This window comes from Macaca thibetana, chromosome 15 (assembly GCF_024542745.1).
Source record: "Macaca thibetana thibetana isolate TM-01 chromosome 15, ASM2454274v1, whole genome shotgun sequence".
Lineage (NCBI taxonomy): Eukaryota > Metazoa > Chordata > Mammalia > Primates > Cercopithecidae > Macaca > Macaca thibetana.
Genome location: NC_065592.1, coordinates 20,981,267 through 21,125,445, shown reverse-complemented (window position 1 = coordinate 21,125,445; position 144,179 = coordinate 20,981,267). Strand labels below are relative to the sequence as shown.

Sequence of the window (144,179 nt, the reverse complement as noted above, 5' to 3'; positions counted from 1 at the left end):
GCAAAGGATATTATTTTGTGTGGCTGAGTAGTATCCCATGATGTATATGTACCATATTTTCTTTATCCAATTCACCATTCATGGGCACCTAGGCTAATTCTGTGTCTTTGTTACTGTGAATAGTGCTGTGATGAACATATGAATGCATGTGTCTTTTTGGTAGAATGATTTGTTTTATTTTGGATATTTATCAAGTAATAGGATTTTGGGGTCAAATGTTCATTCTGTTTTATTATCTGATTTATCTTGCTTTGAGAAATCTCCAAACTGTTTTACATAGTGACTCAGCTAATTCACATTCCCACCAATGTATATGCATTTCCTTTTCTCTGCAGCCTCATCGGCATTTGTTGCTTCTTGACTTTTTAATAATAACCATTCTAACTGGTGTGAGATGATATCTCATTGTGGTTTTGATTTGCATTTCTCTGATGATTAATGATGCAGAGTATTGCTTCATATGTATGTTTTTCTTTTGTTATTTGTTTCATATGCATGTATATCTTCTTTTAAAAAGTACCTGTTCATGTCTTTTATCCATTTTTAATGGTTTTTTTTTTTTTTTTTTTTTTTGCTTGTTTCGTTAAGTTCCTAATAGATTCTGGATACTAGATCTTTGTCAGGTGTGTAGTAGGCAAATATAATTTTCCCATTCTGTAGGTGGTCTGTTTACTCTGTTGACAGTTTCTTTTGTTGTACAGAGGCTCTTTAGTTTAATTAGACCCCAGAGGTCACTTTTTGTTTTTTGTTGGAATTGCTTTTGAGGACTTAGTAATAAATTCTAAAATTGCCTCACCCAGTCAAATATTTGTGTTTGTGTGTGTGTGTGTGTGTTTTTTTGTTTGTTTGTTTGTTTGTTTTTTTGAGATGAGTCTTGCTCTGTCACCCAGGCTGGAGGGCAGTGGCATGATCTCAGCTCACTGCAAGCTCTGCCTCCTGGGTTCACTCCATTCTCCTACCTCAGCCTCCCAAGTAGCTGGAACTACAGGCACCCGCCACCATGCCCAACTAATTTTTTTTTTTTTGTATTTTTAGTAGAGACAGGATTTCACTATGTTAGTCAGGATGGTCTCCATATCCTGACCTCATGATCTGCCCACCTCGGCCTCCTTCTTTGTGTGTTTCTATTCAGTTCTTGCTGATTTTTTATGAACTACAGATAACAACAAAGTTAGCATAAAAACTCATAATTCAAAAATACAATGTGTACATTGACTACAAACTGGCAATGAATGCAAAGAATAGATATGTCATTGCACAAAAATCCTTGAAATCCCCTGAAATATTAACCTCATCCATCAAGAAAATTTGAACCAGTTTTTTCAAAATAATATAATGTTAAATAATTATTTACTAATTTTCAATCATGAATTGTGAAGCTGAATGGAACTTTTTCAAATTGTCAGAAAAGATCTAGCTAGAGGAAAAAAATTTAATTAACTTTCTAATCATTCTGTAGAAAATAATTTTAAAACACCATATGAAGATATCAAAAGTATACATATAAAATGTTAACAATATTATAGAAGTATGGTATTGCAAGTTATAAAAACAAATTATGTTGTTTTTCTGAATTTTGTAAAATATTTGTCAGTGTTTCATTATTGTCAGCAGATAAGCATTGTAACTTAATATAATGTTCTTTCTAAATTTAAATAAGAATTATTTTTATGTCTAAATTTTTGCTATTTTGCTATTCTTTATTTAAAGAGCCCCCCAAACTATGTGAGTTATATTCCTCACCAAACATGGGTCCACACTGGCAGAAAACATGCATTTTTCCCTAAAACTTAGAGTCCCAGCTTTTAGAATAAGGAAATAATCAACAAATCCTTGGAAGAATCATAAGATGTTCTCTAAGAATTTCTTTTCAACTTGATTTGCTGTTTCTCTTAGAGTCCTGTTAATAGAATAGGATCCTATAATTAATAGAAACGTTAACCCTTACTTCTTTGAGGTCATTAAGAATTGTTCCAGGGAGAAGCTCTCCTGGTGAGAATTAAAGAATTCACTTTTAACATGTACCCCCGATTTTAAGGGTCTCCCTGAGGGCCAGAGTGGGTGAGTGCATTTTACCTTTCCCAGAAATGGATGGGAAGCGCATGCGGGCTGCTATACTCTGGAGGTGGGGGGTAGAGGTGGTAGGGTAGGTAGAGGGTGGGAGTTTTCTCTGTCAGCCCTGGATTCTCCTACTGCCTTTGATTTCCTGCAATAATTCTGCCCATGCAGTTGAGGGTGGAGAGACATAGTGGAGTTTGGAATAAAGGAAAGTGTTGAGTCTAAGATATAGCTATGTTTGCCTCTCCGTAGCATCTTAATATGCAAAAAGAAGACTGAGCTAGGTAACTTCAGTGACCGGAGACCAGTCAGGAAGTCGGTAATTTTACTGAAGATGTTCACCATACCCAGCTCATTATTAGGCACTTTGGTTACTACAAAGTAAGGTGTTAAACAGAGCTTTTTTTCTCTCTCTCTGGTGGAGATCTCAGTCTAGTTGGGGAGACAAGGCCAACTTGGGAGAGTTGGATTCACAGAATGACTCATCTTCAGTATGGGCTGAACTCCCTTGTCCAGGCATTCACCGAGAAACACATTGATACCATCCTTCTCCTCCGCCAAGTCCAGTATCAGTGCCTCCAGGAAAACAACTCTGAAATCACACACCCACTGCTCCAAAACCCAAACCCTGATTACAGTGCCCCTATTCAGCAGGAAGCAGCCGAATAACCAACAACACCCCTCTTCCTTTTACACTAAAGTAGAAGGAAAGACTGTTAGCCCAAATTGCACCATTTTGTAAGCCCCTGCAATTTTGCAGACTGTGGTTCAAAGTAAAACATTCCATGGAGGTTCCCGCCATCAGAAACATCCTGCCTAACCACCTAACTATGAGGCAGACAAAGGCCCAACTAAAGAAACATTCTTATACCCTACTGGGCAAAGGCTCAACTAAAAAATATTCTGCTGGGAGAAAGTGCAAGGAACACCACATTCCGCTGGAACAAGGGCGAAAACCATTTCGTCATGGGAAAATCTGATCAATACCATGATGGGCAGCAAGCCATACGGCCCAGACCCTTTCCGTCCATACCTACAAGTACCCACCAGCCTGTAAGTGGTGGTGGGATCTGGCATTAAGTTGGTCCCCCACTTCTGCAGGTTTCTGCAATATGCCTGCATTTGCTGTTGAGTCACAAAAACAAAAACAGAAACACGCACCTCTGTGTATTCATAGGCCATACTTTAAGACCCTCTGAAGTAGGACCCCATGTATACAGAGACATCTTCTCTTGCTTGTCTGATCTTATTGGCCAAGGCAGAGTTCAGATGTCCTCTGTGTAGCATCCTTCTGGGGTTCTGGCTCCCAACAGTACAGCAGGTCACAGAGTGCCTCCCTGTAGTTGTAGTGCTATCCCCCCACCACTATTGCTGTCTCTCCCCAGAGTCTGGCTTGTATCTTTTGCCCTATAAAACATAGATCATAGATTTCTTGTCTCGGGTTGATGGTCTTGATATATTATACGTGTATATTCTGTTCCAATATTGAACACTTCAATATTGGGAGATACATCAGGGAAAATTATGCTACTTATTGGTAAGAACAAAAACAACAAAAAGAAAAGCAAACTGAAATACGTTTTTGTTTTCTTTTTCCCTTTATTCCTTGCAAATAAGGTTTATATTCCTAGCATGAAAATCAAGGTTCTTTCTTATCTGGCTTCAGCTACCTGTTCTGCTGGACTTTAATTTACGATGAGATAATACTGAAGACGGTACAGCCATCATGCCACCACCGTAATAGTGTTTGAAACTGCAGGGCCAAAGAAATGTCTTCGCATACGTGTTAAGAACTACTGTCTGGTCTGATCATTCTCTGAATTACAGGTACTAAAGACTATGTACTTTTAGTTGTTGCTGATCTTCAGCATATATGGTTACAAAGTGCCTAATTGTAAACACATATTCTCTCCTAAATATGTATCATAGTTTTCTTAAGGTGAAGGGTAAGTACCCTTGATCTTTGCGCTAACCACAGAGATTGGAAAAGAGGACTGTACACAGGAGATAGTCACTGAGTGCCTTTTGGATTGAATCTATGGTCATATAGTCACAGTCCAGGCTTAATCTGTCCAGATTTAGAAAAAATAATTTCTACAATTTCTATGCCTAATGCAATGCCTTATCTATGGTAGAAGAAATTGGAAAAGAGTGAATGAGTACCAATAACTCATTGAGGAAGGTTAGCACTATCTTCAGCTTTTCAATTCAGTTATTTTTCAACAAATACAACAGTAATAGTAATAAATAAGTAGTAATAAATCCATAGAGTATTTTCTTTGAGTCAGGGACTGTCTTTTAAGGATGTTATCTTAAAGTGGTAGATTATCTTGTTTCTATTTTGCAGGTGAAACCAATATTTAAAGAAGGTAAACATATCGCTCCAAGTCATACAATGAATAAGATGCAGAGGCAGCATTTGAACCTAATCTTGACTGATTTTAGAACTCGTATGCTTCATAATTGTGTCATATCTTGTTTTTCATCTAGTTAAGAAAAAGCAATGTATTATCTGATTTAGATATATACTCTTCTTTCTCCTCTCAAAAAATGCCCATCTTTGACTTTGTGTGCCCCAGATATTGTCCTCATCATACTCTCTGAGAGCTAGTTAAGACTTCTTTGAAGTTAATTTTTATTTTCTCTTTCTGTCCATCACTGGCCTTCTGCCACCAGTGGAGTTACATCTCCCTCAGAATTTCCAATCGTAACTAACACAGGCTAGCACACAGGGCTCTGGGCTCTGCAGGCCCACAAACTAACCTTGGCATAATGAATGACCTGCAGTTTTGGAATGCCTCTGGAATGCCAAGTGACCACAGCTCCCTGTCTGTGGAATGTAGAATGGCCCCAGCATTAGCCAGGTGACCCAAAGCTGCATGCCATTGGCATGAAAAATAGATTCCAGCTCCTAGAATACTAAGTGTCTGCTCAAGAACAAGACAATGAAATATTAATGGATAAGCCTTCCTGCTGAGGAAGATGGTGGTGATTGACATTGTTACTATGAGATAACTCTGTTAATGCTAATAACACCTGAGTCTGAGCCAGGGCAACTTCTTTGAACTGCCCACTGAAAAATATCCAACCCTCCCCTAAATCACAGAATCAGATCTCTTCCTGTAGGTAGAAATGCACTCCCCTCATTTCATGCTTTCTATGCTTTGCAGAAAGAAGAAACAGAAAATTTGTTCCCAAAATTCATTTTCCCAATGCATTAATTTGGACTTACAAAGCTGTGTAATCTCTTTAGACAGTGTCCGCAGCTACAAAGTCCTATTCCGAGAATGCAATTCCCCAGTGAGGGAGCCTGAACCCATCGTGGAATTTGACTGTAAAGGAAAAAAGGTGTGAGGATATTTGCATCAATCATACTTAGTAACTGGGATTTTAATGATTCTCATTCCCCCTTTTTTCTTCATCTTTTTTGTTTTTTTACAGTGTCGGTCCTCTGTGAATATGTGTTTCTTCCTCCCTCTTTTTCATTGCAATTCAACGCATTGGTTTTAAAAGGAGGATTTGCAAACTGAATATTAAAACTCCAGGGCACGACATCTCCAAAATCTATAAGACAATAAGAAGATAAGAGGCCAAACTCACTGAAAGCTTTGCTCCTGGTATCTGTGGAACTTGCAGGGTTGTTTATAATACTCCTAAGCCAAGGCAATCTGCCCACTTCCCCCCAATTCTGCCTGCCTAACACAGGCAGAGAAACTTAGCATTAAAATTCCCCACACTTTGGCAAATGAGTACCCAGGAGGCTGCTGACTCAATCAGGGCTTGTTGTACTTACAGTGTAGTACTGAGAAAGGCCATAAACTCCAGCCTCACAGATCCATAATGCTCATTTCAATATGCTTTCCCTGTGTGCCGGCTTGCTGATGATCTTTCATATTCCGCCAACAAAATATAACAAACATAATAACGACATGTGGTAAATCATCATTGGATATACTGGGTCCTGATGATGGAACTGGTTGTGAGTAAATGAGATTGTCTGGCTGCCTCATACCACTTTGGGGGTCCAGGATGATGCATTGTCTTCAGTGGGAGGAGGACAGTGCATGATGGAGGAAGGAGCAATCAGCTATAGAGGGACACTGATGTCTTCCCAGAGTAGGTGAGGTGTTGGAAACCTAGAACAACAGAATTTCAGAGCCAGAAGAGACTACAGATATCATTTAGTTAAACTCATTAATCTGGCGTGTATTATGATCAAGGCCCAGAGAGGGGATATGAGAATCCCAAAGCTGCGTAGCAAGTATGTGATTACTGAATTACACACAGCTCAGTGCTCTTCTGGTTGGTGGATTTGATTTGTACTTGAAGCTGTCTTAATAGATTAGTTAGAGACTATGAAAGAACTGTCCCTATAACTCAAGTCAGCCCTGTATCCCTGCATTCATCAATAGGAAAATGCATTGATGGGACTGGCTTTTTTCTTCTAGCTATAGTACTTGGCTTTTCTATTGAGTGAATTAAGGGACACTAGGGGATAATTTATGTGAGTATGTGGTAGTTATTCTCTATTGCACCCCTAAAACATAAGTATAGTTTTCTTAAAGTTGTAGTAGATTACTAATGACCCATTGTCAATATAAAATCTATATATTCTTTATTTTACAGAGTAATTATGGTCAATAAGACTAAACTTGTGCAGACTCTGATTCACTCAAATATGAATCAGCTCTAAAGGTGTTGGGTATATATCAGGACTTCTGTCAGTTGTCTTCCTTCCTCCTTCTGCCTCTTTTCTTCCTTCCCACTCCCTTCCTCTTTCCTTCGTTCCTTTCCCCCTCCCTTTCTCCCTCTTTCCTCCTTCTGCCCTTCCTTCTTTCTCCCTCTTTCCCTCCCATCCATCCATCCTCCCTCCCTCCCTCTTTCTCTCCCCATCCCTCTTTTCCCTCCTTCCTTCCTTCCTTCCTTCCTTCTTCTTTCTTTGACAAATGTCTGCTTACTATTAGGCACTCTGCAAGTCCCAGAATTACACCAAAACTAATCTTTTGTGCATATAGTCAGTTAACTGTAACATAGTGTGAAATACAAAATGATAGGAAAGTAACAATTATTATAGGAGCCCTGAGAATCTAGTATAACCTGGATGGAGAAGAGATCAGAGTCAGCTTCCTGAAGGTAATGACTTCTAAGCTGGAATCTGAAGCACTGGCAAGGGCAAACCAGATTGAGGAGGTTATATGTGTCCTCATATGAAAGACAGAGAAAGTGAGAAGCAGTGGAAAGGGCAAACTAGATTGAGGAGGCTATATGTGTCCTCATATGAGAGAGAGAGAGAGAGAGAGAGAGAGAGAGAGAGAGGGAGAGAGAGAGAGAGAGAAGGAGGGAGGGACAGAGAGAGAGAGATACAAAAAGAAACTATAAGGGTTCCAAGATTAAGAAATTAAAGAGAAATAATACCAGATTAATAGAGGTTATATGTGCCCCAGAATTCAGTGTGTTAGACATTTAATCCCCAAATATTGTATGTTGATTGGATGTGGGACATTTGAGAGATAATTCAGATTACATGAGGTTATCAGAGTGGGGTCCCCATGATGAGACTGGTAGCTTTATATGAAGGGAAAGAGAAATCTGAGCTGCCTTTGCTTTTGCCCTCTCCCCATTTGGTGCATCTACTATGTTTTGAAGCAGCAAGAGGACCCTCCCAAGAAGTAAAGCAGATGCCTGCACCATGCTCTTGGACTTTCTAGCTTCCAGAACTGTAAGAAATATATTCATTTTCTTTATAAATTACCTGGTCTGTGGCATTCTGTTATAGCAGCAGAAGATAAACTAAGACAGAAAATTGGTACCAGGAGTGGGGTTGTTGCAAATAATAAATACCTTAAAATGTGGAAGCTTAGGAACTGATTAATGGGCACAGGTTGAAAGAATATGGAGAAGTCTAGAAAAAGTCTGCGTTGCCATTAACAGAGCATTAAGTGTGATTCTGGTGAGTGCTCAGAAGGAGGCAAGAGAATTACAGAGAGTCTGGAATTTCCTAGAGTTTTAGTGGTCATAATCAGAATGCTACTAAAAATACGGTCAGTGAAAGCCATTCTAACCTCTCAGATGTAACTGAGAAACAAGGTATTGGAAACTAGAGTAAAAGCCATCTTTGTTTTGAACTGGCAGAAAATGTGGCTGAACTGTGTTCATTATCAAGGGCTTTATGAAAGACAGAATTTAACTTTGACAAGCTGGAATATCTGGCAGAAGAAATATGTAAGCAGCAAAGCATTGAGACTGCTGCATGGCTACTTTTAACTACTTACAGTAAAACAAGAGAAGAAAGAGATGATTTAAAGATGGAATTTATAATTAAAAGGGAAGCAGAGCAGAAAGATTTGGGGGAACTCTTAACCTGGCCATGTAAAGTATGAAAAAGCATGTTTAGGAGAGAAAACCAAGGGTGTGAGCCAGCGACTATTTGCTATGATTAGTACTGATTGAAGTAATCATCAAGGCAATAGGAACAAACCATGAAGGCTTTTAAGAGATCTTCAAGGCTTCCCCAGCCATGACAGACCCAGGGCTCTCTCAAAGGACAGAATGGTTTGGGGAAATAGGCCTGGGATGCCCTCTATGAGTTTATTGCCCATGGCTGCCTCAACTCTCCACTCCCTACATTGGTGGGTGCAGTGCTCCTTGGTCCTCCCAGCTGTGGCTCAAGCAACCCCAAATGTAGCTCAACTAGCTGTGCTGGAAGGTGCAACCAGCAGCAAGTCTCGGCATCATCCTTCTGAGTTAAGTCTGCGGACTCACAGACTGCAAGAGCTATAGGAGCATGGCTTCCTCCACCTATCTTTCAAAAAATGTTGTGAACAACCTGGGGGCCCTGGCTGATACTGGATACAGGGCTGAAGCTACTACAGAGAGGCCCTACTAGGACAATGGCAAGTGGAAATGTGGAGAAAGAACCATAACCACCACAAAGAGCTCCAACTAGGGCAATGCCTATTGGAATCATGGAAGCAAGGCCACTGCAGAGAATCCTTACTAGAGTGATGTCTAGTGGAACCATGGGGGCAGAGCTACCTCTGAGACTCCAGAACAGTGGAACCACTAGTGTGCAGCTCTAGCCTGGAAAAACCACAGACATCTGACTCCAACCCACAAGAACTGAAGTGTTGGCTGAGGCCAAGAAAGCCATGGGAGTGCCACTTTTCTAGGCTTTAGGGACCCAACCCCCACACCAGTGTGCCCAAAATGTAGGACATGGAGTCAAAGGAGATGATTATCCAGCTTTAGGACCAAATGTGGTTTTCCCTATTGGGTTTTGGACTTACTGGGGCCTGTTACTCCTTTCTTCTTACCTATTTCTCTTTTTTGGAATGGGAATATCTATCCTATGCCTGTCCCACCATTGCATTTTGAAAATAGAAAACTTGTTTAATTTCACAGGTTTATAGCTGGAAGGAATTCATCTCAAGATAAATTGTGCTTCGAGTCTCACCCATATCCAATCTAGTGAGAATCCGAACTTTGGAATTCTGTTATTGCTAGAAAATTAAAACTTTGGGGCTTTACGGGTGAAATGATTGTATTTTGCATGTAAAAATGACATGAGTTTTAGGGGTCAGGGGTTGGATGCTACTATTTGAATGTGTTTCCCAAATTTTATGTATTGGAGACTTAACCCCCAAATTCACGTGTTGATTGGTTGTTTTTAAGAGGAGGAAGAGAGACCTGAGCTGACACTCATACTCTTGCCCTCTCCTCATATAAGGCCCTCCACCGTGTTATAAAGCAGCATGAAGCCCTCACTAAATGGAAGCAGATGCCAGCATCACGGTCTTAGGCTTCCTATTTCCCAGAACTATAAGACATATTTCTTTAAACAACAAATTACCCAGTCTGTGATATTCTGTTATAGAAGTAGAATATTGACTAAAACAGTGGAAAAAGGTAGGGATAGGGAAAGTTCTAAGAAGGAAGGTCTAGAAATAAAATAGAAATTCAGTGTGGTGAGCACCCACTGCGTGCTGTGAAATAAATGAAGATAAGTAAGACCAGAGCAGTAGAAGGGATAGCTATAAGATGAAGGCATATAATGGGTTTGGAATTTATCCCAAGGGCAAAGAAAACTGAGGACCATTGAAGTGAGTGGCATGATTGTATTTGTTTTTTGGGGGAAAAATGATCTGGCTAGAAATACAAAGGACACTGATAATCACAATATTGTATTGATCTCCTTATATTTTTAAACAAAATATATACATAAATAAATTGAAAAGTGGATAATAAAATAGCTTTGAGGATATTTTTAAGAATAAGTATCAAAACCCAAAATGAATTATCTCAGATGATTATCATACAACATAAAGAGAATTGTATATGTACAGTGTAACAGAAAGAGGTAGATTTTGATGGGAATTCAAAGTTGTACATAGTAGTTGCACAGTGTATATTTGGGGTCATTGACATTCATTTTACAACAATTAGGCATTTTACAAATGTAGAATTTAGTGCTAGTCCTAGCCTCTTACTTCATAAAGTTTTTATCGGTATGAAAGAAATAATTAAAAAGAACTTCAGAGAAGAAAGTGTATGCTATATATACTTTCTGCACTACCAAAATGGCTTAGAAATCTATAGAGACAAACAGTACTTTGTTAATATCTAAATTGTGAGTAATGTAAATCTTTGAAATCACTAGAAAGTGGGCTAGAAAGCATCCACTACACATTTAAGTGCTAAAATTGAGCAATATATAATGCTATTCATTTAGAAGTAAGCATTTAATAAATGTTACAGTTCTTCCAAAGTTTATCATTAGGCTAGCCTCATTGACTGGTATTAGTTGAGATTTGAATTTAGTTACAATATGTGAATAGAGCTAATGAAAGAGTTATGGAGTTCATGTTGTACTGGCAGGTGGGTGAAAAAGAACAAACACTACTGGTAAGAGGTGGAACTACCATGTCACAATAAGCAAAAGAGGATTTCTAGAAATAACTCATAGATCATTTAGCAACATATTTTATGTTTACCTTTTAAAAGATAAATGGGTTCAGTGATGATCTGTTTATCAATTACTGACTAAGTTATTTAGCAAGTTGAGTATGTTTTACTGTCCACTTGCTAGGCATCCGATACATAGTTTTAAGTATGAAGGTAAATAATGATCCTATGTTCGTGGAGTTTTCAACCTCAGAAGGAAGACCAATTGTAAAAGCATAAATAATAAATTATGTAATTGCAGACAGTTCCAGGAAGAAAATGAAACAGAGAGAAAAGATAGAGATAGAAAGTGGAGAGAAGGGTATGGGGCAGCCATTAGAATATAACACTCAGATCTCCAGGTGAGTGAAGTTACTACTTCTTTATGCTATCACCCATTTGCATCTGGGCCAGACTTTCTAGGGGCCATTTCCAGCCAGCAACTGAGCTTGAGAAGGATTCTAAGATAATGTCATTCTTGAAAGAGGTTTGAAATCTCTAACATACAAATTTGGCTCAAGGACCTATGTATGAACATGCCAAAGTTTACTGAGAGTTGCAAAGCATCTTAAGATACTTTTACCCAATTTTTGTTCCCTCTTTTTCTCCTTCATTCACACTCAGAACTTCTCTGCTGTTTGACACTTCTTCAGCTTCTCTGAGCTCCTTCCCCATTTTCTCTCACATGCACTACCCCTGATAAATTCCTTGCCATGTTTAATTCTGTCTTGGCATCTGCTCCTTACGGTCCTCAGTCTAACAACACAGGGTCTTTGAGCTAAGGTAGATGCAAGATCTCTCTGAAGAGGTAATAGTTAAACAGAAAGTTAAATGATAAGTAACTTGTGTAATTGTTCTGGGGAGAAAATACTGCAAGAACAGGGAAGAGTTTGTGCAAATGCCCCGAGTAAACATGTTTAAGTGACCAAAAGGAGACCTGTGTGACTGGAGTGTAGTGGGAATGGGGGAAAAATTGTATCAGATGAAAGTAGTTCTAAGAAGCTGCAGCATCTTTATTCCTGGTGAGAGGACATACAAAATCTATCTGAAAACAAACTCCTGCCTGAAGCCAGATGCCTGTTCTTATTTATTTTTAGCTTTAGAATTCTAGAATGTGAGAAATGACAAATCTAAACCAGAGGAAAGAGCTGTGAGACAAACCAGGAGAATAACTGCAGTAAAGGGGTTGTGGTCAAGTTTGTGATTGGAGCTCCCAAAGGCAGCTGTAGGGAGTGGCAGGCCATTTCACATTCATCCTGAGTGTAGCTCATTCAAGAAATTCAGGACCTGAGTAGAACTGTCCCTCACCATCTACCACGGCCTGTCATTTATCCAGCCTTTGATTAATACCAGGAATTAGAGGCTGGCACAATCATAAGATGAAGCTGTAATTTCAGGGCTATGTACATCACAACTTAGATAAACAAGCAGAGGATCTGTTTCCTCCACTACATGTTTTGGATCTTAATTGACTGAGCATCAAATGTGTGTGCTGAAGGCTGTCAGGGAAATGAAGTGTGGTGGAGTATGCGTCTACCATTCTATATTTGTGTATACTCAGGTCTTTTCATTTTTGCAGTAGAAGCACATAATCCAAATATTATATTCGACACTTGGTTTCTTTTCTGTAAAATAGTCATGCCAGACACACTTGTCTCACAACAAGTTGTTGGGATATCTGATGGAGCTTAAGTGGGAGATTAAATCACAAGTGCTTACCATCCCCTTTCTTTTAACTTCAAAAGAAAAATCTGTCTTTCCTCGTTCATTTTCTTACATGGTTTCATCCCATAAAGTGAAGTTCGTCTTTTTCAGTCCCTTTCCTGGTATTAACTCTGGGATTATTTCCTGGCATTATGATGAATTTGGATCAGAGTGGGCTATATTCACCCAGGACGGGGGTAAAATAGTAAAAGGAAAATAAACAAGAATATCTATGCAGACTGGAAGGATGACTACTTTCTTTGATCTTCTTTGAGGTCCTCTAGGAAATGTCTTAAATTGCATAATTATCTATTATTGCTGCACTACATTTCTTTGAATAAAATACTATGTCAAAATTATATTATGTAAATTCAAGTTTATGGGTTACAAATAAAACTATAAAGCAGGTGGAAATTATTTTGATATTATAAGAATGATAGCCATTGCTATGCTGGGGAATTAGTATGTCTGATAGTAAATTTTAGACTTTGGATCAGATAACTTAAGTTCAAATCTTAGCCTTGCCGATTAATCACTGTTGGGACTTCATCTGTCACTTAATCATCAGTTGCCTTATGAAAGAGCAAACAATATTAAATTTGCCTACTTCTGGATGTGTTATAATTATGGAATGATATTTAATATGTGCATTGCTTTGATGTGAGCTATTCATTCAAACATACACATAAAGCCTTTGAAATATTCTTGCTATTGGCACTTTTCTTAAAGAGTCAAAGAAGGCTAGGTATTTTCTGTGGTATTTCTATGTATTTTGTATTTCCTTCTCTTTGTTATATATTCAAAACATGTAAGATTGATACAAGTGGTCAGTATTTATACAAACACACACACAAATCTATAGCAGCTACTATTCACATGTATTTTATTTTGTGGATAGGAGAGGTCTTAATTTTATAAGTAGGAGAGGAGAAGAGCAGTTCAATAAAGGAAGGGGCAGAGAAATTCAAGAAAAAAAAATCATGGAAAGTGATTGAAAGATGGATGTTTCCAGGATTTGAGCTACCCTGAGCACAAACATTAATGCTTAGAATACCAGGAGCTAAGATTGGATGCAGAACTTGGAAAGAAAAGCTCTGTCCTCCTATCCCTGTCTTTCACTTTCTACTCAGCACTCATTGTTATACAGGACCAACATTCTGTCAGCATCACAAGGATTGGTAGGCTTGGAAGAATGTAGGGATGTCATCCTTGGCAAGAACGTTAGCACCCCTGTGGTAGAAAATGGTAGCAGAAAGCAAATCTTCCTTCAGTGCAGGTAGGGGCAAAGTCAACTCAAGAGGCTGAGCAGGAAAGAAAGAGCACACAAGGTGAGCATATTGCCTCAGCTACTCTGTGTTTACATGTGAGTCACCTCTTTGAAGACTTATTTTGAGAATGAGGTTTTAATACTAATACCACTTGGTGATATTTATAAATTCCAAGACTTCAAGGCTGTACTACAAACTAATGTATGTGAGAAATGAGAAATAAATAGAGGGAGAAAAAGAGAGAGAGAGAAGGAAAGAAGAAGTCAGGGAAGAAGAGAGAGAGGGAGGGGGAGCGAGAGAGAGAGAGAGGGACAGAGAGAGAGAACAACACAACAACTATAAGGATTTCAACAGTAAGAAATTAAAGAGAGATAATAGCAAACACCCAGAGTTTACTAAGATTTAGTAAATGTTGGGCACTATTTTAAGTTTGTGTGTGTATGTGGGTGTGTACATATACAGAAATAAACATGTGTAAATTCACATATAGACACACACACATAATCATTTATTCCTGACCACATCCATGAGGAAGGTAAATTAGTATGCACATAATAGTCTACTTCCAGAAAACTGAGGCTGAGAGGCTAACTTGTCTAAGGTCATATTCCTAGGGAGTAGGGGAGCTGGAATTTTAATCCCAGAAGTCTGCCTCTTATGTTCACACTGGCAATCATTACATTCTGCTACCTGGATTCATAAAGAATAGTTTTTTAAAAATAGGCCTTAAAAGATGAGAAATGTAGTGATGCGGGGCCTATGAAACAGAAGAAAAACCATGAGCAGAAGCATGGAGGTGGCAGTGCAGTGCAGGTAATGAAATGGTGGAAGATAATGACAAATGGTTACTTGTAGGCCATGCAGGCTGAGTGGTCTAAAACCATGGGATCTTTCTTTCTCAGCCTGTCATCAAGGCTCAAGGGGTGCCATGTTACTTGGTCATAGGGTAGCAGAAATTGCAATGATGGAAAATGTCAAACACCCCTACTTTAATTACAAATAATGAGTTTGGGAGCCATGGGGAATTGTGGCAGAAATAGTCACCTATGGCAGATAAATTATATCTTCTCACATTTGAATTTCCCATGTCAGTGGCCCTAGAGAGCCCAGATAATGAGGGTACCTTCCAATGCCTGAGATTTCCTGGGAGATTGAACTTTTGTCTAGCATCAACTTTCCTGTTTGCTGCTCTGAGGAATCCTTGAAATCATTTGTCCTTGATCAGAGGTTGGATCATCCTTCTTCCTCACTCCCTAAACACAGTGCCGAGGACTCTGAAGCAATATGACAACATGTGAGTTGCCAAGGTTCCAAATAGTCTCTCTCTCTCTAGACTTCTTATCCTCACACTTTCTGGGTGGGAAATGTTTCTCCTTTGCAAGGGCAGATGCCAAGGACTCAATTTCTCACTAACTCAGTTAACAAGCACGTATTGACCACTTACTGAGTATGGAATGCCAAATGAATTGTGTTGGAAGATGTAAAATAAATAAAGTACATGGTACCTGTAAAAGTATAGACACTAATGGGAGTTGAAATCATTACTGGAACAGAAGTAGAATGGTTATAGTTTAACCAGATGCAAATGTAAAAGTATTTTTATTTATATTTTATTATAATTCTGCATCATGCCTAACAGTAAGACCAAAGAGAAATGTGAAAAATGGTTATTGAATTCTGTTCTTGAGTTAGTGAGCATCAAACACAGAGCAATCAAAGCCAAGAACGTAATATGATTGGTTGTAAAACCAATATAGGCTTTATTAGAGCAAGTACATGTACACTTCCCTGAACTGTGGCGAGAGACAATCATTCCTACATCATCCCTGACCCAGACTGTAAGCTTAATGATTCCTGAGCCTGATGTAAGTCTTCTAAAAAGGAAATAATTTGTTCTACTCTCAATAGATACATAAATTAGATAGATAGATAGATAGATAGATAGATAGATAGATAGATAGATAGATAGAGTGATTGATTTTAAAAACTGTGAATATGGGGAGAATTTTAGAAGAAGTAGAAAATGTTTAGTGAGGTTTTTGTATAGAATAAAAATGTCTGGAGCAACACAGTGTATAAATATGTAAGTAGATCAAGGGCAGCTTCTTGGAAAGAGTGTGTTTTGAGCTTCTTCTTGTTAGCAATGACGGATGCACAAGAACACAAAGATAGAAAGACATTCCAGGAAACATTCTAGGACATCTTAGATTCTCCACAGGCTGATTTGGCTTCAAGGCAGGATTAGTAGGTTTAAATATGGGCATAATGAAAATTACTATAAAAGATGTGTAATTGGCTTGGGAAGGAAGATCTTGAATGTTTGGATATTTCCCAGTTAGTCATTTTTACAAAACTAGAGAGTCATTTAGAAATTAACACTGATTCCAAAGTAATTTAGAATGACAAAGTGAGACATGTTAATTAATGCATACGCCATCTTTCAGGTCTCTTCTGAGAGAATGGGAGGGGGTGGGGAGACGGTCAGAGAGTGTGTGTATTAAAAAAAAATTGTTTTAAAATAATCACTAAAAATTGGTATTTTTAATGTTGAAACAAACGAATAAGAACCCAGTTAAAGGAGACATGAGTGAGACAAAAAGGTTAGAGAGCAAAAGTAAAAATGAGGAGAGAAAGAGAAATTTAAAAGAAAATGTAAATAGAAGACAATAGGAAAAGAATAACAGTACAATTGACTATATAAAATAAGCTTTGAAAAGGACCCTTGTTCCAGAGAGTTTTGAACTCATCTGAACTACCTCATCTAGAGAAGTTAGTGTGGTATAAGATGTTGAAAATGTTAGCAATTAACACATGTATACTCTATTTCTCCTTTCAAACTCACCAATCGAATAATTCATTCCAACTTCTGTTGGGAGAATGAGTCAGAGAAAGAAGTTGTGAGGTGGTACTAGTGAAGGTCCCACGAAGAAAAGATCCAAGATCAGGAAAACAGAAACTCTCTGCAATAACTGTCTTGCTAAACCATCCTGACTAAAGGTTGATTGCCTTCACTCACCACTTGCTCTACTGATTTGAGTTGGAAGGAAACAGGAACCAGAAGCAAACTCTTAGAAGTTCAAACATCACGGACTCAGGTTCAACAAGAAGTTAAAATGAAAGCTGAGCACGAAAAAAATTAATTTTATTACCTTTCCTGTCCTAGAAACATGCTGTGCTTTGTTCTTTTAGGAGTTAGCTGAAGTGCCTTGCAGGAAGCTCATCACAGAGACCGCGAACATAGAATCTACATTCCATGGCATGTGAGGGGATTAATATTGAGCACTAGGCATGGTCCTTGACTCTCCCCACGTTTGTCCAAACAGTCCCTAGTTTTATCTTACTCAGTTAGCTCTATCCCATCTGTTCTTGTCCACACCATCATTATCACTCCCCTGGATCACTGCAATAGCCACTTAAGTGGTCCTCTCACCTTTAGTATCAACTCCTATCCCCATTCCTACTTCTAATCTTATTTTTTCTGTCGCCAAGAGAATCTTCCAAAACACAAATCTGATCATGTCATTTTCTTGCTTTGCTAACCATTGAACAGGTCTCCACCATTCTCAGACATAAATTAAAATCACTTTATAATCGGCCAGTGTGACCTGGACCCTGCTCAGCAATCCAGTGTTAACTGTAAGAGTTTCCCCTTCTCTTTACAATCTGTGCTCCAGCTTTGTTCAACTTCTTTTATTTCCTTGCACACACAAGGCTTTTTTTTCCTCTCTGGGCTTTTGCACACTGCATTCTCTTTTCTTAGAATACACTCTTTCTTCTTCCTCCAACCCTGTCTCCTCTCCTATTAATCTCCATCATTTACTTCCAGGAGTCTCCCTTGCTCCAGGGCTGGGTTAAGTGTCTCTGTAACGTTTTCACATTTTGCCCTGTCACTTCTTCTGTATTAGTTTTGTTGCTACCTTTTCTGCATGCGCATATCCTTTGGTGAGTTCTCAAGTAACAGACTATGTTTGCCCTATTCATCATCATTTGCCAGAATTTCATGGTGTCCAGTGCAAAGTAAGAAATTAACATGTATACATGGATTTGATATACTTCAACGAGGCATTTAAAAAAATCCTCTAGCTCAGTGTTCTGTAGATAAGCAAGGATTTTGTGTCCAGATTAACAGCTAGTTGTGTCGATATTCCTGAAGAAGAAACTCTCCAGAAAAAAAAGGTAATGTATTCCTAAATGGCAAGGATTATTGTGAGTGGTGTTGACTTTAAACATATCCCCTGAATGTGGGATATTGTTATTTCATAGAGTTCACGTGAATGTGGGATATTGTTATTTCATAGAGTTCATGAGTTGTGGTTTATGGCACCGAGAAAATCTCATGTTACTTGTAGGGGAGAGATAGAGTACTTATATAAAAATATAAAAACAAATTCTACTTGATCCATTTATCTTATTACCATGAGAATCCATCAGCATAAACAGAAAAATGAGGGGGAGGGCTTTGCCTTTCTAGTCACTCAGACTTGCATTCAAACCCCATGCTTGAATAACCTCAGCTGTGTTAAAACTTGCTTAGCCTCAGTTTCCTCATATGTAGAAGGGAATAAAAACTTACTCAAAGATTTAGGAAAAAAAATACATCTGTATCATGTAAAACAACATTTGGCATACAGCAGTTTTAAAGTGAATACATGTTTTAGATAGGGCTGAGCTAAAGTGAAGAAATATAGCTTGCCCTTTCATTTAATGCATTCTATTAAGTTCACATTTTGTGACAGGCACTGGACTAGACTGGAATACAAAAATAACAGTTTAACCCCACCCTTAGGAGGCACAGCATACAGCAATGACAGAGATGTTGACCTGATAACATGAAGTACTGCACAACAAAATGTGCCATAATGTGGAAAGTACATTGAAAAAGTGATTAGAAAGCTCAGTAATGGAAAATGTTGTCAGGGATATGAGGATAGGAAGCCACCATACACCAATGATTGTAGAATAGAAATACAGGCATTCTGGAGGGCATTTCAACTATGCCTAGTCAGATTAAGAGTAGAAATAATCCCATTCCACAAATCTTCCCTGAGGTCAGGAGTTCGAGACCAGCCTGGCCAACATGGTGAAACCCGGTCTCTACTAAAAATACATAAATTAGCCGGACACAGTGGTGCATGCCTGTAGTCCCAGCTATTCGGGAGGCTGAGGCTGGAGAATCGCTTGAATTCAAGAGGTGGAGGTTTCAGTAGGCTGAGATTGTGTCACTGCACTCCAGCCTGGGTGACAGGGTGAGAGTCCATCTCAACAGCAACAAAAAAAAGAATGAATTTTCATGGATGTACACAAAGGGATGAGTAGAAGGTGTTCATTGTAGAGTTGGTTGCAAGGAGTGTGGAAGCACCTCCTTGGAAAATGAAGCAAGTTAAAATGTGTCAGCTGTTCAATGGAGAACCAAACGGTCAGGAGACACTACATACTAGATGTGCACATAGGAACATGAATGGGTCCAGAAAACAGGACAAATTGAATGAGAATCATGTTTTCATTTATACAAATTAAAAATATGTTAACTACAAAAAAATAACATACATACAAAAACTCATACAAAGAAAAGCAGATATGGTTTAGCTGTGTCCCCACCCAAAACTTATCTCGAATTTTAGCTGCCGTAATTCCCATGTGTCATGGGAAGGACCCAGTGGGAGGTAATTGAATCATGGGGTTGGGTTTTTCCCCATGTTGTTCTTGTGATAGTAAATGAGTCTCATAAGACCTGAGGGTTTTATAAAGGGGAGTTACTGTGCACAAGTTCTCTTGTCTGCTGCCATGTAAGATGTGACTTTACTCCTCATTCCCCTTCCACCATGATTGTGAGACCCCCCCAGCCATGTGGAACTGGGGGTCAATTAAACCTCTTTCCTTTAAAAATTATCCAGTCTCAGGTATGTCTTTATTAGCAGCATGAGAACAGACTAATACAAAAGGATCCTTACTAAACACATTAGAAGTATTGCCTGTGATGTGGAGAGGGAAATGAGGACACACGGGAATAAAATAAATAACATACAATCATATTGTGTCTCGAATTGGTTCCTTCTGGTGGGTTCTTGGTCTCGCTGACTTCAAGAATGAAGCCGCAGACTCTCGTGGTGAGTGTTACAGTTTTTAAAGATGGTGTGTCTGGAGTTTGTCCCTTCTGATGTTCAGATGTGTCTGGAATTTCTTCCTTCTGGTGGGTTTATGGTCTTGTTGACTTCAGGAGTAAAGCCACAGACCTTTGCAGTTAGTGTTACAGCTCTTAAAGGTGGCACATCTGGAGTTGTTTCTTCCTCCCAGTGGGTTCCTGGTCTCTCCGACTTCACCAGTGAAGCCGCAGACCTTCGCAGTGAGTGTTACAGCTCATAAAGGTAGTGCAGACCCAAAGAGTGAGCAGCAACAAGATTTATTGCAAAGAGAAAAAAAAAAAACAAAGCTTCCACAGTGGGTAAGGCGACCAGAGCGGGTTGCTGCTTCTGGCTTGGGTGGCCAGCTTTTATTCCCTTACTTGGCCCCACCCATGTCCTGCTGATTGGTCCATTTTACAGAGCGCTGATTGGTCCATTTTACAGAACACTGATTGGTCCATTTTTACAGGGTGCTGATTGGTGCATTTACAAACCATTAGCCAGACACAGAGCGCTGTCTGGTGCCTTTTTACAAAGTGCTGACTGGTGCCTTTACAAACCTTTAGCTAGACAGAAAAGTTCTCCCCGTCCCCACCTGACCCACAAGCCCAGCTGGCTTCACTTCTCAATATTTTTGTGAGGATGGATCATAAACATTTGTCATGAACTGAGGGGTATGAATTAGCCAACCCTATCCACTGAGGAGAGGAAAAGTGATAAGGAAAACACAATTTGTCTTAGGGTGAAGGGAAAAAAAATTTTCATGGACCAGCATTCATTCATTTAACATTTTTTTTTTTTTTGTACTTAGGATGAGCCTAGTATAATTTGCTAAGAAAAAACAAAGAACAAAATAGGCCAAATCCTTAAATCTAATGAAGTTTAGAAGTTATTAGTGCGAAGGCAGCCTAGAAAGAAATATACAAATTAGTATACACTATGATTTCAGATGGCAGAAATGTTATGAAGAAAGATAAAGCAGTGTGGAATTACTGAATATGTGGAAGAACAGGGAACATTCAAAATAAGGAGACCAGAGAAGTCCTATCTTGAAAGCATAATATTTGAGCATGGATGTGAATAACGTCAGGTAGAGATCTAACTAAAAGTCCAGGTTGGAGAATAAGTAGAAGACTGTTGAAGCAACAATGGATGAGTAATGAGTGAGCTCGTGGTCTCCAAATAGCAGGAATAACCACATGGTTGACATGAATGAACAAGAAGCACAGAGAAGAGGAGGTGAAAGGGAAGGCATGAGGCAAACCACATAAAGTCTTAGAGGGCAAAGTAAGGGGTATGGATATTATTCTGAGTATATGAGAAGCCAGTCATAGATCTGAGCTGGACAGTGACATGATTTGAAGTCTTTTGTTCCTCTACTCTTATTTTAGGGTCCAGGTGAACATGTGTAGACTTGTTTCATGGGTAAATTGTGTTTGACTTATTTTTCAAAAAATGTTCTCTTAGACTATGTTGGGGACCTTTCTTGGAGGGCAGGGTCAAGAGTAGAAGTAGAAAAATCAGGCTGAAGACTATTTCAGCGTTCCAGGTAGGAGATGATGTTCAGTTGGCCTAGGTGTAATCAGGCCTTCAGTGGAATATTTGCTTTGTTTCAGCAGACAAGTTCAGGAAAGGATGTTTTGAGATGAAGAACATCATTAAACTTAACTTAGAGATATGAGCTCTCCAGAGGTGATTTAGTGCATAGGGTAAATGAAGGAGGGTGGAAACACAGATTCAAGACAGGCTGAGGTTGGATTAAGAAGGGCTGACTGGACAGGCTAAGGAGCTTGGACTCTTTCTTGCAGAAAACCGGGCCATCAGGGGAATGGCCTGATGTAACCTTGGCTTTTATGAGATAATTCTGGAAGCCTTGTAAATGATGATTTGGAAGAGGCAGAAGGCAAGAGGTGAGCAAAACTTAGACTAAAATTATAGCAGTTTGCAAGGATAAGAAAAGAAATGTTCATGTAATTGAGTATCTAAGGTACTTAAATGTTCTGCATAATGGATATAATTATACCTACTGCATTGGTTTCTTATACTGTTAAATGAATTAGTGCTTGAAAAGTGCTTAGAATAGAATCTGACACATATTAACCCCTTGATAAACATTAGCTATTATTCATATAGTATAAATACTGATGATTTTATTTCTATGTACTAGTCTATGGACTAGTATTATTTCTAAGGATGAGGCGTAAGGAATATGTGTATATTTTAATTATTTTATTTTATTTTATTTTTGAGAAGAAGTCACTCTGTCACCCAGGCTGGAGTGCAGCAGCGTGATCTCACCTCACTGCAGCCTCCTCTCCTGGGGGTTCAAGGGAGTCTCCTGCCTCAGCCTCCCAGGCAGCTGGGACTACAGGTGTGTGCCACCACACCTGGCTAATTTTTTTGTATTTTTAATAGAGATGAGTGTTTCATCAGGCTGGTCTCGAACTTCCAACCTCAGGTGATCTGCCTGTCTCAGACTCCAAAGTGCTGAGATTACAGGCATGAGCCACTGCACCCGACCTAGGCCTGAAGAACATAAAAATGACCATCATCTGGTTGGGGCATTCATTACTAAAGGAGTTTGTGTTCCAAATAATGGTAAGTCATAGGAGACCTAAATGCTATGATGGTGGTATGTACATGTGCATGGTTCTTTAGACGAGGGGGGATATGGAGAGGAGAAAGTGATTTAAAATAAGAATATTGTAGAATTTTGAGGGGGAAGCCAGGCACGATGGCTCACACCTATAATCCCAACACTGTGGGAGGCCAAGACGGATGAATCACCTGATGTCAGGAATTCAAGACCAGCCTGGCTAACATGGCAAAACCCCATCTCTACTAAAAATACAAAAAAAATTAGCTGGGCATGGTGGTGGGCACCTGTGATCCCAGCTACTTGGGAGGCTGAGGCAGGAGAATTGCTGGAACCTGGGGGACAGAGGCTGTGTTGATCCCAGATTGTGTAACTGCACCCCAGCCTCGGTGACAAGCAAGAGTCCGAGAAAGAAAGGAAAGAAAGAGGGAAGGGAGGGAGATAGGGGGGAAGAAGGAAGGAAGGAAGGAAGGAAGGAAGGAAGGAAGGAAGGAAGGAAGGAAGGAAGGAAGGAAGGAAGGAAGGGAGGGAGGGAGGGAGGGAGGGAGGGAGGGAGGGAGGGAGGGAGGGAGGGAGGGAGGGAACTGATATTTGAGTCCTGGTTGAATTCCATCTGGGCTTTGTGATTTTTGGCAACTTCCCTTCTCCAAACTTCAGCTTCCTCATCTTTAAAATAATATTGAAAATCCTGACACTTGCATGATGAAAAATTAAGACAATGTAGGTGAAGTGCATAGCATAATGGCTGTTGCACCTTAAGAAGACAACTGATATTGCTATTATATTTTACTTATCATGATTCTGTCAACTCTTATGAGGAGTATTACCAGCTTCCATGAGGAGTATTTCCAGCTTCCACACGCTTATTTTACATATTTTGAATCTTTAAATGTTTTAAATCTTCCTTTAAATGTTGTCTTTTACCCTACGTGAAGGGAAAATCCTGTCCTGACATTTGCATTTTGTTTCCTTGGTTTTTCCTGCTTTCACCTCAACATCAAGGAAATCTCCCTTTCAAATTAAAAAGAGACTTAACATTTTTAAGCATAGTTGCCTACTGTCACCTTAGAAGTGTGGCATTTTGATGCTATTTGCACAGACTTCCAGAATGGAAGATACTCCATAGAGTTAGCACAACATGCAGTGCTCGTGTGGCAATGAATCAGTATCAGTATCCCAACCTGCTAATGAGTAGGAACATCCCAGCCATGTGTTGGGATGTTCAGAAATCTATGCAGGTGTTTATGAGCAACAGGTAGTGACATGGAAATTTGCTTTAAGGAAAGAAAATCTGTTTCCCTGGTCTTTCCTATTCACCCATCTGTCTTTCCATGTTAAGATCAACTGAGTCAGAGCACTTAGGAACAAAGGGACATTAACGTGTGGCTATTAATGGAATGTTCAGAACTATAGATACAGAGTGTTGGAAGGAACTTTCGAATATGTAGTTTAACTCCTACCTATTGTTGTTCAGTGTAATCATAAGCAATTTCTGTAGTAAAAACTTAATATCTTCTGATGTTTCCTATCCCATTTGGGGGTAGCTATGGCTACTCAAAATTATTATTTATTAATTTTTATTTTCTTAATGAACTAACCTTGAGATGTGTCTCTCTGTAGCTTATACCTATTTGGTAAGACCTCAGTTGTAGCCCGCTTTTATCTTTAACCCTCCAATGTTTTAAAATACTGGGCACAATGTTCTTTGTCTTGTCTTACATTTCTGGCTTGGCTTCTTTTATTCAATCATCTTGTCATTCTCCTTTGAGATTATCACTTGCTGTTGGGTTTGGGCACTTATTATGGACACAGAACTAAGCGATTCTCAGGTGCTTCCCATTTACTTCTTTCAGTTAACCTGAATAAAGAAGGAAGTAAGGGCAGAAGTAGATTCAGCAACCTAAGTTCACACTAGTAAGCAGCATACAAGGGATTCTAATCCAGGTCTCCTTAACACCAGAGTATGCACAGCTGACAAATATACTATCCTGCCTTCTAATGACCCCTTTAACTGAGCCTCCTGTGCAAGCTCAAAACAGAATTCCTGCATCAGTGATACTACTAATCTTACTATTATGACTAATAAGAATAGCTGAGATTAGCTTCTTGACTCTGTTAACTATTTTAATCTTCATAACAACTTTGAGGTAGGTTCTCATTTTACAGATGAGGAAACCTAGACCCAGTAATATTAAGTAATTACCTCAAAGTCATGTAGCTAGGAAGCAGTAGATATAAAATTCAAATCTTGAAAGTCCACCTCAAGAGTCTACACTCTGAAGCATTATGTTGTCATTCTAAGTTCCCAAATCTTGATGTTTTGCCTCTTAACACAGTCTGAGTTAACATGCATTTGTGTCAGTAATAGCTCACTCTTGATGGATATTGAGCTATCAGTGACAGCTTGTCTCTCTGTATGTGTTAGTATGTGTGTGCGTTTTGTTTTAGAAGAAAATGTCTTACGCCGTAAAGCCCTGTCTTCCTCATACTGGAATTCTTCCATGTGGTTTGGTTTTTGCAGGCCAACCATTTATCCTCATTAAAGGCTGCATTTAGGGATCCAGCCCATTGACTCAGTCTGACGAGACTTACTTTGCTCCCTTGTTCATCATTCCCTACCCACTTTCCAAACTTTGTGTTAATTACAAAAAAAAAAAAAAATTGATAAACATGTCTTCTAGCCTTGATTTAAGTAATTAACATATTCTGCACAAGATAGAACTTAGGCATTGAGAGGGAAGTATCCTTAAATTTCTGGGAGATGCTTCATTCTTTGAGCATTTGACAAATATTTATTAAGCAAATTTTATGCCAGACAGCCATCATATTAGCCATGGTAAATACAACTTTTAGCCAAAATAAGCTCTATTTCATCATGGCATTTTCAACTTACAACTAGGAGAAATTTGTTAGTCGGATAATGATACAAATTAATGTTAAGTGTCCTGAAAGGGCTGTACAGAGTGAAAATGTTCCTCTGAAGAAGTATGGATTGCACTGAGATCTGAACAATGAGCTGGACTAACTAGATAAGAAAAGGTAAGAAAGGCTGATATTCCACTTAAATTTACTATGGCTATAGGTAATTTTACATTGGTTGAACCATTATCTTAATAGAATGTGAAACTAATGAATACAAAGTATTAATGCTAGAATAAACCTTAATGATATTCCAGTTCATAGTTAGCATAACTTAATGCTTTGTGAGATACAGGAATATGTCGTAAGTTAATAGTCCCCTGAATTTTACATGTTCTCTGAAACTAGACAATTTGGAAAATCTGAAGCTAATCGATATAAACTAGTTTTCCTTCCTTCCTTCCTTCCTTCCTTCCTTCCTTCCTTCCTTCCTTCCTTCCTTTTCCTTTCCTTCCTTTTTTTCTTTCTTTCTTTCCTTCTTTCCTTCTTTTCTTCTTTCCTTCTTTCTTTCTTTTTTGACAGGGTTTCACTCTTTCGCCCATGCTGGAGTGCAGTGGCATGATCTCAGCTCACTGCAACCTCTGCCTTCCATTTTCAAGCTACTCTCCTGCCTCAGCCTCCCAAGTACCTGGGATTACAGGCGCCAGCTACCACTGCCCGGCTAATTTTGTATTTCTTTTTTTTAGTAGAGACGGGATTTTCACCATGTTGGCCAGGCTGGTCTCAAACTCCTGACCTCGTGATCCGCCCGCCTCGGCCTCCCAAAGTGCTGGGATTACAGGCGTGAGCCACTGCGCTCGACCTATTTAAACTAGTTTCTTAAGAACTTTTCAGATCCTTTATTACATCTAAACATATTGTGAAACTCTTAGAGTTCTAGATAAAATACAGTGTTTCCCAAACTTATTTGAATAGTATTCCTTTCTTCTGTGCCACATCTTTTAAATTTTTCATTTCCAGAGTATAGCCTGGGAAACACTGATTAAGTTTAACCCAACCCCTCAACTCCCAATGCTTAAAAAACTTTTCTATCAAATTATTATCAAGTCCTTTCTTGAACAGCCTCAGTAAATGAGAAATACACCCAAATTTTTTCAAATAAATGAAATACTTAAAAAAAAAAAAAGACTTTGCCTAATTATCTTAGTCTTGTGAATTTAACTCAGTTGCCTTTGCTAGCGCTCAGAAACATCAAAACAGTAACTGTATTTTGTGATTCTCAGGAGAAGAGCTGTATATTACAAAGGTGAACACTAGATTGGAAAAGACGCTTGGAGCCTGGATTAGTCCTATTTTATTTTTATAAGAAAGCCACTTGATGCTGTACAAGAGCCATTTTCTAAACTTCATTAATAAATAAAAATAAAGAGCCTGCATATTAATAAATGATGAAAGTGTCTCCCTTGGTAATTTTCGTAAGTATCTAAAAATAGCTTCAGTCTTCATCTACAAATGTAATGCAGTTGGAAGAGCCACTGAGAATGTCATTACATTGCATGTTTGTCCGTAGAAGTGGGGAGACTGAAGGAAACCCCATCGCTTGAGACATAAGACATCTTTGTGCAGATCATTCACTCAATGCAGGTTATTCACAGTATTTTTCTTGATTACTGTAGATTGTGCAATGTCACAATGGGGCAAAATTTATAGACCAAAGTGCAAAAGAATCAGATGGCCTTCTGGAGTGGAGCTAGCATTTCAATATGCTAATATATCATCACCATTTTGAGGCTATGCTTGTCTTATTACTCATATATCACATTAAATTGTTTACATGTCCTTCTCACTACTAGCCTGCAAGATTTTTTTTTTTTCAGGTTAGAGCTGTATCTGGCTTAACTTACTTTCCCTAGTGCTTAGCATATCTCCTGATATAAATTATGAAATAAAGATTCAAGCATTATTTATTAATTTTTCATTGTAACAAATGTCAGATTCCGAGAACTGCATCTCTAAGACCCAACAGAATTGCATTCATGAAAATCCAATCATGAAAGTTTATACAAAATCACCGTTCTTGGTGTTACAAGCTTGATGGTAGATTGAAATCAGCCCTTGCAGGAGTGTTTACACCAAGGTGATTGGTAAGCACTACAAATCACTACCTTCTCCACTCCGGTTGTTAAACATTTATTAGCACAACATGTCCTGTGCCTCATACAGTTTCTCGCCAGTTCTCTTTCCTTTTCTCCTTCAGTCTCCAGTGCAAGCAGTCAGAGGATTTGGGGGGCTTAGAGTTTTTTCCTTTTTAACCTTGGCTGATTCTGTGTTCGACCTTGAAAAAATTCTCCCTGACTTTGCTTTTATTCTACAACATTCACCTCTCTCTCTCTGTTTCCTTCTCTTTCTCTTTCTCTGCCTCTCTCTCACTCTCTCAAACTCAATGACAGCAAAGCTCATTCAGACATTGGTTTCAACGGAAGAAAATCCATTTTGGTTAGCATTTTCTAATTAAGGAGCATAGCATAAGAAAAAGCATGCATTTCAGAATTGGAGTTGAAATCCTTGCTCCACCTTTTATCTGTGTCCTTGAAGGAGTTACTTAACATTACTAATCCTCTGTTCTGTAATCTGTAAAGGAGACAATAAAACCAATCACATAAGTTTGCTGTGAGGATTATATGAGATCATGTATCTAAAATGTCTAACAGAGGGCCTGGTACAGAATAGGTAGACAGTAAGTTTAGCTCTCTTATTATGCCATGTTTTTCTTTTAGGATTAGAAATGGACCTTTACTCTGACAGCAGCACATCTGTGTTTAAAAAATAATTGGAGAAGAAGGACCTGAAAAAGATGCCAGGCTTTGTTACTTAAGTGTTGCATGATCTGGGCAAAACTTTTGTAATCTCAGTGTTCCCACTTGTGAGAGAGGATAATGATACCTCACTTACCTCCCTCACAGTACAGTTGAGAAAATTAAATGAGATAATACATACAGAAAAAACTTTGAAAACAAATACAGGTATGTGTATTAAGAGGCAACTTAAAAATCCATGTATCCTGAACAAAAATTTCCACTTTTTTTCAAACTGGAAAAAAATTATTAGAAAAAGAATGTGTACAGAATTTGCAAAAAACAAATCATTGCAATGATGTTACTGATAAGAAAATTGAAAATAAGCTAGATATTCAATGAGAAAAAATTATTAAGCAGATTCAAATACATCCATATAGTAGAATGGTCTGCAGACATTAAAGTCATTTTATAATAAATCTAAAAGAATGTATACCACATTATTAAAAGATGTCAACACTGGGTGATAGAATTGTTGGTGTTTTATTGATTTTGCTCCTCTAAATATTCCAATTACTTTTTGACTAATATTCATAACAGTGAAGTATTATTACTAATGTATAATAATGATAATATATGTTTTAGAACAGTATTTATCATCTTATTTTTTTTCCCTCTAGACAGGTCTTACTCTGTTGCACAGGCTGGAGTGCAATGGCATGATCTTGGCTCACTACAACCTCTACCTCCCAGGTTCAAGAGATCCTCCTGTCTCAGTCTCCCAAGTAGCTGGGACTACAGGTGTGAGCCATCACTTCCAGCTAATTTTTTGTATTTCTTGTAGAGAGGAGGTTTAGCCATATTGGCCAGGCTGGTCTTGAACTCCCGACCTCAGGTGATCCACCCACCTCAGCCTCCCAAAGTGCTGGGATTACATGCATCAGTCACCATGCCCAGCCTATGTTGCACTTATAATTAGAGGAGAAGCACTAAAATACATCAGTGAAATATGAGGAACCAATATTTACATATTAGCATCATTTTTATTCAATTCACAATATTTACTATTCAAGTGAAGATACTTTTCTGATTACTAGGAGAACAGCTGATTTTCTAAAAGGATACTCCGAAAAGAATATCAGTTGATTTTCAGAGTTTCATAGATGTAAGACCTTACCTCATACATGTTAGTGTTTATCTTCTTTTTTTTTTTTTTTTTAAATTGAGACAGAGTTTTGCTCTTGTTGCCCAGGCTGGAGTGCAATGGCGAGATCTCGGCTCACCGCAACCTCCGCCTCCCAGGTTCAAGCGATTCTCCTGCCTCAGACTTCCCAAGTAGCTGGGATTATAGGCATGTCCCACCAAGGCTGGCTAATTTTGTATTTTTAGTAGAGATAGGGTTTCTCCATGTGGGTCAGGCTGGTCTCGAACTCCCAGCCTCAGATGATCCGCCCATCTTGGCCTCCCAAAGTGCCGGGATTACAGGCATGAGCCACCGCGCCCAGCCTATCTTTCTTTTTATATTAATTGGGGGAGGAGGAATATCAAAGTAAGAAATAGGATTTTCCAGATCCAATTAGTTCTTGTTTCCCAATTTGAGAAAGAAAGTCTCTTCATTTGGGCACTGCTATTTTTATACATTAAATGCAATGGTTAAGATATTGGATCCATGATGATGGAGTGGGATGTGTGGGTTCGCTGAAGTGGGGAACTTACAAGGCTACTGAAAGGAAGGATTTGGTTTATGCTTCTCAAATAGGTGCATTCAGTATACTGCTCTTTTCTCTGTCAAAGTCCCCAATCCAAATTGAATAGGCCTCAGAATCTTTGACCGAGCAACGCTGTCTTTCCTTGGCCACATTTTTTTTTTTTTTTAAAGACAGAATTTCACTCCTGTTGCTTAGACTGGAGTGCAATGGTGCGATCTCTGTTCACTACAACTTCCGCCTCCCAAGTCCAGGTGATTCTCCCACCTCAGCCTCCCGAGTAGCTGGGATTATAAGCACCCACCACTACGCCCAGCTAATTTTTTTGTATTTTTTGTAGAGACAGAGTTTCACCATGTTGGCCAGGCTGGTCTTGAACTCCTGACCTCAAGTGATCCTCCCACAGTGCTGGGATTATAAGCATGAGCCACCGTGCCCAGCCCTTTGCCAAATTTTATCGATCGAATTATGGATACATGTTCTGAGGTTGGCAGGTGAAATTCTCAAGGCACGGTTTCTATGCATCTCAGAAATGTAGTCACAGTATTGGCAGAGCTCTAAAAGAAGATCCAAGAGCTAAGGTTGCTGAGGCTCTGGGATCTGCCCTGACTCCTAAGATTGACGATTGTTCCATCCTGTTTTCCATGCTCTGAACTACCCCATTTTCCTTCTAATAAATTAGTCTCCTTTTAATATAATAGACTAGGCAGTCAGTTTCTGTTGCTTACAAAAAAAAGAATGTTAATAAAGTATGTGCCTGTTTTTTTAAAAAGAGCCATTAGTTGGATAAACAGTGTGTGATTACTCAATATTAACTATGTCATTGATAATGGTCGTGGACACACTTATCCCAAATCTGCTTCTAGGAACCAATATGGCAAAAGAGAATGAACTTATACCAAAGCTGAAAGCAAATTACCCAAAGCTGCTGAGAGAGAATTGCTAGAATGGGATTTATGTCATAAAATAGGGACCAACCTACATTAAGTGTGAAGTATGAATTGAAAGTGGGAATGGAAGACAATGGGCAAATTTGGCGGCTAGTGAGAGGCATAGATCAGTGCCTGAAGTTTTGTGATTCTAGCTGATCTGGTAAGAAAAATGATGTTCCATGGGGTGGGCAGTATATATAAAAGGGAGAACAAATCTTTTTAAAGAAGCTTTGAAGCGTGAAACATTGTTTCTTTAGTGTAAAAGAAATGTTAGTTAACACTGTTATAATGTTTCCATGTCCTGCACAGATGTTATTAGTATGCTTAATCTAATGTCTATACCAGTGATCTTCACCTCTGATTTTTGAATAGGCCATGACATCTTCAATTATCTCAAGACACACTAAAAATTTATCAAAGATTCTTGAAACAGAATTAAATGTCATACCTGCTAATTATAAAAATAAATACAAGTAAGACATAGTTTATGTTGTTGAATTAAATTGATGGCTTTTAAATGCTGCTTGTTCATGGAGGTTTGGAACTGCTGATTTGGGAACTGCAGGATAAGGCAAATATATCAAAAGATGCAAGCAGAGAAAGCTGTGCTTGTGATGGGGAGAGATTGAGAGCTGGTGACAAAAGCTGTTGAGTGGAGAACACCTTGCCACTTATTATAGTTAAGATAGCTTGCTTTGCCTTGGGCTGTTTATTTTAATGTAGATGTCTGAGAGTGTGTGGGTGATTGAGGGAAATGGAGAGAGGTTATGTGTCTTCACAGGGCAAGATAGCAATTGAATGACTACCAAACCCATCCCCTGTGATGTTAATATATGCACTCATTGTTCCACCCTCTTTTCCAGTAATGGTAAACAACATTTGTCACTTGCAATTGACTACTTTTCACTTCCAAACTGATGGTGAGCTGGCATTTGTATTTCAAGTACCAAAGCTTAGGCTGCAGAAGCAGAAAGCCCAGAAAAGATGTATGTGGTGGGTGGAGAGAGAGGAGAGGACAAGGTTCGCATGTGCAATTCAGGGAATCGTTCATAAGTCTGGCCTCCATGACAGGAGATGGCCTAATGCCTCATTAATTCCCACAGAGATGACGATGATGTATCACCCCCTTTCAATCTGAAACTAAGTAATGCATTCAGAAAAAAAAAAAACTAATTTGCACACATTTAATGCGTTCATTAAGCTATTAGTCTTTCAACAAGAGATTTAATAACAAATTAACATTTCTTTTAAATAAAAAAAAATCATACCCTCAACAGCCCCCAGTTGATACAATTATTTTGTGTTTTGAGTTCAGTGGATTACAAGAGAAAACACTTGGTACTAGAGTGCGTGTGAAAAAGACCATGTTGGGTCCTTCTCATCTATTACATAATTAGTCACCATAGGGCATTGTTTTCCTAGAATAACAAGTGTTTCCGTGGAACAAAAGGACTCTTGGAAGTAAATGTGAGAAAGTCAAAGACAAAAACCAAAAGTCCAAAACGGGTAATTTTGTGATTTGGATCATGATAAACTGAAAAAAAAAAATGTTTATTTCAATCATAAGGTTTGTGAAATAAGGAAAATTGATTCTGGTGAAATATCAGTATTTACCTAACAGTCATTTAGTTCCTTTTATATGTTGAGCACCGGGCTAGATGATGTCAGAGATTAAACACAAAGACAAACAAAAAGATGTGTTCTTTGTCTCAACGAGGTTTCCTTGAATATCTGCTATGTGACATGGGCCTTGCTGAGCAAGATGAATAAATCATAGCCTGTTTTCTTGAGGAAGTTACAGATGACTGTGGAAGATGTGAGCAAAAAACCCACACACAATTTACAAAATCTTAAAATATAAGAATAGACAAAGTGCTTTGAAAACAAAGATAAAGGAAGCTCTAACTCAAATGAGAGATTTGGAGCAAGCTTTCTGTGTGGAGTGAAGTTTAAGCTGGGAATGTGGCTTAAGTTTAAGATTGGAATACATTAGACAGGCAGATATAAGTGGAAAGGACACTCTACATTTAGTGACGGCATGAGAAAATATACAAAGGAAAACTGTAATGCATAATAAAAACAAACAAATACTTGGATTTGGCTTCTGTCTCAGTCCTTTCAGGCTGCTATAACAGAATACCATAGACTGGGTGGCTTGAACAACAAGCATTTATTTCTCAAAGTTCAAGAGACTAGGAATTTCAAGATGAAGGTGCTGGCAGATTTGGTGCCTGGTGAGGGTCCTCTCTTTGATTTCCAGACAGCCATCTGCTCCTTGTGCCCTCACATAGCAGAAAGAGAGCGAGAGAGCTCTCTGGGATCTTTATTATAAGGGTGCTATTACCTTTAACGGGTTTCACCCTCATGATCTTGCAGAGGTCCCACCTCCTAACACTATCACATCGAGGGATAACACTGTGAAATGTGGAGGGACACATTTTATCTGTAACAGCCATTCTATTGGACATTAACCACTTTCTTTTTTCCATGGATTCCAAAGCATTTTATTATGTGAGTTTGAATTTAGTTCTTTTCTATAGAAGCAGAGAAGACTTAGAGATTACACATATTGATTAGGGTCCACAAATAAATTCATATGGTATCTTCAAAATGGGCTTTACCAAGCAATATAACTAAAGTATTATGTTCCTTTTGAGAATACAATCTTTTTTCACTTTCTGTAGTTAACTATCTCAGGGTGATACAAATTCCAATATATTCTATTAAATAAATGCAGGAATTTTATAGCAGTCAAAATAGGTATAGCTCAAGGACATAGCCTCATATTCTTCTACACTTACCCTCATCAAATTTCCTATTTGTTTGTATCATCCATAGCACATTATGTACGTTATTAGTCATAGGCAATCAAGTTGCATGCATTCCCTCCCTTAAGTATGTGCCTTCAAAATAAACCTGATACAACACAGGTTGTATACACACACACACACACACACACACATATATATGATATATGATGCATATATATATATTAGAAATGGGATCTTGCTCTGTCACTCAGGCTGGAGTTAACTGATGCAATCATATTTCACTGTAGCCTGGAACTCCTAGGCCACAAGGAAACTCAAGGGATCCTCCTGCCTCAGTCTACCAAGTGGCTGGGACTACAGGTGCATGCCACCATTCCTAGCTAATTTTTTTTTCTTTTTTTTGAGATGGAGTGTCACTCTGTTACCAGGCTGGAGTGCAGTGGCACGAGCTTGGCTCACTGCAACCTCCGCCTCCTGGGTTCAAGCAATTCTACTGCCTCAGCCTCCCAAGTAGCTGGGATTACAGGTGCCTGCCACCACCCCCAGCTAATTTTTGTATTTTTTTTTTTTTTTTTTTTAGTAGAGACAGGGTTTCACCATGTTAGCCAGGATGGTCTCAATCTCCTGATCTCATGATCCACCTGCCTCGGCCTCCCAAAGTGCTGGGATTACAGACGTGAGTCACCACTCCTGGCCTTTTTTATTTTAATTTTTGTATAGACAGGGGCTTGCCTTGTTGCCCATGCTGATCTGGAACTCCCAGTGTCAAGGGATCTTCCTGCCTTGGCCTCCCAAAGTGCTGGGATTACAGGTATGAGCCACCACGCCTACCAGTAATTATAATTAAAAGTAAATTCCAGAGTAAAATTTGTTGTATTAGCCAATCTATTAATAGAAGTATACACCGTGTTTTCCTTACCATATACATACTGCTTTGGTTTGAAGAAGATCTTTAAATTATTTCTGAGAAAAGACTCTATGCTGATTGACAACTGCACAATGTTAGTTATTAACATTATTCCACGTCTGACGGATTTCTCCCACCATGATATACTTTGCAAGTTCCTGGGGTGAACTTTGATTTGTCACCTTGGGAACCAAAGAAAGAAGAAATAAATCTTGAAAAAGCTCAACATCCGTCTTTTTGGAAGAGTAAAGAAGCAAATGAGTAAATAACATCTACATCAATATTCGATGTCTACATGCACACCCGAACTTTGAAGAACATCTGTCTTCCTGCCACTAATGATTTTGTTCCAGATGTAATCCAAATATGTTTGCAAATGGAGAGTAGAGAGGTTAGCACAATCTACTTAGCAAGCAGTTGGTGGTTATCATAGCTCTTTTTGTTTCTTTTTAAAAATATATACATTTCAAACATGATATGGCACCCCACAATGATTATGTTTGAAATGATAGTAAAATAAATCTAAAATTGCCTTTGACTTTGCTCTGATGTTCCTCAACTTAAAAAGAGAGACAATATGATGTAATGGCAAGAATGTGGATTTTGGAGACATACAAGAATTTGAAGCCTTGCTGGTCAATAGCTTTTCGTATAATGATATGAGCAAACTCCCCATTTATGCCTCTGATTTCCTATATGACCTTGAAAAAAGCCATTCTTATTAATAATAGAAAGAATAGCAGAGTACTATTTATTACATATCAGTTATCTTAAGTGCATTACATGAAATAACAATTTTATAGTCTTCCTATCTGCCCTATAAATTTTGTGGTGTTAATATTCCAATTTTAGACATGAGAAAACCAAGACATAGTGAGGTGATGTAATCTGCACAGAGACCTGGAGCTAGAGTAGAAAATTCATGTTGTCCAAAACAAATTCAAAACCTCAACTCAAAGCAGCCACATTCTAATGTCTGTTGTTTAGCAACACGCCCTCAGATAATTGCAGAGTGCAGCAGCTACTAAATAGCAACAGTATCAGTAAGAGTAAAAACAGCTAACACTTGTTTAGCTACTTACTGCATGACTGCGATTACCCTGACAACTTACTGCTTTTAATCTTATAAAGTCTTCCCCATAACCCAATGAGGTAAATCCGCTTATAGGCAAGGAATGGGAGGCAGAACAAATAAAGTCCTAAGTCATAAAGTTATTAAAGGCTAGGGCAAAAATTTGAATTCTGGTATGACTGGGTTGACTCTAGATTCCATATGTTTTCTTTCTTCTCTTTTCTTTCTTTTTCCTCCTCTCCTTCCCTTTCTCCCTCTCTCCCTCCCTCCTTTTTTTCCTTCCTTCCTTCCCCCTTCCTTCCTTCCTTCCTTCCTTCCTTCCTTCCTTCCTTCCTTCCCTCCTTCCTTCCTTCCTTTGTTATGGCACACCTTTAATAGTTCTTGAATGAATGGGTAAATTTTCCCTTTCTTAGTCCTAATTCTTCACTGCAAAATGGTTATGATTAATAATAGCTCTCAATAATGAAATATATCACAATTTTGTGAAAGTAGACATTATTATCATTCCTGTTTTATGATGACACTGAGACTGGAAAAAGGTTCAGCCATTTCATCAAATGTACTCATTTAGGAAAAGATAGAACCGAGCCTCAGAACTGGCCTTCACTGTCCAAGTGCTCTGTGCCTCGCCTTCTCCATGTTTTCTCCTCCGAAGTGTGGACTCTGATGAAATGTTCTTGTGTACTGGATGTTTTGCGATTGTAGACTCATGCTTTTCCGTAGACTGCGTATTTCTTTATTTATTATAACAACTTGGAAATAAATATATCCAATTTAGTATTAGATAGAGGTAAAAGGCAGAGAGCTGAGTCACTGCAATGTTCAAAAGATTTTAAAAGCCATTTGCAGCTTGCAACATAGAAAAGTACAGGAAGAGAGACTTGACACATTGAAATTCAAATGTATCTTTCTGGCAGCAAACTATCTCTGGGTCCTGGGAAGCCTGAGTCTGGGTGAGCTGAGAAGTAATGAAGCCCTGCGTCTCATGTCATTGACTCTGGCATTTCAAGTACCACATTCATAACAGTAGATGCAAACTGCTGGGTCCCTCTCTACTCCACTAAATTGAAATGGTTCCGCAGGGGAATATGGCAACAGGGAAGAAAGAAAAATAACATTTCTTTCTCCACTGTAAAAAGAGAAGGTGCGGATGATGTTTATTCAAAAGAGCAATGTCTGGAAATGGTGCTGGGACATGGTGACATTATGCCTAGCCATGCTTCAGTAAAACGTTCAACATCTTAGTGCAGACTCATGCTATCACGAGGTTGCTTCCTTCCTTCCTTCCTTCCTTCCTTCCTTCCTTCTCTCTCTCCTCTTTCTCTTTTTCTTTCTTTTCTTTTCTTTTTTCTTTCTTTCTTCTCTGTTTCTTTTCCTTCCTTCCTTCCTTCTCTCTCTCTTTCCTTTCATTCTTTCTTCTTTCTTTCTTTTTTCTCTCTTTCTTTTCCTTCCTTCCTTCCTTTGTTCCTTCCTTCTCTCTCTCTTTCCTTCCTTCCTTCCTTCCTTCCTTCCTTCCTTCCTTCCTTCCTTCCTTCCTTCCTTTCTTTCTTTCTTTCTTTCCTTCCTTCCTTCCTTCCTTCCTTCCTTCCTTCCTTCCTTCCTTCCTTCCTTCCTTCTTTCTTTTCTTTCTTTCTTCTTGTAATGAGGACATTCTGGACTAAAGATGTTTCTCATTCCACCCCAATCATTCCCGCTATGTAACAGCATGGTCTTTTGGTTTCCATTAACAGAAACCCAGAAGCAAATTAGCTTAACTTAGGTTAAAAATATTTAACGGATCCCATGTTCCAAGAACCAAGGTTAGTATTTTCTGATGATGTTGGATATAGAGGAACAAATGATATGATGAGAATTCATTATTTTCTTCCTAATCATGTGTTTTTTCTCTATTTTGCCTCTATTTTCTTAGAGTTTTGTTTTCCCTTGGTTCTAATATTGCTTTCAGTATCTTCTGGGGTTACCTCTTTTTTAAATCCTATCTAACAGAAAAAAAAAAAGGGTGAGTCTGCTTTTCTGATAGCTTAAAAAATATCCCAGAATTTAGTCTTTTGTCTCTGATTAGCTTGACATAGCAACATATCTATCCCTGAAACAATCTCATTAGCAGTATGCAGCATTTTATTTCCTTAAACTCCCCTTAGAGCTACAAATGGACTCAACTCCAACAGAATATATAGATTGAGAGTGGAGGAAAGATACCACTCTTCAAATGAAATCTGAGATTTTTGCAAAAGAAGAGTAAATGAATACTGAGTAACAAAAACAAACTATGTTCAATGCACAGGTCCTCCTATTAGACCCCAAAGACATAATAACTAATTAAATTCTAATCAACCACAGAACAGAAAGATCCATTACATCTCATGTAACACAGAGATTGCAAATTCGTGGTTCAAGGAGTGGATTTATTTTTAAAAATGTATATTTCTGAGATTTATATAGGTTGTTTCTTTATTGTAATGTGACTTGATACATTTTTTTCTGGAGATAAATAGTTGCTTTATTCTTTAACCAAAGATACATGCTTCAGTTCACCATATCTCAACTATTCTATATTGTCTCCTCAACACAGGAGACAAATTTAAGTAATCAGAATTCAATATATTTGTCCTGTTAACATTTTTGAAGAAGAAAAAAAAAATGTGTTTCTATTAAAATCGTGGTGGTGGTAGAATGAGTGTTTTATGTGCATCGAGAAAATGGAAGTAGATATGTTCTTTGGGGAAGTAAAGAATAGCCTTAAAAGTTTAATAAGCCAACACTTAAGGTACATAATTTATTTACATTTTAAAAAGTAGGCTTTTGCATTGGAACCCCATGTCAGTTTTATTCATCATTTTACGGAAGGTGAGACTAAGACTAAAGATGTTAGCATCTTGACAAGATCCCATACAGAAGTAATGGAGCTGAGATTATTGGGTCCACATGTTTTTCTCTCCTCCCGCACTTCTCAGCCCCCACCACATGCACCATGAACACATCGTAGAAAATTGGGAAAATGGAGGAAAAAACATTTTATTTAAGCTGTAAAATTGATGTAAATATTTGCAGGGAAAAGAATCTCGCTTATAATTTTACCACACTAAAAGCAAAAAGTTATTTTTTTCTTTTCTGTTACTCTTAATAACTATTATTTTATATTATAATGATGGTATGTATGCAACACTGTGTCCTGTTTTGTTAAAATGTTTTATATGCATTTATTTTTGTCATGATATAGTATTCATCACTATGAAATGTGCATATAATGATCCAATAACAAATGTGCTACAATTTTGTGACCCCTCCTTTTTTATTTCTTTGCGCATTCCCCAAACTTTTCTTTCTCTTCTATTTTGAATTCCATTCCAACCACTCTTCCAATCAAATGAAAAATATTTCACAGGAATTCCCCAAAGCATTTAGACGAGCATTTAGTGGCAGGCTTAAGGAAGGGGTAAGAATCTTAATCTAGGATTCAGAAATTGGTAAATTAAGAAGGAAAATCCAAAGGGAACATTCCAGATTGGCAGGGAAGTAGAAGGGTCTAATGGTTTTTATTAGCAATAGTTCCATAATATGTAGAGGAACCCAAAGATATTAAAGCCAGTTCTTGGGATTCTCATATATGGGAGATGCAGAAGAAATACAGAGAGCAGGCATGCCCTGATTCAGGGCTCAAATTATTTGTCCATTAGATTCCTTCTCACACTTGTTCTTTGTCTATATATTGACTCTTCTATATCTTTAAACGGGTCCAGTCACAGTGTTCTGAAGAATGCTACTGCCAGTCCAGTTGACATTTTTGTATTACCATGACATCCAAGGAAGGAGCAATATTTCCATGCAGAAAAGTCCCAGGGAAGCATGATAAGGCTTGGTTCATGTACCCATTTCCAAATAATTATGGTGGTCAGGAAAATAGACTATTCATTCATTCTTCATTTATGCATTTGTTCATTTGTTTTGCACAGACCCATGTTATGTATTCACTCTCAGGAGATAAGCCTATGCAATCCATTAGCAGATGAAAGGGAATGAGATAGAAGCATGCTAGTATCTACTAGCTAGCACAATAGCTCAAAACTGGAGTGACAAGAAGAGTTAGAATTTGAGGGCTTATGGTAAAGGCAAAATATTAGAAATGGATAAACCATTCTACCAATATTTATTGATCCCTTGAGATTTTCTAAATCCATTGTATGAATTCAAATAATATTCAAATGAACTAAATTTTATTCTGGACCAGAAGGAATTATTTGCTCTTGAAGGCAACAAGAGAAGGAAATGCAAGGTATCACAAAATTGGATTCTGAAGGTGTCAACTAGGAGAGGCACTGATGGGGAAGAGACTGAACTGGAGACAGAAAAGCTTTATGGGGCAGATGAGCTTTTGAAGGATAAATAAGTAATTGTCAAATAGTTATGATGAGCACAGTGTGTGAGAAAGATGGGAAGGAACGTTCAAGCTGGAATAGTGAGGAAAAGCAGGGAGTAAGTTTGGATAAGTGAGTAAAACTTACATTGGGCATGAATTATTTTCATTATGATGTCCGTTCAAAAGACTTAACCCCAACGCTTTTAAATTGTTTGGAAAAACTTTATATTGAAAGTTAAAATGCATCAGAATGAGAAAACCTAAAGGTATTATATAGTTATCAAAAGTAAACTATAAATAACCAGAAAAATATGAAAAGATGCCTACCAGTACTAATTAAAGGAGAGAAAGAAAAACATTTTTATCAAAAGATTCCTAAGTCTAGTTTTAGCAAGGATATGGTTAAACAAGCAACCTTATGCACTTTTGTTCTGACTATAATTTCCTTAAAAAAAAGAAATATGTCCACATGACTTTAATTAAGAATTTTAATTTTAAGAATTTACATTAAGTAAATAATTAGTAGATGGGTGAATATGTTCAATATAATATTCAAATAAGAAAAAAAGCAGCTGATATATCTAAAATCGAGGTGTCAATTTCATAAATGAATTGAAAATAATTCAATAGGCTATGACACAAAATCAGAAAATAATGTGGTTCTATATGTACTTTCTTAACAGGTGACTATAATTTATCAAATTTTAAACAAAAATTTGAAAATTTCAAAGAAATACATGCTGAACTGTGAACAGTGGTCATCTTAGAGGCTTGCAGTGTAAGAGAGTGAAATCATTTATACCTTACGTTATAAATGGTGGTGCTGTTTAAATTTTTTTGTAGCAAGAATTTATTTATTTACAGTCAACAAAACATGCACACATACTTTTAGCAAAAAGAAAGGAAATTATTAAAGAATAAGTGAGTCAGGCAGAAACTGATAACATGACTGACTTGAAAGAAGCAGTGAAAAACAGTAGAAAATGAACTGGCTGTCAAAGTCAAACTGATATGGCGGCAATTAGCTGATGAATTTGAGCAGTGGAAACATTGACTTGGACAGCTGAGATAAAATTCCACTTGAAAAAATATGTCTGGCTGATCTGTTTGGAAGATATCAGCCTGCATATCAATTCGTTCTACAGAAGAAATATCATAGAAATATTTGACTATGCAATACGGGTAGGCTGAGTATTAAGAACACTGGAGATACCCAAATTATAATTTGCAAAACATTAATTAAGCCATTAAGATTCATATTACAAAGGCACTTTATGTATGTGTGTGTATATTTACATATGTATGTGTATATGTATATATAGAAACACATATATATGTGAGTCACCCTGGAGTTTTTTTAAATAACAAGTGTTTCTAACGTAATTAAGAATCAACTAAATTTACAAAACTTTCACTTAACAAAAGCTTGCCACAATCACAGCAGCTGCATGAAGCAAAGCTTATCTGTTGTTCCCCCTTTGATGATCTTTGATGATGTTTAACAGGAATTTCCATTTGGCTGTGACCTTGTGGATCTGGTCAAAATGTACTGCTAACCCTGGTTAGGTCCATCAGTGCAAATAAAATAAAATGGTTGACATTTATATGGTGAAACTGATCAATGTAGACAGGCACTGTGAATAAATCAACCTTTAAAAGTCATAAAATCTGTTTTGTGTAATTTTATATACTTGGCAAAAGCATTTTTATAGAGTCACAATCTTTTAGAATTAGAAAGGCCTCCAATACTCATGTAACCCAGGTTTCTCATCTTACAACTTTAAGAAACAACGTCCAAAGACTTAGAAAACTTAACTCAGGTACCCATTTCCATCAGCTGAAAATGGAGAACCAGAAATATGTCTGCTAAGTTCAACTGCAAAGTCTTTTCCCAATAAGCAATGTGTTATCTCATTTGTTTCTTAAGGTTACAACTTCAGTTCAAAATAGGTGAGGCAGAGAGTATGTTTACTACTGGTTCCTACTAGTAACTACTACTTACTCTAGTCAAGGGTCTATTAAATCTTTCCCTGGCCAGATAGACACACACACACACTCATACATACATTACAATATAAAAGTTTTCATCCTGCAAATCAAGACTTCCCTGTGACTTAAATGTCTTTTCTCCTTACTTGGGCTGTTATCTTTTTTAAAGACCTCACTCATTTCGCATCTGCAAAAAATGATCTGTCTCTATGTAGATGATCCTTGGACATTCATCTTCATCTCTGGCATCTCTCTTCAGGCATCTGCTATGTATTTATAATTGTTTTATGTTTCTTCCCAGTTCTAGAGAAATTCTGAAGCCAACATACACAAGGAAATGTAGGTAAAAAAGAAACTTAGGTAGTAATAAAAGTGTTCCAAGGCATCTGATTGCCTGGACTCAGTTATGATTAAAATGAGCAAGCTCTGTCCCTGCCTCTTCTGCACTTTGGATGCTGAGTCAATGAATACTATCTTTCCCTTTAATTAAATTGGGATTCTGCTATGTATACAACTGACTGGGATGAAGTATTATCTAATAAATACACATACAAACTCACCTATAGATGGATACAGCTACCTATATCTATATTAGTCTATCTAGCTATCATGTTTTGTATCTGATTCCAACTAGATATAGATATAAATATAGAGATAGAGATAAAGATACAGTGCAACTATCGATAGTGAAATATTGTGTTGTACAAAGGTGGCACAATGACACCTCTCATTCCACATGCTCTTCTGCAATGGAAACTGCCATTACTCCATCAAAAGGTGGGGCCTATGTCTTCAGCACCTTGAATATGGGTTGGTCTTGTGATCGTTTTGACTAATAGAATATGTTGGAAATGATATTGTGCCAGTTCTAAACAAATCTTTTAACTCTTTAGGCAACTTCTGCTATCCGTGTCTTGGAATCCAGTCACCATGTAAAAAATATCACTGCCCTGAGACCACCCACCATGCTGTTCAGAAGCCCGAGCAAGTGAAGTCACCGTATACTAGAACAGTAAGAAGTCATGTGAAGGCAGAGAAAGAGAGAGAGGGAGAGAAAGAAGGATAAGGAGGAGGGAGAAGAAGAAGAGGAGAAAAAAGTTAAAAGGAGAGGGGACAGGAGAGAAAGGAAGGGCAGGGGAGGGCAAGAGGAGGGGAAGGGAGGAGAGAGGAAGGGAGGGGAGAGGAGGGCAAGAAGCACTGAGGTGCCAACCTGTGAGTTCAAAAGCCCTTGGATGGGCACGGTGGCTCACGCCTATAATCCCAGCACTTTGGGAGGCTGAGGCGGGCAGATTACGAGGTCAGGAGATAGAGATCATCCCAGCTAACACAGTGAAACCCCATCTCTACCAAAAAAATACAAAAAAAATTAGCCGGGCGTGGTGGCAGGCACCTGTAGTCCCAGCTACTCGGGAGGCTGAGGCAGGAGAATGGTGTGAACCCAGGAGGTGGAGCTTGCAGTGAGTGGAGATCTTGCCAGTGCACTCCAGCCTGGGCGACAGAGCGAGACGCAGTCTCAAAAAATAAAAAATGATAGTAAAAAAAAAAAGAAGCCCTCATCTTGGAAGTGCATCCTCCACCCTAAGCTGTCCCCAGTGAGTATCACATGGATCAGGGAAAAGCTGCCCAACCAAGCACTTCAAAATTTCTAACACACAAAATTGTGAGAAAAGCCAATTGGCTGTTTTGCAGTATTAAAAGTTACAGGATAGCTTTTACACAGAAATAGATAATCAGGAAAAAATAATGTAGAGAAAATCACTTAGGCAAGAAACTTCAGAAAATGTTAAAAATATAGGTGGAAGGTGTTTTTCCTGGAGTACGGAACATGGAAGGATGTTGTAGAAACAAAGCCTATATGGGGCTGATTTGAGTGCCCTCGTGGATACTAAGTAGTATGGACATTGCTGTACCTGTAAGCTAGATCCCTGAATATTTTGATTATTGCAGTGGTTAACATTATCTGAGCTATGAGAGTTAACAGTCCAGACTGGAGAGCCAGACTGCCTCTGTTCTAAGCCCATTCTCTTTCATACAAACTGTTAGCTTTAAGACAATTGCTTTGCCTCTATGTTTCAGTATATCCATCTATAAAATTGGTGTAATAATATTACCTACAGCATAAGGTGTTAGGAAGATTAAATGAATTAGTATTTGCATAGTGCTGAGGACAGTGACCAGCATAGAGATGCATTCAGTTTCAGTTAATCATTCAAAAATGATTGATTTAGACATCTCAGGGTACATATATAGGACTCATTCGTTTATTTTCTGGGGGAAGCGGTTGGGGTAGTTTTTATTTTTTGTTGTGGAAATATATATAACATAAAACTTACCATTGTAACCATTTTAAATTTATAGGCCAGTGGCATTAAGTATAATACATTTTTGTCATTGTGCAAACATCACCACCATTTATCTCCAGAACATTTTTATTTTCCCATACTGACACTCTATACCCATTAAACAATAACCTCCCATTTCCTCCTCCCCTTCACCCCTACAAACCCCTATTCTATTTTCTGTCTTTATGAATTTGACTATTCTAAGTACTACATACAAATGCAACCAGAAGTATTCACCCTTTTGTGACTGGATTATTTCACTTAGCATAACATTTTCAAGGTTCATCATGATGTAGCATGAGCCAGAATTTCTTTCCTTTTAAAGAATGAATAATATTCCATCGTATGTATATATCATATTTTGTTTATTCATTGATCTTCATCCATCTATGGACACTGGGTTGCTTTCATCTTTTGACTATTGTAAATGATGTTGCTATGAGCATAAGTGTAGAAATATTTTTTTCAAGTGCCTGCCTGTAATGTTTTTGGGTATATACTCATAAGTAAAATTACTTCTTTCATGGTAATTCAAGTGGTAATCCTACCTTTATTATTTTTTGAGGAAACACCACACTGTTTTCCACAGTGGCTGCACCATTTTGCAATATCACCAGCAATGTGAGATTGTAACAAGGGTTATAATTTCTCCACATCCTCACCAACATTTGTTATTTAATATTTTAAGTTAATAGTCATCATAATGGATGGCTATTCATTCGTTTAACAAGTAATGATTCGAAATCTACTATGTAAGAGACAATGCATTAGGAGCTAGCCATACAAAAGGCAGACCTGGCCAGCTTGGTTGGTGAGACAGAAAAGTAATTAAGTGTTAGAAAGCCATGTAATAAGTGCCATGAGGCAGTAACCCCTCAAAAGGCATAGAGGAATGACAGCAGGACACCTAACACTACCCAGAGGGTTTCTTATAATAGGTGGTATTATTAGGTGGAAAATCAACCAAGGGAGGGCATTGGCTATGTGACAGCCACAGTATATAGCCAATGAAAAGGCTCTGAGGAAGCAGAGGGGTCATGGAATCATCAGCTCACTAAAAATACTCTTATAGCCAGAGAGAAGAGTGTGGAGAGACTGGCGAGGAACAGGGCCTGAAGATAAACTCGGGTGGGTTCTGAAAAGCCACGTTTTAAATGTCCTCTTCCTGCCTAAATATATCTAGAAGTCCAAATTGCCAGTACCTCAACATGAGACCTTACTTGGAAATAGGATTATTGCAGATGTGATTAGTGAAGATGAGATCATACTGGAGGAGAGTGGGCCCCTAATTCAACACACATAGTGTTCTTATAAGAAGATGGTCCTGTGAAGACAGAGACATACAAGGAGAATGCCCTGAGATTATGAAGATTGGAATGATGCATTTACAAGCCAACCGTTGCTGACAACTGCTGGCAAGCTCCCAGGAGGTAGGAAGAGGCAAGGAAGTATTTCCCTAAAAGTTTCAGAGGGGCCATGCCCTGCCAATACCTTAATTTCAAACCTACAGCCTCCAGAACTGTGGAAAACATAAACTTCTGTTGTTTAAGTCACTAGGTTTGTGGCACTTTGTTGTGGAAGCTCTAGGAAACTAACACATGATGTAACAAACAGTGGAAGTTATCCTAGAAAAAGATGATGGGCCAGTGAAGAAAGATTAGGAACAAGACAGAGAAACTGGTGAGGCTAGTTGGAAAGTCAGAGAGGTGTTTTACATAGTGAGTACAGGGACGGTGGACTCAGATAGACAAACGGAAGAGCTGTGAGATGTTTAGTCCAACAAACACTAGGATTCAGCCATAATAATAATACCAATAAGACTAAAATGATGGTGATGATAGTTAAGAACAAATATTTACTAACTACTTGCTCTTTGCCAAATACTGAGATAAACATTTAATTCTGAATTATTTATTTTGCAAAACACACCTACAATGTAGCAATATTTTTTTACATCTGCCATTATAAGGAAAGCAAGTTTATTTTTTCCTTTTCATTTCTTTTATTTTTTGAGACAGGATCTTGGTCTGTCACCCAGGCTGGAGAGCAGTTGCTTAGTCAGGGCTCACTGCAGACTTGAACCCCTGAGCTCAAGTGATCCTCCTGCCTCAGCCTCCTCAGTAGCTGGTATTACAGGTTCGCATGACCATCTCTGCTAATGAGAGCAAGTTTGGAAGAAGGTTTGTCCAAAAATAAATGGAGATGGATTCTGACTGAATCAGATTTTCTGCAGAGCCTGCATTCAGAGCCATTTATCTCTACTATTTTCATCAAAATGAATAATAGAGGGGTGAGAAAAAAGAATTAAGAATATATTTATATGGATAAATTAAAAATTGCTAAAGCTTAGAAGATTAGGTGAAGAAGAAATGGATGGCGTCATTCAAACAAACAAGAGTGTTGAAATTTGGAGCAGGTGCAGGCCCATGAAGAAGGAAACTGAGTCCTTCTCTTTCGGGGACAACAAATTGCATCATGTCCCCACCCCTGAATGAGCCTGCTCATTTCCTCTGGGTGTTGTCCCCCATCCTGTTTCAGCCACTCCATGAATGACGTGCAGCTGCACTCCCTTCCCCGTGTTCCAGGAAAGCATCTGGAAATAAACAGCACTTAGCCCTGCTGCAGAGACAAAGGCATTGTTTCTTTAATAACACGTCTCTTTGGAAACCGTCTCCAGACCTACTTCACAAGCCCGGCGGTGCTGACCCCGACATGATGTAGCTTGCTCAGTTCTTCTGGGAAAAGGAGCCTGTGGGAGATACAGCGGCTCCCTAAAGAGAAAGCAAGTTGAGATTTGGAGGGGACTTTGATCCCCTTAGAATGCAACAGGCAGGTACTTACTTAAGAATGCAGATGGTGAGATCCACAGTTTATTTAACGTGTGTGTGTGTGTGTGTGTGTGTGTGTGTGTGTGTGTGTGTGCGCGCGCGCGCGCGCGTGTTTGCAAGCATGCTGTTACCTGGAAACCCAGGAGAAGTGAAACATCACTCCAACCAGTGTAATAATGACAGCATACTCTGAAATAACACCTGCTGATATTTATATCATACAGGTGACACTGTTGGGAAGGTAGGAGGTGTTTATTGAGTACATGCTAGGCACATTGTTTATCTCATTTCCTGTATATGCTTCAGTTAACTGCTGCAAAAAAAAATAAATAAATAAAATAAATGAAAACATCAACCATGAAACCTCAGAGGCAAATAAAATAAACGCTCAAATTTATTCATGAGGCTAGAGTCATCTGGTCAGTTCTACTGTTCTGAGCTGATCTCGGTGGGGCTCAGTCAAGAGTGGTCAACAGTGTTTGCGCCAGGCAGCTATGCAGATCGGAGGAGGGCGCTTACATGTCTGAAGGCTTGGCTGGGATGACCAGGCTGATTGAGCACTGTTCCACTTGCTACTTTCTTCAGCAGTCTGTCTTAGGCATGTTCTCATGGGGAAGGCTGAGAAGTAAAAGAGGAAGCATTAACACATGAAGACATGTTGGAGTCTCTCCTTGTGTGACATTTTCTATGTCTCCATTGACCAAAGAAAGTTAAAGGGCTAAGGTAGAAGTCAGCATGGGTGGTGTGGTGGTTAATACTGAGTGTCAACTTAATTGGATTGAAGGATGCAAAGTATTGTTCCTGGGTGTGTCTGTGAGGGTGTTGCCAAAGGAGATTAACATTTGAGTTAGTGGACTGGGAGCGGCAGACCCAGCCACAATCCAGGTAGGCACCATCTAATCAGCTGCCAGAGCATCCAGAATAAAAAGCAGGCAGAAGAACCTGGAGAGATTAGACTGGCTTAGCCTCCCAGCCTCCATCTTTCTCCCATGCTGGATGCTTCCTGCCCTTAAACATTTGACTCCAAGTTCTTCAGCTTTGGGACTCGGACTGGCTTCCTTGCTCCTCAGCTTGCTGATGGCCTATTGTAAGACTTTGTGATAGTCTGAGTTAATACTCCTTAATAAGCTTGCCTTTATATATACATCTATCCTATTAGTTCTGTTCTTCTAGAGAACCCTGATTAATATAGGAGGGCACAAAAGGTTACAGAGTGGGTCCAGATACCAGAGGCTGTGGATACATAGATGTCTTTAGTAGGATCACTGATGCAATCAAGCTACTGCTGTATAGTTTTACAATCAATCCTTGCAAAAATTATAACAATTTTAGAAACAAGAAGCTCAGAAGCCATTTAATGTCATTATTTAACACCACACAGCAAGGATGTTAGAGAGCTGGGACTTTAAGTCATGATAATGCTTGCCTATCTTTCTGTCTGTTTGTATATTTGTTTGTCTCATTCCACGAAATGATAGGAAACTAGGATCTGACAGAATGAAGGTAGAGATGCTTGAAAGCAAGGGATACCAAGCCAGTGTGATGACCTGTAACCCAAGTGTTAGTTACGTCAGATTTGGTTATATGTCATCTCCATACCCTAAGGTACTTCCAGAGCACTCTATACTTCTTCATAATACTCTTCATATCTGTACATTTTTTTTCATTGTCTGTTTTCCCTCTAGAGCAAGGATTAGCCCACTTTTTCTAGATATGGCTGGATAATACATATCATAGGCTTTGTGGACCACACAGTCTGTGTTGTTATTACTCCACTCTACCCCTTTACCAAAGAAGCAGCATTGAAAATAAACAAATGAATTTTTTTTTATAACACATGCCTGTATTATAGAAAACTATAGAAACAGGTGGTGGACTGAATTTGATTCATGGACCATTAATTGCTGACCCTTGTTCTAAGGTACAAACTCCAGATCGATAAGGATTTTGTCCATGTTGTTTTCTCCTGGATTCCTAGAATCAGCATAATAATGTTACATATTGGGTATAAAATAGATATTTGTTCCACAAATCAAGAAGTGTAGTCTTACAGGCTGGGCCATTCTTGGACAATGGATGTGGAATGTCTATGATTTGCAGATGTCAACATTTAAACTTAAGACTGTTATCACTTTACCATTCATGGAACCAAGGCTGCAGCATAGACAAGTTTTGTTTAGAAACTGTAGCAGACTTAAACCTCAGTTTAGGTGCCATAAAAAAAGTGAATGTAAGGACATCTAGGGAGAGCTGGGGATGGGAAATCTAGCATAGATTTCAGCTTGTCTGGAAGTCTAAGTAGTCAAACTTATTGTATTTCTTTAACTGTCATAAAACATACCACAACATCAGTGACTTAAATTAACACAAACATGTTATTCTACAGCTTATAGGTCAGAAGTCTGACAAGATTTTCACTGGGTTAAAATCAAGATGTCAGGAAGGTTGTATTCCTATCTGGATCTGGCAGAACATCTGTGTCCTTGTTTTGTCCAGCTTCTAGAGACCACCTAATTTCTTAGTTTATGCCTCCCTTATTCCATCTTCAACGCCAATGATACTGCATCTTTCTGACCATTCTTCCATAGTCATAACTCTTTCTTATCACAGTCAGCAAATATTCTCTACTTTTAAGAACCCATGTAATTAGATTCGACCTACCCAGATAAGAATCTGATATTCAATCAAAGAACATAATTTAAACATTTTCTATAAATATGTAGCTACTAAAAAAATCTTACTTTCTGAAGATGCAATGGTATTGGAATTTCCATTATTGATTGTTTGCTTTTTGTTAATATTATCCTTCCCTTGCAGAATCTAGGGTTATAAATCCCTTCATTCTCTCTCAAGAGAGCTCCCTGACACTTCTCTTTACTAACAAAACAAACCAGATATAGCACAACAGTACTGAAAATGTTGAATAGAAGAAGGAAGGATAACTGGAATCCACAGCTTTCAAAACACAGACCTCAGTGAGCTGAATGCAATGGTGCTGGCAGACTGAGCCTAGATAATTCCTGCATCTCAAGATTTCTTAGCTGCAGATTGTGAGCTGCAGATAAGCCCAGTGCTTATACTGATGATTCCCTAGAGATGGAAGAGGCTGCATAGACATGAACTAGGATAGACAGAAATCAGAACTTATTTGATTGTGTAAAATTTCCTAGAATTAACAGGAAATATTGAATGAAGACATTCAATATTTGTCTTGATGTTCTTGATTCATTACCTATAGTTTTGAATTTAATGTAGAAATCCATGGGCATTTTAGGAATAAGAGAGGAGATACCATTTGAAACTGAATTCCTAAGAAAGCTAGAATATTTTTTTTAAATCAAGAAAAATTGGGTTACTGTGTTTAAGTCTCAGTTTCTGCTTTTATTATGATTGGATTTTTATTATCTCTACTGACCTCCGTGGATCTTAGTTCCTTCAATAATCAAATAAGAATAATACCAATATTTACCTCATAGATTTTCTATAAAAATTAAATTATGTCTGTTAAGTATTTAGCATCAAATCATTTTTCAATAAATATTGGTAATTCCAATTACATATTAATTAAAAGGACCCAGGGTACCAGGTTAGCATAAGAGTGCATCAAATTCAGACATTCAGGTTTCCCAGGGGTAGCTTGAAGGTATTTGCATTAAGAAAGTAAGCCTCAGAAGAAAAAAGCTGAGAAAGTGGAGTGAGCACATTGATAAACAGTTCTACATGGAAGCAATTCCAGCTTGAGAACCCTTAGGCTGTCTTCTCTCTCTTTGGTTGACTATCAAACACCAGAGATATGGCTTTTTACAGCAACAGACAGAGACAAATTATGCTCTGGATGAGGTAGGGTTTTCTTTAACTACAGTTGAAGTCAAGGTGGGTCAACTTACTGTCAGAATAAAGCCCAAGAAAGCTTAATACATTTAAAGTAAAAGACAAATTGCAGCATGTGTGTGCACACCTGTGTGTACATGCATGTGTGCACAAATACATGCATGCATGTGTGTATATAGTCCAAGTAAAACAGATGTATTTGTGGAAGATAAATCCTGCCCTGTCTTTCCTTTCTAGTATTTATTAAGTCAACCAGGCACTTTTCCAACTCACTTCATTCTCCATTGCCCATTTATTCCACTTATTGAATCTTTAGGGGATCTCCAGAGAGCACCCACCAATTGTGTCGATCATGCCTAGGGCTGCACAACTGTCAAAGAACGTCATACCATAAACTCCATTCAGATCCATTACAAAGTACTTCTTTCTTCTAAATGACTTATGGTGGTAACTGGTTTGAAAAAACAGCTTAGGAAAGGTATTTAGCCAATTTTTGAGATTTAAATTTGAAGCAATAAAATAAAGAAAGCATAAAAACATTTCCTGCATTAAAATAGTGTACTTTTGGCACACACTCTAAAAATTTATCAAATCAATTAACACATTTTTATTTGTAATAGTTCTTAGAATTTTATAGTGGTTTTCTCATAAACATAAACCTAACTGAAGAGAAAAATAATCCCAACTCTAGGTAAGACAGATGCAATTATACACATTTAACAAATGAAAAAAAATTATAACCATACCTATCTAAATATTCAGAGGGTACTTTGTACTGACTTTATATTTTCTAAATTCACCTCCTCTATATATGACTCTCATGAGACCAAGACAACCTAAGAATTGAATCCAGGACACTGGAGCTCTAATTACAACCCTTGTAGTTATTTCACAAGGTAGTTTCACTGCAAGAAAGGGCTATTAATGGCTGTCAATTTAGGTGGTAAATCTCTCCCAAATGCATTTGGAAATGCATACGGGTGCCTTCTCCATAGTTATGCTACTACTATTCAATAGGAAATTAATATTGGGGGACCAAAAATTGGTAAATTATCTGCAATCAGTGACTTGTACAGTACAAGCTGGAATCACCCTGCAAAATTTGCCAACATCTCACCCAGTGAGAATCTTTGGAGTAAGTCATGCATATGGTGATTTGGAGTGCTCATATGCAACTCCGTGACTTGAGCACTTGCTTTTAACAACAGGGAAAAGGATTACTTCATAAAATGGGCCTATAAGATACAAGCAAAAGGTCAGGGTGTGAAGTCCAAAGAAAATGCATACTCAGAATAGCGTCTTGAGAAAAGTGTTAATTGTAAGGTTCACAGAGGTCAATTCCACATATTAACACTGGTAGATGTTAATTAGCACATTCAGATTTCATGAGAATTTTACTGCCAATGCTACTTTGAGTTTCGTTAGTTTGGTGGAATGTATGTGTCCAGAAAGTAATGGTTAGTAGAATAGCTGGGAGGGGAGGGCTTGTTGAAATCCTTCAATGCACCTACTGAAACATTTCATGGGAGCCCTCTGTAACTATGGCATACTGGAAGAACCAAGCACTATGGTCCCCACAGTAAGAGGCAGTGAATTGAAAGAGTGATTTAGGGCCTGTTAACACAAATGAGAGAAGACAGCCTGCCCTATGTGTGACAGTCTCTCTACAAAGTTTAGACAAGGCAAAGATGTTTCTTTTCTCTCTGTCATCCTCTCTCTGCAGCCAGCAGATGAGTATTTCATAGTGGAATAATTCAAAGTGAAAGAACCCATGGGTAATGCACCAACAGTCATCGAAGGTTCCTTAAACCACTTGATCTCACTGGAGCATCCACATGCCATATCTGCCCTTTTGTAGACAAATTTCAGGCATTCAATTGGATTTAAATCTTTCTCTCCATCCTGTCTTTCTCTGTCCCTAGATCCTGATAGGATTATCTAGCACTGGGCAAGGCACTAGCATAAGTTTTAAAAAAGACTCTTTCACATTCTGCTTCAGTGCTTAAGTCAGAATCTGACCAGTCTCACACTCAGAATTTCATATCCCTTTATTCATCAAGGCCTAAGTAGTTGTACATATAGTTAAGGATGTTGCAGCCAAATGCCTTCTCCACAAAAGTAAACTTTTAAAATAAATGATATTGACACGTATTATAACACTTAAATATGTATTGCAAAAACATATAGTATATAAGACATTGTGCATATTAGGTCTTCAACAAATGCCTTTGCAATAAATAAAATTTCTTTGAATTTATGCTTTATTTGACTAGTAAGTAATGAGCTAAGAAACAAATCTCATCAGTTAAGTAATAGAGAAAAATTTGAACATCCAAGACTCATGAAGAAACATCTTCCTAAATGATGGGAATCAAACATTACATCTGTTTGTATTACTTAAAACATTTCCAATTATGGAGGGAAAACAATGAATCAAATTGTTATATTTTAATGCTGTGACATGCACTCTACTTTTAATCTATATGCATTCAGTTTTCTATTATACATTCCAGACTGGCTCATGTGCTTGGTAAAAATCAAATTCTATTTGGATTCTTGGACAAGCCATTAATGCCTTACCATACCCACAGAAAATCACATTCAGCACCATGGACAACACAGAATTGCTCCTTTCTGAACCACAGCTGTTTGCTGAATGATTTTTTTTTCTCCTACTAAAACATCCAGACACACGTCTGTCTCTTAATTGCAGGAGGGGTTGTTACAAGACATCTTGAATTTTAACAACCGATTTTAAAATGAAGAAAATGCACTAAAAAGAGAACTAGGGGAAATCTTAATTACTTTTGCAGAATTCAAAAATTGACACCCCAGAAAGTATAAAAAGGCCTTCCGAGGCAGACATTGATACTTTACAGATGGAAAAAAAAATGAGGGGTGGGGGCAGATAGTCATCAATGACTAACAAACAGAAGATATTAGAGGAGGTACTCAGACAATTATGAAAGAATGGGGAAAACGAGACTGACAGTGTTATCATTGTAAATGCATCAAGGCACACTGGAGGAAGTAAAATTTACATATGGGGTAGCAAAAATAGTTTGAGAATTTGGTCTCATAAGGGAAGAAGGAATCCCCATGGTTTTCTAATACCAAAATCATAAATAGTAGCAAACTTGTGGTCAGTTCTTCAGTTTTTATTAAAGAGACAGGAGGTGAAAGACAACTCAATAGTAGAGTTTCTTCATGAATAATGCCTTAGAAATAGTAATTACAAAATATTTCAGATTAGTTTGTAACAAACATACAATCTTGATTTAAAAATGTGTGATGTTCACTTCCTCTATCCATTCCATTCCCTGTGGATAAGGTAGTCACTTGTTTTTAGATTTCTGTTGATTTCTTTATGAATACATGCATTTATCAAATATTTATTAAATGCCTCCTATATTTTAGGAAGTTTGGTAGGTAATAAGTACACAAGAGTGTTCAGGACATAGTGTATATCCTATAGAAACTCAACTGTTGGAAAAATGCAGACAATCATGTTGGTCAAGAGCAACACATTCTCATGGTAGAAAGTAAATAAATACTGATTTTCTTCTGATTTTCGTTTGCATGCATTATGTACAAAATGTATACTGTGCCTAGTTTCATTGAATTGTATAACCTCCTTCTGCACACCTGAGTAGCTTTTTAATGTCTGTATAGTTCAAAGTCCCTCTCCCTGTTTCAACAGAATTGATTTCTCTTTTCTGCTTTCTGCTAAGAATAATATGCTTGTTATTGTTTATTTTATATTTAATATATGTTTAGATATGCTTTTTTGTTTATGATATCAATATATGATGAGGAATTTTTAAGAGAAAAGATGATCAACTGAAGAAGAAGCTTTAAGTTTTATTAAAATACAAAATACTGCAAAATATTTTTAAAGTTTATTAATTAAGCAATTCCTTCCAGATAATTTGTGCTTTTTATGAAGTCTAAAAACCTTAAATTCAAAATAATTGTGGTGATTTTTATAAATAGTTGTTATTATAGTGGTACTATATGAGGATATTCTTGCATTGCTATAAAGAAAAACCTGAGGCGGGGCGCAGTGGCTCACGCCTGTAATCCCAGCACTTTGGGAGGCCCAGGAGAGTGGATGACGAGGTCAGGAGATCGAGACCATACTGGCTAATACGGGGAGAGCCCGTCTCTACTAAAAAATGCAGAAAAAAAAAATCAGCTGGGTGCGGTGGCGGGCGCCTGTAGTCCCAGCTACTCGTGAGGCTGAGGCAGGAGAATGGCGTGAATCCGGGAGGCGGAGCTTGCAGTGAGCTGAGATCGCACCACTGCACTCCAGCCTGGGCGACAGAGCAAGATTCCATCTGTCTCAAAAAACAAAAACAAAAACAAAACAAAAACCTGAGACTGGGTAATTTATAAAGAAAAGAGGTTTAATTGACCTCACAATTCTGTAGGCTTTATAGAAAGCATGGTGCTGGCATCTGCTTGGCTTCTGGTGACGCCCAGGGAGCTTTCAATCACGGCAGAAGGCGAAGGCAACAGGCACATCACTTGTTGAAAGCAGCAGCAAGAGACAGGGCAAGAGATATCACACACTTTTTCTTTTTTTTTTTTTTTTTTTTTTTTCTTTTTTTTTTTTTTTTTGAGACGGAGTCTCGCTCTGTCGCCCAGGCTGGAGTGCAGTGGCCGGATCTTGGCTCACTGCAAGCTCCGCCTCCCAGGTTCACGCCATTCTCCTGCCTCAGCCTCCCGAGTAGCTGGGACTACAGGCGCCCGCCACCTCGCCCGGCTAGTTTTTTGTATTTTTTAGTAGAGATGGGGTTTCACCGTGTTAGCCAGGATGGTCTCGATCTCCTGACCTCGTGATCCACCCGTCTCGGCCTCCCAAAGTGCTGGGATTACAGGCTTGAGCCACCACGCCCGGCCTATCACACACTTTTAAACAACCAGATTTCCTGTGAACTCAGAGCAAGAGCTTGCTTATCACCAAGGGGCTGGCCCAAGACATTCATGAGGGATCCACCCCCATGATCAAAGCACCTCTCACCATGCCCCACTCCCAGCCCTGGAGGTTGTATTTCAAAATGAGATGGGAGTGAGGACAAATATCCAAACTATATCAGGTAGTAACAGGTAATGAAAAATACCCTTTGACCTCTATATGCAATGTAATATATTAAGTGCTTTACTTGCTCTATCTTACTTAATTTTTTTTTTTTTTTTTTTTTTTTTTTTTTTTTTTTTTTTTAGCTCTCGACACCTTTATTGGAAGGATCCTCAAGGCTGTGGGCACCGAGGTCTAGAGGCAACACAACCAGCACCCATCCACCCACCACAGTGGCAGAGCGCACCCCGTGCAAAACCCCATCACAGAGAGGACCATGGAGCTGCTACAAAGCCATCATGGAGAGAAGGAAAGTCCCCACTGTCCATCAGCCCCGGCCAGGCCTGGCCCCTCAACCCCTGTAGAACCCCAGGCAGGCCAACGTGGGAGGCACCACACGTGGGTTCCAACTGCTTCTCCAAACCCTGTAGTCTCACATGAGGCAGGGAGGAAATCTGAAAATGGCAGCAGCCTGGGCGCGGAGGCTGCTGCCCGTGATCCCACCACTTCGGAAGGCCAAGGCAGGTGGATCACTTGAGCCCAGGAGTTTGAGATCAGCTTGGACAACATAGTGAGAGCCCATCTCGACATTTAAAAAAATCTCTTTAAAATATAAAATAAACAGCAATACAAAGAAAAAAACCCCCAAGCTGCAGCATGTACACAATGTCACTTTTCCAGCATTCCTGATGGGAAGACCACAAAGCTCACAAAGGCCGAGGGCAGGTGCGGGGGTGGTGCTGTGCCTCCCTGGTGTCCGCAGGAAAATAGTCCTCCTTCCTGTACAGCGTGGGCAGCTCATACGTCACGGGTACTGGTGCAGGCGACTTGTTCCTGAAGGAGGGGAGCCCTGCGGATCCCAGCCACCTCCGCAGGGCCTGCGGGAAGGCCCCATGGTCCCGCTCAGTCTGAAGTACGTCCGCTTCCAGGAACGCGACATGGTGTACGACCATCTTGACGAAGGCCTCTAGCCGGTCCACTATGGCGTAGATGCCACGCATTTCTGTCAGTTTGGCCTTAAGGACTGGGATGTTTTCCTCCAGGATCTGTGACGTATCACTCCTGATCAGGTCAGCCAGGCTGCAAAACTCTTCCAGCCTGAGGAGCATGGCCTCGATGGTCTCCTCCACCTCCTTCGCCTCGACCCCAGGCTCGGGGGTCAGGAAGAGCGCGAGCTCCCGCGCTCCACTGCGCACGGGCTCGGATCGGCGTTCACAAGCAGCATCAGGAGGGCGGCGGGGTCCGGTTGACGGAGGCTGCCTGGGAGCCCGTGGTTGCGCCCGGGCCTCCACTTAATCTTTATTTAATCATCACACTTTGTGAGGCACGTATTTTTCTATTTTTATGTCATAAATATGAGAACTGGGACTTATAGAGCTTACGTAATTTACCCAAAGTCAAGCAGTTGGTAAATGTCTCAGTCCATTTGAGCAACTAGAAAAATATACCTTAGGCTAGATAATTCATAAACAATAGAATATTTTTCTCATTGTTCTATTGGCTGGAGAGTTCAAGATCAAGGTTTTGGTAGATTTGGTGTCTGGAAAGAACTTGCTTTCTACTTCAACATGGAACTGTCTTGCTGAGTCATCTGGAGGAGAAGAGATGAACACTGTGTCCTCAAATGGCAGAAGGGCAAAAAGAAACAAACTCACTTCCCCAGGCCCTTTAAAAGGGGACTGGTCCCATCCATGAGGGCTTTGCCATCATGGCTTCATCATCTATCAAAGGCTCACTTCTGAATACCAACACCTTTGGGTTTAAGTTCTAACACAGGGATTTTAAAAAGATGCATCTATTCAAACCATAGTGGTATGGATGTTATTTTAAAATTATTACTAAATACTTTATTTATTAGATCAATTTTAGTTCCCAGCAAAATTGAGATGAAGGTATATAGATTTCCCACATATCCCTTGACTCCATACATGTATGGCCTCCCTCATTATCAACATCTGCCACCAGAGTGGTACATTGATGACAATTGAACTGTTGTTGACACCATGAACATTCAAAGTTCATAACTTATATTAGGGTTGAATATTAGTGTTGTACATTATATGGGTTTCAACAAATGTATAATGACATGTATTTACAATTATAATATCATACAGATCATTTATGTTATCTGCCCTAAAAATCACCTGTGCTCTGCCTATTTTTCCTCTCCACTGTCCAACCACCACAACCACTAATCTTTTTACTGTTTCCATGGTTTTACATTCTCCAGAATGTCATATTGTTGGAATCATATAGTATGCAGCCTTTTCATCTCGGTTTCTTTCACTTAGTAATATGCGTTTAAGATTTGTATTAGTCAGGATTCTCTAAAGAGACAGGACTAATAGGACAGATGTATACACGAAGGAGAGTTTATTAAGGAGTATTGACCCATATGATCACGAGTTCAAGTCCCACAATAGGCCATCTGCAAACTGACGAGCAAGGAAGCCAGTCCGAGTTCCAAAACCTCAAAAGTAGGAAAGCCGACAGTGCAACCTTCAGTGAGTGGCTGAAGGCTCCAGAGCCCCTGGCAAACCACTGGTGTAGGTCCAAGTGTCCAAAAGCTGAAGAACTTGGAGTCCGATGTTGAGGGCAGGAAGCATCCAGTATGGGAGAAAGATGGAGGCCAGAAGACTTAGCCAGTCTAGTCCTTCCACATTTCTCTGTCTGCTTTTATCCTAGTTGCACTGGCAGCTGATTAGATGGTTCCCACCCAGATTGAGGGTGGGTCTGACTCTCCTAGCTCACTGACTCAAATGTTAATCTCCTTTGACAACACCCTCACAGACACACCCAGGAACAATGTGTGTCAAGTTGACACATGATATTAACCATCACAAGGTTCTTCCATGTCTTTTTATAGCTTGATTGCTCATTTTTTTTTTTTTTGGCACTGAATAATATTCCATTATCTAAGTGTACCACAGATATAACTCCCAAAATGAAATACTTAGGTATAAATCGAATAAATATGTATGTGATCTATATGAGGAAATCTACAAAACTACAAAAATTGGAGAAAATAAATCAGAGAACTAAATAAATGGAGAAATATTTTATGTTCATGGATAGGACAATTAAATATGGCCAAGATGTCAGTTCTTCCAAATTTGATCTACAGATTCAATGCAATTCCATTTAAAATTCCAGCAAGTAATATTTTTAGATATTGACCAACTGATTCCCAAGCTTAGATGGAGAGGGAAAACACACAGTATAGCTGATCCAATATTGAGTGAGAAGAAACTTGGAGGACTGATACTACCTGACTTCAAGTCTTACTATGAAGGGACTTTAGTCAAGGCAGTGCGGTATTTATGAACTAGATAAATAGACCAATGGAACAGATAAGAGAGCTCTTAGTCAACTGGTTCTTGAAAAAAGGAGAAAAGGCAATACAACGGAGCAGAGCAAAAATAATGTTTTCAATAAATGGTGCTGGAACAACTGGACATCTACATGCAAAAAAAAAAAAAAAAAAAGAGACAAACTCTCTCCCTCAAGCCCTTTTATAAGGTCACTAATCCCATCCATGAGGGCTTTGCTATCATGGCTTATCAGCTCTCAAAGACTCACTTCTGAATACCAGTACCTTTGGGTTTAAGGTTAAGACCTAACAATTTTCACAAAAATTGGATCATATATCTAAGTGTAAAATCAAAACTTGAAAACTACTAGAAGATATCAAAGAAGAAAATTTAGATGTCTTTGGATATGGGGTTAGCTTTTGAAATACAATACCCAAAGCACAATTCATGAAAGAAATAATAGATGATCTGAATTTTATTAAAATTAAGAACTTTTGCTCTGCAAAAGATGTAAAGAAAATGAGAAGACAAGCAACAGACTAGAAGAAAATATTTGTAAAAGACACATCTGATAAAAGATTCTTATCCAAAATATACAAAGAACTTTTAAAACTCAAAAATAAAATAAAAACAAATTAAAAAATGAGCCAAAGACCTTAACAGATACCTCACCAAAGAGGATATAGAGATAGCAAGTAAACATATGAAAAGATATTCCACATCATATGCAAATTAAAACAACAACGAGTTACCACAACACATCTGTTAGAATGGCCAATAGCCAGAACACAGACAATACCAAATGCTGATAAGGATGTGGAGTAACAGGAACTGTCATTCATTCCTGCTGGAAATGTAAAATGGTACAAGACACTTTGGAAGAGTTTGGGAGTTTCTTGCAAAACTAAACATACTCTTACCATATGATTCAGCAATTGTGTTTTTATATATTTACCCAAAGGAGCTGAAAATGTCCCCACAAAAATCTGCACATGAATGCATAAACTTTATTCAAAATTGTCAAAAGTGGAGAGCAATCAAGATGTCCTTCAGTAGAGGAATGAATAAATAAATTGTGTCATTTGTGTGTTTTAACAAACGCTTTTGTCAAATTATATTTACTATTTGTCAAGAATTGTTTTAAATAATTTATAATTATAAAATTTCTTATTTTGTTAGTATTGTTGTTATAGTCTTTTTTTTTAAGACGGAATCTTGCTTAGTCTCCAGGCTGTAGTGCAGTGGAGCAATCTCAGCTCACTGCAACGTCTGACTTCCTGGTTCAAGCCATTCTCCTGCCTCAGCCTCCCAAGTAGCTGGGATTACAGGCATGCATCACCATGCCCAGCTAATTTTTTTGTGTTTTTAGTAGAGACGGGGTTTCACCATGTTGGTCAGGATGGTCTTGATCTCCTGACCTTGTGATCCACCCACTTGGCCTTCCTACAGTCATCTTACAGATGTGTTATAGTCATCTTATTGAAGGATAAGACCTATACTTCTATACATCCATAGATGTATAGATTCTATAAATCTGTATATTGAAGGATAAGACTTATACTTCTATACATCCATAGATGTATAGATTGTATACATAGATTCTATACATCTATGGATGTATTCTAACATACAGATTTATAGAATCTATACATCTGTACTTATACTTCTATACATCTTATAGAAGTATGAGACTTATACTTCTATACATCTTATAAGTATAAGTCTTATACTTCTACAAGATGACTATTGTTGTTATAGTCATCTTAAAGAAGCAACATAAGATTTAATTAACTTCCCTAAGACCCATATTTGCAAAAAGATGAAACTGAAACTCAAATCTAGGCAGCCTGTCTTTAAAGCTCATTCATAGTCCTAACTAATATCCTGAGCCTTCGGGAAAGGTTGTTTTATTTTTTTTTTAATTTTTTTATTTTTTTGAGCTGAGTCTGGCTCTGTCGCCCAGGCTGGAGTGCAGTGGCCGGATCTCAGCTCACCGCAAGCTCCGCCTCCCGGGTTTACGCCATTCACCTGCCTCAGCCTCCCGAGTAGCTGGGACCACAGGCGCCCGCCACCTCGCCCGGCTAGTTTTTTGTATTTTTTAGTAGAGACGGGATTTCACCGTGTTAGCCAGGATGGTCTCTATTTCCTGACCTAGTGATCCGCCTGTCTCGGCCTCCCAAAGTGCGGGAAAGGTTGTTTTAAATAATCTCTTAAACGACATGAGTTAACTAATTATTTTTTGGTTTATATCCATCCTATATATCTCTTTTAATTTTGAGGACTTTGAACCATTATTTTACCATTGTGTATAATACATTTTCTGTCACATTAAATTCTCTCTTTTTTTTTTTAGAAATTTGCAAATTCACTTCATTGCTTTCAAAAGGATTTGGAATCTCAGACTGAATTGTCCTGAAATCTAAAGGGCAGTTGACACAGTTTTGCCTCTCATCCTGAGCATCCTTATCCACCATTAAAATACAAGTCTTTTCACCCATCTGTACTCTCACGACACAGACACACATATAGTTACACATCCTACCTTACCTTGTCATTTAAAATCTATGCTTTCTGGTTTCTGAAAATTTCCTTGACCTTTATTTCTGTGCCAGTTATAACCTAATCTCCATTATAAATGCCTCCTTTATATCAGGAACCTTGTCACCAAATGTTCCTTCTCCTCTTGTCTTTATAAAGCCAAGTCTCCTCTGACAACTGTTTCTTAAGCCTGCTTATTCTTTCCCACCTCATGGTCTCTGAGGTTATGATTCTCTAGTATGTCTTTGCTTCCACTACAAATATTTTTCATGCACTCATGTAAAAACGAAACTCTTCTTTGTGTTTCATAATCTCCAGCTGTACATTTTATTGAATTATGGACCGCTTTTACTATCTTAGGTAAGAAATTGTCCCATTTCTTTCCAAAATGCAAAAATATCTTTTTCTTTCTTTTATCTTTTTTTTCTTTCTTTTATCTTTTTTTTTTTTTTACATAGGGTCTCAGCTCTGTCACCCAGGCTGGAGTGTGGAGTGCAGTGCTGTGACAATGGCTCAGTGCAGCCTCAACCTCCAGGGCTCAGGCAATTCTTCCACATTAGCTCCTTGACTAGCTGGGAGTACAGGTGCATAGCACCATATCTGGCTATTTTTATTTTTTATGGAGATGGTTTCTCATTATATTACCAAGGCTGGACTCAAACTCCAAGGCTCAAGGGATCCTCTCACCTTGGTCTCCCAAAGTGTTGGGATTACAGGTGTGAACCACCATGCCTGGCCCAGAAATAATGTTGTTTTAAACAATATTTGAGTTTCTAGTTATAAATTCAAAAGTCTCACAATATTTCCATGGACCTTTGAATAGACCACTTGAACACTAAGCAACCCTTATCACTCATTAATATCATATATGGAACAGTTTCACTGCACACACTTTTTTAGCACCTGAATTCCTGTTTTCCTTTGAACTTGCCTCCCACCTTCAACACAAGCACACTAGTACAACCAATACAACTTCAGTACAGCCACACTACATTAAGCATTTCTTTATCTGCTTCACATAGCCTTCAAAAACACTTCCTTAAGCAATCCACATTAGACCATAACAATATCCAACCATTCCAACATCAAATACTTATTGATTTCCAATTATATATGGGAGATATGTCAATAATAACATTTATTGATGCAAAATAAGACAAGCAGCTTAAATCTATTAACTCTTAATCCTCATCATGATTTCTATTACATTTTCTAGTTTTGAACTAAGAAGTTAAGCCCAGATTGGTTAAATTATCTGTCGAAGTTTATACACCTATTTATAGAACGAAAGTTGGAACTTAAACTAGAAAATATGGCTGTTGCACCCGTGTTCCCAAATGTCAGTATTATACAAGCTTTGATTCTTAGCCCAAGGAAACATGTGGTTTAATAGTAAATTCAGATAAGTAGAGAAGTCAATTATGCTAGATAAATAAACAATCTAATCACTATTCAGGGTGCTTGTAGGGTGATATGCCTAATACAGCCTAAAAGATAGAAGGCAATCATAAATATTATTTACTTTTCTTTCCACATTCTTCAGGGCAATCCACATAATAATTAACTGAGGGGAAAAAAGGAGCTATCAGTAATTATTTGGACACTGAAATATGGATTTTGGGTGTTTGAAGATTTTTGACGTGCATATTTTAGGTCTTCAATTCTATGTGCAGAGATTTTTACACAGTATATCATATCTCTGCCAGATTGAAATTTCTCATCCAAGCCCCATTTGTTGAGAATCTGAAACACTGAAAATGTTTTCTTTGACAAAAATCCCAACAGCTCTTAAATTACCTATCCTCAAGGAAAGTGAAATAGAAGGGACACATTGGAGGCATGAAGGAGAAATAGCATTTTGAGAGACAGAATCCCCAAGGATATTGGACTGCTCTCCTAAAGTGAATGCATCAGCCCCTTGCGATGCTCCTTTTGCTAACATCATGTATTGTTTACTCTGCTCTTTTATTCCTTGTCCCCGGCAGGAAATTTGGTATTGTGCTTACCTTTTAAATGATTTCAAAACTTCTATTCACTAGCACTCTTAACTGTTCCACCTACTACTGCCTGATGTGTCATCTGTAAGTACCACTCTGCACTGCCACTTTTTTTCTCACAGGCTCTCTAAGACTTCAGAATACATACAGAAAATAAAATTACTTAGCCTGGCATTCAAAGCCCAGAAAATCTGAAGACTTCCTATATTTTCCAAATGTTCCAACATAACAGAATATAAATTTACCACAAAAGACAGACTTGCTTACTCATTTGTTTCCATCTTTCTTTACATTGTTTGACCAATAGAATTACCAAAGCTTAAAGGTTATATTTTTTTCTTTTTTTTTTTTTTTTTTTTGAGACAGTCTCACTCTGTCATCTAGGCTGGAGTGCAGTGGCACAATCTCGGCTCACTGCAACCTTTGCCTCTTGGCTTCAAGCAATTCTCTTGCCTCAGCCTTGCAAGTAGCTGGAACTACAGGCGCATGCCACCGTGTATGGCTAATTTTTTTTTTTTTAATTTTTACTTTTAGTACAGTCGGGGTTTCACCATGTTAACCAGGATGGTCTCTATCTCCTGACCTCGTGATCCGCCCACTTTGGCCTCCCGAAGTGCTGGGATTACAGGCATGAGCCACCATACCCAGCCTGTTTCCATCTTTCTTTACATTGTTTAGCCAATCATATTACCAAACCTTAAAGGCTCTTTTTGTTGTTGTTGGTAATACTATCTTTCTACATGGACATCAAATCTCAACCATTCCTTAAATATTGCAACTTAAGATTTGCAGCCTGGAGCTGCAGTCTGAATTACAGATTCCTCTACATAACTTCCTCGTTCGTATTTCCACTTCCATGATACTTGCTATTTGCTCTAAGCTTTGTTACTTTAACTCTCTTTACTTTGGTTTCCTCTTTTTTCAAATGGAGAGACTAGTCATATCTCACATATGAAGCTGTTTTGAAGATTAAGACAGCCAACGTCTGTAAAATGCAGAGAATGTTTGACATATAGTACTGTGTAAGCATTGCCACTATGGCTATTTTCATGTTTAATGTTGCAATTATACTATGTCGAACTGCAGTATGTGACCATCACCAACAAAACATACAAGCATCATTTCTAATCCAATCATCTCTTGAAATAATACTCTCCACAGTTAGGTATTGTTTTGATTTTTAAATTTTTTCTCTTGCATTTATCTTTTCACCAATTTTTGTCTATGATAACTTAGAAAACCATATCACATTCATTTACTTCTTGCATTCTCCACTTCTGCCACCATATGAAAGTCATCCTCACCTGGCCAGGTGCAGTGGCTCACGCCTGCAATCCCAGCACTTGGGAGGCCGAGGCGGTTGGATCACAAGGTCAAGAGTTTGAGACCAACCTGGCCAACATGGTGAAACTCCGTCTCTACTAAAAAAAAAAAAAAAAAAAAAAAAATTAGCCAGGCAAGGTGGCGCATGCCTGTAGTCCCAGCTACTAAAGAATCTGAGGCAGAAGAATTGCTTGAACCCAGGAATTGGAGGTTTCAGTGAGCCGAGATCATGCCACTGCACTCCAGCCTGGGTGACAAAGCAAGACTCCAACTCAAAAAAAAAAAAAAAAAAAAAAAAAAAAAAAAAAAAAAAAAAACAAGAAAGAAAGTCATCTTCACCTGTCATATGGACCACTGCAATGCCTCACTAGTAGTTTTATCTGCTTTCATTCTTTCCACTTTTGTTCATGAGACAGCCAGAGTGACCATTTAAAACACAAATTTTAATTTTAAAAAGTCCATGTGGATTTTCATTATTTTTAGAATAAAAACTCATGCATTTTGCTATGACCTAGGTAATTATCATAGATTTTTTTAAAAATCTGTCTCTGACTTCATTTGATGCCATTTTTCCCTGAATCTCATAGAATTCTAGATTCATCAACCTCCTTCATCTTCCTGCATTATTCAAAGGTCTTTTTTACATAGGTTACATATTTTGTTTAATTTGTTTGGAAAGTGAGTTTATATATCTTTTTGTACATCTGCCCAATTTGTAGTATTCAAACCTTATGCAAAATACCATGTCCTCAAAGGTAATTTCTCTAATTATTCCATTTAAAGGGGACTCTTTCGGCTATACGTTAACTCATCATCTTATCTATTGTTTTCAGAGCACATAGTTCACCTGTAGTGATCTTGTTGATTTACAGTGTTCCTTTTACTGTATGTCTTTTCCTTTAGAATATAAATTTCATTAGGACAGGGTTCTTACTTGTCTTCTTCATTGATACATTCCAACATTTGCCTTCAATGAATATTTGTTAAGTGAATGAAGGATCCATGTTACTTTTTCTTTTAAACATCCTTTGTGCCACTTCACTAAGTAAACTAATTTTTTATACTGTGCAGTGCATTACAACTTTCCCAATTTCAATTGATTGCTCACTTTTTCATTCCTCTTCCATATTCTAAGGCTCCTGATAATATGGACTCTTGTCTCATTATAGTATCAATGGCAAATACATGGCCTGATATGCCATTGATGCTCAGTAAATGATAAATCAGTAAATGATTAGCCTGTGTTTGTAATAAGAAATATGTGTTCAGCCAATCAACATCTATTAAGCACAATATATGTCAAGTAAAGTCTAGGCCCTGGGGAAACGGGAATGTTTAAAGAAGGCATGGCTTCCACCTAGATCACAGTGCTTATAGTCTAGGCCATGGTTTCTCAAATATTGACACTGTTGCCATTTTGGTTTGGGTAATGCTGTATTGTGAGAAAGTGTCTTGTGCATTATAGGATGTTTATAAGCATCCCTGGCCTCTACCAACTAGATGCCAGTAATATTCCCTTCCCTGGCATACAATTTTAACAGCAAAACAACCTCAGACGTTGGCAAATCTCCCCGGAGGGAAAATTCAACTCTGGCTGATTCACTGGTCTAGTGAAAGAGAGAAATATGTATATATCTGCAGATATACATATAAGTACAAATTGTGATCAATGTTATAGAGAAAGGTAAAAGCTGAAATGTCAGTGTATAACTGGGAGACTGATTTATATTGGTGGGTACGGGTTGTCAATAGAATGAAATGTTGCTGACAAAAAAAAGTGAAATTTAGGCTTTAGTCGATAGAATAAGCCAGATGTCATGTAAAGGTGGGAGGAAGAAGGTTTCAGGCAGAAAGAGTAACCTGTATGGAGGGCCTGAAACTCGACAAAGTTTGTTTTATGTTGAAAACTAGTGCAAAGTAGAACAGAAGGGGGCTAGAAAGCTAAACAGGGGCAAGGTCATGCAGGGTACCATAAGCTATTGTGCCTTAGAATTTTATCTTAAAATTAATGGGAAAAAGAGTTTAACCAACAGGGATGTTAAGTGGGAATACAAAATGGAATTCTATTTCTATAAACCAATTGTGGTGGCTGCGTTCTGGAGAAGGAGGCTGTTAAAGCAATTAAACCGAGAGACCATGGTGATTTAATCTAGAGACATGGTTTTGAACATGGAGGAAAGTGGATGGCTGATGAAGTCACCTTCTTGTATACATGGATAGTTGGGTGGATTTATATATTTCCCAGTGGAAAATATCCTCTAATGGGAAGATAGTCTGTGTTGAGAATGCCATGCTGATGTTTTCTTGGGAAGCTTTGTAGTATATTTATTGGCTTACCTACTTGGTCTCTTTCACATTCAGTCCAACTCCTGAGTCAGCCTAAGGGGTTCTCTCTGGTAAACATCCCAGATGATTCCTACCTTTTCTCTATTCTGAAGAGGCCATTCCTTCATGCCTCCTCTTCCTCTTCTGCCAGGTGTGAACATGTGTATGTGATCAGCGTGGAGAGTGGGGATCAAGTCGAGTAGAATGAGTCCCAAAGTCCAGGGACCTGAGGGAGAATGAACACAGGAAGGAAACATTGAGGGCTCTTTCCTTTAACCATCCACCTGCTTTGAGTGGTGAGTTAGTTAGCAATAGGAGTGGAAGTTGATGGCCCTGGAAAGGAGCAGTAACGCAGTGGGAGGTGAGGTAAAGCAGTCTTGCTGGGAAAGCTGTTTCTGATTTATAGATACACCTGGTTATTACGATGGTGCCAATTTGAGATTTCATAGTGAAGGATCTGTCAGTTGTCCTCATCTAAACCCCTTGTTTTCACAGGTTTCTAACACAATGAAAGGAACTCACCACAGCACCAAACTCAGCATACAAATCAGGTTTTGTTTTTAAACATTAAAAAGAAAAAAAAAATCTGTTAGATTCACATTCACAAGGAAATAAAGCCAGGTTATTGAATGAGTTCATCTGAAGGTTATTTATGGTGTTTTTGCTTGTTTGTTTTAAATCACAGACCATATAGTGTCTTAATTGGAATGGGCAATAAAGACGAACTGCTTCAGCCCTCTTGGTAAAATGGTGGATGGGGTGATACTCATAGCTGAGATTTGAAGAAATACTTTCATTCATTTCCATCCAGCAATCATTTGTCAAACGATTATTCACCACTGAACCATGGACCAGAAAAGGGGCAGACAGAAAGAAGAATAAGGCAATGTTGTCCTCTTGAAGTAGTTTGAAGTTTAGAGGGACACACATTTAATCATTAAATCTTCAGTAAGAAAAAAACATAACATGTCTTGGCTGGGTGTGGTGGTTCACGCCTGTAATCCCTGCACTTTGGGAGGCCAAGACGGCCAGATCATGAGGTCAGGAGTTCAAGAACAACCTGGCCAGTATAGTGAAATCCCATCTCTATTAAAAATACATAAAATTAGTCGGGCTTGGTGGCGGACGCCTGTAATCCTAGCTACTCAGGAGGCTGAAGCAGGAGAATCCCTTGAACCTGAGGGGTGGAGCTTGCAATGAGCCGAGATTGCATCACTGCACACCAGCTGGGCAACAGTGCGAGACTTCATTTCAAAAAAAAAAAAAAGGAAAGAAAAAGAAAAGAAAAAAAATAACATGTCTTGTAGCACAAATTAATTTCTACAAAGGTTGCAGTAAATTTTACTTGGCTATTTTAGCTTGTTAAATGTGAGTTTTTTTTTCTGTACCAAATGAAACTTCAAATACAACCTAAGGAAAAGGGAAATGTGTGTAAAATATTGTTGAGGGTACCAGAGAGAAAAGCGACTGACATCAATGGGGCTTCCATGGAGAAAAAGAGGAAAATGCAAGACAGATGTGAAAGAAGAAAAGAAAAAGAAAGGTAAGAAGGAAAGAAAGGTGGAGTAATCCATATTTTCTTTTTTTCTTTCTTTCTTTCTTTCTTTCTTTCTTTCTTTCTTTCTTTCTTTCTTTCTTTCTTTCTTTCTTTTTTCTTCCTTCCTTCCTTCCTTCCTTCCTTTCTTCCTTTCTTTCTTTTGTCCTCCTCTCTCTCTCTTTCTTTCTTTCTTTTTTGTGGTAAGAACATTTAAAGTCCACATTTACGATCTAAGAGTAAACCAATTTTGCTTCCATATTAATGCGCTCAGCGTAATAATAGTGAGTTGAGATTCAAATTTTTATCCTGATATAGAAACTTAACTGTTTCCTTATTGCCCTAGAGTAGAAATCATGGAGAAATAGAAATGGGCAGAAAACTGACTTAGAACAGAGTTCAGAACCCCATCACTCCCCCGAAGAAGCAGAGATCAGACTGCTTTTGGTTTTGTTTCTTATTTCTTCTTAAGAGTAACTCCTCCTGTCCCTGAAAGAAGGGGAAAGACATTTCAGCTATTATTCATTATTTTAACTTGGGTTATGTCCAGGCTCTTTTTGATTACTTGCTAAAGGTAATATTGAGAAATAAAAAGAAAAAATATACATAACATTTTTGAATTTATAAAATCTCTTGGCCAAGAAGCTTGGTGAAGACAGGGAGGGATATTTAGGAAGTCTGAATATCAGGCAAATGTTCAGAACTGAGACAATAGATTCCAAGTGGAATGACTGTCCAGGAAGAAATGAGCTTGGAGGCTGGGCAAAGATTTCCTAGAAGCCCAAGATTTAAGATCAGTATCCGTATTGGCACAATGACCTTGTTAGCTGGTGGCTCCTTTCTTACATGATTTAGGGTGCTTACAACTCAAAATCCTGCTTCTTGTACCAGTTAGATATTTAGACTAATCATAGGAGCATCTCATTCAATTTATATCAAGTATACTTACTATTATCCAACGGCAAAGAGGATAACTGATAACCAGCTTGGTCTAGCTGGTAAAAAATATCTCCCTATAATGCTTCCAAATATGACAGTAGATTAAAAGGAAGCCCTGGACGTAAAGTGAGGAGGAATTCCTACAGTTAAACCTAGGAACAGGAGGTAAAACTGAGCATGCCAGAATACCTGAGACTGTGGGGAAGGTTAGAATTTTTGCAGCTTTTAATATTAATCAAGTTCTCACTACTTACCAGGCACTGTTCATCATTACAAGCATTATCTTATCTAGTGCTCTTAAATTCCTTTGTTATTCCAACCATATACTTAAGAAAACTGAGACACATAAAGATCAACTTTTCTAAAGGTCATATACCCATTTAGGAATAGATAATTCAAATTAAATATTCTACTACAATATCAATATTTTTCCCATTTTCTTTGCAATAGTTTAACTTTCTGTATCATTCTATCTTCTTTTTAAAATGATAAAATTAAGTATTCTTAGCCTTTCTTTGAACAGCTTCCCTTTTCTTAGAATAATGCTTTCCAAAAGTATATTCCTTAGAATATTTATGCAAAGGAATATTAATAACCATTCTGTTGGAGGTTAGAATAGGTACAAAGGTATCTATAATCCCAAAATCTTAAAACATGGTGGGTCAGGGAAGGCAAGGAATCATATTTTTGTAACTGCAGAACTCCTCACAACCTTTAAGTTTACTGTTTGTTTGTTTTTGAGACAGAGTTTCAATCTGTCACCCAGGCTGGAGTACAGTGGCATGATCCGCTTCCCGGGTTCAGGCCATTCTCTCTCCTCAGCCTCTGGAGTAGCTGAGACTACAGGTGCAAGTCACCATACCTGGCTAATTTTCGTATGTTTAGTAGAGAACAGATTTCACCATGTTGGCCAGGCTAGTCTCAAACTCCTGGCCTCAAGTGATCTGCCTGCCTTGGCCTCCCAAATTGCTGGGATTAAAGGCGTGAGTCATTATGCCCAGCCACAACCTTGAAGTTTCTAGTGTGAATTAAACATGTTAGAAGTGGCAGATGCTAAGAATTTAAAACAGCATTAACAAACATATTTGACCACAGAATCCTCATTTTTATTGTTTTCTTGTGTATTTATGATATTTGTTTGCTGTGGAATACATTTGGGGGTAGACTGGTGGAAATGATGAAGTTCATATTTATAATTAACAAATTTATAAATTATACTCTCTTCCCTCAAACTCTAGTCTCTGCCATCTTATCTTTTCTTATCATTTACTGCAAACACAAATACACACATGTGTACAGCCCCCCTTCTTTTATTCCACTCTCTCCAACACAGATGCACACAGGCTGTTTGAGCTCCTCGAAGGCTTTGGTCTGTTTATCATGCCCACATGTTTTCATAGAACACACTCTTCCTAGACTCTGCCTTTCAGTCTCCTATTACCATCTCTGTGACAAGTATTTGTTCAGCTTCCTGTGACTCTGATCAAATGTTATCTCCTCTTGAACCTGCTTTTGAGAAATATTGACATAATCTCATGCTGTCTCTTTTCCCAGTATGCATTTTTTATATTTTGGTAACACCCCAGTGAAAACCACACTCTGCTAGGAATTAATGGCTTGGCTTGATACCTGAACCCTTAGTAAGATGTTTGTCAAGATCCTACATAAATTTTGGAGGGTAATTTCTATGTATAAAGGCACCAGGGTATTAGAAGTGCTAAAGATGCACAGGAAGTCTAATTAGATACTTGTTTTCTCACTGCCATTAAACAAAGGACACTTTTTCAAACAACCCCATAACCTGTCTAATATGATCATAACTGACCTGTTTCCCAAATCTAATTCTATCCTTATAACCTTGCCCCCAGTCTAATGTTATCCTAGACATTATATTACTAAATCGATCCCATCCTTATAACCCTTTGGCCCATTAATATACTTCTAATCATCCATTTATAAAACATAACCCACCCAAACAGCCCTATAACCTTTCTAATGGATTCAGAACCAGCCAATTACCAAACTTGATCTAATCTGCATAGTTCCCATCACCTTTTAATGAGCTCTAACTGGCCCTGCAAGTTTCACCATTAACAAAATCTATTTTATTCAATTTGTGGCCTTTTATTTGATTTTTTTTAAAACATCAAATACTGTACCATTTATTAGAAGTCCATTCTTTCCAACTTAAATTATCTTATTTCTTGTTGGAGAAAATTGTAGTATTTCCCAGTATTTTAGTTCATTATCTTTCCCAAAAGAATTTGAGATGGGTTTTACAAAATGCATAATGTTTTCAGCTTCCACTACCAAATTTACATTCCTCATTGGGTTTCATAGAGGCTTTCTCTGTGTGACCAGGGGAAGGCTCTGATGAATTTACTTCAGTGAATGCTTATAAGAAACCTACCTTAAGGTTGCACACAGACTTATGGACCTTTCCACACAAATGGATCTGAGCTCAGAGCATTGCATGAGAAATATTCCTTCCATTGCTATTATAACAAACCAGATAGAGCTAGGAAGAAGGAGGAGGAAGAAGAAAAAGGAAGAGGAGGAGGAGGAGAAAGAAAAGAAAAACCTGCATATATAGGAGGCAGATGGCAAGTTAGCATCTTCATTAAAAAATTTATTTTTTTACAATTTTAATTAACACTACGGACTTTCATATATGGAGGTAAGGATTGGCATGTGGTACTTTTATTCATGTGTTTATCTGACAAACATTTACTGAGTATTTGCTGTTTTAGTCAGCTCATGCTACCATAATAAAGTACCATACACTAAATGGCTTAAACAACAGACATTTATTTCTCACAATTCTAGAGGCTTGGAAATCCAAAATCAACATGCCAGCCAAATCAATTCCTGGTGAGGTTCTTCTTCCTGGCTTTTAGATGGTTGCCTTCATATTGTGACTTCTTTACATGGCAAAAAGAGAGAGAACTCTGGTTTCTTCTTCTTCTTCTAAGGATACAAATAACATGTTGGCCCCAACCTCATGACTTTATCAAAACCTAATTACCTCCCAAGGCCCCACCTCCAAATCCTATCACATAGGGGGTTAAAGCTTTAACATACGAATTTTAAGGAGAGACAAACATTCAGTGCATAACACCTGCGTTATGGTGATGAGGCTATGTGAATCTGGGGCAGTGAATTCTATTCATCTTGTGGCACATCTTTATTGCTTTGCCATGTTTTCCATCACCTCTTGGACTTTTGTAGGGGTAAAAGTGCACAAATGTAAATATTTGATTACTTAATCGCATACATATTGGTGTGTATTAAGTTATACATGTAAAAGTTCAGTTATGTAGCAAATATGTACTGAAGACTGTGTCCCAACTAGCATACCCAGTGCCCTGTAAAGAATGTGTTATTATTCTCACTTGTTTTTAGTTGAGGGAAGCAATGCTCTACAAGCTCAGGAAGCTTGTTCAAGACCTCCCAAATGGCTGAGCAGAACTTGAATCCTTGGGTCTCTTAATTAAAAGCCTAAATTCTCTCATTCCACACTACATGTCAAGCAGAGTCATTTCAGTGACATTAGACTATTCAAAATTCTTTATATTATTTGTGAAAACACTAAGGCCAGAGAAAGGAAACGATTTTCTCCAGGCTTCATATGTACATCTGTACATAGAAAGATGGTTCATCTGGAGAAGAAGACGGTTTCCCTTGTGAGCACAGCATCCTGTCATTTCAGACGGGCTCTGTCCATCAGCACAGCAAGAAGACAGAGTGAATACCCCAATCCTCAATCCCTGCAAATGGCCCTTCAGTAATTGATTTGCTGAGGCCTAGGCCCCCCGGGGGAAGGATGCATTGTACATGATATGGACCCAGCCATGCTATGTTTACAATTATGAAGTACCACATATCAAAATTAGCATTTGTGCAAATGATCACACAATTCCATCAGGGCTGCTATGTCCCTTTAATAGGCCCATCTTTCAATTATGAAGTAAAAATCAGTCAATGTTCTTCTAAAATCTCATTCTGTTTGTTATTTTGACAGTAAAGAAGGAGGTTGTTTTTTTCTTCCACTTGAAGTCAGGCCCATCAACATGAGATGGTTATCGAATCTATAGCAGAGAAAATAGATATTTTGAATTTGTACTTATATCTCAGAAGTGGAACACCTTTGAAATGCTCATGAATAGGAATACAAACATCCATATTTAAGACTTTATCTCCTTGAGTACATCTGATTAGTCTAATTCTACCTTCCATTGCTCAGGGAATCATAAAATGTTAAGTATTCCAGTTCGAGGAGAATTTAGAAATCAGGCTTTCCTTCATTTCTACTTCATCTATCTGTTTTCCCACATCTTTAACAGGTTATCCCACTGACTAGCTCGAGCAGATCTTACTATAGGGAACTCACTATCTTACAAAGCAGTATTTCTCTTAGGCAACTATCTCTTTTTGAATCAAAATTGAATATAAATATAATCTTCAATCAATTGGTTTACCATCTGTGCCTAGAGAAATAAATACAATCACTTTTTCATCAAAAAGAACTGCAACTATTTGAAAATGTAACTATTATCTGATTTGTAACCCACATTAGGCAATCTTAATGGTATTTTGGTAGTTCTTTTCCTGTTTATTAAATGACCTGTGCATTCAACACATGGCTCAGTACTCTTATGGCATGGCTCACTAATATTTGTATATCTAAAATCAAACAAATTACCAAAGCACTCTGTGCATATGAATTAGCTCATGCATATGGAGAGTTGAGAAGAGTTGATCAATTGCCTACTGCCATCATTCTGTAATGGATACCATCAGGCAATGCACCAGCTGAGTTGGAAAAATGTGTACTTGATATTACCAGAGAAAGTAATTTTTAACTTTTACTTTTTTCTCTACTGTTTTTTAAAAATTTGAAGTAATTTTAAACTTATTAAAAAAATCATAAGAATAGTGTAAAGGTATCTTTATTTTCCTTGAAGCATTTGAGAGTGAGTTGTGGATATGATATCCCATCATTCTTAAACGTTTTAGTGTGTAAAGCCTATGAACATTAATATTTTGCAACATAACAACAACACTATCTCCAAAATTAGGAAATTAACATGGATACATTACTAATACCCAATTCTGCAATCCCTCTCAAGGGTCTTTACTTTCCCAGAAATGTTCTTTATAGAAAGATGGCCCAACTCAAAATTATGTGTTGAAGTTAATTTTCGTATTTTTTTAGTATCGTTCAATCAGGAATGGTTCCTTGGCCTTTACTTGTCTTTAATGACTCTGACACTTTTGACTACCATAGACCAATTATTTGGTAGAATGTCACTCAATTTGAATCTATTTTGATATTTGTTTATGATCAGATTTAAATTATGAATCCTTGGCAAAAACATAAAGCAAGAGGTCCTGTGTTCTCATTGTATCCTATCAGGTGGTACACAATTTCAGTTGTCTCACTGCTAACTTTGATTGCCTGATTTAGGTTGTTTCTGTCAGGTTTCTCCACTATAAAGTTACTTTCGTAATTAATAGTATATGGGAGTCATTTTGAGACTAGGCAAACATTCTATTCCTTATCAAACTTCCACCCACTAATTTTAGCATCCATTGATATTAGTTGGAGAAATGAATTATTACAATGGTTGCCAAATGTTGATTTCCTGTGGCCAACCATCTTTCTCCATTTATTAGTTGGTATTTACTTATCCCTATTTATTTACTAGCATATCAGAATGTACTCTCAAATATCTATTTTATTCAATGGGTTATAATGCATTACCATAATTATTTAATTTGACATCAGGCTTATTTCACTGGGAGGTCCTTGAGGCTGGTTACTTTGTTTTTGATACCACACCACTGTTCTTTGCACTTGTGTATTTTCTGGTATACTGAGATATATCAGGCTTATTTGATACTTTTGCTCCCACAACATTGAAATAAGCAATCATTTTAGGAATCATTACTTTCTCCTTTCTTTCTTTTTCCTTCTTTCTTTCCTTCTTTCTTTTCTTTTCTTTTTTCTTTTCTTTTGAGACGGAGTCTCGCTCTGTCGCCCAGGCTGGAGTGCAGTGGCCGGATCTCAGCTCACTGTAAGCTCCGCCTCCCAGGTTTACGCCATTCTCCTGCCTCAGCCTCCCAAGTAGCTGGGACTACAGGCGCCCGCCACCTCGCCCGGCTAGTCTTTTGTATTTTTAGTAGAGACGGGGTTTCAGCGTGTTAGCCAGGATGGTCTCGATCTCCTGACCTCGTGATCCGCCCGTCTCGGCCTCCCAAAGTGCGGGGATTACAGGCTTGAGCCACTGCGCCCGGCCCCTTTTCTTTTCTTTTCTTTTCTTTTCTTTTCTTTTCTCTTCTCTTTTCTCTTTTCTCTTCTTCTTCTCTCTTTTCTTCCTTCTTTTGTTTGTTCTTCTTTCTTTTTTCTTTCTTTTTTCTCTCTTTCTCTCTTTTTATTTCCTTCCTTCCTTCCTTCTTTTGTTTTTCTTTTCCTTTTCTCCTCTCCTCTCTTTTCCCCCCCTCCCCTCCCCTCCCCTCCCCTCCCCTTTCCTTCCCTTCCCTGTCTTGCTCTGTTACCCAGGCTGAAGTGCAGTAATGTGATTTCGACTCACTGAAACCTTGACTTCCTGGGCTCAAGCGATTCTCACACTTCAGCCACTTGAATTGCTGGGACCACAAGCACAGACCACTACAACTGGTTATTTATTTTATTTTATTTTTTTACAGACATAAGATTTCACCATATTGCCCAGGCTGGTCTCAACCTCCTGGGCTCAAGTGATCCACCCGCCTCAGCCTCCCAAAGTGCTGGGATTAAAGGCATGAGCCACTGTCCCTGACCCTGTAGGGGAAAATGTTATTGAAAGACAAAGATGTACATCTTAGATGTGTTCATTGCTATGAGTTTTCTCTGTTTCTAAGACCTCTCAATGAAGAGATATAGAATATGTATGTATATACATACAGAAATTACATACATATGCATTCTGGCACCAGCCACTCTCCCCTAAACATTCTTCTCACTCGTTCAGGTTCCAACACACCCCTCAGGCATTGACCTTCCTTGGAGAATGTAAACCTTTTTACTAGATAATTTATGTGGGAATAGATGCAGAAAAAAAAAGAAAAGGAGGGAGGAAATGAAGAAAGTTAACACTGAAGGGAAGGAAGAAAAGAAGAAAACTGGAAGGAAGGCAGGCTGTCTATTCCAGTTAAATGTTATTAAAATTTCTTCATGAAACTAAGGCACCTTGAAGCATTTCTTATACAAGTAGTAATGAATCATTCAATATTCACATGCTGAATGTGGGAATTTAAAAAAAAGCGATTAATACAGTTATATCAATCTTTTGGCTACCATTATATTGGCTTCATACTATTAGGCCTAATATTGGAGAAATAAATTAGATGTTTCTATGATCTAAGCTCTTCCTGAAACCTCCTCTCAGAGAAATATTCAGGTTACCAACCCTCTTCTAAAATATATCGTCACAAACTGCCCATATATCTATATTTTTCCCTTCCCTTCCGTTCCCTTTTCCTTTCCTTCTCTCCTGTCCTTCCTGTTATTCCTTCCTTCCTTCCTTCCTTCCTTCCTTCCTTCCTTCCTTCCTACCCCCTCCCTTCTTCTCTTCCTCCCCGCCCCCGCCTTTCTCTTTCTCCTCTTTCTTTATCTTCCCCTTCCTTGACCTGCTGGGCTCAAGTGATCCTCCCATCTCAGCCTGCCTGGTAGCTGGGGCTGTAGGCACATGCTACCATGCCCAGCTAATTTTTTAAACAATTTGTTTTACTTTGGGAGGGGTAATATGGGGCCTTATTATGTTACCCAGGCTGGTCTTGCACTCCTGGGCTCAAGAGATCCTCTAGCCTCAGCCTTCTAAAGTGCTGGGATTACACTCATGAGTCACTGTGCCTGGCCCTGTTTTTCGTATAGGTGAAAAATACAATACAATTACAGCAAATTCAACTTGACAATGAATCTTTTACTTTTTAACAACATGGCTAGATATTATATTATCAGTTTTATATATGTAATAGAATGTTCAAATGCAAATTTTGACTGAGGCATATTCTCAAATAAGGTTCTAAACAAGAAGCGCACATTTCAAAATAGTGGATTAGAATCTATCTGACAATACTTCAACCCTGATCTCTCTTTAAGGCTATAAAGTACTCAGTAATTGAAGACTAAAGAAATAAGTCTGGAGACAGCTCTGTATAAGTTCTAAGTCTCACGCTCCTGCCAGGAAACAAGTAAAGGAAGCTTCCCTATTTATCTCATATCAATACACATGATTTTAGGAAAACCATTTGAAAAGTTTATTAAATATTTTTTGTAATCTGACACCTGAGTCATATCTCAGAAATATAAAAGTCAAGACCCTAGATAAAGTGACCTATGTTCTCAGAATGAAGAGCTGTGGTTTGAGAAATAACCTTCCCCACCAAGTTTATTAGAGCAAAGGATATTTGGCCTTCCCTACAAGCCAGCTCTGGGTCATGAGATAAAGAGCACAGATTTAGAATTGCCTAGCAGTGTCTAAGGCTTACATGGAGAAGCATGAGGAACAGAGGATAGCTGAAGGTTGTGTGCTGAGTCAGAGGGGGTAATCTAGAATAGAAATGCATCATGAAAACTTTAAATGAGAGACACTCAGAATTGGGGATGTTAGAATCAGAAAAAGAGAGACATGGACAGCATTAAACAGCTTTCACGCACAAAGAGCACTGAAGCTAAATCCACAGCCAGTGCAATGAGAACTTTTATGCTTGCTTCCTGACATAGCCTCCTGAATGCTTGCTCCAATAATGGAATGTTTAGAAGTCAAGACAAAAAGAAAGGTGTGCCACTAACCACATGCTCTCTTTCCCCTACAGACTACTCGACTGAAGAGGGCCTATATGAGAGGAGGAGAGAAGCTTTCACTTTATATCTAGTTACAAGTTGTGAGACTGCATTGGACAGAACATAATAATTATTAAATTAAAGTAGAGTTTTATAACTTAGTTACCTTAGAATATTTTATATGATGACCAGGGTAGAAAAGGTACCTGTTTAAAGGCAGAGAAGCGACTAATCTCTTAGAATAGTTTGGAAGTGGCTTTGTTATTACATCTCAAAATATATACATGTTTAATGTAAGACTATCTATATATTTTATCATTTAATCTAAACAGAAACATCCCAATTTAATAAAATTAAATTTTATCAATTTAATAATAAATTTCATAAATTATAGTACATTTATGTAAATATATAAATGCATTAATAATTTATGAACTTATTATTTTATTTATTAATGTGGCAAGTAACTGTAAGAAAGGCAAATAATTTTTATTACATTGCAAAGTATTTTAGTGGCAGAATAAGAATTTGAATTTAGGTAGTAACTGATACTTCAAATTCAAATTCTTGGGCCCAACCCTAGGCCCAAATTACATTTAGCTGATACTGAAGCCCAAATACTCTGAGCTACTCCGTATGAATTTGTGTCATCTGAACACAGATAAATATGATTTGATCATTTCATCAAATTTTTGAATTAATACATGAGACAGACATTACTGAAACCCAAACCTTTAAGAAACGAGAAAATCTTCTCTTTCTGTGGACATAAAATAAACAAACAAAAACCTTTTAGGAACTCCACTTAATAATAAAATGTTCAATTGCTTAGGAAATCTATGCCCTTTCCAAAAATCCTGAACATTTACTAGACCAACTATACATAAGTGTACTAACAGTATTATACTAATTATACTATACTACCGAAATATAACTACAGTAACATTCAGTTGTTACAATTGTTTTTGAAATATTGAGGTGCTTTTTAAAAATGTTTCATTGGAATCCACATGCATCCTCTCCTGTTACCCCTTGGTCGATTAGTAAAATTCAATTATATAAACAAACCACAATCATAAAATACAAATGAGAATTCATCCTCTACTCAAACTAGATTGGAGTTTCTAGTATCTTGTACTCTCCATTTAGTTTCTATCTCCACAGCATGTCCTTCCTCGCTCCTTTCTCTTTCCTTCATTTTTTCCCCCAAATCTTTTCCTATGCTATGGAAATCAAAGAATTCTTGGTGTCAGAGAAAGCTATATAATTCTACCTTGGGAAATGATGCAATAGTTACTACCCAATCACATCATGCTTGTAAAGTAACCTAAGTGCCTAGCCTAAAACTTGTCCCTACGTTCACAACAAAAGTCTCTACAGATAATAAATGTTGTAATATATGAAAATACCTGGTATAAAGTGGGTGTTCCAAAATTGCAGCCCCCATGAATACATATTCATATGTCTTACTATCTTATCTATCTTTCAATGTCAAGTTTGAATCTTATGTTCTCTATGAGGCCTAGTCTGGTAAGTCCTGTCTCGATGAAGTGATCTCCTTCCTGTTGTTCCCTTTCACACTTTTATCAGCCTTTCGTTTGTTATCTTTCAAAATAAGCTTTATTCTGCATTATGTTATTTTAAAAATTCACAAGACCTTATAGAACCATTTTTTCAAGCTCCTCAACAATTTAAGATTTTAGGCCAAAGGAATTAAGACACTTTCCCCTAGTCACACTAAGTTAAAGGCAAACATTTGTTCTAGTTCACCATTAGTGCTTAATTATCTCATCGAAAGCTCCACAAGGACTAAAATTATGCTATCTCCTTTTATTATCTTTACTCCCTGAAGCTAACAGTTAGTGGTAGCATCACCAAGTAGGCACTCAATGCACTCTTGATACATTAAATTATACTGATTTTACATCCAGGAGGGATTTCTGAATGTGGCCAAGCACAAGATTCACCTGAGGGCTTGATAAAATATATAGAATCTTGTCTTTACTCCCAGATTCTGACTGTAGCTCTGCAGTGGGCCCCAGGAATCTGTATTTTTAACAGATTCCCCAACCGAGTAGATCTTAATGGTTCAAGAAGTAGTGCTTAAGAATCACTGACTAGGACACATACCCTATTCTGGAATGTTTCCAGAGGAAAAATTCCACAGTTTTGCTTAGTAACATGTTTGGTGTCTAATAGACCTTATAGTTAAAGAAAATTTTTTTTATAATGCTGTTAACTAAATTCTCATGACTGCAATTTCTTCCCTACTAACCCGGGTGGAAATGGGTAACAGCTGGTCCTTTAATAACCCTTGAAGATTGTTATTAAGTTACTCATCCACCTTCTCTTCCCTCAGCTAAATAGTTCCAATCTTTCTCAAATATCCAACAGGCACTATTTCCCAAGCCCTCTTTTCTCTCAGAGTTGTCTAAGTTTTGATTTAACACTAATAGCCTATGTTTGTGCTGTATTAGATAAGATGTAATGAAAAGCATTTTAAAAAATTTGGAGAAGTAGCATACAAGTGGTAGGATTTGGTTTGCGAGTGATATTTTTATATGTCTTGTCTGCACACATCTCTATAGGTTTTTTTTTTTTTTTAAATATTTCTAAGCAGATACAGAGGCAGTACAGTGCCAAGGACTTCATATAGCCAGGGCAGGGCACTAGGGCTTCCACTAACAGGGTATGTATCTTGGAACAAGTTATTTTCCCTTTAATATTGTTTGTTTCCTTACAAGGAAGACAATCTATGCTCTACCTAAACTCTAGCAGTTATCGTGAAGCTCCAATCAGAGCAGCCGAAGGAACTTTGAAACATACAGAGTCCAGTCTGTATCTAGACTTCAGGATTAGACACAAAGGAGGCTGGTTTAATGGAAAGTGATAAAGAATTGATCCATTCATGTTCACGTGAATGCTAGAAAGTTAGTAGCACGGGGATAAATATTGCAGGATTACTCAACAACGTCAACTGTCTGAGATACAGCTCGGACAAGTCAGCAGGCAAATTCATGGCTAGTTGAGCCAAACTTCAAATGGGAGTGTTCCTCCTCCAACAACTAACCAGTGATTTTCTTGAAAGGCAGATGGTTTTCTGAGCTCTGATAATTGTATCTGCCCACCCTGGACCTAATTTCTCAGCAGGGTTTCCTCATGATGGCCCAGCTGTGGTATCACTCCTGCTGTGGTATCTCTATTGCAATTCAGCCAAAGCCATTCTATTGTAAACTGTGATGGTTATACATGGGTTCATAGCAGAGCAATACCCATTGTCAAAGAAGAAATCGGATGTAGAGTGTCAGCTGTAGGAGAAAGACTGATTCAGCATCATCATCACCTACCACCCTGGTCAGTCATTATTCAATAATAGCTATCATTTACTAAGCGTTATTAAATAGCTCGTTGACCTAGGTGATGATGATGCTAGTTCTCTGTTGTAAATGATGCAGTATATTATCTCATGTAATCATCATATGGTAATATGAGTTAGTAATTATCCCACCTTACTGATTAAGAAACTGAAGTAGAAAGAGATGAAATCATTTGACTGAGATGCCATAGTCACCTGATCCTCAAAATCAGACTACGGGATATCTGAACCAATGCTCTTGAACACCAGTCTTCATCAGTTTGGCCTGCTATAGCAAAGTGCCATAGACTGGGTGGCTTATAAATAATAGAAATTTATTTCTCTCAGTTCTAGAGGCTGGAAGGCTGAGATCATAGTGCCAACATGGTCGGGTTCTGGTGAGGGCCCTCTTCTGGGTTACACACTGCCAGTTTCTTACTGTATCCTTGCATGGAGAAAAGAGGATGTAGTCAGTCCATTTCAAGCATGCTACACAATTTTAAGGTTGGACATGGAACTAGGGCCTGATAAAAATAAATGATGACATTGCATCCTGCTTGAGGAAACCTTCTGGTAACTTTATTATTAGAGATTGAAGTCATAACTTATTGGCGAAGCATCTAAGACTTTTCAACCTCTAGATCCAAATTTTTCTCAGTCATATTCCCTGACAGTACCCCTCATTACACCCCATACTCAAAGACAAACAAAAACGTCTCCTGCCTGCTGCTCCGCTTTAAGCTCCCCAACCTCACAACCTTTGTTTTCACTGCTCTCCCTAACTCTAATAGTCTTTACAAAATTATCATGGCCAAATACTAACCTTTCTTCAACAAACAATTTCAGCATTCCTGCTTCATTTCCTTATTTCTAATCTAAACAAGCAGATGTTATTTTTGAACTCCTATCTTTTTTATTCCTAGAATTTTCTGTTCTATAATGTTACGTGATAATATCTTATCACTCTTAAAAATCAGTAATTTTTGAGGGCATGTACTGGGGGCTAAAGACAATGTCACATACTTTCCTAACCTTCACGTCAATCCTATGGTGCTGGTGTTATCATTTTCATTTTATGAGAAGGAATTCAGATTTGCATAAGGAACACAAGGTCTCAACACCTGGGTTTACATCCAGATATCTCTCAATGTGAAACCTGTGTTATCCATAACCACACAGTACTATCTCCTTATTGTTAGTAAGCTCATAAAAACAAAATCTGCATCTTGCTTATATTTGATTCCCTACACATTGCACATGACAGGCACCATGCTTTTTTTTATTCCTTTGCAAATTGATTTAAATTAAATTCTGCCTTAGAGCATAAGCTTTCTTGAAGCTGTATATTCACTCCAAACACAAAACAACCTGAGACCTTCTTCGCCTTTGTTCATCATTGATGAATGTTTGCTTGTTCTTTTAGTTACATTAAACTCTTTTATTCATTTTTACTTTATACTGGCTCCCCACGTTTTGTTGCTGAACTGACAATCCTTCATTTTAGCTGTTTGACAGCTTTTACGCCCTGCCTGCCAGCATCAATATTTACTAATGGACCCTTTATCTTACAAAAGCTGTTTTCAATCAAGAAAGATAATGAAGAAATTACTTGACCCTAGACATGTAGCTACCAGTAACCACGGCCTGTATCATTTGGCTTTTTTGCCATCTGTGCCCAAGCAACAGGGCAGGGCAAGGAAAGGATAGAGGAGCAGAGATAGCAGAGGAGAACTCCAAGGAGAGAGAAGATTGATGATTCAGAAGCAGGAAGGGAACAAGTTTTTTTGAGTCTGTTTCTATGGCCCAGACATTTTACATGCATGTTCCTATTTAATTCTCAAAACAATGCTAAGAGATTATGGCTAGCCCTTTTAATTTTTTCTTAAATGAAGAAAAATTGAGGATCAAAGACAAATGATTGGCTCAAAGGAAAAGAAATAGAAGTGAGAGAAACTGTTTATTATGTTAATTTAAGTCCCTGAAATTTGGAACTGTCCAGAACAGATTTGAATCCAGGCATTATCCATAGGATTAGGTAATCTTGAACAAGTTTTTTGTGTGTGCATAAGTGTGTGTGTGTGTGTGTTTGTGCATGCGTGTATGCATGTACATTTAGCAAATTTCCTTTTTCCCCCCCAAGGCTTATAGTTTTGTATTTTTTAATTTTTCTACTTTTATCTTAGGTTCAGGGAGTAATGTGCAGGTATATTACATGGGTAAATTGCATGATGCTGACACTTGGTGTATATGAATAATCTATCACCAAGGTAGTGAGCATAGTACCTGATAAGTAGCCTTCTAAACCACACCTGCCTCCTACCCTCCCACTTTGTTTATTGTTCCCATGTTTATGTCCACATGTATTTAATGTTTAGTTCCCATTCGTAAGTGAGAACATGCAGTATTTCATTTTCTGTTCCTGTGTTAGTTCGTTAGTTCATTTAGGATAATGGCCTCCAGCTGCATCCATTTTGCTGTAAAGGACATGATTTCATTATTTTATATGGCTATGTAGTATTCCACAGTGTATATATATCATTCTCTTGTTATCCAGTTCACTGTTAATGGGAATCTTAGATGATTCCATGCTTTTGCTGTAACGAACATATGAGCGCACGTGTCTTTTTGGTAGAATGATTTGTTTTCCTTTTGAGTATATACCCAATAGTGGGATCACTAGGTCAAATGTTAGCTCTGTTTTAAATTCTCTTAGAAATCCCCACACTGCTTTTCGTAGTGGTGGAACTAATTTTTATTCCAACCAGCAGTGTGTGTTTCCTTTTCTCTGCAACCTCACCAGTATTTGTTGAATTTTGACTTTCATAACAGCCATTCTGATGGGTGAGAGATGGTATCGTATTGTGGTTTCGATTTGCATTTCTCTAATGATTAGTGAGTATGAACAGTTCTTCATGTATTTTTTGGCCACAAGTATGTCTTCTTTTGAGAAGTGTCTGCTCATGTCTTTTGCCCATTTATTAATGGGGTTATTTGTTTTTGTTTGCTGATTCGTTTTAGTTCCTTATTCTGACTATTTGACCTTTGTCAGATGCATAGTTTGCAAACACTTTCTCTCCTCTGTAGGTTGCCTCTTTGTTGATAGTTCCTTTGGCAGTGCAGAAGTTCTTTAGTTTAGTTTGGTACCACTTGTCAATTTTTGTTTTTGTTGCAATTGCTATTGAGGACTCAGTCATAAATTCTTTGTCAAGGCTGAAGTCCAGAATGGTATTTTCTAGTTTTTTTTCTAGAGTTTGTCTTGTTTGTCTTGTTTTAGGCTTTACATTTAAGTGTTTAATCTATCTTGAGTTTATTTTTGTATATAGTGAAAAGAAGGGGTCTAGTTTCAGTCTTCTGTATATGGCTAGCTAGTTATTCCAGCACTGTGTATTGAATAGGGAGTCATTTCCTCATTGCTTGTTATTGTTGACCTTGTCAAAAATCAGGTGGTTGTAGATGTGTGACTTTATTTCTGGGTTCTCTATCCTCTTCCATTTGTTGATGTGTTTGTTTTTGTACCAGTACTATGCTGTTTCAGTTACGGTAGCCTTGTAGTATAGTTTGAAGTCAAGTAGTGTGATATCCTCTGCTTTGTTCTTTTTGCTTAGGATTTCTTTGGTGAATCAGGGTTTTTCGGTTCTGCATGAATTTTAGAATAGTGTTTCTAATTCTCTGTGAAATATCACTGGTAGTTTGATAGGAATACCACTGAATCTATAAATAGCTTTGGGCAGTATGTCCATTTTAGCAATATTGACTCTTCCTATAAGTGAGCATGGAATGGTTTTTCTTTTGATTGTCTCATGTCTGATTTCTTTCAGCAGTTTTTCCTAATTCTTGTAGAAATCTTTCATCTCCATTGTTCACTGTATTCTGAGGTATTTTATTCTCTTTCGTGGCCATTATAAATGGGATTGTTTTCTTGACTGAGCTTGGATCATACTAGTATATAGAAATGCTACTGATTTTTGTACATAGATTTTGTATCATGAAACTGCTGAAGTCATTTATTAGTTCTAGAAGCCTTCTGGTGGAGTCTATGGGGTTTTCTTGGTATAGAATCATATTGTCTACAAAGAGATATTCTGACTTCCTCGCTTCCTGTTTGGATGCCTTGTATTCTTTCTCTTGCCTGAGTGCTCTGGCTAAGACTTCCAGTACTATGTTGAATAAGAGTGGTGACAGTGAACATCTTTGTCTCATTCTGATTCTCAAGGGGAATGCTTCCAGCTTTTGCCCATTTGGTATGATGTTGGCTACTGGTTTGTCATAGATGACTGTTATTATTTTGAGATATGTCTATTCAATTCCTAATTTGTTGATTGCTTTCAAAATGAAGGATTATTGAATTTTATTGAAGGATTTTTCTGTATCTATTGTGATGATCATGTGAATTTGGTTGTTAATTCTATTTATGAGGTAAATCACATAACGAATCCTGCATCCTAGGAATAAAAACTACTTGATTGTTATGAATTAGCTTTTTGATGTGCTGTTGGATTTGATTTGCTAGCTGTATTTTGTTGAACATTTTTGCAACTGTGTTCACCAGAGATATCAGCATGAAGTTTTCTCTTCTTTGCTGTTTCTTTGTCAGGATTTGGTATCAGAATAATGATGCCTACATAGAGTGAGTTAGGGAGGATTCCCATCGTCTTGATTTTTTTTGAATAATTTCAGTAGGATTTGTACTCGGTCTTCTTTATATTTCTGGTTGAATTCAGCTGTGAAGCCATATGGTCCAGGACTTTATTTGGTAGGCTTTTTGTTACTGATTCAATTTTGGAATTTGTTATTTGTCTGTGCAGGATTTTAACTTCTTCCTGGCTTCATCTTGGGAGGTTGAGTCCATCCAGGAATTCTTCCATTTCTTCTATGTTTTCTACTTTTTGTGTATACGGTGTTTGTAATAGTGTCTGATAATTTTTTTTTTTTTTTTGTATTTTTGTCTGGTTGGTAGTAATGTCCCCTTTGTCATTTCTGACTGTGTGTATTTGTATCTTTTCTCTTAATTTTTTTTTAATTAATCTAGTTAGTCCATCAATCTTGTTTAGTCTTTCAAAGAACCTACTTTTGATTTCACTAATGTTTTGTATAGTTTTTTTCATTTCAATTTTGTTCAATTAACCTCTGATTTTGTTTATTTCTTTTATTCTGCTGGCTTTGTGATTGGTTTGCTCCTGTTTTTCTAGCTCCTCTAGGTGACACAGTAAGTTGTAAATTTGAGATTTGTCTAACTTCTTGATGTTGGGGTTTAGTACTATGAATTTTCCTCTTAATATTGCTTTACCTATGTTCCAAAGATTCAGGTATGTTGTGAGTCTGTTTTCATTAGTTTCAAAGAATATTTTTATTTTTGCCTTAATTTCATTCTTTATCCAAGAGTAATTCAGAAGCAAGTTGTTTAATTTCCATAAATTATTATATGGTATTAATAGATCTTTTAGGTATTGATTTATATTTTTGTTGCTCTGTGGTCTGAGAATGTGGTTGGTATGATTTTGATATTTTTGAATTTGCTGAGACTTGCTTTATAGCTAAGCTGTGATCAGTCAGAGTCTTATATGTGTCATGTGGAGATGAGAAGAATGTATATTCTGTTGTTGTCAAGTGGAGTATTCTGTATCTATTAGATGTAACTGTTCAAGTGTTTAGTTTAAGTCCAGAATATCCTTGTTAGTTTTCTACCTTGATTATCTGTCTAATGCTGTCAGTGGGATGTTCAAGTCCCCCAGTATTGTGTGATTGTCTATATTTCTTAATAGATGTCTAAGAATTTGTTTTATGAATCTTGGTGCACTAATGTTGGTTGCATATATATTTAGTATAGTTCAGTCTTCTTGTTGGTTTGAGCCCTTTATCATTATGTAATGGCTTTGTCCTTTTTGATCATTATTGTTTTAAAGTCTATTTAATCTGATATAAAAATAGCAACTCCTGATCTATTTTGTTTTCCATTTACCTGATAGATCTTTCTCCATCCCTTTACTTTGAGCCTATGGGTGTCATTACTTGTGAGATGAATCTCTTGAAGACAGTAGAGAGTTGGGTCTTGTTTCTTTGTTCAATTTGTCACTATATGCCTTTTAAGTGGGGCCATTTAGCCCATTTGCATTCAGGTCAATTGATATGTAAAAATTTGATCCTGTCATTGTGCTGTTAGCTGGTTATTATGTAGACTTGATTGTATAGCTCCTTTATCATGTCATTGGGCTTTGTGCTTAAGTGCGTTTTTGTGATGGCAAGTATCGTTCTTTCAATCCCATGTTTAGCACTCCCTTTATGACTTCTTTTAAGGTAGGTCTAGTGGTAAATTATCCCCTAGGCATTTGCTTGTCTGAAATTAACTTCATTTCTTCTTCACTTATGAGGATTACTTTGATGGCATATGAAATTTTGGCTGGAATTTCTTTTCCATATGGATATTAAAAATAGGTCCCCAATTTCTTCTGGTTTATAAGGCTTCTGCTGTAAGGTCTACTGTCAGCCTAATGGGGTTCCCTTTATAAGTGACCCACCTCTTCTCTCTAGCTGCCTTTAAGATTTTTTTCCTTTGCTTTGACCTTGGGGGATCTCATAATTATGTGTCTTGGAGATGGTCATCTTGCACAGTATCTCAAAAGGGTGTTCTGAATTTACTAAATTTGTTTGTTGACCTCTAGAGGGATTGGGAAAATTTTCATGGACTATATCTTCAAATATGTTTTATAAGTTGCTTGCTCTTTTTCCTTTTCTTTTAGGAATGTCAATGAGTCATTGGTTTGGTCTCTACATAATCCCAAATTTTTCAGAGGTTTTATTCTTGTTTTAGGTTCTTTTTTATTTTATTTTTGTCTGCCTGTGTTGCTTTGAAAGAGCAGCCTACCGCTTCTGAGAGTCTTTCCTGAACTTGGTCTATTATTTTGATAAAGTTTCCAATTATATTTTGAAATTCCTGTAGTAAATTTTTCATTTCCAGAAATTTAGTCTTGTTCTTTCTTAAAATGGTTATCTCATTATTCAACATTTGGATCATTTCACTGATCCTTTGGATTAGGTTTCAATCTTTTCTTATATCTATCTTAATGAACTTCATTGCCATCTAGATTCTAAAATCTATGTCTGGCATTTCAATCATTTCAATCTTCTTGAGAGCCATTGCTAGGGAGCTAGTGTGATCATTTGCACGTAAAAGAGACACTGGCATTTAGAGTTGTCAAAGTTATTGTGCTGGTTCTTTTTCATCTATGAGGGCTGATGTTCCTTTATCCTTTAAAGTTACTGTTCTTCCAGTAGGGCTTTTTGGTTTTTTGTTTTTATGATCTTTATTGCCCTTGAGTTTCCTTTTTTCTTTTATTTTTGAGACAGGGTCTTACTCTGACACCCAGGCTGTAGTACAGTAGCATGATCATGGCTCACTGAAGCCTTGACTTCCTGGGCTCAACCGATCCTCCCAGCTCAGCCTCCCAAGTAGCTGGGACTGTAGGCATGTGCCACCATGCCTGGCTAATTAAAAAAAAAAAATCTGTAGAGATGGAGTCTCACTATGTTGCTCAGGCTAGTCTCAAACTCCTGGGCTCAAGTGATTTTCCCACCTTGGCTTCCCAACGTGCTAGGATTACACATGTGAGTCATCATGCCCAGTCTTGAGAGTTTGTGGTGCAAGCTTGGTGTAATTGAATGACTTTATTTCTGGATGTTTTCAGGGGGCTCAGACTCAGCTCTGTACTCCCAGGTTGTCTACTCTAACCCTGGGTGGCTGGGATCAGGTCTGCAGCTTTGTCCTTTAGCCCATCAAGGTTGAGTGTTGCCTGAGCTTGATGGCCTAGGATGCTCCCAGACTGCTGGCAACAGCACTCTGTAGGGGTGAGTGGGGGGTCATGGGTGTAAGTGCTCCAGCAGGGGTGGTAGGGGCACCATAGATGTGAAGCATGGTAGCGGTGGCAGGGGCACTGGGGACAGGAAGCACTCCAGCAGGGGCAGAAGGGGTGCTAAGGCGGGGAGTGCTTAACGTGAGCATCAGGGGTGCCATAGGCAAATGTGCTCCAACAGGGTAGGGACAGGATTGCAGGAGAACACATTCAGCGGGGAGGCTGTCAGCAAAGGTGCTCTGGTAGGGCAGCAGGGAGGCTAGGACAAAACCACTGTGGTGGTGGACACTGGCAAAAGTGCTCTGGTGGAGTAGTTAAAGCTGTGCTGCATGCAGACATGGCTAGGCAGGGACTCTGAAAGGGGCTGGCGGACAGTGGGGTTCACAGATCAGATTCATCCTGGTCCTGTAGGAAAGAGAGCCCTGCTCCCTCCAGGTTTAGTGACTTATGTAACTCAGAGCCATTATATCCTTATGAGCCATTCAGGGCCTGGAACATGTCCCATATTCAGCAACCCCATGAAGGATTCCCAGTTTCCTCTCCCTTTCATCCTGCTATCTGGGTTGTCTCTCTAATATCTTTTACTCCATTCTTTCAGGTGATCTGTTCTGAGTATGCTGATTTACTGGATATTTTGGTCTGTTTTGGTGGAAGACGTTCCTCCTGGCAGTATCTAGTTAGCTGTCTTGTCTTGGATACACTGTCCAAATTTTTAATTTCCAAGCATATAAAATGAGAATAATAGAAGATAAGCTCTGATGGTTTACTATGAGGATTAAATGAGATAATGGATATACAGTTTTTAGCCCAGTTTCAGATACAAAACAACTGCTGCAAATATAACAAGCTTTTATATTTTTATTCTTATTAGTACTAAAATGAAATAATGGCTCCAACATTTAAATGTGAGCCCATTTCCCTTTGAATTCTATGTTATTTCCATGCTATCATGAAGTCTGGACAAGTCAGTAAATAAAAGGAATAAGAAAGAAAGGGCAAGAATAATATATTAAAAAGCTCTCTCTATCTGTAAAACAGGCTTCATTATGTTGATTAGACTATAGGAAGAGTTCTCTCCAGCCCAGATTAGTACTTCCAAAATTTCAGAATTCACCAAGCTTAGTCATTCTCCAGTTTTCTGGGTAATGTAATGGTACTTTATTGCCATGCTCAAGTTGATTCCTTTATATTCATATTGCAGTTTTATAGTAAAATTTGCTCTTTATCAACACATACAGCATATTTATTGTGTTGATAAAGCAGCAGAATACAATGTATTTGAAGCAGAATACAACCTATTTAAGTGAGAGAAATATGTTCATACTTTATTCATGCTACTCTAAAATCATAGAATCCTCAATTTTTATAGTTCCCATAGGAAAAATTGTTTATAACGTTAATCCTTTGAAGATGAAAGAATGTTAAAAACTTAAAAAAATATAATCCTGATAGCCTGGACATCTGTATTCTACTTCAAACTCAACCTTGTACTGTGTGACCTTGCTTAATCTGTCTGTTGGTATTTGCAAAGCTTTGGAAATAAGGAAAATAAAGCTTTTATTTTTTATATTCACCTATGATAAAATGTTTTGTACAGCACTAATTCGTATATTTGATGAACAGGTGTTCTCTTTCATTTCTGCTTTTTTATAAACATGACCTGGTCTATTAGTCAAACAATGGTCTTAGTCTGTAAAAGGTGGATGCATAATCAGTATTTAATTACTAGGCATGTTATTGTCATTGATTCCTGGAAAAAGTGAGAATAGTTACATATCTTCACTTTTTACAAAAATGCACATGAACACATGCTCACACAATCAGGACTGAATTTCAGCTGAAGCGTGTACTCCCTACAACCCACCCATGAATGGGTCCACACCACTAAGATTCAGTTTCCGTCTACTTTTCTAGTCCAGACACCCACCACGAGCCTAACATGTCAGTTTTTCAACAGTAAGTGAGCTAGCCCCTTTATCTGACATCAGCTTTATCAAGAGCTGGAACATTGTCTTTGAAAAAGAGTGAGTATGATTTCACTGAGAAGCCAGAAGAAAGAAATGAGGTAGAAGAGCCTGATTGTTGTAGGCATGAGAGGTGGCAGCACAGCGTAAAGCTCTCTGCACCACTCTGTCTAATGATAAGGGTTCTACCACCTCTCTAGGGACAAACTGGGATGGGACAAACTGGGACGGGTTCTCCCTACAGCAACCAAGCGTGCTATTCTCTGTCCTTTTATTAGCAAGGCAACTTCCACTGAAACTCTCCCCTGCCCAGTGCCATGTACTATCCTAGAAGAGAAAGACTCTGAACCTGGACTCCAGCCCTTTCTCTATGTTGAATTTTAGGATCTTCATGACTTACAGATGAGATGGTTTTACAAATGAGATGCATCTGTGAATTGTCAGAGTGGCTGGCACAGAGTTGATGATAAAAACAACACCACAACAAAAAACCACTAGTTTTCTTTTGAGTCTTTTTCTTCTGATGATCTCCTTAAAATATTTTCCCACCTTCCTGTATATTGCCTCATAACTCTTTATCAGATTTCATGACCCTTATATCTTTACATAGCTGCCTTTCTGTATTCTAACAGTATACTCCAAGCATGATGCAAAAGGTCTGTGGTATAGTTGCTAGAAAATGAAGGATGAGTGAATAAAGCAATAAATGAAAAACTAAAAGTATAAATAGAATTGTACTAATGTATGCACATATGCCTGATACTTAAGTTATAGAAAACTCTGGGTGAGTGTCCCTTCCTCAGGAAAGTTTACCTCGATCACATAGTGTAGCGTTTGCAGAAAGTTATGATTATATTTTTGTGTTTGTTTCTTTCTTATAAAGGCAAAAGACAGTAATGTTTAATCTTGTACTTTTGTTTTTGTTTTTGTTCAGTTAGGAAGAAAGTTTACTCCTGGAACAAACATTGTACCTGGGTCAAATATTGGTCTTCAATGTATATGAGTAGAACAAATGAGTCACTCACTTCTCTCTCCTCCCCCTTTTTCTCCTTATTCTCCCCTTCATCTTTCCTCGTATTCTTTTTCTTTTCTTTTTTCTGAGACGGAGTCTCACTCTGTCACCCAGGCTGGAGTGCAGTGGTGCCATCTTGACTCACTGCAACCTCCGCCTCCCGAGTTCACGCCATTCTCCTGCCTCAGCCTCCGGAGTAACTGGGACTACAGGCTCCCGCCACCACGCCCGGTTATTATTTTTTTTTTTTTTTTGTATTTTTAGTAAAGACGGGGTTTCACTGTGTTAGCCAGAATGGTCTCGATCTCCTGACCTTGTGATCCGCCCGCCTTGGCTTCCCAAAGTGCTGGGATCACAGACGTGAGTCACCGTGCCCGGCCTTCCTTGTATCCTTTTTATTCTGCTTTCCCTGATTCTCACATTTATACACCTCTTCTCTCTTTTTCACTCATTTAAAAAAATTTTGCATATGACCTTCCATCTTTCCTGCAAAATATAAACGCATTGTACTTGATGAAAATGATAATAAAGAATGTGATGATGATGATAGTAATAACGTAAAGTGTGTAATATGCCAGACATTATTCTAAGCATTTTACCTAAATTAACTCACTCAACCATCCCAGAAATCCTATGAATCGGGTGCTCCTCTAGTCCCCAGTTTACAGAAGAGAAAACTGAGGCTTGGAGAAGGTAACGAGCTACTCCAGGTTTTGGAACTAAGAAGTGTCAGACATGGTTACAAATCAGAGGGTTTAACTTCAGAGTGTAAGGTCTTTAACCATTTAGATACGCTACCTCCCTAAAACCTCAATTGCCTCAAGTAATGTGTTTTAGGAATCTCTGGAGAGCTTTGGATTTTAGGATAAAATAAGATAGCTTTTACATTTTCTTTGTTACTCTTTCACCAGTTTCTAAGAAAATTCACTTCACATTATCATTCTGAAAATAGATCTGACTGGATTGAAACTCTGAACCACTCTGGCCTCCCCTGCTGTCAAAGGCAGCCTGACAGCCTCCATAGTTCTTGATCTGGGGAATTATGGGAGAATCTTGAACCTGTCAGGATGCTTGACCAAGTCCTTGTCCAGTGGGTGAATGATAGAAGCAACATTTCTGTGTCTACTTCATGTGCCATCTGGGAGCAGCCAAATCTCAGAGTTCTGTGCAGGATATCTGCAACTAAAGCCCCCAGTAAAATGCTATGTTGTGAAGGAAAGTGGGCGTGAGGTCAGAATGAAGGCACTGGCTGGGAGTCAGCATACCTGAGATGTAATCTTTCCTCAAGATCCCCAGCTGTGTGATATGGGGCAAGCCACTTAACATTTTCAAACTTCATTTCTCTAGTTATTATACAAAGAGGTTTGGCTAGTACATCTTTCAAGGTCCCATTTATCTATAAAATTCTCCGAAACTCATTTAAAACAACACACAAAAGAAGAAAAGCAAAATAATGAATTGTCAGTTCAGGCAATTTGACCCCGAGGCTGCAACTCTGAAATTTAAATCAGAGCCTATATGAAACTATCTTCTTCCCCTCTCCAAAGGACCTCCCTACTGAGTATTAGAATACCAAAAAAAAAAAAAAAGAGAGTAATAACTGATGGCTTATGAAGAGAGGTAAAACAAATGAAAATCAGCTGTGAAGGTGAGTCAGGTGCTGGGAGGTGGTAGAGATCTGTAAGAAGGGGGCATTAAAATAAGAACAATAAAAAGAAAAATGGACCTGATGTGATCTGAGAGATGGAGTCGGAGACTTTATGTCGGAAGAAGGTGGTGAGTGAAGCAGAACTTACCTGAGTCTGAGACTGAAAGTGTTGTTAAATTTGGCTTTTAGGAATAGTCCTCTCAAAGTGATTCAAACAACAAAGATGACTTATTCATGACCTCATAAAGTGGAAGGTCTTCAGTATGTTTCATTCAGTCGCTCAGTGATCTCTCTAAGCAAGTAGCTTTCTTCTGTCTCTCTACTCTGCCTTCCTTTGTGCCAATTTCAACATTATTATAAGGCTGGCTTCACTCCTGGGGTCAAGATTATTAAGCTACTTTTTGTACTACAATTTCCCAGTATCTACTAGTGGGTTGGTTTTGGATAGCTTACCCTGAAGGGCAAGTAACTATTTCTATAAAGCCCTTAGAAAATCTTCTCCCATGAGTCATTGATTCAACTTTAATCACATACACAATTTTATATCAATGTCACTGACCATGGGCATGATGTCCTCTGACTGGCTGAAGCCTCTATTACCCAAATTAATCACTATAGCAATGGGGTGGGGTGTTCCTTACGGGATTATATAAATTTTAAATAGTACAAGAAGAGCTGGGGCACTTAATCTCCTCTACACCCAGGGCTGCTTTGCAATGGAAAAGGAGAAACATGAATATTGGGAGGCAGCAACCATGGCTATGTCATGAAAAGTCAAAACAAAGCAAGGTTTACCCTGAGAACTAGTTTTGATTGATTGGAGTACAATAGGCACTTAGAAAGACAGCCTGAATGCCATGTGTTTGCAACTCTTGATTTAGCAGAAAAGTATATTAAAAAGAAGAAACAGATGTTGCCTGATTTCTGAAGTCCAGTTATTTAGAATCTGGAAGAGACAAGGCATTGCTAGGTAGCCTTCAGACTGCATTTGGTCCTGTATCTGCATCATAATATCCTGTACTACTAAAAGTTGGGTTTACTTAATAGGCTTTTCAAATTCTGCAATTTTTGCCTATAGACTCAGCAGAGTAAATGAAAAAATTAAGACAAAATTAACACAACAAATGAAATGAGATGCAACTGAATTTGATACATAAAGTCGTTATTACATCTAGGAGTAAATAAAAGGAGCAAACTGCATAGAACACAGTCTACAACCCATGATTATCCTGAACGTGTCTCCTGGTCATTAGTACATGGGCATCAGAGAATAGATGGAGATATTGCTTATTCAGTTTTCCAGGCTTAGATTCAGCCTCACAAGTGGGGGAAGGGACAGGCAGAAGTTGGTAATTCACTGTGTACAAATATTGAATTCAATAAATATGTGTTTAGCATTACTTAAGTACATATTTTTCTATAAGAAAATCTAGTAAATGTAGATATATGTTCTATTTAAAATAAATTTCCAGTCTACCTGGAATGTGGGTAGGAGTGGCCTGTGTTAATGAAGGTTCAATCAGGAAAATAAAAACTATTCTGAGAGGAAATCTAGTACAAAGAATTTATTACACAAGTGATGGAAGAGATGAGAAGACAATGGGGGCCTGGGAAGCACCCCAAGATTATCAACAGCTGAACTACACAAACATCCCTAAGTTTTAAAAGGAAAGGAGAAGAATTGTGATATTGCTAGATTCTGAGACAAGGTTTCACAGAACCACAAGAAATTTGTCCAATGGACTAAACAGAGAAACAAAGGAGAACCAGCCACAAGTACAGACATCACCTAAGGTGGAAGTGGAAGTGGATGTTCAGGGGCAGATACTCTGGACTTTCCCTTCCTCTCACCCTCCAATACCATTTCAGTGCTCGTATTGTTTGAATATCTATGCATCTCTTCAAATGAGATTCTGGACCATGCAGTATACAGGGCTATATTCCACAGAACAGAGACAAGGAAGAACAAAGAATTAACCTTATGAAAACCAGACAGGACTGACACAGAAACTGTCATAATAGCTATAATTTATTACTTACTATGTGCTAAAAGAGGATGCTAAATATTTTTCATCCTATTTTATCTCATCCTCCCAACAGACTCATGAGATAAGTTCTATTATCAATCTTATTTTTTCAATGAGGAAACTTGCTTGGAACAGTTAAAGAAAACAAAAGAAAATTATATGGCTTATGAGAGGCTGAGCCAAGATTCAAATCCATGTCTGTCAGTCTGTCAAGCCCAGGTTTTCCCCCCTAAGTTGATGACACAGACTCCCATAGCAGGCAGGCTGTAAGATGTATCATAATGTGCTCGAGTTCTTCATGCAGATAGTAGGAGTTTGCATTGGGTGTATCTAAGAAGCAATTATAAAGGCTAGGACATTGGAGTTATTTCTTCAAAAATGAGAGCACAGAAATGACAGGGGCAAAAATAAGATATGGTGATAATTGGCAAAGCAATGCTGGAGATACTAGGGCAAATGGGAGAGATAGCATAGGTATGAACAATGACAAGAAACTGCAGGACATTTTAAAGAAGGGTGTGTGTGTGTGTGTGTGTGTGTGTGTGTGTGTGTGTGTGACAGAGAGAGAGAAAGACAGAGAGGAGAGAGAGACAGACAGAGAGAGAGAGAGAGAGATCTAGTTTAAATGTTGTACAGAATAACATTCAAAATATAGTTTAGAACCTGAGGTTAGAAGACCTCTGATTTACACTAAGGGTGCATTTTAAAAGAAAATAAAAACATATAATTTATAATAATTTTTAATACTTGCATAATTTATAAAGCTCTTTCAAATCCATTATTCTCCAACCAGCCTTGATATAACTCAAGACTATTTTTGCTGATTGTACATGATGGCATTGAGACTCAAGAAAGGGAATCAACTTTCCAACTATTGCATACTGATAGAGTTTGGCTAATTGTCCCTGCCCAAATCTCATGTTGAAATGTAATCCCTAATGTTGGAGGTGGGGCCTGGTGGGATGTGTTTGGGTCATGGGTGTGGATCCCTTATGCCTTGGTGCTGTCCTTGTGGAGGTGCATAAGTTCTTGAAAGATCTGCTTGTTGTAAAGTGTGGCACCTCCCCACCCACTTTCTCTCTTACTCCTGCTTTTGCCATGTGCCGTGCTTACCCCTACTTTTACCTTTCCCGATGAGCAAAACCTCCCTGAGACCTCTTCAGAAACCAAGAAGATGCCTGTGCCATGCTAGCACAGCTTGCAGAACCATGAGCCAATGACATCTCTTTTTTTTATAAATTGCCCAGTCTCAGGCATTTCTCTGTAGTAATGCAAGAATGGCCTAATACAGAAAATTAGTACTGAGGAGTAGCACATTGCTATAAAGATACCTGAAAATGTGGAAACAATTTTGGAACTAGAAAATGGGAAGCTGGAAGAGTTTGGAAGGTTCAGGAGAAGATAAGAAGATGAGGGGAAGCTTGGAACCTCTTAGAGACTGGTTAAATGGTTGTGACCAAAATACTGATAATAATATGGACAGTGAAGGTCAGGCTGATGAAATCTCAGACAGAAATAAGAAAGTTACTGGGAACTGGAGTAAAGGTCACCCTTGTTATGCCTTAGCAAACAGCTTGACTAGCAAAGAGCTTGGCTGCATTCTGCCTATGCCCTAGGGAATCTGTGAAAATTTGAACTTGAAAGTGATGATTTACGGTATGTGATGGAAGAAATTTCTAAGGAGCAGAGTATTTAAGAAGTGGCAAGGCTGCTTCTGACAACATACACTCAGATGTGGAAGCAAATAAATGACTTAAGTTGGAAGGTATATTTAAGGGAAAAGAAGAGTGTACAAGTTTGGAAATTTTGCAGCCTTGTCATATGGCAGAGAAAGAGAAAACTTCTTCAGGAGAGGAATTCTTGCAGGCTGTGGAGCAACCACTTACTATAAGATTTATGCAATACAAAAGCTAGGTGCTGATAGCCACATATATGGCAAAAAGGCCTTGAAGGCATTTCAAAGATATCTGAGGCACTCCCTTCCATCACAAGCCTGGAGGCCTAGGAGGACTAAATGGTTTTGTGGACCAGGGCCAGGGTGGTGCTGTCCTGCACAGCCTTGAGACACTGCTCCCTGCATCCAGGCAGCTTCAGCTTCATCTGTGGCTCAAAGGGCTCCAGTACAGCTAGGGCTGCTGCTTTGGAAAAGGCAAACCACCATAAGTCTTGGTAGCTTCCATGTAATATTAAGTCTGCCAGTCCATAAAATGCAAGAGTGAATGGAGTTTGGCAACCTCTGCTTAGATATCAGAGGATGTATGAGAAACCCTGGGTGCCCAAACAGAAGCCTGCTGCAAATGCAGGCTCTCACTGATAACCTCTATTAGGGTAGTCTGGAGGAGAAATGTGAGCTTGGAACCCTGACACAGAGTCATCACTGGGGCACTGCCTAGTAGAGCTGTGAGAAGGGGGCCACTTTCCTCCAGACCCCAAAATGGTAGATCCACTGGCAGTTTGCACCCTGTGCTTGGAAAAATCTTTAGGCACCTGTGAGAGCAGCTGCAAGGGCTGAACCCTGCAAAACCACAGGGGTGGAGCTGCCCAAGGCCTTGAGAGCTCACCCTTTGCACCAGTGTACCCTGGATGTGGGACATTAAGTCAAAAGAGATTATTTTGGAGCTTTAAGATGTAATGACTACCCTGGGATTCAAATTTGCATGGGACCTATAGCCCCTTTCTTGTGGCCAATTTCTCCCTTTTGGCACAGGAATGTTTACCCAATGCATGTACCACCAATGCATCAGGGAAGTAGCTAACTTGTTTTTGATTTTACAAGCTCATAGGTGGAAGGAATTTACCTTGTCTCGGATGAGACTTTGGACTTTTGAACGAATTCTGGAATGATTTAAGACTATGGAGGAAGGTATGATTCTACTTTATAATGGGAGAAGGATGAGATTTGGGGGTACAGGGAGTATAATGGTATAGTTTGGATATATCTCTTGCTCAAATCTCATGTTAAATTGTGATCCCCAGTGTTGGAGGTGGGGTCTGGTGGGAGGAGTTTGAGTCATGGGGAAGGATCTCTTATAGTTTGGTGCTGTCCTCACCAAAGTGAGTTTTCACATGGTCCAGTCATTTAAAAGTGTGTGGCACCTCCCCGCAACCCCTTGTTCCTGCTCTGCCACGTGAGATACCTGCTGTGGCTTCAGCTTCTGCCATAAGTAAAAGCTCCCTGAAGCCTCCTGAGAACCAGAGCAGATACCTGTGCCATGCTTGCACAACTTGCAAAACCATAACCCAGTTAAACTTCTGTTCTTCGTAAATTACACAGTCTCAGGTATTTGTTTATAGAAATACAAGAATGGCCTAACACATATTGTAAATATTACGTGAGAGTCAAGACTAGAACTCTTGCTGCTTACTCCTAATCTCAGATCTCTTCACATATAATCAATATGAATTTGTGAATAAATTATATATTTGGCTTCAAGACACAGCAACTAATTCTAAATAACTCAAAGAAAAAGAAGCCTCATTATAAGCATAAAAGAGAGTCATGTTTCCTTGAAGTAAAGATACAACTGAGATAGCATGATACTGGGACTCAGGTAAAAAAAAAAAAAAAAAAAACACGTTAATTTTATCTTGATCTGTTTAATCTTCTCCCAGACTAGTAACTTTCCTCACTTTTTCAGTCCACTTAGAAAGAATAAGAAAGGGAAAGATACTCATGTCATCATGAAATCTGGATTTAAGTTCTAATAACCCAAAATTATCTCCCCCTCTCTCTCTCCACCCCAAACTCTCAGGAAGAAACTATAACTAGACCAGTTTTGATCAGGCATCTCTGTTTAATTCAATCAGCAGTGAGAAATATGTGTATATAGTCACATTATTAAAAATGGTTGGCAGGGGGTCCCAGTAAAGTGAGGTCACTGGAGATCATTACTGCAAATGGTATTTATCACACTCTGACTGTATTATAAAGAATTTTTCTACTGTCAGATGGGAGGAAAGGCCATGTCTCTGTTTATCAATAAAGGCTCTAGACCAGCACAGAAGAGAAGCAGGATGATCAATTCCTTGGATTGCCTGAAGAGCAAACCCATGCCTCCTCCTGAGCAATGCCCATCAAGCAGAGAAAACCAGAGGGAGTGCCTTAGGTCTCTCCATTAGTTCACATCCAACCTGGTGACTTTTAGTCCTCCAGAGTCTTTTGCTCAGGCAAAAGGAAGACTGTCACATGAAGAAGATTAAGAAGACCCACTCACAGGTTGTGATTTCATTTAAAATCTGAGAGCCTGACTCTCTGGGATGCACCACTCTTAATAAACTTAGAATGAATTCAACATTTTATAATAAAAATGTTCCTTAGGTGGGTACAGTTAACAAAGCACCTCTATTCCTCTGATCTCATTTGATTCTCTCAGCAACTTTTTATCACGGGAAGGATAGGAAAAGCTGTTTGTTTCCCTATTTCACACATGAGTCTACTGAGGTTCATAGAGGCTCACAGCATCATGAGGTAGTTTGTGCCATTTCGATTAGATGCCATGTCTCTTTATTCCCAATCCAATGCTCTTTTCTATTATACCACAATTTTTACCTTGTAAGATCCCTCTCCTATTTCTTTCTTTTCTTAAATTTTATTAACCACCCCTCTCTGGCTTCTCTTTATCACCTTAAATATATTTTTCCTTCTAGGACATAAAATTATTTGCTATAATTGAGTCTCTTTGTTTATAACCATGTTTTCCCTTTCATTGCCTAGTGTTTCATTTGGAGATATGCAGTCAGCATTACAACAGGTATCTACTTTTCAACATGTGAGAAGCTCATCTGATGAAATTACAATTCCTAGCTAAAAGAGGCAATCAGAATAAAGTATACACTGAAGAGAGACCCATGCCTGCATTGGATTACCTTGGTTGCTTGTCAGAATGTTATTACCCAAACTCCTTTCTCCCTTTCTCATCTCTTTATCTGTCTTAGGCTGTTCAAGCATTACTATAAAGAAATACCTGAGAAGGGGTAAGTTTGAAATAAAAGAGGTTTAAATGGCTTACAGTTTTGCAGGCTGTACAAGCATGGTGCTGATGTCACTTGGCTTCTGGGGAGGCCTCAGGTAGCTTTTACTCAAGGTGGAAGGCAAAGTGGGAGCAGGCATGTCACATGGTGAATGCAGGAGCAGGCGAGAAAGAGCAGAGGGAGAGATGCCATACACTTTTAAACAACCAGAACTTATGAGAATGCAGAGTGAGATCCCACTTACCACCAAGGGGGCGGCCCAAGTGATTCATGAGGGATCAACCCTCATGATCCAAACACCTCCCACCAGGCCCCATGTCCAGCACTGGGGGTTATATTTACATATGAGATTTGGGACAGGGACAAATAATCGAGTTACATATCCCTAATTTTTTCTCTGCAAAATCATTTTTCAGAATTTTACAGTTGAAATGTGAAGAAACGGTACCCCCAACATTTTTTTTTTTTTTTTTTTGACAGAGTCTTACTCGGTGCCCTAGGCTGGAGTACAGTGACACAATCTCGGCTCGCTGCAACCTCTGCCTCCTGAGTTCAAGTGATTCTCATGCCACAGCCTCCCATCATAGCTGAGATTATAGGCGGCTACCTCCATGCCTGGCTAATTTTTGTAGAGACCAGGTTTCACCATGTTGGCCAGGCTGGTCTTGAATTCCTGGCCTCAAGTGATCAGCCTGCCTTGGCCTCCCACAGTGCTGAGATTACAGGCCTGAGCCACTAAGCCAGGACCCAACATCTTTATTTTTAAAATTCAGTGGCTTGGTATTGGAGAGAGCCAGTTGTGTGTGACTCACTGTCACACAATGCTGCTACCATTTCCCAGGAAAGTGGTTCTTCTCTATAGCCATCTTTGGACATGCATGTTTCTGAAATTTGTATATCCTGAAGTTGGGAAACAGGACAGAACTGGTGAAGTTTTTAGATATACTAGTATCCAGGTAACGGACACAGGAAGTAAAAACAAAGGCTCTTTGGATATCTGAATTCACCAGAATAGAGCTTGGAATTCTGAACGTGTAATGCTGGAGCCAGGACCAACTGCAAAGATCCTTTGGCATTGTGCTGTCAAGGAAACTGAGGTAATGTACAACAGAGGGACTTGCTGAGAGTCACCTGCAACATCCCAGTTCGGCAAGGTGTGCAGTAAACCTTGCTCTGTCCCTTTGGTTTACAAGCTGCTGCCCCTTTGTATTGAAATGAAGCATGCAGGAAGACTCAGTGAAATTACCTTTGAAAATTTCCAGCTAGGTTGTACCCTCGTAATACCAGGTTTAAAAGCACAGGGTGGTTGTAAAGAACGTTTCCAAAGGGTGGGCTGTGGGGATGGTGGAGTTGGTGATGGAAAGGAGAGAGATGGAAAGAAATGGTTTTTATGATGAGATTCTCACCGGGAGCTAAAATCATCCAGCGGGGTGGAAGGGGGGAGTTGTGTTTAATGTCTGTTAAATTCTGGATAGCTATTTAAGCTGGGAGTGGTGAATTCATGGGATATTCTGGGTCTCTTGGAAGATGGTTCAACCTTTCCTTTGTCCTTCCCCTAGAAGAAACCAAGAAGAAGGGGAAGGTATGGAAATGGATGGGTGGGTGAGGTTTAACACAATTTTGAAGTCTACCAAAACACAAATCTTTCTGCTGAACAAATCATGGTGTTTCCTGGGCACCTACATAGGAAAGTGAGTCTAATAATGTGGCGATCTGTGCAGCACCAAAGAGCATTTGATCTGGAGTGGCAGCGGGAGGGTAATCCAGAAAACCTTGCCTCAACTTATAATAAAGGAGTGGTGGGTCTATTTATTAACATGGTAATAATGGGCCAGTAAACATTAAAAAATCTTGACTGTATGCTGGGCACTGCCCCTGGCACTTGCCCTCAATTATTTCATCTATTCATTACCTCAAACCTATCTGTGAAAGTAAGTATTGTTATCACTGTGATAAAAATGCGTAGGATTAGAAAAGTTAACTAATTACCAAGATCACAAAACTGGCAGTGGAGAAACAGCATTGTGATTCAAGTTAATCTGTTCCAAGACCTGTGCCCAGTAATAGATACAAGTATTTTCATGGTATTCTTGCATAACAAAAACAGCCTGATTTTTGAAGCCCAGTTCTATGTCCTGTCTGAATCCTGAATCTGCACTTCTAACTTTTATAATACTAGATCTATTTCTAACCTTTTGGTTAGAACTCAAAAGTGCTCAAGAAAATCAGTCAGTAGATGGGAATCAGACAGGGCTGGGTAAATAGTGAAGTATGGTGAGAAGAGAAGGATCAAACAAAATGGCTGTGAAAGAACAAAACAGTGTTGAGAAACCAAGCAGGCAAGTTGAGTATAAAAAGCTCATGGTTATGACGAAGAATTCACTTTAACAAGCTTGTTTTTCCATTCTCTTCCCCCAGCTGATCTGATGACAGTCTCATTCCAACTAAATTCTCTTGTGTCGTAAATCTCTGTTTTTCCATCTCATTTTTTCTCACCTATTTTATTTTTGTTCCATTAAACATCACCTCCTCTTCCTTCCTGACCACTTCATTTTCTGCCTGGCCTTGAGATGCTCCCCAAGCATCTCAACAGCTTGACTTCTTCCTCTGCTAGGGGACTAATAGCTTTTTGTTGATCTACTGGCCATCTGGAAGCCAGAGCAGGCTCTACCCCACACAGGACCCAGGGAGAGAAACCAGTGTAGGTGGCATGAGGAGGCAGAAACAAGGAAGAAGAAGAAATAAGGAAAGCCAGGGAATATAATAAGGAGATGACAGAAATAAAGCAAAATGAGAGGAAAATAGGATGGAAAGAAGGGAAAGAATAAAGATAGAAAAGCCTGTATTTCGAAGATAAAGGAAGATTCATAAGATAAAATGAGAGGTAGAAAGTAAAAACGCATAGGAGAGAGGGAGAGAAAGAGAGGGTAAATAGAAGGGGGGAGATACAAAAATTTCACAAAGTGAAGGGAGAGGAAAAAAAAAGAAAGAAAAGCTGAGAAAAAGTAAAATCTATATATAGTAAAGGAAAGACACCCAAGGTGGGGAGGAAGGAAGTTAGGCTGAAAGGGATGAAAAAGCAAAATGAAGTAATCAAACTAGTTGAGAAAGCAGTGAGAGACATAGCCAGCAGAAAGAAATACTGAGAGAAAAGGAAAACAAACCCAGCGGGAAGAAGATAGATGTAGGCAAAACAAGATTGAGGGAGATTCTTAGATAAAATGAAAAGACTGTGTTTTCAAGTCGATCTTTTCCCTTGCCTCTACAAAGACATCATTTCATTTAACAACAAATGTGTGCATTAAAATAGCTGAAAAACAAGTAATGCCGTAGAGCTGTGCATGCAGGGGATATTGTTTGGTCAGCAATGTCTCTCAGGAGACCCCAGGATTTCATTTAAGCTTTAGGAACTATACAAACATCATCATAATAGCTAATATTAACTGGAAATGTACTATGCACTCGCACTGTGTTTAGCACGTTGAACAGTAATTTGCATGTAATTCTCACAACAAGCTTATGAAATAGTTGCTATCAATATCTTTGTTGGTCAATGAGGATAGGGAGGCTTAGAGAGGTTAAAATAATTTGCCTAAGGCTGCACAGCTTTAGGTTCCAGGCCCAGAATGAAATCAGGTAGTGAAACTCCCTAGCCCATGCTGTTAACCACTTACTTTCCAAAAAAAAAAAAAAAAAAAAAAAAGCCATGGTGTCTGGAAGCAGGGCTCAGAACTGGACAAATTCAACCATATTGGCTGAGTCCCACTGTGTATTTGGCACTAAGTTAGTGGCCAGGAGACAGTCAGAGATAAATAAGACGTGATCTTGGCTTCCAAGAAGGTGATGAGGCAGGGCTGGGGAGAAGATATGTACATGCACGGTTCGCAATTAGGGGAAGTGTGTTTCTGTAGGTAAGAACTAAATGTTGTGGACACAAAGATCTGGAATGGCTCCTCATGGGCAGGTTTGACAAGGAAGAGTAGAACTTCTCAGTGCATGTTTTCTGTAAAAAGCCAGGTAATAAATGCTTTGGGCTTTGTAGGCTACAGATCTCTGTCACAACTACTCAGCTCTTTAGAGCAGTGCAGTCCCCAAACTTTTTGCCACCAGAGACTGGTTTAGTGGAAGCCAATGTTTCCACAGACAAGAGATGGGGCTGGTTTCGGCATGAAACTGTTCCATCTCAGATCATCAGGCATTAATTGGATTCCCTTTCATGCCCAGATCACAGTAGGGTTCGTCCCCCTGCTCCTAGGAGAATCGAATGCCCCTCACTGCTCTGACAGGAGGCAGAGCTCAAGTGGTAATGCTGGCTCACCTGCGGCTCACCTCCTGCTGGGCAGCCTGGTTCCTAACAGGCCATGGACCTGTACCTGTCCTTGGCCTGAGGGTTGGGGGCCCCTGCATTAGGGCACCAAGAAAGTCACAGACAATAGGTGAACAAATAAGCAAGCACGGATGTATTCTGAGAAATTTTGTATTAAGGACAATGACATTTAAATGTTATATGATTATTCATGTGTCACAAAATATTACCTTTTAAACATTTCTTTCAATCATTTACAAATAATTTTAAAAAGAACATACTTGGCTCATGAGTGATGAGCTGAATTTGGTCTGGGGGTTGCAGTTGGCCAATCCCTGCCCTAGGGGGGATAATTAAGGAGAGCATTCCCAGTATTGAGAGGCATGCTCAGAATCAGAGTGGCATGACAAGTCCTGGGGTTTCCAGAGAATTACTACTGTCTTCCTCAAGTGCCAGGTGTAGCCTAGGGCATGAAGGAGATGAAGTTAGACATCTGTGTTGGGACTGGATTATGAAGTGTGTAGAATTCCACATAAAGAGGTTGAATTTTATGACAATGGGGAGCCCTTGAAGTAGGTTTTAAGCAGGGATTTACCACAGTTCAATTTAATTTTAGATATGAGAAAATGAATAGGAGGATTGGAAGCTCTAGCAATAATTCATGGGTGCACTTATGAAGGCCCCAACTAAAGCAGAGTCAACAGATGTGACAGCAGGGGAAGTTCCAATCACTGCTTAAAAGATGGGATTGATTGGCTTTGGTGGTTGAATAGGTAGGGAGGAAAAGATGCCCATTGTGGCTCACTTGTTAGTTACGCTTTCAAAGTGAATCAAAAGAAGTAAATCTCATAAAAATACTGAGATATTCTGCAAAACCAAGCAAGTATGTGTATATAAATATGTGTGTGTGTACTTTTATAATTCTAAGAGTAATATGTGCTTATTTTAATTAATGCAAGGCTAGATACTGTAATAAACCAATTATACATTTTCAGTGACTCTGTATATTTCCTGTATACCACTTCAAATCCTTTGAACTTCACCTCTTATTTCAGCCATGTCAGTCATAAATGGCCTAATTCAGACATGACATAGCAAGACCTTACCTCAGACATGCATTAGGCACCTCCATAATTCTGACCTAGGGCATCTCTGACTGATTGGCAAGGAACACTTTCATGACATACTCTATGCAATCATATGCAGCCTGGAAGCCAGAGAATCAGTGCCCCAGGAACCAGCTCTTGACCACTTGGAGATGACAGCAGATGTATAAATGCTCCCTCCTTCTCTTCCACAGGTACACTGGTCTGAGATGAATTTATATGCCTCTTCAGAAGACCTGGTGGGATTGTGCACCAGCTGTCTGCAGTGAGGGTCAACTCAATAATGTGTCCTTACAATCCCTTTTTCTCCATCTCTAACTCGCTTCATTGACCCCTCACTCTGGCTCTCTGAACAAATTCCTAAAAACCTATCTGCCTACAGTTTTTTTTATAGCTCTGTTCTTAGGGAAAACCAGGCAAAGGAATTTGATTAACAACAAAAGCTTAATTTTTGCTTGGATAATCAAAAAATATAACTGTTCTACTTAGCAGGCAGCTTTCAAGGGGTAACGTGAGGACCCAAGTTCCTTCCACCATGTAGCTTTGTGAACTTTTAGGATCTCAGAGTCCCCTCTGAGGGAAAAAGTAGATAGAGAAGGTACAGTTGCTTTTTCAATTACACGTCTCCCATTCTCTCACATTCTATAAGGCAAGCATGGGATCACAAGGCCCTACCCAGATGCAAAGGGGCCTGGGAAACATAGTGTCTACTTAGTAGCTTTTTCTTAGCAAAACTCTACACTATGAAATGGTAATAATGTATTTTGGTCAACAGTCAGTCATTTCTACTTTAATGTTCAATAAATAAAATTTGTCAATAAAAAGAGAGTAATAAAAATAAGTTGAAATAACTTATAACTCCAACATCCAGAGTTAGTCACCATTTCATTTTGATGTATTTCTACCTAAATTTTTTCCATATCATTATTCATATGTTTAGAAATGTGTGTATATATAAAGACATACACACACACACACACACACACATATAATTAGAAACCTCCAGTAATTACAAATGTACATTCTGCTTGCTTCATCTAACATTTTATTGTGAACATTATCTCCCGGATTTTATATTCTTTATTTATTTATTTATTTATTTATTTATTTATTTATTGAGATGGAGTCTGGCTCTGTAACCTAGGCTGGAGTGCAGTGGCACCATCTCGGCTCACTGCAACCTCTGCTCCTGGGTTCAAGCAATTCTCTGCCTCAGAATCCTGAGTAGCTCGGATTGCAGGCGCCCACCACCACGCCCAGCAAATTTTTGTGTTTTTATTAGAGATGGGGCTTCACCATCTTGACCAGGCTGGTCTTGAACTCCCGACCTCGTGATCCACCCACCTCAGCCTCCCAAAGTGCTGGGATTACAGGCTTGAGCCACCGCGCCCTGCCACATTTTATATTCTTATTGAGATGTCAGGAAGGTGGAATTTAAGTTTGCTGATTATGTGCAACATGGAGACAAACCTCAACAGGCCCAGATGCAGCTCACAGTCTATGAGGGAGGTAAGACCTAGACCTAATTAAACATATGGTCTATTATGTTAAGAGCTAACTTATGAATTGGTGTGCTGCTGAAATGTGATCACCAAAGACTTTATGTGTCCTAACTTTAGTCACTTACTCTAATTTTTTGTCCTTTCAGAGCTTAGTGAAAGTAATTGAATACTTTTTTGACATTTGTTGTTATAAAAACAAGACCAACTTATATTTCATGAGCATGTCAATAACTATTTCTGCCAGCCCAAAGCATGTAATGTAGCCTCACAGAGAAAAGGGAAGAGAAATTGAAGGCAATGACAATATCCCCATTTGCACACAATTTAGGCAGTTATGGGGTTGTCCTCAGTGCAGCTAATAATAGGACACAGAGAAATATATCCATAACTAACAAAAATCGAATTCCTAAAGATAAATAAACTGTTTTGTTTGGGGCAAGCATTTCTTCTTTTTTTTGTGTGTGTCCTTATAACCAATAAAATTTAAACATTAAAATTCTTGCCACTGAATCTGTATGAAGCTCAAGCAGAGCCAAGCCAACTTGAGGGTGTTTCCTTTCTTCTTCTTTTTCTTTATTTTTGAGACAGGGTTTTGCTCTTGATGCCCAGGCTGGAGTGCAGGGGTGTGATCTTGGCTCATTGCAACCTCTGCCTCCAGGATTCAATTGATTCTCTTGCCTCAGCCTCCCCAGTAGCTGGGATTACAGGCACCCACCAGCTAATTTTTTGTATTTTTTGTAGAGATAGGGTTTCACCATGTTGGCCAGGATGATCTTGAACTCCTGACCTCAGGTGATCCATCTGCTTTGGCCTCCCAAAGTGCTGGGACTACAGGCATGAGCCACTGTGTCCAGCCCTGAGGGTGTTTTCTGTTATGTATTCTATTTACCCCAAAGCTGTTATGAAAGGGGAAATTTCAAATCTTTCCTCTGTGAACTGCTGGCCCCAAAGAAATTTTCCACCATTGCTGCACCAGAGAGCAACGTGGACAAAGCGTCATGAGAGTTCCAAGAAAAAAAGCTATAACTTCCATCAGGGACACAGAAAGTGTGAACATGTTCACAATGAATTTCCTGAAGAAAGCAGAACCTACTCTACAGGGTTGCAAGGTTCAATTAATGTTTAATTACCTGAAAAAGATATTCGATGGCTAAGAACTTACGCTGGAATTAAACTGACTGGATTGAATACCAAGTTTGATACTCACTAAGAAAGTGACCTTGGCAAAGTAGTTTAACTTTCTGCATGTCCTTTAAAATAGTGCTGCTCACATGAAGTTATCATGGAGTTTCTATGAGAAACGCATGTAATAAATTATGTAAATTATCTGGAACAGTGTTTAGCCCATGGCAAGTGTTCCTCACATGTTACTCCAATTTTCAAAGTGCTAAATAAATGTTGAGTGGCATTGCAGAATTGTTTTTTTCAAATCTTGAAACACCTGGGAATTTAACATTTCCTTCAACATTTTTGAAGATTTTGACAAGTTTTCTAAAATGTGACATAGAAAAATAAAATTTTCACAAAGACCTAATTTAATTTGCAAACTAAAAGCAAAGAAGAAAAATTGTTTCTATCAGCCACGGACATATGAAAAAGTCATAGTAATAAAAAGTAATATATTTAAATAGCAATGGACAGACTAGAGTGAAAAAATGCAGATTTTTGATAAGAGTATAAAGATCTTAAAAAGTGACCCATTTATAAGTGGCAACAGTATATTGTGAAGATAGTCCTATAAACTAATGAGGAAAAAGGAGTATAAAGATCTTAAAATCTGACTCATTTATAACTGGCAACTTAGTATATGATGAAGATAGTCCTATATATTAGTGAGGAAAGGACGAATTATTTACTAGATGGTGCTGGGAGAACTGAATCACTATATAGGGAAAAATAATGTTAAAACTCTGCCCTACTGAGGATGGATTGGCAGCTCATATATAAATGAAAAAAAAAATACCACTAAGTCAATAGGTTCCAACATTAGAGAATTATAACCCTGTGGTAAAGAGATTTTCTTAATTATGACCCCAGATTTATAAACTATAAGGTTATGGGAAAAGTATGGATTTTTAAATATCAAAAGAACAGATTTTTGTTCAAATGGACACCACACACAAGGCTAGAATGAACTGTATTTTAGCATATGGTATCTGCAATGGTGAAATATAATAATCCAACATCAATCTCACAGGAAAACTGATGTCAGCAAGATGATGGACTAGGCAGTCCCAACACTCATCTTCCTCTAAATCACAAACAAAAAACAACAACAAGTGAAGAAATAAATATCAATGGAAATAGCTATGGAATAACTCCGGAGTAATGCAAAAAGTAGCAGAAACTCTGGGTAGCATAGAAACTAAGGAAGACCCCATAGAAAGGGATAGAAAACACTTTGCCTGAATCACCTCATCCCCCAGCAAGAGCAGCATGGTGCTAAGAGGGAACACCTCAGAGGGATATTTCCCCCATGGGACAAAGGTGAGCAAGAGGACCCCACTGACACAATACCTGGAGCCTTCACCACTGGGGATCTCTACAGTCTTTATCAATGCTAAGCCCAACTGAAAAAGCTGCGCAGACGGAGTTCACACTGTCCACTTGTCCCAGAGAAGGAGACAATTCTATGTTTTGCATCGCAACTTTACCTGAGTAGCCACTGCACTTCACCATTTCTGGGCCCGTGTTACCATAGTACCACACCATCTTTGAGTGTGGGGCCTAGGATGCCATAGTACCTACCATACCATCTTTGAGTCTGTGTTGCTGTTGCTCTATGTCTCCATGGTCAAGCTGCTGCCCAAAAGCAATATTCCTAGGGCTCAATTTATTGCTGCATCCTACATCTTGGGACCTGGGTTTTTGCCTTGGGCCAAAATTTCTGGGGCTTTGCTGCCAGGGCATTCTGTACCCCTGGAATTAAGCTGATATGGCACCCCACCTTTCCAGGGACCTTTAGCATTCAAGCCACAGCTGCAGCCTATTTCTCCAGCACAAATTTCTGAAGCATGCCACAGATTCATAGACTCTAGCTCTCTGTGTGTTCTGTGCAGGCCCACACCTCAATGAGTAGATCTGCTCCCAAGGATGTAGGTGTCACAGTATTTCCTTAAGTTCATGAGCCCAGATGCACAGCCACTCTAAAAGTTTGTGTCCTGGAGCTTCCTGGAGACTACACTGCTGCTTCCCATGCTAAACCAGAGTCACTGCATTGCACCCAACCTGTGACCTTGCAATCATCAGCAGCTGAGAGTCTTTTCCCACTGAAGTCAGCCTGTAAGTTCTGAAAAAAGTAACTGCTCCATTAAATGCACAAACATAAACACAAGAGCACAGGAAACAAGAAAAAACAAGAGAATATGACATCACCAAAAGAATAATAATTATCAGTAATTATCCAATAAATGAACATGAAGTAATGGAGATCTATGAATTTTATAAAAAGGAATTCAAAAAAATTATGTTAAGCAAACTCAGCAAGATGCAAGAAAATGCAGATAGACAATTCAACAAAATAAGAAAAGCAATGCATGAAGAAAAGTAGAAATTCAGGGGAGGTTCCAAGATGGCCAAATAGGAACAGCTGCAGTCTACAGCTCCCGGTGTGCACAACGCAGAAGACAGCTGATTTCTGCATTTCCAACTGAAGTATCAGGTTCATCTCACTGGGGCTAGTCGGACAGTGGGTGCAGCCCAAGGAATGTGAGCTGAAACAGGGCGGGGCATTGCCTCACCCTGGAATCACAAGCAGTTGGGAAATTCCCTTTCCTAGCCAAGGGAAGCCATGACAGATGGTGCCCAGAAAATCAGGACACTCCCACCCTAATACTGCTCTTTTCCAGTGGTCTTAGCAAATGGCACACCAGGAGATTATATCCCATGCCTGGCTTGGAGGGTCTCATGCCCACAGAGTCCCACTCACTGTTAGCACAGCAATCTGAGACTGAACTGCAAGGCCGCAGCGAGACTGGGAGAGGGGTGCCCACCATTGCTGAGGCTTGAGTAGGTAAACAAAGCGGCCAGCAAGCTCGAACTGGGTGGAGCCCTTTGCAGCTCAAGGAGGCCTGCCTGCCTCTGTAGACTCCACCTCTGGGGGCAGAGCATAGCTGAACAAAAGGCAGCAGAAATTTCTACAGACTTAAACGTCCCTGTCTGACAGCTTTGAAGAGAGTAATGGTTCTCCCAGGACAAAGTTTGAGATCTGAAAATGGACAAACTGCCTCCTCAAGTGGGTCCCTGATCCACGAGTAGCCTAACTGGGAGACACCTCCCAGTAGGGGCCGACTGACACCTCATACAGCCAGGTGCCCCTGTGACACGAAGCTTCCAGAGGAAGGATCAGACGGCAATGCTTGTTGTTCTGCAATATTTGCTGTTCTGCAGCCTCTGCTGGTGATATCTGGGAAAACAGGGTCTGGAGTGGACCTCCAGCAAACTCCAACAAACCTGCAGCTGGTTCTGACTGTGAGAAGGAAAACTAACAAGCAGGACATCCACACCAAAACCCCATCTGTACACCAACATCATCAAAGACCAAAGGTAAATAAAACCACAAAGATGGGGAGAAACCAGAGCAGAAAAGCTGAAAATTCTAAAAATCAGAGTGCCTCTTCTCCTCCAAAAGAGCACAGCTCCTCGCCAGCATGAAACAAAGCTGGACGGACAATGACTTTGATCAGTTGAGAGAAGAAGCCTTCAGATGATCAGTAATAACAAACTTCTCCGACCTAAAGTAGGATGTTCAAATCCATTGCAAAGAAGATAAAAACCTTGAAAAAAGGTTAGACAAATGACTGACTAGAACAAACAGCATAGAGGAGACCTTAAATGACCTGATGGAGATGAAAACCATGGCATGAGAACTACGTGATGCAAGCACAAGCTTCAGTAGCCGATTAGATCAACTGGAGGAGAGGGTATCAGTGATTGAAGATCAAATGAGTGAAATGAAGTGAGAAGAGAAGTTTAGAGAAAAAAGAGTAAAAAGAAATGAACAAAGCCTCCAAGAAATATGGGACTATGTGAAAAGACCAAATCTATGTCTGATTGGTGTAACTGAAAGTGACAGGGAGAATGGAACCAAGTTGGAAAACACTCTTCAGGATATTATCCAGGAGAACTTCCCCAACCTAGCAAGGCAGGCCAACATTCAAATTCAGGATACTCCTCAATAAGAGCAACTCCAAGACACATAATTGTCAGATTCATCAAGGTTGAAATGAAGGAAAAAATGTTAAGGGCAGCCAGAGAGAAAGGTTGGGTTACCCACAAAGGAAAGCCCATCAGACTAACAGTGGATCTCTCAGCAGAAACTCTACAAGCCAGAAGAGAGTGGGGGCCAATATTCAACATTCCTAAAGAAAAGAATTTTCAACCCAGAATTTCATATCCGGCCAAATTAAGCTTCATAAGTGAAGGAGAAATAAAAATCCTTTACAGACAAACAAATGCTGAGAGATTTTGTCATCATCAGGCCTGCCTTACAAGAGCTCCTGAAATAAGCATTAAACATGGAAAGGAAAAACCAGTACCAGCCACTGTAAAAGCATGCCATATTGTAAAGACCATCGTGCTAGGAAGAAACTGCATCAACTAATGAGCAAAATAATCAGCTAACATAATGACAGGATCAAATTCACACATAACAATATTAACCTTAAATGTAAATGGGCTAAATGCTCCAATTGAAAGAAACAGACTGGCAAACTGGATAAAGAGTCAAGACCCATCAGTGTGCTGTATTCAGGAGACCCATCTCACATGCAGAGACACACATAGGCTCAAAATAAAACGATGGAGGAAGATCTACCAAGCAAATGGAAAACAAAAAAAAAAAAGCAGGGGTAGCAATCCTAGTCTCTGATAAAACAGATTTTAAACTGACAATAATCAAAAGAGACAAAGAAGGCCATTACATAATCGTAAAGGGATCAACTCAACAAGAAGAGCTAAGTATCCTAAATATATATGCACTGAAACAGGAGCACCCATATTCATAAAGCAAGTCCTTGGAGACCTACAAAGAGACTTAGACTCCCACACGATAATAATGGGAGACTTTGACACCCCACTGTCAAACATTAGACAGATCAACAAGACAGAAAGCTAACAAGGATATCCAGGAATTGAACTCAGCTCTGGACCAAGGGGACGTAATAGACATCTGCAGAACTCCACCCCAAATCAACAGAATATACATTCTTCTCAGCACCACATCACACTTACTCCAAAATTGACCACATAGTTGGAAGTAAAGCACTCCTCAGCAAATGTACAAGAACAGAAATTATAACAAACTTTCTCTCAGACCACAGTGCAATCAAACTAGAACTCAGGAATAAGAAACTCACTCAAAACTGCTCAACTACATGGAAACTGAACAACCTGCTCCTGAATGACTACTGGGTACATAATGAAATGAAGGCATAAATAAAGATGTTCTTTGAAACCAATGAGAACAAAGACACAACGTACCAGAATCTCTGGGATACATTTAAAGCAGTGTGTAGAGAGAAATTTATAGCACTAAATGCCCACAAGAGAAAGCAGGAAAGATCTAAAATTGGCACCCTAATATCACAATTAAAAGAAATAGAGAAGCAAGAGCAAACACATTCAAAAGCTAACAGAAGACAAGAAATAACTAAGATCAGAGCAGAACTGAAGGAGATAGAGACACAAAAATCCTTTCAAAAAATCAATGAATCCAGGAGCTGTTTTTTTTTGAAAAGATCAACAAAATTGACAGACTGTTAGCAAGACTAATAAAGAAGAAAAGACAGAAGAATCAAATAGACACAATAACAAATGATAAAGGGGATATCACCACCAACCCCACAGAAATACAAACTACCATCAGAGAATACTATAAACACCTCTACACAAAAAAAAACTAGAAAGTCTAGAAGAAATTGATAAATTCCTGGACACATGCACCCTCCCAACACTAAACCAGCAAGAAGTTGAATCCCTGAATAGACCAATAACAGGCTCTGAAATCGAGGAAATAATTAATAGCCTAACAACCAAAAAAGAGTCCAGTATCAGACAGATTCACAGCTGGTAGACAGAGATACAAAGAGGAGCTGGTACCATTCCTTCTGAAACTATTCTAATCAATAGAAAAAGAAGGAATCCTCCCTTACTCATTTTATGAGGCCAGCATCATCCTGATACCAAAGCCTAGCAGAAACCCAGCAAAAAAAAGAGAATTTTAGACCATTATCCCTGATGAACATCGATGCAAAAATCCTCAATAAAATACCGGCAAACCAAATCCAGCAGCACATCATAAAGCTTATCCACCACGATCAAGTTGGCTTCATCCCTGGGATGTAAGGCTGATTCAACATACTCAAATAAATAAATGTAATCCATCATATAAACAGAACCAAAGATAAAACCACATGATTATCTCAGTAGTTGCAGAAAAGGCCTTTGACAAAATTTAGCAGCGCTTCATGCTAAAAACTCTCAATAAATTAGGTATTGATGGGACATATCTCAAAATAATAAGAGCTATTTATGACAAACCCACAGCCAATATCATACTGAATGGGCAAAAACTGGAAACCTTCCATCTGAAAACTGGCACAGGACAGGGATGCCCTCTCTCACCACTCCTATTCAACATAGTGTTGGAAGTTCTGGCCAGGGCAATCAGGCAAGAGAAGGAAATAAAGGGTATTCAATTAAGAAGACAGGAAGTCAAATTGTCCCTGTTTGCAGTTGACATGACTGTATATTTAGAAAACCCCATTGTCTCAGCCCAAAATCTCCTTAAGCTGATAAGCAACTTCAGCAAAGTCTCAGGATACAAAATCAATGTGAAAAAATCACAAGCATTCTTTTTTTTTTTTTTTTAAATTTATTTATTATTATTGTACTTTAAGTTGTAGGGTACATGTGCATAACGTGCAGGTTTGTTACATATGTATACTTGTGCCATGTTGGTGTGCTGCACCCATCAACTCATCATTTACATCAGGTATAACTCCCAATGCAATCCCTCCCCCCCCCTCCCCCCTCCCCATGATAGGCCCCTGTGTGTGATGTTCCCCTTCCTGAGTCCAAGTGATCCCATTGTTCAGTTCCCACCTATGAGTGAGAACATGCGGTGTTTGGTTTTCTGTTCTTGTGATACAAGGGATGTGAAGGACCTCTTTAAGGAGAACTACAAACCATTGCTCAACAAAATAAAAGAGGACACAAACAAATGGAAGAACATTCCATGTTCATGGATAGGAAGAATCAATATATTGAAAATGGCCATACTGCCCAAGGTAATTTATAGATTCAATGCCATCCCCATCAAGCTACCAATGATTTTCTTCACAGAATTGGAAAAAGCTGCTTTAAAGTTCATATGGAACCAAAAAAAAGAGCACACACTGCTAAGACTATCCTAAGCAAAAAGAACAAAGCTGCTACCTGACTTTAAACTACACTACAAGGGTACAGTAAACAAAACAGCATGGTACTAGTACCAAAACAGATATATAGACTAATGGAACAGAACAGAGGCCTCAGAAATAGCACCACACATCTACAGCCATCTGATCTTTGACGAACCTGACAAAAACAAGAAATGGGGAAAGGATTCCCTATTTAATAAATGGTGCTGAGAAAACTGGCTAGCCATATGTAGAAAGCTGAAACTGGATCCCTTCCTTACACCTTATACAAAAATTAATTCAAGATGGATTAAAGACTTAAATGTTAGACCTAAAACCATAGAAACCCTGGAAGAAAACCTAGGAAATACCATTCAGGACATAGCTATGGGCAAGGACTTCATGACTAAAACACCAAAAGCAATGGCAGCAGAAGCCAAAATTGACAAATGGGATCTAATTAAACTAAAGAGCTTCTGCACAGCAAAAGAAACTACCATCAGAGTGAACAGGCGACCTACAGAATGGGAGAAAATTATTACAGTCTACCCATCTGACAAAGGGCTAATATCCAGAATCTACAGAGAACTTAAACAAATTTACAAGAAAAAATCAACCCCATCAAAAAGTGGGTAAAGGAAATGAACAGTCACTTCTCAAAAGAATACATTTATGCAGCCAACAGACACATGAAAAAATGCTCATCATCACTGGCCATCGGAGAAATGCAAATCAAAACCACAATGAGATACCATCTAACACCAGTCAGAACAGCTACCATTAAAAAGTCAGGAAACAACAGGGGCTGGAGAGGATGTGGAGAAATAGGAACACTTTTACACTGTCGGTGGGATTGTAAACTAGTTCAACCATTGTGGAAGAGAGTGTGGCGATTCTTCAAGGATCTAGAACTAGAAATACCATTTGACCCAGCCATCCCTTTACTGGGTATATACCCATGCTGCTCTAAAGACACATGCACACGTATGTTTATTGCGACACTATTCACAATAGCAAAGACTTGGAACAAACCCAAATGTCCATCAATGATAGACTGGATTAAGAAAATGTGGCACATATACGCTATGGAATACTGTGCAGCCATAAAAAGGATGAGTTCATGTCCTTTGTTGGGATATGGATGAATCTGGAAAACATCATTCTGAGCAAACTATCGCAAGGATGGAAAACCAAACACCACATGTTCTGACTCATAGGTGGGAATTGAACTATGAGAACACTTGGACACAGGGTGGGGAACATCATACACTGGGGCCTGTGGTGTGGTGGGGGGAGGGGGGAGGGATAGCATTAGGAGATATACCTAATGTAAACGATGAGTTAATGGGTGCAGCACACCAACATGGCACATGTATATATATGTAACAAACCTGCACATTGTGCCCATGTATCCTAGAACTTAAAGTATAATAAAAAAGAGAGAAAAAAAAGAAAAATAGAAATTCAGCAAAGAGAAATCATGAATAAGAACCAATTAGAAATCCTGAAACTGAAGAATGAATGAATAAAATTAAAAATGCAATAGCAAGCTTCAATAGCAGGCTTGATCAAATGAAAGAATCTGAAAATGTGAATACAAGTTTTTTAGAATTATTCAGTCAGAGGAAGAAAAAAGAACAAAAAGAGTGAAGAAAGACTATGGGACTTATGGGACACAAACAAACCAATTGATAAATTATGAAAATATATGGAAATTAAACACACTCTTGACAACCAATAGGTCAAAGATGAAATCAAAAGGGAATTAAAAATAGTTTGAAGCAAACAATATGGAAACACAATGTATCAAAACTTATAGGATGCAACAAAAGCAAGGGAAGCTTATATTTATAAACATCCATATAAAGAAAAATAAAAGATTGCAAATAAATAACCTAACTTTATAATTCAAGAAACTAGATAAAGGAAAACTATGCCTAAATTTAACAGAAAGAAGGAAATACCAACAATCAGAGCATAAATGAAACAGATGAAGGAACACCACAGAGCAAAAGAGCCAAATAGAATCCTCCAGTGATTGCAACCGCTGTTGGAACACCAAATTGAACAACTATTCATACAAGAAAGCACCTCTGTAAGAACTAAAAATCAAGTGAGTGGTCACAGTACCTGATTTTAGCATCCTATCAAGAAAAGAGGCATTAAGTTAGGTAGAAAAGACAGTCTTGGATTGCCAACATCAACACTCCCTCATCTGCTGGCAACAGCCACATGGCATGGAGAGAGAATCTATGTGCTTGAGAGAGGGACAGCATAGTGACTGTGGGGCTTTGCATTGGAACTAGATATTGCCTGTCACAGTGGAAAGCTGTACTGGGCAGAATTCAACTGGTCCCCACTGAGGTAGCATTAAGCTAACCCTAGCCAGAGGGGAAATGTCCCTCCCAGCAGTCAGAACCTGAGTTCTGGCTAGCTGCACTACCATGGGCTAAAGCAATCTGGGGTCCTAAATACACCTGAAAGGCAATCTAGGCCACAAAGACTAAAATTCCGGGCAAATCCCAGTACTTTGCTGTGCTCAGAGCCAGCAGGCTTGGCGTGTATGAGACCTAGTGAGATACCAGCTAAGGTGGCCAGGAGAATGCTTGTGCCATCCCTCCCACAACCCCAAGCAGTGCAGCTCACAGCGCTGGGAGAGACTTCTTTTTTCTGCTGGAGGAGAGGGAAGAATAAAGAAGACTTTCTCTTGCAATGTGGATACCAGCTCAGCCATAGTAGAACAGGACATCAGTCAGAGTCCTAAGTCCCACATTCAAGGATCTAGCTCCTAGATGACATTTCTAGACACATGCTAAGGCAGAAGTGAACCCACCTTCTTGAAAGGAAGGACCCAGTTCTGACAGGATTTATCACCACTGACTAAAAAGCCCTTTGGCCTTGAATAAACACCAGCAGTAGCCAGACAATTTTTGCCATGGACTTTGGGTGAGACTATGCTGTGCTGGCTTCAGCATGACCCAGCACATTCCCAGCTGTAGTGGCCCTAGTGAGAGACTCCTTATCCTTGAGGAAAGCAGAGGAAAGATTGAGAGGAACTTTGTTTTACAGCTTGGGTGCCAGGTCAGCTGCAGTAGGAGAGAGCACCAAGTAGATTTCTGACTCCAGACCCTGCCTCCCAGACCAGGAGAAGAACTCACCATCCTAAAGGGAAGGAAACAAGTCTGGCTGGATTTACCACCTGCTGAGCAAAGAGCCCTTAGGCCTTGAATGCACATCAGCAGTAGCCAGGCAGTGGTCACAATAGACTTTGGGTGAGACCCAGTACTGTACTGGCTTTAGGTCTGACGCAGCCCAGTCTCAGTAGTTGTGACCACAAGGGTGCTTGTGTTACCTGTCCTCCAGCTCCAAACAGCTCAGCATGGAGATAGAGCCCTTGTTTGTTTGAGAAAAAGTAATAGAAGAGAATAAGAGTCTCTGCCTGGTGATCCAAGGAACTCTCCCAGATGTTATCTAAGACCACCAAGGTAGTAGTACCTTTACAAGTTGGCAGAAGTTACAGTGTTACTGGGCTTGGGGTGCCTTGTAATGCAGATATGGCTGCAGTGACCAAAGTTTTAGATCACAATACTCAGTTCCCTTTGAATACTTAGAAAACCTTCCCAAGGATGAGTAGCAACAAGCATAGACTGTGAATGCTACAATAAATACCTAATTCTTTAATGCTCAGACATTGATGAACATCCATAAGCATCAAGGCCATTCAGGAAAACAGGACCTCACCAAACAAACTAAATAAGTCACCAGTGAATAATCCTGCAATGATAGAGCTATGAGACCTTCCAGACCAATAATTCAAAGTAACCATTTTGAGAAAGCTCATCTAAATTCATGATAATACAAATAAGGAATTTCAGATCCTATCAGACAAATTTAACAAAGAAATTGGAATTATTTCAAAAAATCAAGTAGAAATTCTGGAGCTGAAAAATGAATGTGACATACTGAAGAATGCATCAGAGTCTCTCCAAAGCAGAATTGATTAAGAAGAAAGAATTAGTGAGCTTGAAGACAGGCTATTTGAAAACACAGTCAGAAGAGATGCAAGGAAAAAGATTACAAAAGAATAAAGCATGCCTACAAGAACCAGAAAAATAGACTCAAAAGAGAAAATCTAAGTGTCGTTGCCTTAAAGAGGAGGTAGAGAGACATTGGGATAGAAAGGTCATTCAAAAGGATAATAACAGATAATTTCTCAAACCTAGAGAAATATATCAATATTCAAGTACAAGAAAGTTAGAGAACACCAAGCAGATTTAATCCAAATACTACTACCTCAAGACATTTAATAATCAACTCCCAAAGGTCAAGGATAAAGAAAAGACCCTAAAATCAACAATAGAAAATAAACAAATAGCTAGAAAGGAACTTCAATATTTGCCAGCAGTCTTCTAATGCTGAGAGAGCAGCATGACATATTTAAAGTGCTGAAGAGAGAAAAGATCTTTTATTCTAGAATAGTATATCCAGCAAAAATACCCTTGAAACATGAAGGAGAAATAAAGTCTTCCCAGACAAACCAAAGCTGAGGGATTTTGCCAACAACAGACCTGTCCTATAAGAAATGCTAAAGACAGTTATTTAATCTGAAAGAAAAAGGATGTTAATCTTCAATAAGATATCATCTGAAGGTACAAAACTTATGGGTACTAGTAAGAACATAAACACAGAATATTGTAACACTGTAATTGTATGTAAACTACTCACATCTTGAGTAGAAAGATTCAAAGATGAACCTATCAAAAATAACTACCATGCCTTTTCAAGACAGGAAGTATAATAAGATGTAAATACAAACAACAAATAATTTAAAAGTGGTGAGGATGGAGTTAAAGTGTAGAGTTCTTAGTTTTCTCTTGTTTGTTAGTTTGCTTTTGCAGTCAGTGCTATCATCAGTTGAAAATAATAGGTTATAATATTTTATTTGCAAACCTCATGATAGCCTCAAATAAAAAAATCTACAACAGATACACAAAAAATAAAAAGCAAATAATTATGGTGGCTCACGCCTGTAAACTCGGCACTTTCAGAGGCCGAGGCGGGTGGATCACAAGGTCAGGAGATTGAGACCATCCTGGCTAACACGGTGAAACCCCGACTCTACTAAAAATACAAAAAACTTTAGCCGAGCGTGGTGGCGGGCGCCTGTAATCCCAGCTACTCGGGAGGCTGAGGCAGGAGAATGGCGTGAACCCGGGAGGCGGAGCTTGCAGTAAGCTGAGATTACGCCACTCCACTCCACACTGGGCGACACAGCGAGACACCATCTCAAAAAAAAAAAAAAAAAGCAAATAATTAAAACATGCCATCAGAAAAAATCATCTTCACAGGAAGGAAGGAAAGAAGGAAAATAAGACCACAAAACAACCAGAAAGCAAATATAATGGCAGTAGTAAATTTTTACTTATCAACAATAACATTGAATGTAATTGGACTTGTCTTCCCTTTTCTTTTCTTTTCTTTTTTTTTTTTTTTTTTTTTTTTTTTTTGAGACGGAGTCCCACTCTGTTGCCAAGACTGGAGTGCAGTGGCGTGATCTCAGCTTACTACACCCTCGGCCTCCTGGGCTGAAGCGCTTCTCCTGACTCAGCCTCCTCAGTAGCTGGGATTACAGGTGCCTGCCACCATGTCTGGTTAATTTTTGTATTTTTAGTAGCGACAGGATTTCACCGAGTTGGCCAGGCTGGTCTTGAACTCCTGACTTCAAGAGATTCACCTGCTTCAGCCTCCCAAAGTGCTCGGATTACAGGGGTGAGCCACCAGGCACAGCCCGACTTGTCTTCCCAATCAAAAGATATAGTGTAGCTGATTAGAAGTTGAGACCAGAAAAACAATAGAAACGATTAATAAAATTGAGTTGTTTTTTGAAAAGTTAAACAAAATTGACAACCCGTTAATAGGCTTAGAATAAAGGAGAGAAGACTGAAGTAAATAAAATAAAAAATAAGAGACCTTGCAATTGATAACCCAGAAATATGAAAGATTATAAGGAACTACAATAAAAAAGTATATGCTGACAAATTGGATATCTTTGAAGAAATGGAAAAATTTCTGGAAACTTCCAACCTACAATGCAATCATAAATAAACAGAAAATATGAAGAGACCAGTAATAGTAAAGGAGATGAAATCAGTAATCAAAAAATTTTCCTACAAATAAAAGTCCAGAACCAGATTACTTCACAGATGAATTTGTACCAAACATTAAACAAAATAATTACCACCAATCCTTCTGCTCTGTTCAGCTAAACCTGTGCAGGGTTTACCCCAGAAGTGGTGGAGGGAAAGTCCCCACAAAGAACTATTTCCAACCATCCCATGATAGGGCTTGCTGGGATTGCAAAGAAACAATCAGTAAATGCTAGAGGGATCAGCCCAAAGTATTTATTAAGGGAACTTATGTACAAAGGGGGCTACAGCACGTCCTTTTGATGGTCAATGAGATAGAGAATGCTCTCTCTTAATTAAGTTTGTCTTCAACAAAGAAGTCCAATTATGAAGTTTATTTGAGGGTTTATGGAATGTGGCTGGGGAGGCAGGGCTAATTCCTAGGTGTTTAACAACATGGTTGATCTTTCAGTGTTTAAAGCAAAAAGTTAAACAAGATTATCAGTGCCTTGGAATTTTCAAGGCCTCAGTTTTGGTTCAATCCACAGGGAAAATATGCAGCTGGCTTAAGGCACTCTGTATTTCTCACATAGTATAGTGAAAAATGTGTAGGAACTAGGGGATCCTATACTTTCTCAAAATTAAAAACAAGAGGAGGAGTCATTTCCAAACAATCTTATGAGGCCAGCGTTACTCTGATACCAAAGCCAGACAAGAATACTACATGAAAACTATAAGCTGAACATAGATGTGAAAATTTGTAACAAAATACTAGCAAATCAAATACAATAGCACATTAAAATAAGTATTCACCATAACCAAGTAGAATTTATCTCTGAGATGCAAGAATAGTCAACTTATACGTATCAGTAAGTGTGATATACCACATTAACAGAATGAAAGACAAAAAGATCCTATGATCATCTCAATCAATGGAGAAGACACATTTAATAAAATTCAACATCATTTTATAATAAAAACTCTCAACAAATTCATTATGGAGGGAATTGTCCTCAACAAAATAAGGGTCATATATGACAAGCCCACAGGTAACATTATACTGTATGGTAAAAAACTGAAATCTTTTTATGTAAAATCAGGAACAAGACAACAATACCTATTCTGACCATTTCTATTCAGCACAGTACTAGAAGTTCTAGCCACAACTTTTAGGCAAGAAAAAATGATAAGAGTTGCCCAAACAAGAGAGGAAAAAATAAAGTAGACTCTGCAGATGACATGATCCTGGGGTCTTTCTCTGTCACCCCGGCTGGAATGCAGTGGTGCAATCTTGGCTCATGGCAGCCTTGATCACCTGGGTTCAAGCAATCCTCCCACCTCAGCCTCCTGAGTAGGTGAGACTACAGGCATGCACCACCATGTCTAGTTAATTTTTGTACTTTTTTGTAGAAACAGGGTCTTGCTATCATGCCCAGGGTGGCCTTGAACTTCTGGCTTCAAGAGATCCTCCCACCTTGGCCTCCCAAAATGCTGGAGTTATAGGCATGAGCCACCGCACCTGGCCACGACATGAGCTTTTATTAAGAAAATCATAAATACACCATGAAAAAATTGTTAGAACTAGTAAACAAATACAGTAAAGTTGTAAGATACAAAATCAACATAAAAAATCAGTTGTGCTTCTATATGCTAGGAATAATGTATCTGAAAAATAAATTAAGAAAATTACCTTTATAGTAGCATAAAAAACACTTAGAAATAGATTTAATTTAGGAAGTGAGAAATTTATAGACTGAAGCTTTTAAAATATTGATGAAACAACTTGAAGAAGACACAAATAAATGGAACGATTTATGAACAGTGTTTATGGATTGAAAGAATTAATATTGTTAAAATGTCCACACTACCCAAAAGGATCTGCAGATTCAATGCAATTTCTATCAAAATTTCAATGATTTTTTATGTAAATAGGAAAAAATTCCTAACTTTTTATGTTGCCACAAAAAATCCCAATAGCTAAAGCAATCTTTAGAAAGATAAACAAAGCTGGAGGCATCACATTTCCTAATTTCAAAGTATATTAAGATATAGTAATCAAAACAGTGTAGTGCTAGCATAAAAGCAGACACATGGTGCAATGCGACAGAAGAACAGAGTCTAGAAATAAACTTAAACTTATAAAGTGAACTAATCTTTGAAGAGATGCTAACAATACACAATGGGGAGATCATAGTCTCTTCAATAAGTGATATTGGGAAAACTGGATATCCACATGCAAAATAATAAAATTGGACCCTTCTCTTAACCATACACAAAAAATAAACTCAAAAAGAATTAAATATTTAAAAGTAAGACCTAAAGTCATAAAACTCCTAGAAGAAAACATAGAGATCTTGGTATTAATCTTGTCAGTTGTATGAACATGTCTTCAAAAACGAAGACAACAGAAGCAAAAATAAACAAATGGGACTACATCAAATTTACAAGTTTCTGCATAGCAAAGGAAATAATAAGATGAAAAGGCAATTTATGGAATGGAAGAAAATATTTGCAAATTGTATATCTGATAGGGGGCTAGTATATAAAATGTATAAGGAGTTCATACAACTCAATAGCAACAAAATCAAGCAATCCAATTATATTAATAAAATGGGCAAAGGAAGCAAATAGTTATGTGCTTTTAAACACATACAAATGGCCAATAAGAATACACAAAGATGTTCAACTTCACTGATCATTGGAGAATTACAGATAAAAACAATAAGATATCACCTTACACATGGTAGAAAGGGGATTATTTAAAAATCATATACTAACAAGTGTTGGAGAGGAAATGGAGAAAAGGTAACCTTTGCACACTGTTGGCAGAATTTTAAATTAGTCAAAGCTTTATGAAAGACAGCCTGGAGGTCCCTCACGAAACTGAAAATAAAAGTACTGTATAATCAAAGATTTTTACTTCTGATTAGATATCCAAAGTACCAGTATCTCAAAGAGATATCTCACTCCTGTATTCATTGCAGCCTTATCTACAGTAGCCAAGATATGGAAATAGCCCAAGTGTCTGTCAATGGATGAATGAAGAAAATGAGACTCTCTCTCTCTCTCTCTAATATATATAAATATATATAATATACATAAATATAAATATATGTGTGTGAATGTTACTCATATATAAATATTATTCAGCCATAATAAAAAGAAGGAATTCCTGCAGGTGTGACAATGTGGATGAACCCATAGTACATTACGCTAAATGAAATAAGCCAAAGAGAAATACTGTATCATCTCACTGATGTGGAATTAAAAAATAGTATTTTATGTCCTTGAAATTTGCTGAGAATAGATCTTAAGTGTTCTCACCACACACACACACACACACACACACACACACACACACACACAATAATTACATGAGGTGATGAATGTGATAATTGTGGTAATCATTTCACAATGTATACATATATCAAAACAACACACTTTACACCTTAAGAATATACAATGTTTACTCATCATTATATCTCAATAAAAATGGAAAGCACAATAAAATTGACAAAATCATTTTAAAATAGTTATTTTTAAGTCTCTAAAAATACAACTTATAAACATTAAGATTATACTTAAAATCACTAAGTTATAACAAGGTAAACTCATTTGATAAATGGGTAAATAGCATTGTTATTTTAGAGAAACTAAAACTCAAATGTCTAAAGTATATTAAAATATGCTTAACCTAGTTGTGAACTTTAAAAATGATATAAAACAATAATGAGATTCTTCTTTACACATATCAGATATTCAAGAGTCATAAAATGAGACAATGATAAATGGTGGTAAGAATTTAGAGTGAAAAACCTTTATGCACCACTGTGGGGGAATGTAACATGGGGCAGATGTTTCATAATACTTATTGAAATGATTTACTCATGTTCTTTCACCCAAGGATTTCATTCTTGGGTATATTGGTGTATCAGTCAGAATAAACCTGATTATGATGTAGACAATAACAACAACAACAACAACAAAAAACATTGTCTACAATGATAGACACAATTGTGAAAGCTTAAAAACAAACTTCATTTTTCTCTAAATCCAGCTTTTTTCCTTGAAAATTTTACTTCCTTATAGATGCTGAATATTAGACTTTTGTCAGATGCATAGTTTGCAAATATCTTCTCCCATTCTGTAGGTTGTCTGTTAACTCTATTGGTAGTTTATTTTGCTATGCAGAAAGTCTTAAGTTTAATTAGATTCCATTTGTCAGTTTTTGCATTTGTTGTAATTGCTTTTGGTGTATTTATCATAAAATCTTTACCCATTCCTATGTCCAGGATGGCATTGCCTAGGTTGTCTTCCAGGATTTTTATAGTTTTGGGTTTTACATTTAAGTCTTTAATCCATCTTGGGTTGATTTTTGTATATGGTGTAAGGAAGGGGTCCAGTTTGAATCTTCTGTATATGGCTAGTCAGTTATCCCAGCACATTTTATTGAATATGAAGTCCTTTCCCCATCGCTTATTTTTGCCAGCTTTGTCAAATATCAGGTGGTTGTAGGTGTGTAACATTCTTTCTGGGCTCTCTATTCTGTCCCATTGGTCTACGTGTCTGTTTTTGTACCAGTACCATGCTCTTCTGATTACGATAACCCAGTAGTATAGCTTGAAGTCAGGTAATGTGATGCCCCCAGCTTTGTTCTTTTTGCTTAGGATTTCTTTGGCTATTTAGGCTTTTTTTGGTTCCATATGAATTTTAAAATAGGTTTTTCTAGTTCTGTGAAGACTGTCATGGTAGTCTGGTAGGAAAAGCATTGAATGTATAAATTGCTTTGGGTAGTATGGCCATTTTAATAATATTGATTCTTTCTATCTATGAGTATGGGATGGTTTTCCATTTGTTTGTGTCATCTCTGATTCTTTCAGCAGTGTTTTGTCATTCTTTCTGTAGAGATCTTTTACCTACCTCAGTTAGCTGTATTCCCAGGCATTTAAATTTTTGTGTGTGTGTGGAAATTATGAATGGAATTGTATTCCTGCTTTGGCTCTTGGCTTGGCTGTTGTTGCTGTATAGGAATGCTAGTGATTTCTGTACCTTGATTTTGTATGCTGAAATTTTACTGAAGTTGTTTAACAGCTGAAGGAGCATTTGGGCTGAGACTATGAGGTTTTCTAGATATATAATCATGTAGTCTGCCAACAAGGATAGTTTGACTTCTTCTCTTCCTATTTGGATGACCTTTAATTCTTTCTTTTGCCTCATGGTTCTGTCCAGGACTTCCAATACTACATTGAATATGAGTGGTGAGACAGGGCCTCTTTGTCTTGTGTCCGTTTTCAAGGGGAGTACTTCTAACTTTTCCCCATTAAGTGTAATGTTGGCTGTGGGTTTGTTATAGATAGCTCTTATTATTTTGAAGTATGTTCCTTCAATACCTAGTTTGTTGAGAGTTTTTAACATGAAGAAATGTTGAATTTTATTAAAAGCCTTTCTTACATCTATTGAGATAATCATGTGCTTTTTGTCTTTAGCTCTGTTTATGTGATGAATCACATTTATTGATTTACATATGTTGAACTAATCCTGCATCTCAGGGATGAAGCACTCCCAAGACACAAGTTTACCTATAAAACAAACCAGCACATGCACCCTTGAATCTAAAACAAACATTACAAAATTTAAAAAATAAAATAAAACAGTTTTATTGAGATATGGTTCATATACCATACAATTAATGAATTTAAAATATACAATTCAGCATTTGTTAGTACATTCAAGGAATTGTACAACCATCAGCACTGTCTAATTCTAGAACATTTTTATCACTCCTCAAAAGAAACACATTAATAGTCACATCCATCTATACTTCTTTCCAACCTTGGGCTATAAAGGAGCATCTCACTGTTGTTTTGACTTTCTATCTCAATTTGTTTGGGTTGAGTTTTAAGTGTTTTTTTTTTTAAAGATTGTGGACAGAACTGCTTTATCAGATATTGATTTATTTACTGGCATGTGAATGTCATTTATTCCAGCATAACTTGTTGTAAAAAGCATATTTTCTTCACTAAATTTTTTTTTTGTGTCTTTGTTAAAGGTCAGTTGACTTCATTTGTATAAATCAATTTCTGGGCAATATATTCTATTCCATTGACCTATGGAGATTTTTTTTTTTTTCATGAACACCGTGCTTTCTTAGTTACTTAAGTTGTATAAACCTTAAAGTTCAGTATATGGGTTCTTTAAATTTATTCTTGATCAATATCGTGTTGGATATTCTAGGGCCTTTGTCTTTCTGTATAATTTTAGAATAAGTTTGTTAATACTTATAAAATGGCTTATTGAGATGTTGATTGAGAATGCAATGACTCTGTAGATCAAACTGAGATGCACTTACATCACAATAACATTGAGCTATTCTGTTCATGAACACTGAACATTTCTCCATTTATTTACATCTTCTTTAACTTGTTTAATCAGTTTATAGATTTGTTAGATTTATAAAGTTTTTCTGTGTATGCAGTGGTGGTGGTATTTCCAATTTCACTTGTCCATTCCTGGTATATAGGAAATCAATTGATTTCTATACATTACCCTTTTCCTGCAACCTTACTATATTCACTAATTAGAGCCAGGAGTGTTGTTGTTGCTGTTGTTTTTGTCAATTCTTGGGGGAATTTCTATGTAGACAATCACATTATTTCTAAGCAAGAACAGTTTTATTTGTACATTCCTAATCTTCATATAATTTTTATCATTTCCTTAAGTATTGCACTGTTAGGAACTGCAGTATGATATTGAATACGAGTGCTGAGAAGGAACATCCTTGACTCATTCCTCATTTTCGGAGAGAAGTGTCCAGCTTCTAAGCATAAAGCAATAGTGGGTTTTGTTGTTGTTGTTGTTGTTTGTTTGTTTTGTAGACATTGTTTTTCAAGTTGAAGAATCTCGCCTCTGTTATTAGTTTGCCAAAAAGTTTTTATCATGATTTTTCTAGAATTGTCAATAAGATCAAGTTGATTTAGCTGTCCAGGTAAACTACATCTTTACTAATTTTCTGCTTGATTTATCTACCAATTACTAAAAATAAAAACGCTGTTGAATTTTTAAATTATAATAGTGGATATGACTCTTACTCCTTACTTCTAACAGTTTTTGCCTTTTATCTTTTGACTCCTACATACACTCGACTCTGCTGTTAGGTGCATACATGTTTAGAATTATTATGTCTTTTGGAGGAATTGACCAAATTTCCCAAATTTAAGTAATCCTCATCCTTAACTGTGATAATATTTCTTATTGTGCTTTTAAATCTGCTTAGTATAAAATTAATATAACTACTCTTTCTTTGATTAGTGTTAGTCTCCATATTGTTCTCCATCCTTTTACTGTAAGCCTGAGTCTTGATTTTTTCAGTTTCTTGTAGACAACATATAGTTGGATCTTGTTTTGAAATCTACACCAAGAAGCTAATTAATTGGTGTAATTATATCGTTCATATTAAAGCTGATTAGCGACATAGTTAAATTCATTTATAGTGTCAGTAAGAGTTTTTTATTTGTTGATGTTTTCTTGGCCCTCTCCTTTTTTATTGCCTCCTTGGTTTTTATTGAGAATTTTATATTATTCCATTTTTTCTGCTCTGTTAATATATGGATTATACTTCTTTAGAAAATAGTAGTTTTTCTAGAATTTGCAAATTAAACTTTCTCTAGTCTAAATCTATATTCAGATAACATCATACCACATCACATATAGTGTTTTTTTTTGTTTTGTTTTGTTTTGTTTTGTTTTTGAGATGGAGTCTCATTTTGTCACCCAGACTGGAGTGCAGTGGCACAATCTTGGCTTACTGCAAACTCCACCTCCCAGGTTCAAGCGATTCTCTTGCCTCAGCCTCCTAAGTAGCTGGGATTACAGGTGTGTGCCACCAAATCCGGCTAATTTTTGTATTTTTAGTAGAGATGGGGTTATACCACATTGGTCAGGCTGGTCTCGAACTTCTGACCTCAGGTGATCTGTCTGCCTCGGCATCCCAAAGTGCTGGGATTATAGGCATAAGCCACTGGGCCAGGCCTATAGTGTATTTTTTTTAACAGAGTATTTCAAATTCTTTCCACCTATACATCATGCCATTGCTGTTATTTATTTCCCCTATCTATTTATATATTATACTTAATATGTTATTACTATTATTAATTTAAATAAATAGCTATTGTTTTGGCCAATTAATAATAAAAATACAAGATTTTATTTTACCTTCATAAAACTTTTTCCCAATATCCAAACTTTTGTTAATGTAAATCCAAGTTTATGACCAATATGCTTTTTCTTTTTCCTGAAGAACTCTTGTAATATATCTGGAAAATCAGGTTTACTGATGAAAAATTCCCTCAGTTTTTGGCTGAAGAAATTTTGATTTCCTCTCTTAGCTTTTAAAGGATGATGTCACTCAGTGTAGAATTCTAGGTTGATGCTCTTTTTTTTCTTTCAATATTTTAAATATATCACCACATTCTTTTTATTTGCATGTCTCCTGATGATAGGTGTAACTATTATTTCATTTATAAGCAAATTCCCCCAGTTCCTCAAATCTGACTTATTTCAAGACTTTGTCTTTTGTTATCTACAGTTTGCATATGATATGCCTATGTATAGATGATGATGACTGGTGTTTATCTTGCTTGATTAGAAAAAGAGATTTCTGAACTTCTGGTTTGCTGTCTCTCATTAATTTAGAAAAATTCACAGTCATTATTTCTTCAAGTTTCCCTTCTGCTTCTTTCTTTCTTCTCCTCTGATATTTCAATTATAACTATGTTACACTTTATGAAATTGTGACATAGTTCTTGAATATTTTATTTGGTTTGTTTGCTGTTGTTTTTCTCTCATTTTCTTTATTTCAGTTAGGTAAATTCCTACTGACACATTTTCAAACTTGCTGTTTTTCTCAGACACACCCAGTATAATGATAAGTCCAATAAAGGCATTCTTTATTGCATTATAGTGTTTTAGGTTGCTAGCATTTCCATTGGATCCTTTCTTAGAGTTTCTTTCTTTATGCTCACATTACTGTCCTAGTTCACTTTATGCTGCTATAACAGAATAATTAAGACCGAGTAATTTATGAGTTATAGAAATTTATTCTCTTACAGTTCTGGAGGCTGGGAAGTCCAAGTTCAAGGCACTGGCATCTGCTTCCAAGATAGCACCTCAAGTGTTCATTCCTGCAGAGGGAAGGAGCACTGTTCCTCATGTAGCAGAAAAACAGAAAAGAGAGAAACCATTTCACAAGCCACTGTTATAGTGCCATTAATCTATTCATGAGGGAGAACCCTCATGTCCTAAATGCTTCTACTTCCCAGAGAGTCATAGCTCTCAATACTGTTGCTCTGGGGATTTAATTTTCAGTGCATGAGTTTTGGGAGACATGTTCAAACCATATTCTGTCCATTCCCTTCTCCTCCAATCAAATTCATGTCTTTCTCATAAACAAATATACACATTCCATCCTAATAGCTCCCAAAGTCTTAACTCATTCTAATATTAAATAAAAAGTCCATTTCCAAAGTCTCTTCTAAATCAGATATGGGTGAGACTCAAGGAACAATTTATTCTGAGATTTTTTTCTCCAGCTGTGAACCTGGGAAATCATATTACGTACTTCCAAAATTCAATGGTGGTACAGGGATAACATGGCATTCCTATTCTAAAAGGGAGAAACAGGAAAGAAAGAAGAGGTAACTGTTCCCAAATAAGTCTAAAACCTAATAGTGCAAACAACATTAAATCTTATTCCTGGATAGTAATATTCTTTGACCCTGTGTCCCAATTATTGAGCACACTGGAGTAGGTGCTGGTTCCACAAGGCAGTGGGCAGCTCTGATTACATGGCTTAGTTAGGCAGAGCTCATACAGCTCTCATAGGCTGCAGATGAGTCCCTGCAGCTTTCCCAGGCTGGTACTATGTGCTGGTAGCTCTGGGGTTTTGGGAACAGCCACATTTCCATGGCTTCTGTAGGCATTGTCTTAGTGAGGACTTTCTTCGGTGGCTCCAACCCCACAGTTCGACTGGGCATTACCCTACTGGGGTTTCTCTGAACCATTCTTTAGAATCTGGGTGGAGGTAGCCATTTCACACAGCTCTTGCACCCAATGTGGAGTTAACACCATGTGGACACTGCCAAGACTCACTGCATGTGCCCGCCAAAGTTGTAGCCCCAGCTGGGCGTACTTAAGCCATAGTTGGGGAAGCCAAAGAACACTTCAAAATGTGGGGCGCTTAGACCCAGAGTGGTTTTGGGCAGCAAATACCTGAGGTCTCACAGGCATCCTGATCCCATTCCTTGAGACCATTTTGCTCTGAGTGTCCTAGTACTCTGATGCTGTGATGGGAGGGACATTATTGATTATCTCCAAAATGACTTCAAGGTTATTCTCCTATTGTCTGGATGAATAGCACCTGGCTTCATTCTATTTATACTAATCTCCTTATCAAATGGTTGCTTGGCCACATCCTCAGTTTTCTCTCTTAAACAAAATTTTGTATCTTTACATGGGTAGATTGAGTTTTCCAAATCTTTACACCCTGCATTCTTTTAATTATAAATTTCATCTTTAAATTTCTCTCACATTTTACATTTTACTATAAGTAGTTAAGAGAAGCCACAAAGCACCCTGAATGTTTTACTGCTTCAAGATTTCTTCTGCCAAATATCTTAGTTCATTGCTCTTAAGTTCTGCCTTCTGTGAAGTCTTAGGCCATGGACACCTTTCAAACAAGGTTTTTTGCCATCTTATGGCAGAAATGGCCTTTCTTCCAGTTTCCATGAAGATATTCCTCATTTCCACCTGAGACCTCATCAGAACACCCTTTACTGTACATATTTCTACTGAGATACTGTTCACAACCACTTAGATAATCTTCTCTAAGACTTGGGCTCTTTCTACAATTCCTCTTTTTCTGAGTCCTCACCAGAAGTATGCTTAATGCCCCATTCATGGCAATACAGGGTTTTTACAGCATTCACTTCAAAACTCTTCCAGCTTCTACCATTACCCATTTCAAAAGCTTCTTCCACATTTTTAGGTATTTATTAGAGCAACATGATACTCCTGTTACTAATTCTGACATAGCCTGTTTTGTGCTACTATAACAGAAACTGAGATTGGATAATTCATTAAAAAGCAGATAATTTTTTTTTTATCTTATAGTTCTGTATACTGGAAAACCCAAGATCAAGGTGCAGGCGTCTGGTGTTTGGTAAGAATCTAGTCTCCACTTCCAAGATTGTGCCTTGAATGTTGCCTGCTCCAGAGGGGAGAAACACTGTTCTTCACATGGTAGAAGAGCAGAAGACAGAGAACTCTCTCCTAACAGTCCTTTTAATAGTTGCACTAATCCATTCATGAGGGAGAATCCCTTATAGCCTGCATGCCCCACTTAAGGTCACACCTTTCATACTGTTGCATTAGAAATTACATTTCCAACGTGAATTTTGAGGGACATATTTAAATGATAGAAATTACCCATCTGTTTTATCATGTTGTCTACTTTTTCTATTAGAACACTTAGCATGTTAAACGTAGTTATCTTAAATCCTTTTTTTTTTTTTTTAGATGGAGTCTCACTCTGTTGCCTGGGCTGGAGTACAATGGCACAGTCTTGGCTCACTGCAACTTCCCTCTCTCAGCTTTAAGTGATTATCTTGACTCAGCCTCCTGAGTAGCTGGAACTACAGGAGCGTGCCACCATGCCTGGCTAATTTTTTTTTTGTTTTTTAATAGAGATGGGGTTTCACCGTGTTAGCCAGGATGGTCTTGATCTCCTGACCTCGTGATCTGTCTGCCTCAGCCTCCCAAAGTGCTGGGATTACAGGTGTGAGCCTCTGCACCTAGCCATAATCCTTTTCTTAAATATTTCAAACTGCTGTATCATATCTGAATCTTCTTCTGATGCTTACTTTGTCTCTTCAGACTGTGTGGGTTTTTTGTTTGTTTGTTTGTTTGTTTGTCTTGTTTTTAGAAGGTCTCTTAATTTTTTGTTGAAAGTTAGACATCATATGTTGTGTAATAGTGACTGAGATAAATCTGGTTTAATGTTTGGTTTTATGCTACTCTTGCTATGAATTGAACTGTGTTTAATGCTTGGTGTAGCTTTATGTGACAGAAGCTTCAAATTCTTCTCTTATTTTTCTTTTGTCTCTCTTGTCAACTTTAGACTTCTCTAATGACTCCTCTTCAGAGAGAGTCTGTGTCCTGCTTCCCTATCAGTATTATCCAGTGCCATTTGATGGAGCCCTATTCACGTGTTATGAAGAACCATTTCACTTCCCCATTTCTTGCAACAGTCACTGGTGGATCTTTCTCCTTCCTTAACATGAGAACCTGGTGGGGTTCCTACACGTAAAACATATGAATGTGTGAGGAATGTACTAAGTCTGAGGCCATAGAAAATTTTCAGTTTTATACTGGTCTACATTCTACCTTCAAAAATTAACCAAAATTACTATTTAAAGGTTTCTAGTACCTTTTTCTTCAAATATGAATATTTTCTGTATTTACCTATATTTTCAAGTTAAGAGATTGGCTTGCCTGGCAACCTCAGTTCTCCAATGGGTCCAAGAACGTGTTGCTTTTCAGTGATTGTGTGTGCAGGGGTGTGTGTGTGTGTGTGTTGTAAGGATATGTGTGACAACTTGCAGTTTCATTCCGTGTTAGAAATACAAAGAACTTAAATATTTTTCGTACCAAACACATATATCAAGTACATTAAAGTGGATGCCTGGAGCAGGGTGTGGTGTCGTGCATAAAGAATGGAAGTGGAGAGAAGGCATATAGAGGAATAAAACAAAAGCAAATAATCTACTATAATAAAACTAGAGAGCAGTCTTGCATGAACCAATTCTATGAGAGTATGCTACAAACTGAGGAAACTGATTAACTGTACATTTGCACTCAATGACTCAGCTATACAGTGGATTAAATTAGTTACTAGGAATGGAATCCACAAATCTGTGCTTTTAAAAAATATGATCATCAGAATATTTTGAAATTACTCTATAGTTATCTGGTATTATGCTCCTTGTATCTGTTCTGTGTTCTTCGTGTCTTATTTTCCTACCCTCCACAGCTGAACTTCAAAATTCTCCCTCTGAGTTTCCACCGAAGGACTTTTTGAACGCCTGTATCTTTCTCCAGTAGCCACAGCCCGCCGCTGGCTGTGCTTCATTTCCTGCAGAAGCTCAGCCACTTGGGTACTTATCGGGAGCAGCTGCTAGGCAATCTGGAGGGGAAGACAGCGATGCTTTGCTTAGGGGAGGGTTGCTTATGGAGGGAGAAAACAGAGGCAATGGAGGCATTCCGAGGTCTTGGATTGAGGGTCTTCTGAGGAGTATCAGGGTGGAAAGAGGCATGATCAGAAGTCTCGCTCTCTGGTGCCTCCACCCCTTGGGGCTTCTAAGGTAAAAGCGCTTGTGATCTTCCCAGGTCTAGGGGCCCCAGAGTCAGTGAGAGTCACTGATGAGAAAGTAGAAACACTAGGTCACTGGAATCACCCTTGTGAAAGCCGCCCGCCTCAGGAAGAGATGAACCACTACCTGACAGCCTGGCCCATATTCGTACTCCTCAAATATATCCCTCTTCTCACACTGAGAATAACTCTTGGTTCCAGAGGTGAGATAAAAGCAAAGGAATTTAAAGCTGTCAAACAATCTATGTGGAAGTGCAGTATGAGAAACAGTACAGTTGTTTTCAAAAAACGATGTCCTGGGAGTTGGAAGACCTGCCTTCTGGGCCTGAAACCTTGGCCAAACCTTGACATAACCTTAGAAAAGGAAAGGAAAGCCATCTCTCCTGGTCTTTGTTTCTACATCCTGTTGAATTGGTGAAATGTTGTTGGCAGTGAAAGTTAAAAAAAAAGAGAGACTTTTTAATGATCGCCATTCTAACTGGTGTGAGATGGTATCTCATTGTGGTTTTGATTTGCATTTCTCTGATGGCCAGTGATGATGAGCATTTTTTCATGTGTCTGATGGCTGTATGAATGTCTTCTTTTGAGAAATGTCTGTTCATATCCTTTGCCCACTTTTTGAAAAAGACAGGAAACAACAGGTGCTGGAGAGGATGTGGAGAAATAGGAACACTTTTACACTGTTGGTGGGATTGTAAACTAGTTCAACCATTATGGAAAACAGTATGGCGATTCCTCAAGGATCTAGAACTAGATGTACCATATGACCCAGCCATGCCATTACTGGGTATATACCCAAAGGATTATAAATCATGCTGCTATAAAGACATATGTACACGTATGTTTATTGCGGCACTATTCACAATAGCAAAGACTTGGAATCAACCCAAATGTCCATCAGTGACAGACTGCATTAAGAAAATGTGGCACATATACACCATGGAATACTATGCAGCCATAAAAAAGGATGAGTTTGTGTCGTTTGTAGGAACATGGATGCAGCTGGAAACCATCATTCTCAGCAAACTATCGCAAGAACAGAAAACCCAACACCGCATGTTCTCACTCATAGGTGGGAACTGAACAATGAGATCGCTTGGACTCGGGAAGAGGAACATCACACACTTGGGCCTATCATGGGGAGGGGGGAGGGAGGAGGGATTGCATTGGGAGTTATACCTGATGTAAATGACGAGTTGATGGGTGCTGACGAGTTGATGGGTGCAGCACAGCAACATGGCACAAGTATACATATGTAACAAACCTGCACGTTATGCACATGTACCCTAGAACTTAAAGTATAATAATAATAAAAAATAAAAAATAATAAAAAAAAAGAAAAAGAGAGAAGCCCCGGGTAATTAGTTGACTGTAAACTCAGTATCGATCTGTGACATGATGTAACTCTGATGAAGTTAAGGTGACATTAGGCTTCTTAAGGAGGGAGATGTCTGTTCTGTTTTGTTCTGCACTGATCAGATTGTCTGAAAAACAAAGACGAATTCTTAATTATACTTTTAGAGGATATATTCAGGGGAGAGAAACTGAGGCAGTAAATGAGAAAACTCAAAATCAGGGAAATATATTATTAGGAGCAAAAAAGACCAGAGGAAAAAAATTTGCTTCATTTTATTACAATAGCTAAGATATGATTACAATGAGTGAATGCTTGTTTTGTGTTAAGTAGTGTCTTAGCAACTTTGAGTGTACCGTGTCATTTAATTCTCACACTGTATCTGAGGGAATCAATGTGTGTGCCTCTGTGTGTATGTATGTGTGTGTGCATATGTGTGTTACCCTGTAGTAAAACTGATGAAACTGAGGTTTAATGAATGACATTAATATTTCTGACATCACACAGAGAGTGAGGATACCTGGATTCAAGTCTATGTGATTCTGGCAAAAGACCTAGCCCCTAACTCATAACAGCCACAAAAGACGGCAAGAGTTTTTAAGTCTTTTTTTTTTTTTTTTTTTTTTTTTGAGACGGAGTCTCACGCTGTTGCCCAGGCTGGAGTGCAGTGGCGCGATCTCGGCTCACTGCAAGCTCCGCCTCCCGGGTTCCCGCCATTCTCCTGCCTCAGCCTCCTGAGTAGCTGGGACTACAGGCGCCCGCCACCGCGCCGGGCTAATTTTTTTGTATTTTTAGTAGAGACGGGGTTTCACTGTGGTCACGATCTCCTGACCTTGTGATCCGCCCGCCTCGGCCTCCCAAAGTGCTGGGATTACAGGCTTGAGCCACCGCGCCCGGCCGAGTTTTTAAGTCTTTAAAGAGTGTCACAGGTGCTCTGTCTGTCTCTAGTAGCAGAACCAGGACTTACATCTGGAAGTAAGTCCTGTATGACTTATGTGTGAAGTCATACAAGACTTAAGTGTGAAGATGAAATTCACCTCAATTATGTACTTCTTAACAAATGAAGCTGCAAGACAACTGGATGAGTATCTCACTAGAGTGAGTGATTGGAGGCATTGAAACAGAGGCGAGGCAAATATTCATCTGGGATATCTTTATGGCCATCCGTGCATGACAGAAGGTGGACTAGATGAACTCCAAGGTCATTTCCAACCCTAAGGGTTTATGGCTCTTTGATAACCAAGTTCTAGCATGTTGTAACCGCCTGTGCTCCTAAGAGTTCACAACACATGCAGTATTTATGTGGATGATTAAGACGGGCTGCTATCAACATTCCTCAGAGAAACATAATAAACAAAACAAACCTTAGAATTTATTTATTCCTTACATAGTTTCAGTCACTAAGTGCTTTACACACTTTAAACCTCATAACAACATCTCAGAAAGTCTATTTTTTAATCATTTTACAAAGGGGGCATCTGAGATGCATAGTAGTTATCTTGTTTTCTCAAGTTCACAAGGCTAATAGGTCGCAGAAGAGGAACTGGAACTCAGACCCGTCTATCTCCCAACGCTTCTTCCTCACCATTCTGTTATACCACTTCCTTCTACATGGTAAAATTTCTCTTATTAATAAGAAATCTGAGGCTTAGATTAAAAAAAAAATTTCTATAGACTCAGTAATTTCCTAGTTGCCCTGTGCTCTCGCTATACCTGAACAGCATCATTTAATACTCTCAACAGTTCTCTTAAGTGGGTATTATTACTCTTGTTTTACAAATACAAAAATGAGAAGCAAAGAAACTGAGTACGTCATTTATCTTGGTGACACGCAATAATTGGCAGGACCAAAATACCTTTGCAAAACTGGATATCTTCACAACGAACTCACTTGACTCAGCTCAACAAGCAGATGTTTAATGCCAAGAACATGTTGGCTGCCTGCGATCCCTGCCATGGCTGCTACCTAATGGCAGCTGCCATTGTTAGTGACTGCATGTCCATGAGGGAGGTGGATGAGCAAATGTGTCACATCCAAAACAAGTACAGCAGCTACTTTGCTCATTGGATCCCCCACAATATGAAAAGAGCTGCCTGTGACATCCCACCCCTTGAGCTAAAAATGTCTGTTACTTTCACCAGTAACAACACAGCCATCCAGGAGCTGTTCAGGTGTATCTTGGAGCAGTTCACGGCCAAGTTCAGGTGCAAGGCCTTCCTGCACTAGTACTCAGGCAAGGGCATGCATGACATGGAGTTCACTGAGGCTGAGAGCAACATGAAGGACCTGGTGTCTGAGTATTAACAGTACCAAGACACCACACAGAGGAGGAGAGAGAGTTTGAGGAGTGGGCCGAGGAGAAGGTGGCTTAGACCCTTCTGTTACTGGGTGAAGGGTGAAAGTAGCATGTATTTTTTAATCACTCACAGTGTTTTCTATGATAGCCACACCTCACTGTGTGTGCACTTGCTGTGTGTTCACCTCTATTAAAACCTTTTCATAAAATAAAAAAACTCTCAGAGAAACATAATAAAATCTCATAAATTAAACAATAAAAATACATAAAATAAATAAATGTGGACTGGCCAAGTTCACAGTTAAAAAGCTAAATGATTTGCTTAGAGCCTTGGGAAATCACAACCAAGAATCTATTGTTTTAAAAACCTTAGTTAATTCTGTTTTTCACACATCAGCAATGCTCATCATAGAAAGTCAATAAGTGTGCTTGGCTCTGTTTATGATGACTAGAACTTCAAATCTCATTTTCTGATTCATTCATACTCCACAAACAAATGGAATGAGTGTTTTCTATGTGTGTTTCACGAGGTTCTAATACAAAGCAGTTTTGGACAAATCTGTCTCAAAGAAAAGAGAACCTGTGTCTGGACTCTGACATAAAACCAAAACAAAAAACGAGACTCAGGCCCAGAGGAGATCCCTTCCCAACAACATGGAAATAAATTGATAGCAAAAGATGACTTTCTTCTGCTGAGTTCAGATTTGGCTCCTGAACTCTGCAAAAGGAAATGAGGGACTGAATTTATTTCTGAAGCGCATTTGAAAAGGGAGCCATCTTTCCTCTCTGGCTGTTTTTCTTTTTTTTTTTTTTTAAGTATCAAAAGAATCCTTAGACACATAGGGAAGACGGGTCAACCAGTCAAACCCCCATGATTTCCTTCAGTCTTCTGCACATCTCATAAGTGAGAATTTTCTCTCAGAAACCACAACAGCATGCAAAGCAAGCTCAATAGTGCAATGAGTTGTCACTGCCAAAGAGTTAGCCTCATCCTCATAGACAAGACACCAGGACAATGTTTTCCTACCATAATGTTGTGAGGAAACCTGAGCACCCAGAAATCTAGGTGACTTTCATATTTCTAGCACGTTGCTCCACAAAATGTGGATTTGTAACCTTGGTAGTTCCCAAATGTTTGTATGTAATACTTGTGATGATTGAAGGCATTCTTGAAATTGAAAAGGGCACTCAAAAATTGTAGATGGTACACAATTCCAGTGCTAAGGAAAAGTGAATCACATGATGGCAGAATTATTTTTATTTCAATTTTCTTCCAACTCTTTTAATTAAGTCAAGGAAAAAATCCTTCCAATTTTGGGATAAAATAGGTCTTCAACACCTAATTTAACACCCCTTTAAAAGAAAAAAATTGAGACAGATTCTCACTTCATCACTCATGCTGGAGTACAGTGGCACAGTCTTGGCTCATTACAGCTCCAACTTCCCAGGCTCAAGCGATCCTCCATCTTCAAACTGCTGAGTAGTTGGGACTACTCAGGGGGTGCACACCACCACACCTGGCTGATTTTTATTTTTATTTTGTATATATTGCTCTGTTGCCCAGGCTGGTCGCCAACACCTGAACTCAAGCAATCCTGTCTAAGTCTCCTAAAGGGCTGGGATATTTTTGTTTGTTTTTCTTTAACAAAGAAGAAACAGACCTCATCTCAAGATCCTTGGGCCACTAAAATATCTATCTAGGATTCAATCAAATTTAAAGCTACAGTTGATCCTCATTATCTATGGATTCCGTATTTGTGAATTCATCTACTTGCTAAAATCTACTTGCAATTCCGAAATACTCACAAAGTTTCTGCAGTCATTCAAACATGTTCAAAGTAGTGAGAAAGTTTGAGTTATTCTACATGCTTGTTTTCAGCTTATGTTGAGTAACGTAACATTCTGTCTTCTTGTTTCAGATCCCACGCAAGTGTCCTTTTCATGGTCTATTTAGTGTTACGTTTTTGGATTTTGGTGGGTTTTATTGCTAGTGATTTTGTTATTGAAAATGGCTTCTAAACACAGTACTGAAGGGCTGTGTAGTGTTCCTAAGCACTGGAATGCTGCAATGTGCCTTACAGAGAAAAAACATATGTTAGATAAGCTTTGTTCAGGCATGAGTTATAATGCTGTTGACTGTGAGTTGAATGTTAAAGAATTGACAATATATATTAAATAACGCATCTTTAAACAGAAACGTACATGAAACACATGCATGTATTGATTGATTGATAACAACACGTGACTACAGGCTGGAAGGAACTTAATTTAACCCTGTGCTTTTCAGTTTATTTCCTCAAATGCGCCTCACTATGTGAGAAGTAATTAGGTGAAATAATTCATTATTCACTGATTCTATGTTTGCAGACACTTTATAAAACATAACTACTATGAATAATGACAGTCTAATTCTCTTTTAGGCAAGTGACTTAAAATTTTCTTTTTATGATGGTATTATTTAAATGAATGTATTTAAATTAAAAGCAAGTCAATTTAAATAAAAACACTTAAGTTAAAAAGAATGGTACAGGGTACAGGTTGTTTACTGTCATAGCAAAACTTGAAAGCAGTAAGGGAAAACCTGAAGTCTGTGGGTCACTAGTTTAGCCAAAGCTTTTTGAGTCATCTTGCCAGAAGATTTTACCAGTTATTGAGCCTTGGTGTCCTTATCTCTGAAATGATTATTATACCATCTCACATAGTGAGCTGCATTTGAGGAAATAAACTGAAAAGCACTTTTAAACCTACCTAAGAGCAGGCCATGGTGGCTCATGTCTGTAATCCCAGCACTTTGGGAGGCTGAGACGGGTGGATCACCTGAGGTCAGAAGTTCAAGACCAGCCTGGCCAACATGTTGAAACCCAGTCTATACTAAAAAGACAACAATTAGCCGGGCATGGTGGTGCATGCCTGTAGTCCCAGCTACTGAGGTGGTTGAGGCACGAGAATCGCTTGAACCCAGGAGGCCGAGGTTACACTGAGCCAAGATCATGCCGCTGCGCTCCAGCCTGGGTGACAGAGCAAGACTCATCTTAAAACAAAACAAAACACCTACCTAAGAACCTTATCAATAGGAATGAGGCATCACCACAATGACTGTTGTTTCCTCTTGTTGACAAATTGTGAGGATTACCAGCTAATCTGAGCTCCTATGCTACTGCAGTTCCATCTGTCAGAAGAAAAGAAAAGAAGAAAAAAAGCACAGCTGACATTCCCCCCCCCACCTCCATTACCCACTAATAATGAAAAAATAATGATCTTTTTTCCCATGTTGGTGAATATTTTCCCTGTCAACTCTGATATGCTCATAATGCTGGCAGACAGATTATTTATGACCAGGGAAATTAAATATTATTTCATTTCTCCTAATACAATCTGTGGCGTCTCCCAGCTCCCAATTCCTTCCCATTAAGGTTATTGTCTTTTCTGCTCCAATTGGCTGCATGCTGTTGGGTTGTAACAGCACTGGCAGAATGCTTGGAGCATAATGGAGGTGGGAGAAATGGTGTAATTTGCAAGACTGCCTTCCCTGTCTCATCTAAATGAAGACATTTGGTCCCTGCGAGTCAAAACCCATTTTGACGAGTCTAGATGCATTTGGACTAATGGAAAAGGACAGCCAGAGTTGTAACGGACTTCCTGAACTGGGTTTTCTTACTTAGAATCACAGAATTTCGGAACTTGGCAGGTGATTCAAGTTCATCTGTTTTAAGTCTCTCATTTGCTTGGGGGAAACTGAGGAGCAGAGAAGGGCATTCATACAATGACACCTCTGGTGAAAGAGCACTTTTTTCCTTTCCAACCTTTGTTCAATATTTTCATACTTTCAGTATGATTTAGATCCTCATCAGGAGCCCACGCCCTTCTCTAAGCACTGAATGATACGAGTACC

General features: G+C 38.4%; 1 protein-coding gene and 1 pseudogene across 3 annotated transcripts; one reads left to right on the top strand and one right to left on the bottom strand.

Annotated features, from left to right (window-relative positions):
• The first annotated feature begins 39,504 nt into the window (after positions 1–39,504).
• On the top strand, positions 39,505–107,704 carry LOC126938013 (uncharacterized). 2 transcript variants are annotated; one of them, XM_050762041.1, is made up of 4 exons: positions 39,505–39,555; positions 42,970–43,088; positions 102,786–102,872; positions 107,382–107,704. In XM_050762041.1, the coding sequence occupies exons 1-4, from the start codon at positions 39,525–39,527 to the stop codon at positions 107,454–107,456; spliced, it is 312 nt and encodes a 103-aa protein (XP_050617998.1). In that variant the 5' UTR covers positions 39,505–39,524; the 3' UTR covers positions 107,457–107,704. The 2 variants fall into 2 exon arrangements, 1 of the variants encoding a protein (XP_050617998.1); XR_007719931.1 differs by lacking the exons at positions 39,505–39,555; positions 42,970–43,088 and having other exon boundaries at positions 102,868–102,929.
• LOC126938014 (breast carcinoma-amplified sequence 4-like) lies at positions 56,453–57,397 on the bottom strand (annotated as a pseudogene). Its single transcript, XR_007719932.1, has one exon. The product of XR_007719932.1 is annotated as a breast carcinoma-amplified sequence 4-like (transcript).
• Positions 107,705–144,179: the final 36,475 nt, after the last annotated feature.

Bases quoted from the DNA above. Each gene is read 5' to 3' on its own strand.
- LOC126938013 (XM_050762041.1), top strand. From the start codon at position 39,525: ATGACATCCAAGGAAGGAGCAATATTTCCAT. The intron at 43,089-102,785 runs GTAAGAAGTCAT...TGAATTCACCAG, and splicing joins AGTCACCGTATACTAGAACA to AATAGAGCTTGGAATTCTGA. The intron at 102,873-107,381 runs GTAATGTACAAC...TCTCTTCCACAG, and splicing joins GTGCTGTCAAGGAAACTGAG to GTACACTGGTCTGAGATGAA.